The sequence below is a fragment of the Boleophthalmus pectinirostris genome, unplaced genomic scaffold, assembly GCF_026225935.1.
Source record: "Boleophthalmus pectinirostris isolate CB_2022bp ecotype Guang Dong unplaced genomic scaffold, ASM2622593v1 HiC_scaffold_16, whole genome shotgun sequence".
Taxonomy (NCBI): Eukaryota; Metazoa; Chordata; class Actinopteri; order Gobiiformes; family Gobiidae; genus Boleophthalmus; species Boleophthalmus pectinirostris.
The window spans coordinates 7,513,098-7,642,676 of NW_026571095.1; the positions used below are offsets into that span (position 1 = coordinate 7,513,098).

Genomic DNA, 129,579 nt, shown 5'->3' on the forward strand with positions numbered 1-129,579 from the left:
TTGTAAACACTGAAGACTGTTCAGAAATAGTGAATTTGGTTGTTCTGAATGACTGTAATTGTTCTGATTCAACTGTAACTGAATGATTGTTGTTTTGTTTGAGAAAGTATGTACATTGGGTGTTTGTTTTGTTGTTTTTTAAAAGTCAGTGAACACACTCCCATCTCTGTAATTACAATTCTGCACAGTACAATTTTTTACAGTACTGTTAAGAATTGTAACTGCAGAGATGGGAGTGCGTTCAGCGACTCTCCAGGGAACAGTCCCTGCTTCTCCTCTCAAGGTTTAGGTGTTTTATTGTAAGTCATGTTGTTGACTAGTTAAAATCATTTAACTATAATAATACTAAACATGAGGTAAGAAATAATAATTGCATAGAAACTTATTTTGAATGTGCACACGCCTTAACACTGTTTCTGTTTCTGTTCCCATGGTGACTGGTTTGGAGGGGCCATCTGAGCCCCGTGGTCCTGAGATCTGATGAACCTGACGAGAATAAACGTGTCTCCAGAAGATGACGAACAACAGATGGAGCTGATGAGAAGTGATGTAATGAAGTTGTTGAGAAGAACCATGTCTCCAGAAGAAGGACAAGAGCAGATCAGAAATGATTTGATGAAGCTGACCAGAAGAACCTTGTTTTCAGAAGATGAAGAACAGGAGCTGATCAGAAGTGATGTGATGAATTTGACAAAATGAACCAAAAGCAGAACTGAAGTGATTTGATGAAGCTGACCAGAAGAACTGTATCTCCAGAAGACAGGGGCAGATTGGGACCAAAAAACTGCTCTAGAATTTTCCTCCACAAATCAGCTCATGACGGAAATTGAGGACCGGTCCATGAGGGGATGGCCATTTTGGGCTTTTCCAGAACACACAGATTGCCAGTCTGCCCCTGCCAGAAGATGAAGAATATAAGCTGATCAGAAGTGATGTGATGAAGCTGATGAGAAGAACCATGTCTCCAGAAGATGAAGGACAAGAGCTGATCAAAAGTGATGTGATAAAGCTGACGAGAAGGGCAGACCCACGGTGAAAATTGAGGACCGGTCCACGAGCAGACGGCCGTTCTGGGCTTCTCCAGAACGCACAGATTGCCAGTCCGCTGTTGCCAGAAGATAAAGAACGTGAGCTGATCAGAAGTGATGTGATGAAACTGGCGAGAAGAACCATGCCTCCGGAAAATGAAGGGCAAGAGCACATCAGAAGTGACTTGATGAAGCTGACCACAAGAACTGTATCTCCAGAAGACAGGGGCGGAATGGAATGGGAGCCCTGGAATTTTCCCCCACAAATCGATCCACGGTGAAAATTGAGGATACTAATAATACTAAACAAACATGAGGTAAGAAATAATAACTGCATAGAAACTTATTTTGAATGTGCACACGCCTTAACACTGTTTCTGTTTCTGTTCCCATGGTGACTGGTTTGGAGGGGCCAGCTGAGCCCCGTGGTCCTGAGATCTGATGAAGCTGACGAGAATAAATGTGTCTCCAGAAGATGACGAACAACAGATGGAGCTGATGAGAAGTGATGTAATGAAGTTGTTGAGAAGAACCATGTCTCCAGAAGAAGGACAAGAGCAGATCAGAAGTGATTTGATGAAGCTGACCAGAAGAACTGTATCTCCAGAAGACAGGGGCAGATTGGGACCAAAAAAACTGCCCTAGAATTTTCCCCCACAAATCAGATCATGATGGAAATTGAGGACCGGTCCATGAGCAGACGGCCGTTCTGGGCTTCTCCAGAATGCACAGATTGCCAGTCTGCTGTTGCCAGAAGATAAAGAACATGAGCTGATCAGAAGTGATGTGATGAAACTGGTGAGAAGAACCATGCCTCCGGAAAATGAAGGGCAAGAGCACATCAGAAGTGATTTGATGAAGCTGACCACAAGAACTGTATCTCTAGAAGACAGGGGCGGAATGGAATGAGAGCCCTGGAATTTTCCCCCACAAATCGACCCACGGTGAAAATTGAGGACCTGTCCATGAGCAATGAGAAATGATTTGATGAAGCTGACGAGAAGAATCATGTCTCCAGAAGATGACGAACCAGAGATGGAGCTGATCAGAAGACCGCCAATAACCTTAATAAACCTTTTTCATGTCATGTTTATTGAATAAATAATATTTGTAAAAAAATATAAATTAATCGTTTTGATGATTTTTGAAACAGCACAATGGTGAAGTGAAGTGGCTCTCCCATGTCATGTAACTAAGCATTTAGCAGCCTTGTCTTATATGTCTGAAAAGCACCTGGGCAATGCAGATCAGATGTCCTGCCCACTGACACCACAATATTAAGTGGTAAAGTGGGAATAAAACCAGCTATCTTCTGCTTCTTGTGTGTATGCATAGCCACTGCACCACAACCACAAATAAAAGATGTATGTTAAAAAACAGTAAACTTTATTGGCAATCTGATTAATTATTATGTAACGCATTCTTGGTTGGTTAAAGGCTTTGCACCTGATTTTTAAATAGTTATAAATGGATCTACACTCTTAAGAAATGAAACAATGAAGTTGTTCAAACCACACATTTGTTTTGGTTTTATTTAAAAACATTCTTCTTCAAGTTTAAGTATGTTAAATTGTATTTAAGTAATAGATTAACTTTCTAAATGAATGTAACACTATAATGTTTATGTAATTAATAGTATTGTGTTGGTTTCATTCAAAAAGTTGACGCACACGACAATCTTTGCACGTGCGCATTTCCTGTACGTCAACATCACGTTCAGCGACGTCCTTCAACATTCAACAAATCGTAATTAATCCATCAAAATATTGGTAAGTGCACTTTTTAGGATATGTTATTGAATCAAAACTTTTGGACAAGATATCGGCTGCATTTGTAGTGTTTTTGTAAGACAAATGTTTTAAGCTTGTCTGAAAGCGCGTTAGCCAGCATCTCGTTTTGCATGTGTCAAATACTTTAAGTCATTTAACTGTTAAAATTAATCCCTTTTCAAACCACAGTAGTTTTCCGCAGCAATTAAATGACCAAACATAACGTGAACCAATAACTGTTCCGTCATTCACATATTGTTGAACGTAACACAGCTACTAATCTATAGCTGCGCGTGCCTGAAGTACCGCGCGAGCCCGCCTCTGTTCAGGCTTTGTTCGGCTTCGCTCATGTCACGTTGCTCTCAGGCAAGACCTAAGAAACATGTCAAATATGAGCGAATTCAACTTTGGCAATTCGAAAGTCTAACAACATCTCCATTTGAAGAGCGCTAAATAATCCCCCAGAACCAAAGCGGAGACGGGGTTGGCGCGTGCGCAGTGCAGGTATGAGTGTGGGTGCGCGCGCGCTTCCGTCTCCGTACAGTTGACTTGTTTTTTCTCTTTACTCCGGTCCTGCGGTTCAGCTCAGACGAACAGCGTTGGTTCGCGCTTTTTGTCAATACATTTCTTTTTTTATATAATTAAAAAAAAAAAAGGTTTTAAGTGACATTTCAAAACATACAAAAACAATATAAAATCAAAAATAATGTAACAACAGTCTGGAGTTACAGGGTCTTATTTAAACATGCATTTGGTATTGACATTTTTATGTACTATGTTGTTTTACCACTGTCATTCATGAATACATTCCATTTTCCCATTGCTCATCGTATTTGTACCCTTTCAGTTTAAGATTATATGTTATTCTTTCCATCAGTAAAATATTCTCCACAATCCTGATCCAGTCTTTACGGAGCCCGCCCGATGACATCCCGATCACGTATGCGAAAAAAGATATTAAATCGTGGCCTCAAATTACTATTTCGTTCCCACAGTATATAATTCGTTCCCACACTTTAGCTAAATCGTTCGCATGTTTAAGCTATATCGTTCGCACATTTTAGATATATCGTTCGCACGTTTTGATTAAATCATTCCCACATTTTAGCTAAATTGTTCCCACGAATTAAGAAAATGCCGCCAATAAAACAAAACAGGGCGTGGACCTCGGACCTCAGCAGACACAAATAAAGGTAAGATATATCATTATTTATATGTTTTTTCACCCCATTTTTGACAACGTATATTGTTCCCTACTCAAATGTATGCTTATGTAAATGTAGTCTTATATAAAATCCAGGATCGTGTAGTAGCGTGGTATAGAGTGCATGCTATAGCTAAATAAAAAAACAAAACAAAATGCTCTAGCTTAAATACTAGCGAGCTAATGCTGCTTGCTTATAGTGGAAATGTTATGGAGTAAAGTGACAGTAAAATTGGCCCAATTGTTTACTGTGTCTCTCTTACTTTGTCTCCAGTAGATTAGACTACTGTAATGGACTGCTCACTGGTCTCTCCAAACGAGCTGTGAGACAGCTGCAGAACATCCAGAATGCTGCAGCTCGGGTCCTTACTCGAACTAGGAAGTACGAGCACATAAGTCCTGTGCTCAGGTCTCTGCACTGGCTTCCTGTGCCTCAGAGAATAGACTTTAAAGCAGCTCTGCTTGTGTACAAGTCTCTCCATGGCCGAGCACCAAAGTACATCTGTGACATGTTAGTGTCATATGAACCATCTCGCACTCTGAGGACCTCAGAGACTGGCCTCTTGCTGGTGCCCAGAGTCAGAACTAAACAAGGGGAGTCAGCGTTTCAGGTTCATGCAGCTAAAACCTGGAAAAGTCTGAACATGTGAGACAGGCCTCTTCTGTGACGCTGTTTAAATCCAGGCTCAAAACATTTCTGTTTGACTGTGTATATAACTGAAAGGTTTTCATTCCGCACTCTTCTCTCCAATTTATGTCTCTCTTTTTTAATTTTAATTAGTTTTTATTATGATTTTAATGTATTTCTTATTCTGTAAAGCACTTTGAATTACTTTGTGTACGAATTGTGCTATACAAATAAACTTGCCTTGCCTTGCCTTGCCTGTGTGTTCATGTAGCAATGGATGCTCAACTGCTGCTTTTTTAAGGGAGCGTAACACAGAGGAGGGAGTCATCCAGACACTGAAGGATGAAAATGTAAGTTCTCTGTTTTTCCACCTCAGAACATTGATCTCGTAACATCTATAGCCTACAATACAAGTGCCAAACACACATCCATGTAGAATGTAAGATACCGATTTGGATGAAATGCGAATAGACCTGTATAGACCCAGTGTTAGCCCCCGTTTCGTCTTAGCGTTAGCCGTCTATCACCACAAACTATGAAATACCAGGACTGTTTTGAAGACTTACAACCACTCAACTACACGTGAGTAACATCAGAGCCTGATAGAAATCATTGCCACATGTAGAATTGTTTTTGCATTGTTCATTGACGTAACGAATAGCATCGAAATTAAGTTATATGCTAACGACCACATAATAAACATTTCGTAAATCTAACGCTATGCTGGACAATAATACACAAAAAAATAAAGAGGACCACAACAGTTTGACAAGAAACCCCTCGATTTATTTCATCCAGAGCCACATAAATCCTGCATACAGTGAACTTTAAAGAATAGTGCTGATTGACACATATAAGTAGACCGTGTCCTCAGCATCAAGCACCTCACTCCTGGAATAACTCTGGCACTTTGTGTCAGGACCTGATAAAACTTTACATTTATTGTCCTGAGTATATATTTAATGCATACCTTTATACATGGTTATGCTATTACCATGATACAATGTGTAACACATGCGAAATGGAAACATGTGAAATGGAAGCGTCTCTCGCTAACTTAACGTCACTTAGGCTAATGTTTACCTTTATCAAATGCCTCAACAGCTAAGAACTAAACCTTTTCACAAGTTCCTCGCGTGTTTAAAGTGTTTATATAGTGATATCACAATTTTTCAATTTCAACTAAATTTCAATGCTAAAGAATAGACTTGATGCATGATACAGATTCTGTTACTACAATGACTATTAAAAACACTTCTTCAGATGATAGAATGTGATTTTCAACATTAAATAATAGTACTTTTACATTACCATACAGCAGACATGTCACACTCAGGCCAGGGGGCCAAATTTAGGCCCGCAAGTAATATCAGAGCTGGTTCGCCGGCTCAAGACAGGCTATAGAGGCATTGTTTTATTTAAAATGTTATTATTTTATATTATTACTTCAAAGTTTAAGCAAACCTATTATTAAACATCTATTTTAATAAGAAAATGTTTAACTTTACATATCTCGAAAAAAAAAAGCAAACATGCAGATGTTGTCGAAAAATTTCAATAAATATTTAGTTTGGCCCATGGCTTAGTCCCAGTTTTTAATTTTGGCCCTCTGTGAATTTGAGTTTGACACCCCTGCCATACAGTCTTATATCATTGTCCAGGTATGTTTCATAGTGTTCCAATCTTCTATTTTACGCCTTTTCTGATACAGCTCAAGAAAAGTTCATTTCTGTCCTGTGAATGTGACGTTTTTCAACATTACTCAAATGAGCAACAATTACCAAATTAGTAATCAGTACAAATGTTTGTATCGATTAGTACGTGCTTTTAAATACTTTTAATAATCCTAGTCTACATGTTGTCTTTAATTAGGGTGACCATATTTCCGTTTGTGAAAACCCGGACTTTTCAGGGGGGGGGGGGGTTGTGTATGAACGCGTATTGTGTATTACAGGCGGGTAGTAATTACTAATTACACACGGGTGGGTCAGGACTAAACCAGGTCTAAACCAGGACTAATTTTGGACTTAAGAGAGAAAACGCCGAGCAAAGAAAAAGCGCGATCAGGCGATTGCCGCATTTAACTCCGTGAGGTGCGGAGCTGAGCTGGTCCTTTCTCCTGCGTCACCTCCGAGCCCGTCCTGACGGTGAGTCCCGTTTCAGTTCTGCTTTAGTCCTGGTTTAGTCCTGTTTTAGTCCTAGTTCAGTCGTGGATTAGTCCTCCTCTTCAGTCCTGGAATCAGTCCTGGGTTAGTCCTGGTTTAGTCTTGGTTCAGTCCATGGCGTAGGCAGCGCAAAAGTTTGATATAAACTCACTTTAACGGGCAGGTGCGGTCCTGTACTGCGCAGGTGCGGTGTTGTACTGCGCGGGTGCGGTGTTGTACTGGGGGTCTCCAAAAATGGACCCGTGCGGGACTCTGCGCTGTTGGGCTCCATTACAGAATAAATGAATCTTCAGTTTGTTACATAAAGAAGAAGGAAAATAACACAAGGACGACAGCAGCAACAAGTTTTAAGAAGGAAGTAAAAAGGGTTGCACCTGTCCTGTCTGAGAAAAGTGTATAAAGTGTGTGCTGAGGGGTTTTACAGCCTTAACACAGATAGAAAAATTGTAAAATATAAAGTTGACTACTTCGTGGATTTCACCTATCGCGGGTTATTTTTAGAACGTAACCCCGTGATAAACAAGGGAACACTGTACTCTCACCTCCCAACCTGTGCACATGGTCTCCCACTTGTCCCGACCGGGACAGAAAACGGAGAATTTCTTGTACAAGTCATTGTTAAATAAAGGAAAAAACACAATTTTGGGTCTATTTGACCCACTAGGAGAGCGGGAGGGTTAAATAAAGGAAAAAACACAATTTTGGGTCTGTTTGACCCACTAGGAGAGCGGGAGGGTTAAGTAATTATGTTTTCTGCTTGTTTTTGAACATTTTTTAACATTCCAACAAAAATAATTTACTGTTCTTCAGATTTACCTTTTTGTCAATGGCTCATCACTTGTACAACTCTGCCCTCTACAGGCAGCCAATGAAATGCCACCATAAGAATTCACTCAAGAGATTTCTAAGTTGCATTGAAGGCTGGGTCCAGAAAAGTAAAATTTGAATTAAAGCCGCACGCGGCGATGGTGGCCCTCGCCCTCTGAGAAGATTGATAGAGTTCACGTTTATTAAATTTCATATTTCATTACATTCAGGTCTGGATCACGCAACAGCGCCCCCTTGAAAATGTATATTTTAAAATGAATGGGAGTCCGAGAGGCAAATTTTGTTGTACGGTCACGAAAGCCTTCATTTCCTGTTTTTTCGGTGACCTGTCACGGCCACAGGCATTGTCCTAGAGAACAGTCACATTATCTTATTTTAAAGGTATACTATATAATTTTTCTGGTGGACAAGCTGTCGGTCTGGGCAGCTGTCGGGAAGAGAGAGTGGCGTGCCGGGGCGGTCGCGAGTCCCCGAAGCTCGCATGGGAGGGGAGTGCGCGCCGGGGCGAGGGCCACCATCGCCGCGTGCGGTTTTAATTCTTTCTTTGTTGCTCTTGTTTTTCTTTCTGAACTTCTTTGTTCTCTTGTTTCTTTCTGAACTTCTTTGTTCTCTTCATTTGTTTGTTTGTTTATCTTCATTTATTTATCAAGTGCCATTGGAACCAACGCGTTTCGGATAATTTTAGGTCCTTCATCAGGGTCAGGCACTGAAAGCAACAATTGGGAGAGATGTTTCCATTCATAATGTCGCTGCAGAAATGAGAAGTGGATGCTGCGTGTGTGTATATATAGAGACAGGGAGGGGGGATGTTTGTCCCAGCCAATCCCGATCCACTCCATCCCTGCTGTTGTAGTAAGGCTCTGTCGCCATCAAGTTGTCTGGGGCTGTATTGCCACCAAGGTTCAAAAAATTGTGAGCACTGTCACTATAATTATATTAAATATATATATTTTTTTTTATTTATTAGATATCAAAAAAATATTATTTGTGCCTAATTTGTATTTAATAAATTTAATTCCACCCCAGTATCCAATTATTTATTTTTATTTTTTTTATTAAGGCCAAACTAGGGTTGGGGTTAGGGTTAGGGTTAGGGGTTAGGGTTAGGGTTAGTCCGGGCCAGTCCAGTTTCTGGTTGAGTATCAATTTAGGTTCCCACACTCATCTATCAATTTGAGGTTCCCACGCCCATATATCAATTTAGGTTCCCACGCTCATATATCAGTTTGAGGTTCCCACGCCCATCTATCAATTAAGGTTCCCGTGCTTATCTATTAGGGCTCATCTGGGGGGATTTACACAGACGGAGGGCTGAAACCACCACTCCCCACGTAAACGCAGGTAGCGAGCAGTGGCCTGGTTTCCCAGAGGCCATCGTCACGAGGAGGCACAGGCGGGTAAATAGTTTAAAGGCACCATCCCCAGCTGGGAACGGGAAATGCACGGGCCCTCTACTCGGACTCAAGCCCAACGCCCTCCGCCGTTCTCTGTCAGATTTTCTATTGGTTCTTTTACCATTGTCATTTGTTTGTTTCTGGTCTTTTTTAGATTTGTTGTTCTCATTATTTGTGTTTATATTTATTGTTTGTTTCGTCTCATTTCTGCAGTCATAGTTTCATCTCTACATCTTGAATTTGTTTTCATTTACTTCTTTCAAAACTTTTTTGTTCTCCTTTTTTAACACAGATTTTTACTGGGGTAAAGACAAGAAACCAGCGCTGTAGAAAACAAAACAGCAGACAACAACCGTTTAAACAGTACTCTACCTTGTTAATCCAATGTAATTATAACCGTTTTACTCAGTGCATGGACTAAAGCCAAAATACCCCTCCCGCTCTCCTAGTGGGTCAAACAGACCCAAAATTGTGTTTTTTCCTTTATTTAAAGTAGATCATCAATCAATATTTTGGTCTAAAAAGATTTACTGATATTAGCAGTCTCATTTTCTACACAGACATTTTAACAGAGATTAATTCAGAGATGAGGGTTCAACCACAGCATCTTCACCTACAAGACAAACAAGAAGGAAAAAGTGAAAACATGTTATTCTTATTGGGCAATTTTGACAACATGATTCATTTTACTGGTTTCAGGCACAATTTTCAGGCAGTAGAATATCTGACACTTTTTACTTTTTTATGTTGTCATTTTTTCTCATGACAGAATAAAATTCTGTATAGTACTTGTACAGAATTAATTGGTTCCTTCTTTCACACATTAGAAAAAAAGGAAACTGGGGATAAAAATGTTATATTGATATGATATTATTTTTGCGGTGAATATTTTTTACTTAGGCCTACCGTGTTTCTCTGTGGTGTCTGTGCCGAGTCCAAACCGCCTCCTTAAAGAGTCCAAGGTCTCTGTAGGGACCTGGCTCTGGATGGACTCCAGATAGGTTAACACGTAGCGGTCAGCATCGGTCAGCACAAAGCGATGGCCGAACACTGGAAAACAAAAATCAAATATGGTCGATTCTATTTTCTATGCAAAAATCAATAATTTTTCATATAAAATAACAAGGCATTCTGCCACACAACTCTATGGAGTTTTAAGATGTCAGTGCTCAGATGTATAATCCAGTTTACCCTCCACTGTGGCGCCGATAGCGAAGTCTGTCGGGGAGTAGAATTGTGGGCTCTCGGTGGATGAGTCAGGTTTGGGGATGCGCATCTTTTCCAGGAACTTCCCTCCGATGAACCCACTGTTCCGGGAGGACTTTTCATAGATGCTGATCATGTCGTTGGCCAGGTAGTAGGACAGGACAAATGTGCGGTCTTCATCTGCTTCAATCGGGGATTCCTAAATTCATTCAAACAGCATTGTTAAAAACTACCTTATGTTTATTGCTGATTATTATTTGATTATATTAGTTAGTGCAGTAACTTCGTAAAATATGATATACATTTTGAAGTGTAATGTAATGCAATTAATGTAACTGGAGGGACAAAACATTGCACAAAATCTGGTACAAAAAATTGGAAAACATTAAAATCATGTCTGAAGGAGTGGTGCAAGAAACAGAAATGTTCAAATAATTTCGAATTGTCAAGATAAAACTGTTGGGCAAATAACTTGCACACAATAGAAAGAGTGGCTATCATTTTTACTCAAGTTAAAAATACTTCTCCACTGTAAAATATATTTTTGAAGCTGGAGTCTAAATATTATTCAGATAAGTACAATGGCCCAGTCTGTCTCACCAGTTTGGCTCGGTAACGCAGTATTTTGTTGTGATTCTCCAGTTGTTTAATCACGTTCTTTTTGGGAGGCGTTGGGACCAGGCTCAGGCAATTCTGCAAAGAGTCCTCCAGGGTTCCAAAGCCGTTGTATGGTGGCACCTGCAGCTGTAACATGTGCACAATACAGTACAGCACAGTCAGGGAAAACGGCAGTGTTTTAAACTATTAATACTTTTACAGTGAAGATGGTGTGAAAACTCAAAACATGATTAATACGTGTGTGTGATTAAAAACTGCTGGCTAACTGTAGCTTTAATGTTCTTTGATTCGTTTAACAGTGCAAATCAACTCAGCAGCAGTAGCAATAGAAGTAGTTGTTGTTCACTTGTGGAAGAAATAAAAGTCATAAATAATTTTTTTTTCAATGTCTCATCTTATCTAATTATCATAACTGTTTCCTTCCTCATTTGAGTCACAATGCACGCTCAGTCAGTTTGGTCTGAACCTGCCACTGAGGAGCTCCATGGTTTGAGAACCACTCCTCTATCTCTGTCCTCATATTTGAAGTAAACATTTTGGATATCTATTCTATTAATAATAATTGTAATTTTGATGAATCCACAATTACAACATTCATGTAAATTGTTATTTTTGTTTTGTTTGTATTGGTTTTTACTTTTACTCTGATCCACAATTACTATTATAATAACACCTCTAAGAAAAGCCTTAACTTGCAGTGTTGTTGTAGTTGTGTACCTTCTTCTTGTCTGCTGGCTGTGGTTCCTGGCGGGTGGGTTCCACTGGCCTAAGCTCCATGTCAGGATAGTGCCTCTGATAGTACTGTTTTGTGAAGTCATCACAGTCACACAAGAGGAAGTGTCTCCCTAGCATGCTTATCTTCTGACCCAGCTGGAAGTCCTGTGGAGAGTAGTATTCTTCTACCTCATCTTTGGACACCTCCAGGACACAGGTGGGGAAGTTACCTGCACAGAGGACAAAGATATTCATTAGGGCTGCATATTCAATAACTATGTCCAAGATTGCAAAAAGTCTAAACACAGAAAGAACTGATAATATTCACTTTCCTGATATCTGTGCCATTTTAGGACTTTTGACCAATCAAAAGAATATTCTGAATAGCTAATTACACCTAAGAATAATATAACAAGCTTGTGAAGCCATATCCTTCAGAAACAATTCTTAATCATGAGAATGTTCTATCTAGGACGTAAGAGCACATTACTTATGTGTGCTTTGCTCTTCTTGGGCAACCGCTGTCTCCTCATGAGGATGGGAAAAGGGTCTCGTCCGCTGTTGGGCTCATGCACCTCTCTGACCTCCACAGTGTCATCCACCAGGTAGTAGTGAATGGTGACCGGGCGCGTGTCTCCAAACAGAGACTCAGAGTCGTCCCACAGCCCAGAGAAACGCAGCACCTGCCAGGAGAGAGAGGGGAGCTTTTGCTACATGTCGAGTAGGAGACTATGTAGTGGCAGGGTGGGGAAGTGTGTGTTCAAAGTATTCCTGTTGACAATTAATATTTTTTTATTTTATGTACCTGTTCTGCTGTTATTGCATTGTTTGATATATATGATTATTTCATAATGTAGTCACATTGTCATTATATGTTGCAGCTTAAGTAAAAGTTATTCCCCTGGCCTGTGCACCCTTCTCCTGGGCTCCTGGGTGTATCCGTTACCTTGCGGTCCATGGTGAGGAACTGGTTTGACCCGGTCATATTCGGAGGGAGTGGTGAAGCTGGGCACGGGTTTGGTGCGGTCTGTGATATATGGGTCTGAGGGCATGGGCTCCGGCACATTTAGAATGATGCCTTCACTGGCCAGGAACTCCTGTCGAGGAAAATGTCCAGCAATGTCTTCAGGTTAAGTTAATTTGACTGCAGTCTAAAATATAATTTATTTGCAGGGTTTTGCCACAGAAAGCATCAAAATGAGGTAGCTTTAAAAACCTGAATACATTGTAATATGGGACGTATATGCTGTTGCGTCACTCAACCTTATAATGATAAATTATAAATAATTTCTTCTTCTTTCATATGTATACACTGTACCTTAGTAAAAGCGTCACAGTCCACGATGTGGTATTTGAATCCATACACTTCCATGTCCATAGCTACATTCAGATCAGTCCAGGTGTAATACTCTCCAAACTCATTCTTGGGCAGGCGCTGGCGCTTGATGCGTTTACCCTGTGGTATCCCTGAATTCTCCACTGTCGGCTCGATGACGCACATGGTGTCATCCTCCAGGAAGTAGTAAATGACCACAGAGCGAACCCGGTAGTGCTCCTCTGGGGAGTACAAGACGTCCTCCGTGAAGTACGCATAGAAACGCAGCACCTGGAAGAAGAATAAGGAGAGGATTTACAGTGTAGGAAAAACAATTATTAACAATTGACCAGCCCTAGTACTGTAGGTGTCCTGTACCTTCTTGTCCAGTACCACATGGGCAGGGATAAAGTCCTCGCACTGGCTGATGTCATAGGCATCATAGGAGGCCTCATGTTCTTGTAGGGGCAGCTGGTTGAGCTCCTGTAGTCTGAGCTGAGCAGACAGGAGGGGGCTCTGTCCAATGCCTATGGTGGGCCGGCGGGGCAGAGCATAGCCATTCTTATATCCCAGTGTCTGTGGCCGGTGGAAAGCTGTCTTCTGTGTTAAGAGACAAACAATGGATGACAAAGCAGCAAAAATGGTAAATATTCTGGTCACACAATATAATTAAAAAGTTCACCTAAAAGCTTATCTAAACTCCAGCTAACATCAAGGTTAAATAACTAGTGTTAACAAATGCAGATGAAGGAATGCACACAAAAAATACACTTTGCTGAAATTCTCGCTGGTTTCGTATATTAAACGATTTTTAAGCAAATCCACGCCATGCTCTAGAAATTTCTAAATAAATTACTAACGCTAAACTTTTTTCTTCTTATGTAACGTTAGCTAGTTTTAACATGTTTTACCGTTACATCCTGAAAGCTGTATCCAGGCAGAAAAGGCAAACCATGGCTATTCCAGTTCCACGACATTTCTTCTTTTTCATATATGTGTTATATGTATCAGTTGCAGCTGTCAGTAGTGTGTTGTGTTGCGCGTTGTGCCGGTCTTATAGTCTTTTAGTCTTTTAAAGACTCAAAGGCTCAAAGACTCAAAGACTTAGAGTCTTAGAGTCTCATAGTCTCACAGTCTTTTAGACGTTTAGTCTTTGAGTCTTTTAGACTCATAGTCTCATAGTCTTTTAGACTTTTAGTCTTTGAGTCTTTGTTCTAAATTTCGTGACCGTACAACAAAATTTGCCTCTCGGACTCCCATTCATTTTAAAATGTGCATTTTCAAGGGGGCGCTGTTGAGTGGGGGGGCTTTGGGCATAGTCGCGATGCCCATTTTATCAAATTTTTCGCCGGACCGATCGATCTGATACCCAGTTTGGGGACTTTTTGTCGATGTTCAGGGGGTCAAAAATGCGATTCAATGTGGGGAAAAAGAATAAAAATAATAAAAAAAGCCGCAAGCGGCGATGGTGGCCCTCGCCCCGGCGCGCACTCGGGGGGGGGGCTTTGGGCATAGTCGCGATGCCCATTTTATTAAACTGAGCGTCTCTCGTAGAGTCTGTGACTCAGAAGGAGCGAGACACAAACAGTCGGTCAGTCTGCAACATACCGAAGCACAAAAGCACTTAAATAAAGGAAAAAACACAATTTGGGGTCTGTTTGACCCACTAGGAGAGCGGGAGGGTTAAATAAAGGAAAAAACACAATTTTGGGTCTATTTGACCCACTAGGAGAGCGGGAGGGTTAAATAAAGGAAAAAACACAATTTTGGGTCTGTTTGACCCACTAGGAGAGCGTGAGGGATACAGACACATTCACACAGACAGAGGTGGACGAAACAGCCAAAACCAACACTACACTGGGCCAGTAAATAGTCGTAATTCTTAGTTTATTTATATTTTGTTTGAATAGTTAAAGATTCAAAGATTAACCACATCTTCATCCTTGAAAGTGCTTTTGTTGTGGCTATTTTAGTAGATTATATGCAGCAGTTTCACAACTCAATATGAAAATAAGAACCAAAAATGTACAATCTTATTATTTATTCTTAAAAGGAGACATTACTTGGGCCCATTTGGAATTACAAAGCAGCATCCTGTCTTTTCATTTAATCATCTAGACACAAATATGGTTTAAATAGGGCATCATAAATAATAATATTACTGGATTTGTGTGTGTGTATAGGTCAGCCAATTAGTTTTAGTTCATTTGCTTCTTCGGATTGTCAGGCAAATTAACAGGAGAAAAAAATTTACAGTGAAAAATTCCACAGTAAATTTAAATTGCACGTGGCTCTAAAGATTTAAAGAACGGAGCACAGTTACAGACTTCGATTCTTCGTTGTGACATTGCCCTAAAACTCTTCGAGATACTTGTTAGAATACACGTAAGTACAGTAGGTCCTATGTAAAGGGCTGTATTGGGCTGAAGCAGAGTAAACTAGTGCAGAGTAGAATCCACCTCAATCTCTTTCATTCACACAGACAGAGGAGAGGTTTAGGCACTGCTCAGAGCGTCCACACCCGGCAGCACTTTCCCTTCCAACAGCTCCAAACTGGCTCCGCCCCCTGTGCTCACGTGACTCACTTTGTCCTCTGTGTTCCACTTGGCGCAGCATGTGGCAGTGTCACCCCCTCCGATGATGGTGATGCAGCCGGACTTGGTCGCTTCCACCACTTTGTCCATGAGGTTCTTGGTCCCGTTGGCGAAGTTTTCCCACTCGAACACGCCCGCAGGTCCGTTCCACACGATCTGTTTGGCTCTGGCCACAGCCTCAGCGAAGGCTTTGGAGCTCTCAGGTCCACAATCCAGACCCAGCCACCCAGCAGGGATGCCTCCAGCGACTGTGGCTGTTCCAGTGGCTGCTTTCTCGTCAAACTTATCTGCGGTGACGAAGTCCATGGGGAGAGTGATCTTAACGCCGTTCTTCTCCGCTTTGGCCATCAGGTCTTTCACGATGCCAGCGCCCTCCTCGTCATACAAGGAGTTACCAATCTCCATGTTGTTGAGGACTTTGAGGAAGGTGAAGGCCATTCCTCCTCCAATGATCATCTCATCCACCTTGTCCAGCATGTTGTTGATCAGCTGGATCTTATCTTTCACCTTCGCCCCTCCGAGGATGGCCAGGAAGGGCCTCTGTGGTTTCTCCAAAGCCATGGCGAAGTACTCCAGCTCCTTCTTCATGAGGAACCCAGCAGCTTTTTGCGGCAGGTTCACGCCAACCATCGAACTGTGAGCCCTGTGTGCGGTGCCGAAAGCATCATTCACATAAACGTCTCCCAGTTTGGACAGAGAGGCCCTGAACGCATCGATCTGCTCCTGAGATGCTTTGGTCTTGTTACCAGCGGGGTCCTTGCCTTTGCCCTCTTCAGCGACGTGGAAGCGCAGATTCTCCAGTAAAATGACTGAACCTGGGGCAGGACTGGCACAAGCTGCCTCCACCTCAGCGCCCACACAGTCCTTCAGGAACGTCACATTTTTCCCCAGCAGAGTCTTGAGCTCTGCAGCCACAGGCTCCAGGGAGTACTTCTCAGGCATGGGGTTTCCGTCAGGTCGGCCCAGGTGACTCATCAGGACCACAGACTTTGCCCCGTGGTCCAAACAGTGCTGGATACTGGGGACCGCCGCCTTGATCCTCTGGTTGTTTGTGATGTGCTTGTCCTTCATTGGGACATTGAAGTCAACTCTCATAACAGCTCGCTTTCCGTTGACATCCACGTTGTCCAGGGTGAGTTTCGTGGACAGAGACATGTTTGCTGCTCGGTTGTGGTGTCCTGTCCCCGCTCCTCTTTCGGCTGCAGAAGCTCCGGGAGAGAGGGTTAGGGTTCTCTCTCTGGAGAACCCACGGGGTCAAATTTGACCGTTGTTAATTGCTGCTACCCAAAATGAACAAACAAACCAAAAAAAAGTCAAATTTAACCTCAAAAGCTCAGAGTGCTACTTCTGGCCCCTGCATAGAGACACCTAGTGGATAAATATTGAACTGACACGAGCCAGAGTGGGAGTGACAAGATAGCTGACCAAATGGTGTTTTGTTGAGTTGGAAACCTACCCTAACAAAATTCTCTTCTCAGCAAACCAGCGATAGCGATTCTGATTAATTGTTTCAACCAGATGTTGAAAGTGATGATGTGAATCTTCTGCCCAAGACAATGACTCGTCCAATGATGAGGATGTGCCGTTTGCCGAGACTGCTAGCTCACAGATGGAGCCAAATCGTGCCGCAAAAGCTTACAAGTGGCAAAAGAAAGGCTTTGAGTTGCCTGATGTGAGCTTTGAAGGTGAACAGGTTGCCATGACAACCCAGACCAGATCAGTTGAACATCCAGGAGTACAATGATTCCATGGGAGGAGTTGACATGCTGGATGTGCGTCTTGAACACTGTAAATTTCCCATTCGGAGCCGTTGTTAGTATATGATACTTTTCTGGCATTTCTTGTCTATTGCGGTGATCAACATTGACAGTGTTTCCTATTGTTATTCTTTGAAATGATACGCGTAAAACCCAATGGGTCAGATTTGACCCTAATCCTAAATCAGGGAATAAAGGGTTACAATTGAAAAAGTTGATATTTTGGTGTTCAGTGGACTCATAGCAGTAATTTAATGTATAGTTCATAATTTTCCAAAGAAGAAAAGGGGTCTTGGGTTCTCCAGGGTTAAATATCTCTGTTGCTTTTATCTTCATTTCTTTCTTTCTGAACTTTTTTGTTCTCTTATTTCTCTTGCTGAACTTCTTTGTTCTCTTCCTATCTGAACTTTTTTGTGTTCTCTTATTTGGCCCGAGCCAGTAACGTAGTAACTGCGAGGGCTATTGTTCTTCGCCGGTTTATTATTATTATTATTATTATTATTATTATTATTATTATTATTGTTGTTTTTATTCTTTTTCCCCACATTGAATCGCATTTTTGACCCCCTGAACATCGACGAAAAGTCCCCAAACTGGGTATCAGATCGATCGGTCCGGCAAAAAATTTGATAAAATGGGCATCGCGACTATGCCCAAAGCCCCCCCCCCCCCCCCTGAGTGCGCGCCGGGACGAGGGCCACCATCGCCGCTTGCGGCTTTTTTTATTATTTTTATTCTTTTTCCCCACATTGAATCGCATTTTTGACCCCCTGAACATCGACAAAAAGTCCCCAAACTGGGTATCAGATCGATCGGTCCGGCGAAAAATTTGATAAAATGGGCATCGCGACTATGCCCAAAGCCCCCCCACTCAACAGCGCCCCCTTGAAAATGCACATTTTAAAATGAATGGGAGTCCGAGAGGCAAATTTTGTTGTACGGTCACGAAATTTAGAACAAAGACTCAAAGACTAAAAGTCTAAAAGACTATGAGACTATGAGTCTAAAAGACTCAAAGACTAAAAGTCTAAAAGACTGTGAGACTATGAGACTCTAAGACTCTAAGTCTTTGAGTCTTTGAGCCTTTGAGTCTTTAAAAGACTAAAAGACTATAAGACCGGCACAACGCGCAACACAACACACTACTGACAGCTGCAACTGATACATATAACACATATATGAAAAAGAAGAAATGTCGTGGAACTGGAATAGCCATGGTTTGCCTTTTCTGCCTGGATACAGCTTTCAGGATGTAACGGTAAAACATGTTAAAACTAGCTAACGTTACATAAGAAGAAAAAAAGTTTAGCGTTAGTAATTTATTTAGAAATTTCTAGAGCATGGCGTGGATTTGCTTAAAAATCGTTTAATATACGAAACCAGCGAGAATTTCAGCAAAGTGTATTTTGTGTGCATTCCTTCATCTGCATTTGTTAACACTAGTTATTTAACCTTGATGTTAGCTGGAGTTTAGATAAGCTTTTAGGTGAACTTTTTAATTATATTGTGTGACCAGAATATTTACCATTTTTGCTGCTTTGTCATCCATTGTTTGTCTCTTAACACAGAAGACAGCTTTCCACCGGCCACAGACACTGGGATATAAGAATGGCTATGCTCTGCCCCGCCGGCCCACCATAGGCATTGGACAGAGCCCCCTCCTGTCTGCTCAGCTCAGACTACAGGAGCTCAACCAGCTGCCCCTACAAGAACATGAGGCCTCCTATGATGCCTATGACATCAGCCAGTGCGAGGACTTTATCCCTGCCCATGTGGTACTGGACAAGAAGGTACAGGACACCTACAGTACTAGGGCTGGTCAATTGTTAATAATTGTTTTTCCTACACTGTAAATCCTCTCCTTATTCTTCTTCCAGGTGCTGCGTTTCTATGCGTACTTCACGGAGGACGTCTTGTACTCCCCAGAGGAGCACTACCGGGTTCGCTCTGTGGTCATTTACTACTTCCTGGAGGATGACACCATGTGCGTCATCGAGCCGACAGTGGAGAATTCAGGGATACCACAGGGTAAACGCATCAAGCGCCAGCGCCTGCCCAAGAATGAGTTTGGAGAGTATTACACCTGGACTGATCTGAATGTAGCTATGGACATGGAAGTGTATGGATTCAAATACCACATCGTGGACTGTGACGCTTTTACTAAGGTACAGTGTATACATATGAAAGAAGAAATTATTTATAATTTATCATTATAAGGTTGAGTGACGCAACAGCATATACGTCCCATATTACAATGTATTCAGGTTTTTAAAGCTACCTCATTTTGATGCTTTCTGTGGCAAAACCCTGCAAATAAATTATATTTTAGACTGCAGTCAAATTAACTTAACCTGAAGACATTGCTGGACATTTTCCTCGACAGGAGTTCCTGGCCAGTGAAGGCATCATTCTAAATGTGCCGGAGCCCATGCCCTCAGACCCATATATCACAGACCGCACCAAACCCGTGCCCAGCTTCACCACTCCCTCCGAATATGACCGGGTCAAGCAGTTCCTCACCATGGACCGCAAGGTAACGGATACACCCAGGAGCCCAGGAGAAGGGTGCACAGGCCAGGGGAATAACTTTTACTTAAGCTGCAACATATAATGACAATGTGACTACATTATGAAATAATCATATATATCAAACAATGCAATAACAGCAGAACAGGTACATAAAATAAAAAATATGAATTGTCAACAGGAATACTTTGAACACACACTTCCCCACCCTGCCACTACATAGTCTCCTACTCGACATGTAGCAAAAGCTCCCCTCTCTCTCCTGGCAGGTGCTGCGTTTCTCTGGGCTGTGGGACGACTCTGAGTCTCTGTTTGGAGACACGCGCCCGGTCACCATTCACTACTACCTGGTGGATGACACTGTGGAGGTCAGAGAGGTGCATGAGCCCAACAGCGGACGAGACCCTTTTCCCATCCTCATGAGGAGACAGCGGTTGCCCAAGAAGAGCAAAGCACACATAAGTAATGTGCTCTTACGTCCTAGATAGAACATTCTCATGATTAAGAATTGTTTCTGAAGGATATGGCTTCACAAGCTTGTTATATTATTCTTAGGTGTAATTAGCTATTCAGAATATTCTTTTGATTGGTCAAAAGTCCTAAAATGGCACAGATATCAGGAAAGTGAATATTATCAGTTCTTTCTGTGTTTAGACTTTTTGCAATCTTGGACATAGTTATTGAATATGCAGCCCTAATGAATATCTTTGTCCTCTGTGCAGGTAACTTCCCCACCTGTGTCCTGGAGGTGTCCAAAGATGAGGTAGAAGAATACTACTCTCCACAGGACTTCCAGCTGGGTCAGAAGATAAGCATGCTAGGGAGACACTTCCTCTTGTGTGACTGTGATGACTTCACAAAACAGTACTATCAGAGGCACTATCCTGACATGGAGCTTAGGCCAGTGGAACCCACCCGCCAGGAACCACAGCCAGCAGACAAGAAGAAGGTACACAACTACAACAACACTGCAAGTTAAGGCTTTTCTTAGAGGTGTTATTATAATAGTAATTGTGGATCAGAGTAAAAGTAAAAACCAATACAAACAAAACAAAAATAACAATTTACATGAATGTTGTAATTGTGGATTCATCAAAATTACAATTATTATTAATAGAATAGATATCCAAAATGTTTACTTCAAATATGAGGACAGAGATAGAGGAGTGGTTCTCAAACCATGGAGCTCCTCAGTGGCAGGTTCAGACCAAACTGACTGAGCGTGCATTGTGACTCAAATGAGGAAGGAAACAGTTATGATAATTAGATAAGATGAGACATTGAAAAAAATTTATTTTATGACTTTTATTTCTTCCACAAGTGAACAACAACTACTTCTATTGCTACTGCTGCTGAGTTGATTTGCACTGTTAAACGAATCAAAGAACATTAAAGCTACAGTTAGCCAGCAGTTTTTAATCACACACACGTATTAATCATGTTTTGAGTTTTCACACCATCTTCACTGTAAAAGTATTAATAGTTTAAAACACTGCCGTTTTCCCTGACTGTGCTGTACTGTATTGTGCACATGTTACAGCTGCAGGTGCCACCATACAACGGCTTTGGAACCCTGGAGGACTCTTTGCAGAATTGCCTGAGCCTGGTCCCAACGCCTCCCAAAAAGAACGTGATTAAACAACTGGAGAATCACAACAAAATACTGCGTTACCGAGCCAAACTGGTGAGACAGACTGGGCCATTGTACTTATCTGAATAATATTTAGACTCCAGCTTCAAAAATATATTTTACAGTGGAGAAGTATTTTTAACTTGAGTAAAAATGATAGCCACTCTTTCTATTGTGTGCAAGTTATTTGCCCAACAGTTTTATCTTGACAATTCGAAATTATTTGAACATTTCTGTTTCTTGCACCACTCCTTCAGACATGATTTTAATGTTTTCCAATTTTTGTACCAGATTTTGTGCAATGTTTTGTCCCTCCAGTTACATTAATTGCATTACATTACACTTCAAAATGTATATCATATTTTACGAAGTTACTGCACTAACTAATATAATCAAATAATAATCAGCAATAAACATAAGGTAGTTTTTAACAATGCTGTTTGAATGAATTTAGGAATCCCCGATTGAAGCAGATGAAGACCGCACATTTGTCCTGTCCTACTACCTGGCCAACGACATGATCAGCATCTATGAAAAGTCCTCCCGGAACAGTGGGTTCATCGGAGGGAAGTTCCTGGAAAAGATGCGCATCCCCAAACCTGACTCATCCACCGAGAGCCCACAATTCTACTCCCCGACAGACTTCGCTATCGGCGCCACAGTGGAGGGTAAACTGGATTATACATCTGAGCACTGACATCTTAAAACTCCATAGAGTTGTGTGGCAGAATGCCTTGTTATTTTATATGAAAAATTATTGATTTTTGCATAGAAAATAGAATCGACCATATTTGATTTTTGTTTTCCAGTGTTCGGCCATCGCTTTGTGCTGACCGATGCTGACCGCTACGTGTTAACCTATCTGGAGTCCATCCAGAGCCAGGTCCCTACAGAGACCTTGGACTCTTTAAGGAGGCGGTTTGGACTCGGCACAGACACCACAGAGAAACACGGTAGGCCTAAGTAAAAAATATTCACCGCAAAAATAATATCATATCAATATAACATTTTTATCCCCAGTTTCCTTTTTTTCTAATGTGTGAAAGAAGGAACCAATTAATTCTGTACAAGTACTATACAGAATTTTATTCTGTCATGAGAAAAAATGACAACATAAAAAAGTAAAAAGTGTCAGATATTCTACTGCCTGAAAATTGTGCCTGAAACCAGTAAAATGAATCATGTTGTCAAAATTGCCCAATAAGAATAACATGTTTTCACTTTTTCCTTCTTGTTTGTCTTGTAGGTGAAGATGCTGTGGTTGAACCCTCATCTCTGAATTAATCTCTGTTAAAATGTCTGTGTAGAAAATGAGACTGCTAATATCAGTAAATCTTTTTAGACCAAAATATTGATTGATGATCTACTTTAAATAAAGGAAAAAACACAATTTTGGGTCTGTTTGACCCACTAGGAGAGCGGGAGGGTTAAATAAAGGAAAAAACACAATTTGGGGTCTGTTTGACCCACTAGGAGAGCGGGAGGGTTAAATAAAGGAAAAAACACAATTTTGGGTCTGTTTGACCCACTAGGAGAGCGGGAGGGTTAAATAAAGGAAAAAACACAATTTTGGGTCTGTTTGACCCACTAGGAGAGCGTGAGGGTTAAATGTGCTTTTGTGCTTCGGTATGTTGCAGACTGACCGACTGTTTGTGTCTCGCTCCTTCTGAGTCACAGACTCTACGAGAGACGCTCAGTTTAATAAAATGGGCATCGCGACTATGCCCAAAGCCCCCCCCCCCGAGTGCGCGCCGGGGCGAGGGCCACCATCGCCGCTTGCGGCTTTTTTTTTATTATTTTATTCTTTTTCCCCACATTGAATCGCATTTTTTGACCCCCTGAACATCGACAAAAAGTCCCCAAACTGGGTATCAGATCGATCGGTCCGGCGAAAAAATTTGATAAAATGGGCATCGCGACTATGCCCAAAGCCCCCCCACTCAACAGCGCCCCCTTGAAAATGCACATTTTAAAATGAATGGGAGTCCGAGAGGCAAATTTTGTTGTACGGTCACGAAATTTAGAACAAAGACTCAAAGACTAAAAGTCTAAAAGACTATGACTATGAGACTATGAGACTCTAAGACTCTAAGTCTTTGAGTCTTTGAGCCTTTGAGTCTTTAAAAGACTAAAAGACTATAAGACCGGCACAACGCGCAACACAACACACTACTGACAGCTGCAACTGATACATATAACACATATATGAAAAAGAAGAAATGTCGTGGAACTGGAATAGCCATGGTTTGCCTTTTCTGCCTGGATACAGCTTTCAGGATGTAACGGTAAAACATGTTAAAACTAGCTAACGTTACATAAGAAGAAAAAAGTTTAGCGTTAGTAATTTATTTAGAAATTTCTAGAGCATGGCGTGGATTTGCTTAAAAATCGTTTAATATACGAAACCAGCGAGAATTTCAGCAAAGTGTATTTTGTGTGCATTCCTTCATCTGCATTTGTTAACACTAGTTATTTAACCTTGATGTTAGCTGGAGTTTAGATAAGCTTTTAGGTGAACTTTTTTTTAATTATATTGTGTGACCAGAATATTTACCATTTTTGCTGCTTTGTCATCCATTGTTTGTCTCTTAACACAGAAGACAGCTTTCCACCGGCCACAGACACTGGGATATAAGAATGGCTATGCTCTGCCCCGCCGGCCCACCATAGGCATTGGACAGAGCCCCCTCCTGTCTGCTCAGCTCAGACTACAGGAGCTCAACCAGCTGCCCCTACAAGAACATGAGGCCTCCTATGATGCCTATGACATCAGCCAGTGCGAGGACTTTATCCCTGCCCATGTGGTACTGGACAAGAAGGTACAGGACACCTACAGTACTAGGGCTGGTCAATTGTTAATAATTGTTTTTCCTACACTGTAAATCCTCTCCTTATTCTTCTTCCAGGTGCTGCGTTTCTATGCGTACTTCACGGAGGACGTCTTGTACTCCCCAGAGGAGCACTACCGGGTTCGCTCTGTGGTCATTTACTACTTCCTGGAGGATGACACCATGTGCGTCATCGAGCCGACAGTGGAGAATTCAGGGATACCACAGGGTAAACGCATCAAGCGCCAGCGCCTGCCCAAGAATGAGTTTGGAGAGTATTACACCTGGACTGATCTGAATGTAGCTATGGACATGGAAGTGTATGGATTCAAATACCACATCGTGGACTGTGACGCTTTTACTAAGGTACAGTGTATACATATGAAAGAAGAAATTATTTATAATTTATCATTATAAGGTTGAGTGACGCAACAGCATATACGTCCCATATTACAATGTATTCAGGTTTTTAAAGCTACCTCATTTTGATGCTTTCTGTGGCAAAACCCTGCAAATAAATTATATTTTTAGACTGCAGTCAAATTAACTTAACCTGAAGACATTGCTGGACATTTTCCTCGACAGGAGTTCCTGGCCAGTGAAGGCATCATTCTAAATGTGCCGGAGCCCATGCCCTCAGACCCATATATCACAGACCGCACCAAACCCGTGCCCAGCTTCACCACTCCCTCCGAATATGACCGGGTCAAGCCAGTTCCTCACCATGGACCGCAAGGTAACGGATACACCCAGGAGCCCAGGAGAAGGGTGCACAGGCCAGGGGAATAACTTTTACTTAAGCTGCAACATATAATGACAATGTGACTACATTATGAAATAATCATATATATCAAACAATGCAATAACAGCAGAACAGGTACATAAAATAAAAAATATTAATTGTCAACAGGAATACTTTGAACACACACTTCCCCACCCTGCCACTACATAGTCTCCTACTCGACATGTAGCAAAAGCTCCCCTCTCTCTCCTGGCAGGTGCTGCGTTTCTCTGGGCTGTGGGACGACTCTGAGTCTCTGTTTGGAGACACGCGCCCGGTCACCATTCACTACTACCTGGTGGATGACACTGTGGAGGTCAGAGAGGTGCATGAGCCCAACAGCGGACGAGACCCTTTTCCCATCCTCATGAGGAGACAGCGGTTGCCCAAGAAGAGCAAAGCACACATAAGTAATGTGCTCTTACGTCCTAGATAGAACATTCTCATGATTAAGAATTGTTTCTGAAGGATATGGCTTCACAAGCTTGTTATATTATTCTTAGGTGTAATTAGCTATTCAGAATATTCTTTTGATTGGTCAAAAGTCCTAAAATGGCACAGATATCAGGAAAGTGAATATTATCAGTTCTTTCTGTGTTTAGACTTTTTGCAATCTTGGACATAGTTATTGAATATGCAGCCCTAATGAATATCTTTGTCCTCTGTGCAGGTAACTTCCCCACCTGTGTCCTGGAGGTGTCCAAAGATGAGGTAGAAGAATACTACTCTCCACAGGACTTCCAGCTGGGTCAGAAGATAAGCATGCTAGGGAGACACTTCCTCTTGTGTGACTGTGATGACTTCACAAAACAGTACTATCAGAGGCACTATCCTGACATGGAGCTTAGGCCAGTGGAACCCACCCGCCAGGAACCACAGCCAGCAGACAAGAAGAAGGTACACAACTACAACAACACTGCAAGTTAAGGCTTTTCTTAGAGGTGTTATTATAATAGTAATTGTGGATCAGAGTAAAAGTAAAAAACCAATACAAACAAAACAAAAATAACAATTTACATGAATGTTGTAATTGTGGATTCATCAAAATTACAATTATTATTAATAGAATAGATATCCAAAATGTTTACTTCAAATATGAGGACAGAGATAGAGGAGTGGTTCTCAAACCATGGAGCTCCTCAGTGGCAGGTTCAGACCAAACTGACTGAGCGTGCATTGTGACTCAAATGAGGAAGGAAACAGTTATGATAATTAGATAAGATGAGACATTGAAAAAATTTATTTATGACTTTTATTTCTTCCACAAGTGAACAACAACTACTTCTATTGCTACTGCTGCTGAGTTGATTTGCACTGTTAAACGAATCAAAGAACATTAAAGCTACAGTTAGCCAGCAGTTTTTAATCACACACACGTATTAATCATGTTTTGAGTTTTCACACCATCTTCACTGTAAAAGTATTAATAGTTTAAAACACTGCCGTTTTCCCTGACTGTGCTGTACTGTATTGTGCACATGTTACAGCTGCAGGTGCCACCATACAACGGCTTTGGAACCCTGGAGGACTCTTTGCAGAATTGCCTGAGCCTGGTCCCAACGCCTCCCAAAAAGAACGTGATTAAACAACTGGAGAATCACAACAAAATACTGCGTTACCGAGCCAAACTGGTGAGACAGACTGGGCCATTGTACTTATCTGAATAATATTTAGACTCCAGCTTCAAAAAATATATTTTACAGTGGAGAAGTATTTTTAACTTGAGTAAAAATGATAGCCACTCTTTCTATTGTGTGCAAGTTATTTGCCCAACAGTTTTATCTTGACAATTCGAAATTATTTGAACATTTTTTTTCACCACATTGTTTTCCAATTTTTGTACCAGATTTTGTGCAATGTTTTGTCCCTCCAGTTACATTAATTGCATTACATTACACTTCAAAATGTATATCATATTTTACGAAGTTACTGCACTAACTAATATAATCAAATAATAATCAGCAATAAACATAAGGTAGTTTTTAACAATGCTGTTTGAATGAATTTAGGAATCCCCGATTGAAGCAGATGAAGACCGCACATTTGTCCTGTCCTACTACCTGGCCAACGACATGATCAGCATCTATGAAAAGTCCTCCCGGAACAGTGGGTTCATCGGAGGGAAGTTCCTGGAAAAGATGCGCATCCCCAAACCTGACTCATCCACCGAGAGCCCACAATTCTACTCCCCGACAGACTTCGCTATCGGCGCCACAGTGGAGGGTAAACTGGATTATACATCTGAGCACTGACATCTTAAAACTCCATAGAGTTGTGTGGCAGAATGCCTTGTTATTTTATATGAAAAATTATTGATTTTTGCATAGAAAATAGAATCGACCATATTTGATTTTTGTTTTCCAGTGTTCGGCCATCGCTTTGTGCTGACCGATGCTGACCGCTACGTGTTAACCTATCTGGAGTCCATCCAGAGCCAGGTCCCTACAGAGACCTTGGACTCTTTAAGGAGGCGGTTTGGACTCGGCACAGACACCACAGAGAAACACGGTAGGCCTAAGTAAAAAATATTCACCGCAAAAATAATATCATATCAATATAACATTTTTATCCCCAGTTTCCTTTTTTTCTAATGTGTGAAAGAAGGAACCAATTAATTCTGTACAAGTACTATACAGAATTTTATTCTGTCATGAGAAAAAATGACAACATAAAAAAGTAAAAAGTGTCAGATATTCTACTGCCTGAAAATTGTGCCTGAAACCAGTAAAATGAATCATGTTGTCAAAATTGCCCAATAAGAATAACATGTTTTCACTTTTTCCTTCTTGTTTGTCTTGTAGGTGAAGATGCTGTGGTTGAACCCTCATCTCTGAATTAATCTCTGTTAAAATGTCTGTGTAGAAAATGAGACTGCTAATATCAGTAAATCTTTTTAGACCAAAATATTGATTGATGATCTACTTTAAATAAAGGAAAAAACACAATTTTGGGTCTGTTTGACCCACTAGGAGAGCGGGAGGGTTAAATAAAGGAAAAAACACAATTTGGGGTCTGTTTGACCCACTAGGAGAGCGGGAGGGTTAAATAAAGGAAAAAACACAATTTTGGGTCTGTTTGACCCACTAGGAGAGCGTGAGGGTTTTAAATGTGCTTTTGTGCTTCGGTATGTTGCAGACTGACCAACTGTTTGTGTCTCGCTCCTTCTGAGTCACAGACTCTACGAGAGACGCTCAGTTTAATGCCCCCAATGAACGGTACTGAAAATCCGGACATTTGCATCACTTTATAAAAAAAACCCAGACGCCCCAGACAGGACGCAAATACGGACATGTGCGGGGAAAAACGGACGCTTATTCACCCTATCTGTAACTGTATTATCTATCAAGGTTTACCTTTAGCCACTCTGTAAAATTACTTATTAAGGGCTGATGTCATGTGACGTAACACTTTTATTACTCCATCATCATAATTTCCGGTAATGCAGTAGAGCAGTATGTTGTAAAAGCACTCGTGACAGCCATCGCACTGGTATATATAGACTACAGTCACTCTACAGCTTCAGTCCAAGACAACTTCAGCACAAAATGACCATCAAAACTCTCACAGTTGAATATGACCCTTCAAGAGAGACGAGCGGGTTTTCCAGAGGAGAGACTATCACAGGAAGAGTGGTTCTGGAGTTGGACAAAGACACTACAATCAAGTGTTTTTCAGTGACAGCCAAAGGGGAGGCATTTGGGTATTGGATTGAAAGCTCTGTTCTATCCTATTCTTTCAGAACATACACAGCGAAGGAACATCTTTTTTTAACAACCAAAATTCTCTTGGAGCCATCAAGACCTGGTAAACTGCATTGTCCTTTGAATGTATTCTTGTGTAAAATCTTAAGCTGTATATATTTTAAGTGTTGAATTTGGAATATTATGCTTTACCATCTAATCTAATGCAGGGTATAGGAAGTAAAAAGGCACTAACAGCTGATGAGGAGGACTAAAACATATGTTCTACTTCACTGAAAGCTCACAACAATACAGTTCAATATTTTTAACTTTTCTTTCTGTCACACCACAGTACTATATTGTCATTTTCATTCACAGCGTCTTTGTGAGTGAAAAGGCAGATTTAAATCATCCTGTTACAAACTTCAAACAATTTATGCCTTCTCCATTCTGCTGCGGTCAATATAAATCCTTATATTTAAAATAATAACCCTAATGTATTTGTCTGTTCACAGGGTCGAAGGTTCTTTCTGCAGGGAGGCATGTTTTCCCCTTTGCTCTTGAGATCCCTGACATGTACATACTAGTTTATGAATCATAACACCATTGTTTCTGTGCACTGTGTCTGATGGCTGATCATCTTCTGTAGTGACTTGCCTCAACGGTGGGAGGGTTTCCATGGATCCATCGATTATACACTGGAAGCCAGAGTGAGCAGATTTATGAGGCTGGACTGCAAAGAAAGAATATTCTTCACAATAGCATCTAATGACAACTATTCCAACCCTGATATAATGGTAATTTATCACTAATGTCTTTATACTTGAATCTCTTCAAGTATTTTACACTATGAAAGTTGAGAAAGTACACCAAAATGGCTAAATTACTGGATTTTAAGCACTATTGTAGCTACTATAACATATAATGTGTATAACTAATACAAAAGGTCTATATACTTTTAATCACAATCTATGACTTTCTATTTGGTATTGTCTTTTACAGAAACCTCAACAAGTGCAAGGTGAGAGTAAAACAAAATCTTCATCTAGGAAATTTGAATTGGGAGTTACTACTGAAAAGACAGGTTATCTGCCAGGTAAAAAAATGAATCTTCTTTTAATTGTTCAAAAGTTTCAACAAAATAATTTACATTTATTCATTACAACATATGAATGTTTTGCAGGTGAAGACCTAGAAATCACAACTCGAATAACCAACAAGTCAAAAGACACAAAGGTGACTCCCAGATATGTCTTCTACGGGGAGCAGTCTGTCTTTTCCAAAGACAAGAAGAAAATTGTCACTAAAAGCATTGTTGAGGAGAAGGGCAATCCTGTGCAGCCTGGACAACAAGTGACTCAAACTAAAGTACTACAAATACCTGAGGAAGTCAAGTCAACTATCCTCAGCTGCAACATCATCAAGCAAGAGTACAGACTCAAAGTATGTGCTTTATGAATATTTTGACTAGTATGACAACATTATGAAAAAAATGTTGATATCTTTTAATTAGTCAATATAACATGACATTTATTGGACTAAGCTTTGTGTTGTGATGTTTTGTGTCTGCAGGTCTACCTTGACGGGCTGCAGCATTCCCCAGAGGCCAATTTGCCAATCATTGTTTTGTGAGAGTCTGGGAGACAAAGAGAGGGAAACTAAAACGACAAGACTGAGTACAATATGTTTTAATATGTTTGTACTGTTGTGCTGCTCATATATAACTGTAATGTACAAAAATGCATATGACCAATTCATTTGTGTGGCTTTCGCTATGGAGGTGAAAATGTGTATTAGATGACTACTAATTTGATTTAACTAACCAGGATTTCTCTAGAACAGCAGCAAAAAGTGAGTGAGTGAGCTGAAGATTTTATATTTTCTTGTATTTCTCATTAAATGGTCAGATTAAACTCATGATTCCCACGTTGAATCTGCATAAATAGTAGTTTTTGCACAAGCTCCCTCTGCGGGTGTAGTCTTGTGAGTGCAGATATACAGAGATATAGAAGAGTTTGGAGTGTTTGCCATGCTCCTTTTTAGTTGACCAATCAGCAGGACATGTCTTTAGCCCTGGTTTATTAACAATATACAGTATTTAGTACAGGGGTCGCCAACCTTTTTCCTCCAGTGATCTCCTTTACAAAAGTGCCAAAAATAAAAAATAAAAAAATGGACTATTGTAAGAAATAGGGCGAGCCTTTGGGTACAGTTAATCCCTATTCACAAGGGATAAATACAATCTGGGGTCATCTGGTAATTTGCAAATAACCACCACCTATGTGTTACTTTCAGTGCATTCGCATGGGATAGTGAAGTCCATAAATTACTTTATTTTACTGACACTGACACAGAGATTGAAAGAGAAAAGAAATATAGAAAAGGCAACAAACACTGAGATGCAGATTTGCAGCTTCGATAATTCGTATTACCACTGGACATGGGTGCTGGGCAAATATAGTAGTTAATTTGTAGAGGAATTACAGACAAATTAAACAAATTACAGACATGGCGTATTCGCATGAGATTAAGATCTCAGGCATCCTTTGCAATTATTACAAATCACCAAAGGTCCACCGTTAATACTCCCATGTGAATAGGATTTAGATGCCTATAAAACATAAACCAGTGTCCATTTATTAGTGCACAAAGTTGGGCTTCAAAATTATACATTTATAATAGTAATTCGCATGTAATTAACCAAATAAATATAAAATTAAGTATTTCCCTCTTTTTCCTATATTTATTTATTTTATGTACTTATTAATGTATTATTTATTAATGTATTTATTTAGATTATTATCTGTTACATAAGAGTGAGTTGTTGTACAGTTGTAGGGAGTATTATTATTAGTGTAGAGCTGGTCCAGTGTTCTGTGACGGGGAGGAATCCTGCTCACAACACTCACACATGGACTGCTGGCATCATTTGGTGTTAGTAGAATGAACTGAACTAATGTTTTCTTTTTCTAAGTGGAACTAAACACCTAAATGAAAACAAAAAATCCCAAATTTTTTTAATACTCATTACTGTTTATTTTGGTACAAGCATACACGATAAACTTTTGTGCCTTCTTCATTACTATTATTAGTTTGTACGATCAGAAACGAAAACAAGAAAATCCTTAAATTTTTCATTCTCATTACTGTTTATTTTGTACGATCATATGTGATAAACTTTGTGCCTACGAAAACATTATTATTAGTTTGTACGACCATAAATGAAAATTAGTTTCTGCATGTATGTATATGTGTGTTATGCATATGTGCATAAACATTTATATTGAGTATATGTACTGAATATCTATGATGTATGTATGTATGTATGTATGTACATATGTATGTACATGTATATGTATGTATGTGTGGATATGTTTTTGCATATATGTGGGTATATTTTTGCAAATGACAGGTAAGCACTCCAAAGGTGATTTAAAAAAAAAAAAAAAAAAAAGAACCACTTGATTATGTAAAACAATTGGGGTATGACTCCATAAGTTTTTAAAACTTCATCCTACTCCTTTTGAGCACCAGGTCCCAAATATGTTCATGTACATATCACTATTTTGGTTATTGTTTTTGAATTTTGCTGTACCTGACTCAAACAAATAAATTAATGAAATGAATGAATGAATGAATGAATGAATGACACTCAAATAGAGCTGCTAAACTGTTAAACCACTGAAGCAAGGACACATCCATTTTTATACATGTTCAACCACAAAACTGCAAATGTATCTTTCACTTAAATGATCTATAAACAACTAATACAATAGATAATGTTGTTAAAACACTACATACAGTTTAGTAGCAAAAAAAAAGTGGATTTTGTGTTTAGTTCCATGTTACTTGTAGATGTTGATTTATTTGACCGTCTATATTTCATATTTCAGTGCTATAAAAATAAGACAAAGTATGGGCAGAATTTGAATCTAGTCTAACATCAGCCAAGTTTTTATTTTCACCATCAAAGACAGAAGACCACAGATGCCCTGGATGTATTTCATTTATCGGACACACGTACAGCATCAGCGTCATTTCTAAACCTGAAGGACCTGTTCCACCTGGAGTCATGTGGCCCTTGGATCTGTTGTGGTGTGTCAGATGCCGTCCCAGATGTTGTCGTGTGGAGAAATATAGCGGGAGAATAGACCATGTCACTAATAGAAATGAGAGATTAAACTACATTTCTAATTTCAGACAGTTTTTTTTTTCTCAGTATTATTAATGAAATAATTAATCATTTCATTTATATAGCACCTTTCAAGACACCCAAAGTGCTTTATAGCCTCCTGTTTTAATGAACCTTCTGCTATTTTTTATTCATTACTGTTGCAAGATTTCCATATTTCTTGTTTTCTTAGTTTGTATCGTGTTTTAAAATAAATATTTTTTATTATTTTATAGATATTTAGTTTTAATTTAGTATTTTAATTAAATTTATTTCTAATTTCTGTTGATTGTTTTCCCCATTTTATAACTATTTCCTTTTTATCTTTTACATTTTTTGTATATTTCAGCATTTTTTTAATTGTTGTGTCATTTTTAAAGTGTTTATTTTTTATTGACATTTTTACTGATTTAGGTCACATTGATGGAAAGAATCATTCTATCATAAAAGAGTCACATATGTCCACCAGTGGGCACTCTCGCCAGATCCATCACAGATCCACCACAGACACTGTGATAGAAATTTATATTATGGAAAGATTTCGCTCAATCTCTCTTTATGTAAATAAATGTGATTTCTACCTGAGACCAGATCAGTCGTTAACATGTGTAAAGGTTCATCAGACACAACTGTCTCCTTCAGGAAGCCTTTTGTTGTCTTACCTCTCCTCAACTGTATGTTAATTTAGCACAAGCCTCTGAAACAAAAGCCACTCTGCTTTGATATGTATGTACCTTATATTTCTGTATAAATACTCAGATCTTAAATACTCTGGGGCAGAGACTGGGGGAGATACTTGGAAGATAGGGCAAGATGTGGTAGGGACATGCTGCTGGTGGAGAGAGGCTGTTGGGCTCTTGCCAGGGAAGGCCTAGGCCCCGTCCATATCTGCTGTAACAAGAATAAATCTTGGTCTATATTCCAAAAACTCATCGGACTTTGCAAATGGATTAATTATTTCTCTTCTAGACATATGTAATTTTGTCCACAACAGACACAGAGGAATCTGCATACCACAGTCCAAACCCAGGAAACAGAGGCTCAGTGAAGGAGAAGCTGGAGGTGTGGAGGGGGAACAATTCTCCACCAAAGCGGACTTCATAGAAGGACAGAGATCCAGCCTCAGAGTCCAGGAACACAGACACTCGACCTAAGGAACGGATGGAGGAGGATAGCTCTATTTGTCTGTCGTTGTGATTGAAACTGTAATCTTCACCATCAACCCTCAGACTCCAGGACTGATCATTGCGTCCAAACACACACTCCTCTCTTGGTCCTCTCCGTCTGATTCCTCTGTGACTCACTGCTATTTCAATGCCCCACCCCCTCCACTGCATTTCCCAATAACAGCGCCCCCTCAGGCCAGTGCCGCTCAGGACCTGATACCAGCCTGCAAATCTGTCCTCATGATCTGGATACTGCTGCTCCTCTCTCACATGGGTCACAGTCCGTTTGTCCTCAGACAGTTTGAGGTTTCTGTGAGCTGTGTTTGGATCCAGAGAAAACACACAGAAATCTGAGAACACAAACACATGACATCACTTCCTGTTCCTGTGAATATGAAAACTCGTTCTATTTTAAGATGTAATAATCCAATAATCCTGAACAATAACAATCATGTCTCAAGGCTAAGTTTTTTTTTTTTAAATCTCAAATCACACTAATGTTTCTTCTATAACTGAAGATTTAAAGTCTGATAAAGTTACATGTTAATGTTACATGAACTGAATGAAATACAGAGACTCACACTTCTTCAGACCTGGGACCATCCAGCGCTCTCCAGCAGGATCCAACCTGAAACACACAAGTCCAGTTTAGACCAGACCAGAGACCAGGATCTGGACCAACCATGGACCAGAGATCCACTGAACAAGGACCCTCACCTGACAGACAGCAGGGGGTAGTGTGGGTCATCCCGTAGAGCGGTGAGGAGCTCGGCGGAGGGTCCTGGATGGTTGTAGCTCAAGTCTAACTCTCTGAGCTGGGAGGAGGTGGATCTCAGAGCTGAGGCCAGAGCAGCCCCGCCCCTCTCTGTGACCAGACATCCAGACAGGCTGCACACAGACACAGTATTACACTCATGTGGCCACAAGGGGGCAGAGTGCATCATGGGAGCGTCTCACCTGAGCGTCTCCAGTCTGCAGGGGGCGCTCTCCAGTTCAGAACACAGCAGCTCCACTCCTGAGTCCTGGAGGTCGTTGTTACTGAGATCCAGATGTGTGAGACTGGAGGAGCTGAGGACTGAGGCCAGAGGAGCACAGCTGTGAGGGGACAGACCACAGCCACAAAGACTGAGGAGACACAGAAAGTGCTTAACTCCCAGGTGAGTTTTGCTTAACCCACATGCTGAGTCAACAGGTTGGGTCATTTCCATTACTCGCCTCCTCTACAGCTCCAGAGATACAACTGTTAAAAGTTTTTAAAACATGTTTATTGCTCTATCTTTGTGATTTTATCTCAATTATTTTATCACTTTGTGTCAGTTCATGTTAATGTTGCTAATTAAATGTTTGACTTCTGCTGCTAAGCATTAGTAACTTTCTGCTTAAGTAAATGTGCATTGTGTGGATCTGAATGTGTCTTGCATGTATCCACTTTCATTGTTTTTTCTTGGGATTGATTTTATATTTCTCAAGTTCTGTTTGTCACAGAGGAAAACATTAGAGCTCTATATGTGACCTCCCTCTGTTCTTCCCTTTAACACAGTCCTGAGCTCTTGACTCAGACTCAAAAAATAACCCAAAAACATGGGGTAAGTAAAATAATAACCCAAAATACTGGGTTAAAATAACCCAGATTTTTGTTGATCCAATAGCCAGCATGTTGTTTTTTTTTATTTTACACAGGTTTGGTTATTTTTAATCCAGCATTTTTTAGTGTAGTGTACAGAGAGACAGAGGAGCACCTACATCATTGACAGCTAAGGTGAGAAGAATCCTCTCAGAGGAACATACAAAATACATTATGCTTGCATACATCGCTCTGTACCTGTTTGAGTGATAACCTCACCTAAGCGTCTCCAGTCTGCAGGGGGCGCTCTCCAGTCCAGAACAAAACAGCTTCACTCCTGAGTCCTGGAGGTCGTTGTAACTGAGATCCAGGTGTGTGAGACTGGAGGAGCTGAGGACTGAGGCCAGAGGAGCACAGCTGTGAGGGGACAGGCCACAGCCACAAAGACTGAGGAGACACAGAAGGTAGAAGATATTGTAGTCAGTGATTAATGTATTTGTACTTCCTCAGAAGTGCTGGGTTCTGTTTCTATCCAATGTTTGTGTTAGAGCTGTTGGTTCTTTCTTTTTAGTTTCTTTCTTTTTTTTTTTTTCACAGAGTTGGGTCATTTTGCTTAACCCACATGCTGAGTCAACAGGTTGGGTCATTTCCATTACTCGCCTCCTCTACAGCTCCAGAGATACAACTATTAAAATGTATTTAAACATGTTTATTATTACTATACTACTACTGTTTATTAGTATTATTCTTTGTGATTTTATTTAATCATTTTGTGTCACTTAATGTTAATGTTACTAAATAAACATTTAACGTCTCTTAGTCTTTAACTGTTATCCAATGTCAATCCAATTTTATCTGTATAGCACATTTAATAAACAAGACAGTTTCCAAAGTGCTTTGCATTGTAATGTAAAACATTTAACTGGTGCTGGAGCTGGTCCTCAGACTTTAGAGCATGTGTAGGGGTGTAAATCTGTATTGTGGGGCCAGTCCATTCAAAGCTTTAAAAACACACAATAAAATCTTAAAATCAATTCATCCAGTACAGCAACACATGAACTGAGGTAATGTGATTATGCTTTTAGCTCCCCATTAAAAGAGGTGTAGCAGAGTTCTGGACTAACTGCAAGCGATGAAGTGCATTTTGGTTGATTCCAGTGCATAGGGTGACCAGACATCCTGAAAATTTCACGACAGTCCCAAAATCTAAGATGTTGTCCTAAATCTGTCCCTAAATGTTCCGAAAATTACACTCAAACAGAATACTGAGTATTTTTTTTTTTTTCCTGTTAAACATTAAAAACTGTTCGTAGAGAGGTTGAGTCGACTGCATGGAGCCCTAACTGCTGCTGATAGGCTGCAGCCCCACCTACAATCTATCTATTAGATTTATTTTTTGATGTTCTACAATTAAGCGTGAATATGCACTGATGATAAGCTCATTTTCATTCATTCAACATGGCTGGTATAATACTCTTGAGCAGGGCACCCAGACCAGTTCTTGATTTCTTTGAACAGGCAGCCGAGAGTGCAGATGCTGTCATTGACACCTTACTAAACAAATTATAGGAGCACTGACTCAGCATCTTTAATGTCTCGGTCTACTCGGCTGACAGTACAGCAGTGAATTATAACAGTTGCCCCAGGGCAACTGTGGCTACAATAGTACCTTACCAACACCGGGTGTGGAGTGAATGAATAAAGCTCTGTAAAGCGTCTTTGTGACATATGTCTGTGAAAAGCGCTATATAAATAAAGACATACTTACTTTCTGCTTAAATAAATGAGAATTGTGTTTTACTTATGGATCTAAAAGTGTCTGACATGTATCCACTTTCATAATTTTTTCAATAGCAACACAGGTCAAAACTATTGTTATTCAATTCAAATTTTATCACACACAAATACTACACGTTGGTCCACATGGATAGCTTGACCTCCAGTTTTGCGGCATAAACACCAGGTCACATGGTTTTGTGACATAGACGCAAACCCTTAATAACGCCACATGCTGTTTAATTATTTATTTACAATGCTTTTTTTTTGTAATATTTCTTAAATAACACTAACAGAGAGGAACTAGAACCACCACACAAGAGTTTAAATATAGTCTGGACTCACAGGGCTTTGGTGGAGGCTCTGACCACTGGCAGGAGATTCAGGAGAGCCATCTCTGTCGGACAGTATTTCCTCAGGTCAAACTCTTGCAGGTCTGAGTCTGAGGACAATAAAAGGAAGGACAAAGCCGACCACTGAGCAGGAGAACTTAACCTGGAGATCTCATCATCTCTCATGTACCGCTGTATCTCTTGCACCAGACTGTGGTCATTCAGCTCATTTAGACAGTAGAGCAGGTTCAGGCTTCTCTCTGCAGACAGACCCTTTTCATTCAGCTTCTGTTTGATGTACTTTATTGTCTCCTGATTAATCCTTAAGCTACTTTCTGTCTGAGTCAGCAGACCCTGCAACAGACTCTGATTGGTCGGCAGAGACAACCCCAGGAGGAAGCGCAGGAATAGGTCCAGATGTCCGTTTGGACTCTGTAAGGCCTGGTCCACAGCAGAGCAGTAGAAGCCTACCTCAGACTCAAGACTTTCAGAGGCATGTGGTGGATCCAGCAGGTTCTCTCCAGAGCTGAAGAAGGTCTGATGGATGTGAAGAGCAGCCAGAAACTCCTGCACACTCAGATGGATGAAGCAGTAGACCTTGTCCTGGTACAGGCCTGGCTCCTCTTTAAAACCTGTGTGAACATTCCGGAGTACACTGAGGCCGCTACAGCGTCCAGCCCACACTCGCTCAGGTCACTCTCGTAGAAGATCAGATTTCCTTTCTGCAGCTGCTCAAAGGCCAGCTTTCCCAGAGTCCGCACCATCTCCTTCGTTTCTGGAGTCCAGTGAAGGTCCACCCCTGTTCCCTGGTGATACTTGATGTTCTGGACTTTGGCCTGCACCACCAGGTAGTGGATGTACATCTGTGTGAGAGTCCGGGGCAACTCTGGCTCCTCTGTTTGTTCCAGAAGCTTCTGTAGAACTGTGGAGAGGATCCAGCAGAAGATCGGGATGTGGCTCATGATGTGGAGGCTGCGGATGCTCTTTATGTGGGAGATGATGGCTGTGGCCTGGTCTCTGAACCTCTTCCTGAAGTACTGCTCCTTCTGTGGTTCGGTGAACCCTCGCACCTCTGTCACCATGGAGACGCACTCAGCAGGGATCTGATTGGCCGCGGCGGGTCGTGTGGTTACCCAGAGACGAGAGGAGGGAAGCAGGCTCCCCCTGATGAGGTTCACCAGCAGCACGTGCACTGAGGCAGACTCTGTGGGGTCGGTTAGGACCTGAGTTCGACTGAAGTCCAGAGAAAGTCTGCACTCATCCAAACCATCAAAGATGAAGAGCACCTGGAGCTGTTGGAACCTGCAGAGATCTTTGGATGGACTGAAGAAGTGGTGCAGCAGCTCCACCAGGCTGAACTCTTTGTCCCTAAGCACATTGAGCTCTCTGAAAGTGAACGGGAACAGCAGCTGGAGGTCCTGGTGGGCCCGGCCTTCAGCCCAGTCCAGACTGAACTTCTGAGTCAGCACTGTTTTCCCCACGCCGGCCACGCCCTTCGTCAGCACAAATCTGATTGGCTCTGGTGAATGTGGGCGGGCTTTAAAGAGATCTTCACATGTGATGGTGGTCTCTGGAGCGGCCGGTCTCCTGGACGCAGTCTCCATGTGTCTGACCTCATGTTCCTGGTTGACTTCTGATGTCCCGCCCTCTGTGATGTAGAGCTCTGTGTAAATCTGGGTCAGGGGGGCAGAGACTCCGGCTTTAGCCACGCCCTCAAACACACGACCAAACTTCTCCTGCAGATGCCTCTTCAGTTTATCTCCACAAACTCCAACAATGTTTCCTGAATAAAGACACAAACAACAGTCAACTCATCTTCTTCTGAATATCTCATCTTCACTTTATCTTCACTTCTTCTGAACTACAGTTTGATATAGAAAATTAGCTACTTTTAATTGTGAAGTTAAAGATACAAAATGTGACTTTTCTGGTGGAGCGTCTGTACCCTGCGTGTTTCCATGAAGATGTAATTTTACTTGAAATGTTCCACAGTATGTCATTATCTTTCATGGGACATGAGGGTGTCAGTCCCTCCAACAGAAAAGTGACATATACAGTATATTTTATTTCACACATGTGATGTGTGTGCTCTATGTGCACATGCATTAGGATGCTACACCGTGTGTGTTTGCATTTTTTAATATAAAATAGCACCTTCTGTGTTCCTGTGCATGTGCGCTTGAACTGCTTCGAAATGTCAAAACTTTGGAATTAAAAATACCAGTGGCATTAAACATAACATGAACAATGAACATGGTCATGAAAATTCCTGGCAAAGCAACAACATCTCAATGGAGATAAAAGGTGATCATCCCTCCATCGGAAAAGGACCTTTAAAGCAGACCTCTTATGCAAAGTCAAGACCTTTTAGCCATGTTATAGCTGTTCCCTTTCTCATTTACCCTCTGGAAGTTGTATTTGGAGTTATTTGTGCATGTTTGAGTCATCTTTAGTCACTTATTTTCAATACCCCATATTGCCGATTATGTCCTGTGTTTACTGCCACTGCTCTGCACTACTATGTACTGCACTGTACTGCCATGTACTGTACTGTACTGCCCTGTACTGCCCTGTACTACTCTGTACTGTTCTGTACTGTTCTGTACTGCCCTGTACTGCCCTGTACTGCCCTGTACTACTCTGTACTGTTCTCTATTGTCCTGTACTGTCCTGTCCTGTACTGTCCTGTACTGTCCTGTACTGCCCTGTACTGCCCTGTACTGCTCTGTACTGTCCTGTACTGTGTACTGTCCTGTACTGCCCTGTACTGTCCTGTACTGCCCTGTACTGTCCTGTACTGTCCTGTACTGTCCTGTACTGCCCTGTACTGTCCTGTACTGCCCTGTACTGCCCTGTACTGTCCTGTACTGCTCTGTACTGCCCTGTACTGCTCTGTGCTCCTCTGTGCTCCTCTGTATTAACATCGTTCTACAGTTTTATTTGCTCAATCACTGATAGGCACCGCATTCAGCAGCGTAGTGTAGTCATCTTGGTGCAAACAAAAAAAATCTGCTGCTCGGTAACGTGCTGTGCAGATATCCATTGGAGGTGCTGGTGTTAAGGATCTGTTTGTGGTGATATGTCACATGGGACAATGTAGGCGTGGCTTACAAGAACACAGCTTTAATAAACCTAATATTTGGTGTTAAACACTGTATCCATGTTTCTTTTGAGTGAGTATCATTGTATTAAGTCATCCCAGAGGTGTCAATGAGACAAAGACTTTGTGTCGGCTCATATGTATGAATGCAGAGATATCTACTCCAGACTCACACCCATTTGGAGTCAATGCTCATTTGCAATGACTTCAATGGAAATAAAACACTAAATACTCACCGTGGGTCACAAACAGACAAACTTCTCAATGCTTTTTTTAGGATGAGTAAATCCACATCTCCACTTCAGGCAGGGCAGAAAGAAAGCCACACAAGAACGTTTACATTTTATTTAGACAGCGCCCCCCAGAGGCCCTGGGACAGGTGTCTACACAGATGCCTGTGTGTCTGTCTGCAGAGGGAGGCTTTCTGTGGCATGTGCAATACGAGCTATTTACACACAGGCCCCAACAAATCCAACTGTGTCATGATGATGTTTACGGCAGCGTCAGCTCTCACTGGGCACTGCATCTTTCTAAAGCGACAGTCAGCAAACTATTTCTTTAATTAAATCTTTTTAGATGACTATTGTGATTTAAAATGTGTACATTATAACATCCACTAATCCACTAGTTTTGTAGAATATGTGACTTTTAAATTAAACAGATTATCCAGCAGCTGTTCCTCAGATGTACCAGGTCATAGTACATTTTGTGAGCCTCAAATAATTGTAGGCTTTTGTTTCTGTGAAGTCAAGTCTGGTATGGTCTGTTCCTCAGATGGACAGTAACAGAGTTCTTACTGTTTTGCAGGCGCTGGGCCAGCTGCTCCTGGTCCATCTTCCTCAGGAAGTCCAGGGTGATGTTCAGAACCTCTCTGCTGCTCTGCTCCTCCTCTTCCTCACTCTCAGAGCATTCTGGGTAATCTGAGGCCAGGACCCTGTGAAGCCTCTGCAGTTGTGCTTTGACGAAAGTCAGGACATCCTCCTCTAGACGCTGGAACAGAACAATAAGAGAAGAGTTTTAGTCAAAGAAAGTACCTAAGGAGCACCCAGACAACCCCACACATGCTGCACTCGTGGGGTACTCACCCTGAATATGGTGTCCAGCTGCTCCTTTGGGCCTGGCTCGCTGTCAAACAATAAACTCATCATCATTTATTTATAGCAGATTCGTGGTCCATAAAAGAACATAAGGCAGGAGACAAGAGGAAACAGGGTTATAAAAGCAGCTCAGTGTTTCCATAAAGAGCAGTGTTACTGCACAGCACTAAACCTGGGACTCACCAGCATCGCCCCCACAGAGTTTAGAGAGTCATTTAGGCTACAGATGGAGTTACACATCAGTTTTGTCATGAGAGCCTGATAAGTGTTCACATGAGTTTGACAGAACAGGAGACTGGCACTACTGGCTCTGTGCTTTTTCAGCAGCATTCTGAGGGCATCAATAAAAGATACTTTGAGCTTTTGCCGTGTGGCCTTCTAATATTTGTATACAAGAGTATACAAATACAAATTGGCTCTATACAAGAGTGTACAGGAGGTTCTCACACAGAGACAGTGAACAGGAGAGTCCCACAGCTCTGAGCAGACACCTTTGGACGCATTTAGACTCATCAGGTCTGATGGAGAATAACCTTGAACAGCAAAATGGATTCTTGTGATATTTGTGACTTCTCAAATTCACGAGAATCCATCTTGAGGCCAAAACAAACGACAGACATACTTCAGCCTATTTTCTGTAATGCTGTATAGCATTTCATTTTGAATTCATTGAAGCAAATGTAAATGTAAAACTACAGTATGATTTAAAACATTTTATGAGATCTCATTTTATTTAGAAACCACTATTTTCCACTATTTTATTTGACTCATTGTTCTGTACTGTATGTGCACACTGGTTTATAGTGGGACTGGTCTTGGAGTTGCATGCTGAGATTGATGACGAGCCAAAACGACATGTTTTAGAATATAGACATTTAGACATTTGGACAATTTGCAATAAATTGGATCTTGATGTGATGAACTGTCATTTTCATTATCATTCAATGCTAAATGGAAACAACATAAAGACCAAACCAAATCAGTATTAGAAAAACATGAAAACCAGTCAAATGCACTTTAATTCCCAAAAGTCACTGAACTGACTGAGGCTTAAAGGTGCATTATGTAACTTTGGAAGAAGGTCCATCACCTAATTGTTTTCTACCTCACATTCATGCAGTTACCCCTCCTTGAACCGTCACCTTATCGTGGTGGAGGGGTTTGAGTGCCCGAATGATCCCGGGAGCTATGTTGTCAGGGGCTTCATGCCCCTGGGTAGGGTCACCCAAGGCAAACAGGTCCTGGGGGACGGGTCAGACGAAGAACGGTTCAGAACCCCCACATGATGAGTCACATACAGAGGCCAGTTACGTCGCCCAGATTGGCGTCACCGGGGCCTCACCCTGGAGCCAGGCCTGGGGTGGGTGCTCGTCAGTGAGCACCTGATGGTCGGGCCTTCCCCCATTTGGCCTGGCTGGGCTTAGCCCGAAGGAGCGATGTGGGGCCGTCCTCACGTGGGCCCACCACCCACAAGAGGAGCCATATGGGGCCGGTGCAGAGAGATCTGGGTGGCAGTCGACGGCGGGGGCCTCGACGACCGGATCTCCGGACGTGGAGACTAGCTCTGGGGACATGGAATGTCACCTCGCTGGGGGGAAGGAGCCTGAGCTTGTGCGGGAGGTTGAGCGTTACCGACTAGATATAGTCGGCCTCACCTCCACGCACAGTTTGGGCTCTGGAACCCAATTCCTTGAGAGGGGCTGGACTCTCCATTTCTCTGGCGTTGGCCGCGGGGAGCGGCGGCGGGCTGGTGTGGGCCTGCTCATTGCCTCACAGCTCAGCCGCTGTGTATTGGAGTTCACCCCGGTGAACGAGAGGGTCGCGTCCCTGCGCCTTCGGGTCAGGGACAGGTCTCTCACTGTGGTGTCGGCCTACAGGCCGAACAGCAGTGTTGAGTACCCGACCTTCTTGGAGTCCTTGGGAGGGGTACTAGACAGTGCACCAACCGGGGACTCTGTTGTTCTCCTGGGGGACTTCAACGCCCACGTGGGCAACGACAGTGACACTTGGAGAGGGGTGATTGGGAGGAACGGCCTCCCTGATCTGAACCCGAGCGGTGTTGTGTAATTGGACTTCCGTGCTAGTCACGGTTTGTCCATAGCGAACACCATGTTCGAGCACAAGGGTGTCCATAAGTGCACGTGGCACCAGGACACCCTAGACAGGAGGTCGATGATCGACTTTGTAGTCGTGTCATCTGATCTACGGCCGCGTGTCTTGGACACTCGGGTGAAGAGAGGGGCTGAGCTGTCAACTGATACTCAGAGGGACTTTCAACTCGCACCTCCGGGAGGACTTCTCACGGATTCCGGGGGAGGCTGGAGATATGGAGTTCGAGTGGGCTTCATTCTCGGCCTCTATTGTCGATGCGGCTGCTCGGAGCTGTGGGCGTAAGGTCTGTGGTGCCTGTCGCGGCGGCAATCCTCGAACCCGGTGGTGGACACCAGAAGTAAGGGATGCCGTCAAGCTGAAGAAGGAGTCCTGTCGGGCCTTGCTGGCTCGGGGGACTCCTGAAGCAGCTGACGGGTACCGGCGGGCCAAGCGTGCTGCAGCCCGTGCGGTTGCAGAGGCAAAAACTCGGAGCTGGGAGGAGTTCGGGGAGGCCATGGAGGAGGACTATCGGACGACCTCAAAGAGATTCTGGCAAACCGTCCGGCACCTCAGGAGGGGGAAGCAGTTCTTCGCCAGTGCGGGGGGAGAGCTGCTGACCTCGACTGGGGACGTTGTCCGGCGGTGGAAGGAATACTTTGAGGATCTCCTCAATCCCACTGTCACGTCTTCCAAGGAGGAGGCCGAGGCTGGGGACTCGGAGGCGGACTCATCCATCACCCTGGCTGAAGTCACTGAGGTGGTTGGAAAGCTCCTTGGTGGAAAGGCTCCGGGGTTGGATGAAATCCGTCCTGAGTGCCTTATGTCTCTGGATGTTGTGGGGCTGTCTTGGCTGACACGCCTCTTCAACATCGCGTGGCGGTTGGGGACAGTACCTCTGGACTGGCAAACCGGGGTGGTGGTCCCTCTGTATAAGAAGGGGGACCGGAGGGTGTGCTCCAACTATAGGGGGATCACACTCCTCAGCCTTTCCGGTAAGGTCTATGCCAGGGTACTGGAGAGGAGAATCCGGCCGATAGTCGAACCTCAGATCCAGGAAGAGCAGTGTGGTTTTCGTCCTGGCCGTGGAACACTGGACCAGCTCTACACTCTCCATCGGGTGCTCGAGGGTTCATGGGAGTTTGCCCAACCAGTCCACATGTGCTTTGTGGACTTGGAGAAGGCATTCGACCGTGTCCCTCGTGGTGTCCTGTGGGGGGTGCTCTGGGAGTATGGGGTCCGGGGCCCTTTGCTAAGGGCTGTCCGGTCCCTGTATGACCGGAGCAGGAGCTGTGTTCGCATTGCCGGCAGTAAGTCAGACCTGTTTCCGGTGCATGTTGGACTCCGCCAAGGCTGCCCTTTGTCACCGGTTCTGTTCATTGTGTTTATGGACAGAATTTCTAGGCGCAGTCAGGGGCCGGAGGGGGTCCGGTTTGGGGACCACAGGATCTCATCTCTGCTGTTTGCAGATGATGTTGTCCTGTTGGCTTCATCGAACCAGGACCTGCAATGTGCACTGGGGCGGTTTGCAGCCGAGTGTGAAGCGGCTGGGATGAAGATCAGTTCTTCTAAGTCTGAGGCCATGGTTCTCGACCGGAAAAAGGTGGCTTGCCCTCTCCGGGTGGGTGGGGAGTCTTTGCCTCAAGTGGAGGAGTTCAAGTATCTCGGGGTCTTGTTCACGAGTGAGGGAAGGACGGAACGTGAGATTGACAGGCGGATCGGTGCAGCTTCGGCAGTGATGCGGTCGCTGTATCGGACCGTTGTGGTGAAGAGGGAGCTGAGCCGAAAGGCGAAGCTCTCGATTTACCGGTCAGTCTTCGTTAGATAAATGACAGAACATAAACAGATAAATGACAGAACATAAAGAGTGAATAACATGAGGAGGCAGTCAGACAGTAACAGCTCTGCTCAGTTTGGTTTCTGTTTATCAGTGTGAAAAGGGCTGTTCAAATCACCTCTCGTCACCAGGAGGAGCTTCTTTAAATACAGGAGGAAGGTTTCTGGACTCATCACTTTTCAGAGACAGAGAGCTGGGAGCAGGTTCAGGTCTGGGTTTAGACCTGGGGCCAGGTGCAGTTGGGTCCATGTTGTAAGTGCTGAAATCAGAAGAGTCTATTTGAACAGAACATACAGAGATGTCTCCTGTGTAGAAGCTCTGTTCTCCAGATGTGGAGTTTCACAGCTGTAGGTACAAGCTCTGATGGTCAAGGACAATCTAGGACTAAGATATCTCATATGTTCCAGAGCACTAGTAGTAGTACAAGGTTATATTGTTCAAGCAGAGACCTATCGTTACCAACCAAAATTAAGGGGGTCTTATAACATACAGTCCCTGACAAAAGTCTTGTCGCTTATCCATTTTGTAGAAACAAAAGCTTACAACCTGACTTTAAATTAATCGATTGGTTTTAGAAATGTCTCATATGAAAGCTAAAACCCTCCCAAATTATGCTCAATATACTAAAATAAATTTGCTTCACTGAAGAAAGATTGATCATTTAATGAACACAGAAAGGTCAGATTTTGGCAAGACAAAAGTTTTGTCGCCTTGTCATATGATGCACCCAATCCTAGATTACAGCCTCACCTGTGATCAGTTACTGATCAATCAGTTAGTGGGTGTGTATAAAAAGAACCCCAGCACACCAGACCTTCACATCAACTGCAACTTGACCTCTGACAACATGCCTAAGATCCACCCTGAGACCAAAGTGTTAATTATCAAGAGGCTGAAGACCAGATCCACTGCTGAGGTAACCCTAACACCTTCAATGTGTCTCAGCGACAGGTACAAAGAATAAGAAAAAGATCTGAAATGACTGGAGATGTTTTTGACAAGTCCAGGTCCGGCAGACCCCGCAAGACAACTGCTCAGGAGGACGGTTTGTTAATTCAAAAATCCAAGGCCAGTCCCTTTTCCACTGCAGCAGACTCCACCAGGCCTGGTCACCTCAAGTCCCTGTGTCAACCACAACAGTCTGTAGAATTCTGTCTCGAAATGGCCTCCATGGTCGAATCAGTGCACAGAAACCAGCACTAAACAAAAGGCAATTAAAAAACCGTGTGGCATTTGCCAAGGCCCACAGCCTGCTAAAAGGATGGACACTGGAAAAGTGGCAGAAGGTGGATTTCTCAGATGAATCCTCGGTTGAATTACATCACAGCTGCCGCAAATATTGCAGGAGACCTACTGGAGCCGCATGGATCCAAGATTCACCCAGAAAACAGTTAACTTTGGTGGCAGAAAAAAATCATGGTCTGGGGTTACATCCAGTCTGGGGGTGTGCGAGACATTTGCAGGGTGGAAGGCAACATCAGTAACCTAAAATATCAAGAAGTATTAGCTCCTCTTACATTCCCAACCATAAAAGGGGTCAAACTTTGCAGCAGGATGGTGCTCCATCGCATACTTCTATCTCTACATCAAAGTTTCTCAAGGTGAAGAAGATCAAGGTGCTCCAGGACTGGCCAGCCCAGTCACCAGACATGAACATCATCGAGCATGTCTGGGGTAGAATGAAAGAGGAAACATGGAAGGCAAACCCAAAGAATCTTGATGAACTCTGGGAGACATGTAAGACGCTTTCTTTGCTATTCCTGATGACTTCATCAACAAATTGTATGAATCATTGTGGAACCGCATGGATGCGTCCTTCAAGCTCATGGAAGTCATACAAGATATTAAATATGGATCTCACAGCACCACTACTTCATTCAGTGACATTATGAAACATATTTTTGTATTTGTAAAAAAAAAAAAAAAGTAAATTATTCAATTTTCTGTAGGAGACAAAACTTTTGTCTTGCCAAAATCTGACCTTTCTGTGTTCATTAAATGATCAATCTTTCTTCAGTGAAGCAAATTTATTTTAGTATATTGAGCATAATTTGGGAGGGTTTTAGCTTTCATATGAGACATTTCTAAAACCAATCGATTAATTTAAAGTCAGGTTGTAAGCTTTTGTTTCTACAAAACAGATAAGCGACAAGACTTTTGTCAGGGACTGTAATTAAACATACCGATGTTCCACAATATGTCACATTACTCCAGTGCACTTTGACGTTGCAGGTCCAACTCGAGCTGGTTAAAGGGTCCATACTCTGCTGTCTGATCTGTGTTATAATTAGTGCTGTCATGCGATTAAAAAAATTGAGAGATTAATTAATTATGATCTGTAATTAATGAATCTAATTAATCTCATTTTAATCTCACCTAAAAATTGCTGAGAAAAGCCTTCAATTTGAGGTATTTTCATTTAAATTCATTATTACATTATTGTGGCAGATCAAAAGACTGATATAGAACAAAAAAAGTGACTTTATAAAGTCATTTATTGTTTAACAAATCTCTCCAAATTGGCTGTTGAGCCTAAGTCTCCATGAATAAGAAACTGTTTGCTGTAAAGTAGCAAAGACGAGGAAATCTGAACATAATAACTTTTGTCTACTTAAAGACAATAAAAAGGCCAGTCTTTCCTTAACCATATTAAAAATATTATTGATAGAGAAATGCTTTATATATGAGATCACTGGTTTTAGTCCTAGTTTAGTCCTGGAATGGATTAATCCTGGTTTTAGTCCTGGTGTTAGTTCTGGTTTGGTCCTGGTTTAGTCCTGGTTTAGACCTGGTTTTAGTTCTGGTTTTAGTTCTGGTATTAGTTCTGGTTTTAGTTCTGGTTTAGTCCTGGTTTAGACCTGGTTTAGTCCTGGTTTAGTCCTGGACTGGATAAGTCCTGGTTTTAGTCTTGGTGTTAGTTCTGGTTTAGAGACTCACAGGAGGAAGCGCGGTTTACGCAGCGTACGCGAGAAAACACGATCTACACGCGGTGCACGGGAGGACAGCGGTGTCCGCGCAGTAACTACGGAAGGAAACGTGGTCCGCACGTTCTCAGGTCGATGACAATGATGAAGGTGTGTGTTTGTTTGTGTGTGTTTGTGTGTGTGTGTGCGTGTCCCCTCATGTGGCAGGTCACTATAGGACAGTGGTGCAGACATCATGAGCCTATGCAGGCTGTTTACACCAGTGACATTTAAGTTGTAGGCGCTTTTATATGTTATTTTCTTTTATATTTCACGTCGGGAGAATAATTTCCAAGACACGAATGTGTTTTTACCTGTGCACTGCTGACTGTTCTACTGGCTCTACGACCTCGTCCATTGTGCCTGACGCCGCCAACGTGAACATGACGTTTACATCGCTCCTACTGCGCGCGTTTTGTGTGGGTTTCCGGCAATGAGTGGAATTACCGAAATAAAAAAATGTATAAATGTGTTTTTTTGTGTGTGTGTGTTGTTACACATAAAAACCGGTTTTATAATAAAGCAACTCGCATTCAGAAACACTAAAGTTAGAGATTAAAAATGAGATTAACGCGATTAAAAAACATAACGCACTAAATATGACTGTAATTAATTAATCGCAATTTACGCGATAATTTGACACCCATAGTTATAATATGTTATAATGTTTCCTCATCACAGACCTGGAGATGTGTTTTGTTTCATTCACACATGTTTAACACACAAACCTTGTTTGAGAGTTCTTCTCTCAAACAGAAAACACTCTGTTCCACCTTGTGATGTCATGTGGTAATACAGGAAGTGCTCCATTGTGTTTTTAAACTCCAAACACCTCCAATAGAATCATTTGGATGATTTCAGCCCTGGAATTGCTAATCTCTACTGAACTAAATGTAAAAGTTCACTTGAGAACTGACTGCTCCTTCATGCATTATGTCTGTTTAAGGAGGATGTGTTATGTGATGGAATGGTTGTGATTTTTTTTTTTTTTTTTTTTTTTTTTTCGTCCACAGTAATTTCCTGAACAAAAACAAGTCATATAATTAATTTGTAGCAACCAACACAAAAAAATATATTTCTTCTTCCAAAGTCTGAATTCTGCTCCAAACAACATGCTTTGGAATCTAGACATTTGGACAGTTTGCAAAAAATTGAGTCTTGATTTGATAAATTGTAATATTTCATTTTCATTCAATCATCAATTTTCAGAACTTTATATTTGTACAGATAAATGGAAAAAACATCAAGAGTGAATAATATGAGGAGGCAGTCACACAGTAACAGCCCTACTCAGTTTGGTCTCTGTTTATCAGTGTGAAAAGAGCTGTTCAAATGACTCACCTCTGGTCCTCAGGAGGAGCTTCTTTAAATACAGGAGGAAGGTGTCTGGACTCATCACTTTTCAGAGACAGAGAGCTGGGAGCAGGTTCAGGTCTGGGTTTACACCCGGGGCCAGGTCCAGGTGGGTCCATGTTGTAAGTGCTGGAATCAGAAGAAGAGTCTATTTGAACAGAACATACAGAGCTGTCTCCTGCTGCACCCAGAGGTCTGATCAGTCTGTGTCTCCCCCTGCTGGTCACATACTTACATTACACTGAACTGGGTTTTCCGGTTTTATGGTTGAGATCAGCATTAAACCAGGAGTAACACACACACATTACAAACAGAAATAAGCAAAGACTAAACGAATTCTAAGAAAATATTTAAAGGTGCACTATCTAACTTTTCTGGTGATGGAAACTTTGCCTACTTTCCTCGATGGAGTTATTATTGCTTTGTCTGGAATATTCCTCAATATGGCATTAAATGTATTTGTTTTCATGAAGAAAAACAGGTGACATCACCAGGCCGAGTCACAAGTCAGATTTATGGAGAGGTGACCCCGCCCACAGTCCAACAGTACAGCTGCATGTTTTTTCAGCAATAAAAACACCTGTAACTGAACAGATGAATAATATGTATGAGTATAAGTATGTGGCCATATTTTGGAACATTCTAGACAAAACAATATTATCTCTGGGGAGCAGTTTGAGTATCCTCCTCCTAAAAAGTCACATAGGGCATCTTTTTTAAGAATATATATTTTAAAAATGTTAAATGATTGCCAGAAATGTCCATAATTACCAAGAAGTTACTAAACCCAAATTTATGTTTTAATTCTTGTATAATAAAATCAGATACTTACTTTGTCAGCGTCGTATCCAGATATTTTCAGTTCCTGTTCCTGTTCCACCTGTCGGACCTGTTCCACGTGGAGTCATGTGACCACAGATATGTGGGCAGGTCTATAGTGAATCAGCAGAATACACATGCAGCACGCAACATATGCCCATATTTACAATGTGTGGACTATTCTAGCTTTGTCCACTATCAAACTATTGACTAAAAATAATGTATCCATGGCCTGAAGGGCCCTCCAACACAGTGAAAGAATGACCTCTGTAAAAGCTGTTTTAAAAGCTCATGTTTTCCTTTGAACTCAAAAGACCCATTTAGACTCATCAGGTCTGCTGGAGAATGAGTTTAGTCTTAGATCTGCTGAGGTCTAAAGACAATGGGTGCTGCTGGAGAAATATTTCAGAAGGAGTCTTAAAAGTACTTTAAATTGAAATAAATGAAATCCACTATATACTGTATGTACAGCTGTTTCACTCTGATGTTTTCAGGGCAGTACTGTTTCAAAACATCTGATTCTCTGAGACCTTTGTACAATCTGTACAATTTGTAAATCCCCTGTGATCCTGATTCCTGTCCAGGGCTCTGGATTAAGAAAGCCTTCAGGAGGAGCTTCTCTAAAGTCTAGAGGAAACTCTTTGGAGTGGTCACTTTTCAGAGACCAATGGCTGGGAGCAGGTTTAGGTCTGGGCCTGGTCCAGATAGGTCTATTTTGTAGGCCCTGGAATCAGAAGAAGAGTCCATTTGAACAGAAAATACAGAGATGTCTTCTGGGCGGAAGTTCTGTTATCCAGCCATAGGGACAACCTGTGATGGTCAGGGGGATGCCACCAAAACTACTCACCCTCCTTATACTAGTGCTGTGGGATGTGTGAGTAGAACTGAGCTACTACTCAGCACTCAGCATTTATTCATTTATCATATTTGTGGCACTTTGCTTAGTTTATAAAGTTAGTCCCCAATAAGTAGGCGAACATCAGAACCAGAGATAACTGCGCATGGAGCCGTGGAGAGGCCAGACTCTGACAGGTGTGTTGGTTGTGCAGGGCAAATGCAAATCGTGCAGCCCCCCTCCGAATGTGTTACTGGTTTAATCCATGTCTGTGCGCAAAGCGGTAACATCAGAAACATTTATATGACAATAAACGTATTCCATAATCTGTGAGACTTCCACCTCTGTGAGACCAAATGCAGTGGACACCCGTGAGAGGAGAATATGAGCAGTCAGCAGTAGCAGCAGTGGACACTTGAACCTCAGGTGAGAGACGCGGGAGTGGACTGCAGTGACAGGTGGGAGTGGACAGGTTTACATCGGTGCGCGTGCATGAGAGGGGCGCATGTGCACGTGTAGTGTTCAGAACACAAACGCAACCAGTTCTGTCATGGCACATCCAAAATTGTATATTCCTGGTGCCTCTACTGGTGTGTACTTGCATTGTGGGGCCCCAGAGCTGGTTTATTGTACTCTTATATAACTTTTCCCCACTCTCCTTTTTGCTGCCTGTAATGAGGCAAAGATTACAGACTTTACCCACACGGCAGTACTTTTAAATGCTACAGCGGGCACAGATTGGTTCAGATGCTGTCGCCATATATGTACATGTATCGTCCTACTCCAGCCACCAGCAGTGAAGTACAGTCTGTCCTGGACACGTCCCCTCGTTAACAATGCCACTAAGATTGGGGGCAAGGTCGGGCCCTTTGACTTTATTGTTCCCAAGCATCAGTGGTGGAAAGAGAACCGGAAAAAAATCTTTTCGTGTAGAAGTACAGTTGCAAGGTTAAAAATGTACTCAACTGCAAGTAATGCTCCCAAATGTGTAATTAGTAAAAGTACACATTACACATGAAACTTTCTACTCATAGTATAGTTACTTTTTACATGACTGTAGCATTTAGATCAGTTTTATTTATAAAACTTTATTCATTAAACTATTTAAAGATAAATTCAGCTGCTTTAACTGTGTAAGTGTCACCGCACGATCCTGATCAGCACCTACAGTAAACAGGAAATCCAAAACTCTTCTAGATCATTTCAAACAAACACCATGATGACTCGACCTTGGTGAGGTGTTTTTCTTATAATGGATGGAAGTCTGGGGAAAAAATCAAGCAAATAATAATGATCATGTGAGTTTCTGCCTTTTGTCTTTGCACGACTCCTTATTTTTGGCTCATGATACAAAGGCAGAGAACAGGAACTGACAAATAAGGGTCAAAGGGCAAATCTATTATTCTTTTGTCTGGACAAAACCGAAACTTTGAAGTCATTTTTCTCAGTTTCACACTCTGGAGACTCTTTTGCGTTTGTAGGGCAATATGGCTTTATGGCTTTTATCTAACCTCTCAACATTTTAATCTAAATTACTTCCTTTACCTTTAATTATTATATATGCCCATGAGTGATCTAATATTAGATTAGATAATATTATGCAGAGTCTTTGCGGTGGCTGCACCAAAACAGTGGAATGAGCTGCCTCTGTACATTAGACAGGCCTCTTCTGTGTCTGTTTTTAAATCTCTTCTTAAAATGCACTTGTTCACTTTGGCCTTTGACGCAGTTTGAGTTACTGACATTTTATTAGATTGTTTTTATTAGATTCAGTTTTTATTCATATGTTGGTTTATTGTTTTGTTTTTTTTGTTTTTTTAATTATGTTCTGTACCACTTTGGTCAACCTGTGTAGATTTTAAAGTGTGTTATAAATAAAGTTGCAGTTGCAGTATTTTCTAAGTGTTTAGTAGAATGTCGAGCTAATTTACATGGTTTAAACTCATACTTGAATAAACTAAAAACAGGCTATTGTATTTGAGTTTTATTGCAAGCTTAAATTGTGGTTGATTTTCTGTTTGTTTGTGTTTTAAAGGAGTTCTTTTGGAGCAGGGTGGACAGAGGTCTCACTTTCAGTTCCATCTCAAACAGGTTCATGATCAAATCTTTTTTGTAATCCTATTCAGGGCTGGACAGGCATAAAAATCTGTCAACATTTTGAAGCTAAAACATCAAATTAACATGAATCGTGTAGATTAAATGAATAAAGTTTGGGGGGGGGGGATCTTAACTTCACTGATCAATTTGGATGGTACTTGTCATGGCGGACGATGACGCATGTCTCATTCAAGGATAAGGAAAGGAACACATTTAACTTTTTCAGATGCACTGTCTATCTGTCTATAATCTTTCCTACTAGACCTGTGTTTATGTATGAAAACACCATAGAGATGCATGTTCCAGGTGGTCTGTAGTCTCGTTTTATTCCCAGTTTAGACAAATGAAGGATTTAGACAGGAAACAGCTTTGAGAATATGCACACAACCACTGGAGTCTGGAGTCTTTGCTCATTCAGTTGGTGGAGTGAAAAATGACATTGATAACACAACCTGTTAGGCAACAGCTCAGTATTCAAGAATTCCTACAGATTGATTCAAGTTCACATGAATCACAGGTCAGAATTCTGTGGTGAAATCTGCAGTTTAACTCTCAGATTGTAAATTTATTGATCTGGTTTATTGTCATTATCTCAAATTACTGCACATATTCACAAAAAACAAAAAAACAAAGCATATTAACTCTTTTCTGACAGTGGTGCCAATCAAGCATAATTGTTAATAGTTGAAATAAGTCTTTAACATGGAGGTGGAGGACAGGGCAGATATCAATGGTACAATTTGCCAGTCAAAATCTCTCTAATTCCTGGTGTTTTAACAGGTTTTAGAAATAGTTAGGGTCTTGCCGTAAACTGCATCGCGTTCACTTAACTATAAACCTTCCAAGCTTGTCCAACAGGAGTCCAACCTCTCAACCTCAAATAATTAAGGTCTGTGTTGTTGCAGATGCATTTCCATCTGAGAAAGAGCCCTGGCGTCCAATCTTACAACCCCATGGTGCCTAAATCTCACTCAGGCAAAGCATGTCGATGGCAGTCTCATGTTTTTGATGAGGTAACAACATTCTAATGTGGCTTAAAGCTCACAAAGCTCAATTTTGCATAATAAAAAACCTGTTACAGCCACAGGCCTTGAGCTCCTCCATTACACACTGCACCTTTCATTTGTTTACTTTGCATATGAAAATTTTTCTCTATTTAGGCAGTGACAAAAAAAAGGACACAGGGCAAACTGCAGACACTAGGTTATCAGTTGTATTGGTGAGTTACAAAATTTCATCTGTTCATTAGTCATAGTAAGTTCTTTTCTATACTATTACACACATGCTGTTAATTGTGAGTAATACTGAAATGGTAAATGGAACTACAATACTAGTTTTAATTAAATTTAGTATCTGGGTAATGTCTTGCCCAAGGCACCAAAACAGTAATCATCTGTGGGAGCTGGTATCGCACCGCCAACCTGTGGGTCAGTGGATCTGATCACTCTACCAGTGATGTTTTAAAAACCTTCAGATCTGAGGATGAGCTCTCTATTTGAGCTACTTACAAAAAGAAAATGTCAGTCAGAAATGTGCTAAAACATATCTGTAAATACGTTTGGTTTACTTTCAACATGATTTCAAAAGTTACACTGCGGCTTTATTTTATTACAAAACAGTAATATCTTGTCTCCATGGAGAAAAGGTGGCAGACTCTCCACCAAACTAGTTACACAGTGCACCTTTATATGTACCAAAGTTTAAATAACATGTATGAGTGACATGATTTCTGTGATGTTGCAGGTCTGAAAATGGGTTGTGTTTTCCTGCTGCTACTTCTTTTTGGTAAGATCCTTGTCCTTTGTTATAAAATGTCTGATGTTTTGGCAAATTCTAGAATGTTGTAGATTTCGTTTCCGTCAGTCCCCAAAGCAGCTGTGTTCGTAATAGATTGCTGTCAATGCAGTGAGTGACCAAATGTTCCCATTAACCTTGGATAGTCCCAGTTTTGAGCCGTGTCCCAGCAGATTTATACAAAACCATTGACTTTTCCAGGTTTTATACAAGAAATTTCCCATTTGACCAATACCCACCATCAGTAAAGACAGGAATATATTACAAAAATAAATATAGAAAACTGTGCTTGACAGTGACCATAGGGCAAAATAAATCCACAGACAGAAGTCACTTTAGAAGATTATAAATTAACCCACAAGAGAGTTGAGAATGGACAATGTTGTGTACTCTTTTCAGTTTTATTTACACCAACCACCCCAACCCAGGTGTGTTCCAGTTTTGAATTTTTGAAAATCTATGCATCATAAATGAAAACGTATGTTTACATGTTCAGGCTCTGGTCAGCTGTATCCCATGAGGAAGTACTACTACATCGACATTCCGAAAACATGGCACGACGCTCAAACGTACTGCAGAGAAAACTATGAAGAACTCGCCATTTTCGACAGCATGGAGGACATCCAGCTGTTGTCCAAACCCCAGCCCTTCAGCAGTGCCTACTCTTGGATCGGCCTGTCAGATGATACGAGCAACTGGAAAACACAGATGGGGAACGCCAGTAACTCATGGATCTGGACAGCGACAGGAAAACCGAGCAGAACAGGCTACCAGATATTTCAGACTAGTGAACCCAATAACTATAATGCAGTTGAACTTTGTGTTGTGTTGCATACATTTGGTGGATGGCGCGATGTCAGATGTTCTGACCGACAGGCCTGTGTCTGTATGAACAGTGAGTAAACCTTTCATTTTGAGCTACTTTATGAAGTTACTCTGTCTGCACTGTTTATTTGTTTCAGACACTGAATCAGGAGTCACCTACATATACGATGCCACCCTTCGGATATGGTCTGCTGCTTTAGCGTACTGTCGTCAGTATTACACAGACCTGGCGATGATTGAGGACTCTGCAACATATGATAAAGTCGTGCAGTCCAGACCTTCTGTTAATACCTGGATTGGACTCAGCCGACAGGCCTGGGTGTGGGCAAATGGGTCCTTACTCACAGTCAACAACTGGCAGGGAGGAAAACCTACTGGAAACGGCACTCAATTCTGTGTGACGGAGGAGGAAACAACTCATCAGTGGAAAACGGACGTATGTGAAAATCTCAACCCCTTCATCTGCCACAAAGGTAACTTCCAATACAACATTTCTCCTGTTTGAGGTTAAACAAAATATTATGCTGTTGTCATATATTTAAAACCAGTAGTCTACACTCTGCATGTACTAACAGATAAACCTTAAGAATATTGCTTTGGAAGCCTTGGTCTTGCAGGTCTTCCACATTAGAGAGTTGATTTCAGTTATCTCAGCAACAATTAAAAACATGGGCCTTATTCATTAATGTTTTAAAGAAGCAAGAAAGACATATTATGCAAAGTAGGGATGTCCCAATCACATTTTTTTGCCCCAGAGTCCGAGTTCGACTCCTTTGATTTTGAGTATCTGCCAATACCGAGTCCTGATCCAATACTTCTGTAAAACATTATGAAATGAATTAAGAGCAAAGAATAAGATCCAGGATGTTTGGAGGGATCAGATTGTGTTGATTTCATGTGTAGTATTTGGGCTGAACTTGTGAAAAATCAAATGTCCAAAACTTTAATTGTTTAATTAACTTTTCTAACCGTTCAGCATCATTGTTGAAAATCTTGACTTTTCACAGTCTGGTCTTGGAATGTGGAACTTAGTATATTTAATGAACTGGACAAAACAGGAACCAGACGAGAATCAGATCAGACCTGAGACTAGACTCTGCACAATCTACAGTTAGTATATTTGATATTATATGGAAGCCTGTGCTTTACATTTAAAACATTTAGGCTCGTCTATGATCTCCAAATAATACAAAATCTTTCCAAATAAAAATGAGATGACAGACGCCCCACAGCCTCTCTCCCCCTGCTGCCCCCACTCGTGTAATTCTTTATGATTTCCTCATCAGATAAATGCAGCATTTTGCTATATTCCGCTAGCCTGATCAGCCGGTTTCACTGGCTGAACAGACTAGCGGGGCCAGTGGAAACCGTCTGGCCTCGCAACATTAACATTTGTTCACTTGACGGTAGGCGCTGTTTTTTTTGTTTTGTTTTTTATTTGATCAATCGCTGCTATTTGGTTGTGACATATGTAATGCGCCACTAATGGGACTAACTGGTATATTAAGCTTTTCCCAAATCCTGTAGGAAGAAGGGCAATAACGTCTTTCCCCTTGATAAAATTCACCAAACATTCTCTTTCTTCTGGTTTTAAATCCTTGATTTCGGGAATCGTTGCCAACACAGAATGTATGGCTTTGTCTACATCCATCTCGACCACTTTGTTTACTGTTGTGCTGAACCACAAAAGGGACCCAGACAGGCGCTTGAGTTTGATGTCATGGCTTCACAGCTCTTTGCTGATTGGACGGTGTGCTGTCTACAAATTCCAGGGTTCTTGTAAACCGTCTAGTGTATTCTGATTCCTGACCTAGTTGCTGAAGAGAAATGAAATTGAGCGGAGGCACTAGGTGGCCCCAGCCTGGCTAGTGTTCCACACCATTATACAGTAAATTCTGGGGTGAGGCCACTTGAAACATTCATATTTGGGGCATTTTGTTCAAATGACGCTGGTTGTCTCCACCACATTTACCCCTCATGCGTACGGCAGAATCGGAGCTCTGTGCACATGTTGATAAATACTATGCACCCTATGCCATAAGGCAAGGCAAGTTTATTTGTATATCACAATTCGTACACAAAGTAATCCAAACTACACACAAAGTAATTCAAAGTGCAATGCAAAAATATACACACATGTATTCACCCTTTTCACTGCAATGTTAGTAAATGATGACCAATGTCATCTTTAATGCACAAAATGTACTATTTTACTATAACACAACATCATTTTAATAAGCAAATGCTTTCTCTTCAAAATGCTGTAATTGATACTTTGCAGTGACATCACATTTGGGGTGTTCTACATATATCTCTATGGTGTGTTTAGGTGTTTGATTTCCAACAAAAAAGGTGAGCATGACTAACTGAAAAACTGCTGACTGGTTTTATGTGTGAAAGACTTGTTTAACGGCACAGATCAGCTCACTTCAAACAAATGTTCAGATTTAAGTCTAACCTACCTAGACAGAGCAGTGCTTAGAGTTAGCACTCTGCCAGGCAACGTTGATGACATCAGCTGCAAAGTATCAATATGTCTCTTTATATGCCATTAACATTATTATTATTATTTCAGCATATAAAGAACTGATGAACAAAGTCAAAGTGACTCTTCAGAGCAGTCCAAACCTGGAAAATCCAACTCTCCACATCCAGATCCTGCAGAAGGTAAAATGAATCTGCCCTTCAAAATAAAAGTATTTTTCTCTTATAGTTTTTAATCTTGGTTTTATTTTGTAGCTAGTGGAGGCGCTCAGAGCTTCAGGTTACCACATCTATAAAGTGGAATGGAGCATCAACCCCTGGATACAGAGATAAAGAGATAAAGATACTCATAAAATGTTCTCATTGGAAGTATCACTTTTATTCCTCTTAACTGATTAAACAGACAATGATTTGAGGTGTGAGTAGTCTATTGTTTAGCTGTTTGGTGCTTTGGTCCATAGGGGATGCAGGAGGCAGATGTTGGGTTGTAGGGCTGGATGATTAGTTGACACAAATCCAATCATAGAGAGACAGACATTTAGATAGATGTGTTCTTCATCTCCAAGGTGGAAACTACATTGTCATAGACTCACATACAGACTCATCAATCAGTCAGTCAAGCTTCATTTCAGGGTCCATAGAACAGGATAAACACACTGTAATAATAATCTACAGTCCATAAAAGTAGTTCCTCCAGCGCCCCCAGAATTCTGAGTTGTACTGCTGCGGCATTATTAACCATTTAATTATGTAATTTCGAGTCCTCGAGGAGAGTCCTAAACACATTATATGCAACCTGCAACTTCTTTGATTTACTGTAACTATAACTGAGAGGTATTTTCACATTGCTTGTACACATCGTGCCACACAGTTGATGTACTGTGTTTTTGTACACAGCACATGAACATAGACAGAAACAGACACTAGACACAACAAAATGGACTCTGTTATAAACGTCACCCAGAGCATTTGGCAAGAGTCAAATGAAGCTCACAAGCAGTTATAGGGTTGAATTTGGAACAGAGTTCCATATTTGGGGTAGGAATTTATTTAAAGACAAAATAGCCAAATAAAAACACCAAGATGATGTAGAGCAGATTAGTATGAACATTTAAGATCAAAATGACGAGGCTCACAGCAGCAGCTACAGAGAGAGAGACAATATTTCAGTGTAAGGTCATTTGGAAACAGTCGATGAAGCCAAAGCACTAAAAGTATATTTTTGATTTGATTTTGATTCTCTGTTTGTTTGTTTTTGTTTTCACAGAGAAGGGCACATGGTGAGGAGCGTAATGTTCTGACCACATAAAAATATTTAAATAGGAAACTCACGTCATAGACAAATGAAGAGATTTAGACAGGAAACATAGGCTATAGTCACACACCCGCTGCTATCACACATTCAAATGATGGTGTGACAACAGATATTGGTGAATAATCACTGTAGTTACCTGGTCCCCGAAGGGTTGACCAGGTTTTGTATTCACCCTGTGTGTGTGTGTCTGTGTGTCTGTCCACCTGTGATAATTTCACCATTTATGGACTGATTGTCACCAAATTTGATACGTGGGTCAAGTCCCCATGCCCGATGCCGCAAAAAAAGTTTGGTGACAATCTGAGGTCATTTGAGGTCACATGGGTCAATTGAAAGGTCATGCCATTATAAAGGATAAGAGCAACGGGAGTGGTCTCAAAATCTCAGACATGCTAGTAAACACAGACATTCTCATGTGTGACTAATATCACACAAATATTCATGGGCCTGTACAGATACACACATTGCATTGTGGATATAACGATCACGAAATATGGGCTGGGCTCCTCATAAGATGCTTCTGCGGTGATGAACTGACCCCACCGATGTCTCATGGGGGACCAGGTTGCTCTCTCTGATTGCACTTGTTTTAACCTGAGCTGGAGGACAGGACAGAATTGTATGTATGGTAGAATCTGAATTTGCTGATTAACTGTCAGACTGCAAATGTGTTGACCTGGTTTATAGTTTAGTTTAAGCAATGCAATCTATCAACAAACAGTTATAATAAGTGCAATGACATTACATATCTCTATCCCATTCCCACTCTGCTCCTGTGTGCCCTCTGCTCCCTCAGTGCCTTAATCAGGTTTAATTTAGTTGTTAGTTATAAATTGTTTTTCCTACATTAGTTGCTGTTTCATGTTGGCACTTGTGCATTGTTAAAAAATATGTTCTTAAAACAGAACAAAACTTTTTGAAGTCTGTAATTTGTTTTGAAGGAGAATGCTGATTGACTGCGAGCTGTTTTTCTTTGAGGTGTGCTACACTGGCCACTGCATGTGGACCTTGTCCATATTTTTGTAATTGCTGGGCCTATTCACATTCAACAAAAACTGACACAAAGTGCAACATACTCTCTGCTCAAACTGAGCAGCTTCATAAAACACTTTAAAACTGATAACAATGTGTCACCTACTTTGTTTCTCAAATGTACTGTTATCATCACGACTGTTCTTGAGCACATTTCTCACTGTTACTTTGCATAGTGAGTAAAGTTTGAGAAAGCTACCTTACACTTTCAACTTGTGTGTTATTCATTATAGTTCTTCATTTCTATACTTATTCACACAAACACTGACATGAGTTTAGTGATCTTAACAAGAGACAGTTGATCAGATAAGACCAACATCAATATGAATACAATAACTGTTCATTCACATGAAGAGAGCAGAGCAAAGAGCATGAATGTGAATGTGAAATATTAATAAAGTTGTAGAGATCGTACCTCTTACAGTGCACCAAACTGCTCTTTTCTTCTTGGTGGGTCAAAATGACCACATGCTACTGGAGAGAATTTGGGCAACAACTGCACTGCAATTTGATTGAGTGTTGAGTTTAACAAAAAATGTGTAGCACTGGAAGTGTAACGTGATTGGACAATAGGTCAGCACAAGAATATGTAGCTCTTGTGTAAACTGAAAAATCTTTTACAGATGTTTTCAATATTTTTTTTTTAATTTTTGAAAATTTAACACATCAATTTTAAGAGTGTACTGTACGCAGTCACCTCTCCACAGATCTGACCTATTACTTGACTTGGTGGCATCACAGTCTGCTTTTCTCCATGATAAGTTTAATGCCATACCATGTAACATCTCTAGAGATTTTTCACCAGGAAGGTTAGTGCACCTGATTTAATAATGCCACTGATTAGCTGAAGCAGAAAAAAATAGTTTTTGGTTCACGTGTAGGCATTAAAGGTCCTATATTACCCAACATTGAAAAAACATAACATTGATCAGAAGAATCAGATGTTTAAGTCTATAAGTCGTGCTTTTTTCATGATTGGGTGTTTCCTGCAACTTATACTCAGGTTTGATTTGAATATTAAAATGTTCACACTGAAGCTGTGAGAGGTTCTAGTCTTGTGTGTGAGTATCTGCTGCTCCTGTTTCTCCTGTACCACTGTCACTTCACTCTACTGCACATGTCTCCTGCAGAAAGAGCCTCTGTCCTGTCTGTATCATGTCAGTCGATCACACCGTTACTTCTGTACCACAGAAAATGTAACATTTAAACTAATTTATAAAGATAACTGAGAAGACCGAATACAAATGCCCCCAAAAAGATTATCATATTTTGCAGATTACAAACTGCAAGTAGCAAAATATGACAACCGGGAGAGTGCACCATGCAACTTTCCTGAAGTCACTGGATGGATGGACAAAGTCTGGACTTCAGTGACAACGAAACCATCCTATTGGGATTCAGAATGACCACAATAATTGTAACTGGAACTGATTCTGAGTCTGACGACAGCTACACAGAAGAGGAAGAGGCGCTCTGTTTACCTCCAGAGGTCACGGAGTTGTTCAGAAATGACACCAAGGATGAAGAATTGAATGGATTTAGTGATTTGGAGTGAGATGGAGAGTTTGTTAAACTTGTTCTGTTCTGTTGTTTATGTTATAGTTTATCTGAAGAACTGTTCATATGTCACGTTACCAGTCTGTTGTTCTCTCTTCTATTGTTATTACTAGAACTTGACTTTCAACATGAAATGCCGGTTCCTGGTCTCTGATTTTATAAAATAAATTTCCCCCAAAAAGTGCAACTTATAGTCCAGTGCGACTTGTATGTATTTTTCATTCTTCATTATGCATTTTTTGGTTAGTGCGACTTAGGCCCCATCCACACTAGTACCTCTTCGAGTCATTTTGGTTGCGGATGCAGTGTTTGTGACGTTGCAATGCCAGTCTAGTCATGTGACTTCCGTTTCGGGCGGTTTTGCGTTGCTGTGTGGATAGGGAAGTCTTTGATGACGGCGGACACAGAAATGATGTGTCTGGACACAAATCGTTTCCAATACAGTGATACGGTGACACGGTGATACAAGAAAATACGAAATACAAAAAAAATATTGAACGAATTTTTGTACTACTATTATATTTTTTCAACTATTTTTATTTAGTGAGTAATAAATACAACACTAGTAATAATTTCTAGATCACTGTTAAAAACTTGAACTAATATTTCTTGGGAAACAAAGGGTTAATATAATGGAATGGAAATGGACCAATCACAATTTTTCTTCCAGTGGTATCTGGGTAAATCAGTGACTCCCCCTGCAGGCACTGAACTAAAGAAACATCTGCAGGGCCTTCGCCTTTCTGTAGGGAAGGCCCGTGCATTTCAAGTCAGTGTGGGGATGAGTTTGATATTTACAGTTGTCTTAGCCAATCATATTTCATCGAGTTATGGGATCATATCATGACATCTTCCGGGCCTTCACGAATACCCTGTGATAGCAAATATAAGCAAGTGATAAATGCTCGCTCTGTCCCGCCCTAACTCTCCAGTGGCGGCGTGTTACTGCTACAGGCTAATGTGTGGATAACACAGCTGTGTGCTCTAGGACTTATGGCGAGTTCAACTTCAAGCCAAAGTGCCTTCGAGGAACAGTTTTTAAGGAGTAATATGTCTTCTCTTCAGCAGCACCCTTTTGCAAAGCAAGAAAAGAAGCATTAAGCTGAAATGAGTGCAATTGGCTGCGGTGGAATCCTGCAGCTCTTATTTTGATTCACACACTGGCTAATGGCGGCTAGCAACTTTAGCCTGTACCTCCACAGAGGAGAGCGCGCCGGGACTGGGGCATTCGCTGCCAGAGCCGGGGCTGTAGCCGCTGGGACCCGGGGCAGTCGCTGCCGGGGTTGGGACAGTCACTCGCTGCTCTATCTGCCTCTGCCAGCTCGTTTCTGGGCCTAAAGGTAGAGTGGGCGTAGCGCGCAGAGGGCTTAAGTCTAAGTGTAAGTGCTAACATGGACCGGCCCTAACTTTCAGATTGAAGTGGGAAGTGAGATTAAGACGTTTTACAACCAGCTCGTGCATTCGGCTCTCGGACCTGGTGTCACGGACCTGACTGGACTTGGACCAGGTTGATCTTTTCCTATTGGAGACACCAACAGGACAGCAGATAGAGGTTATGCCCTGCATCAATCCTCTGGAGAAGGTAAGAGGCTTGTTTTCGTTAGTTTTGGGCAAATCTGAGGACAGAGCCTCACAGGTAAATAGTATTATAGTGTTAATAATTAAATAGTGTGTAAATGAGCTCGTGGGTGCGATGGAGCTGCTCCGGTTGTTCCGTTGTGCGCTGTAGGAGCGGCGCAGATGCTGTGTGTTTATATTGTGATCGTAACCTCTTATTGTAGTTTTGTTGACGTGTGTTGTGTTGTTGGGGCTGTGTGTGAGCGGTGTGTTGTGTTGTGTTGTGTTGTGTTGTGTGTGTTGTTGGGGCCGTTTGCGAGCGGTGGATCAGGTTGCGTAATCTTTGCGCTTGGCTGTGCGTTGTGATCAATATAGTTCAATACCAATACTGACCAACATGACCGTTTCTGGCATTCGTTATATAGCCTTTATATAATACATATATTTATAATATATATTTATATAATTTTGGCCTATGTGCACCCCCCAAAAATGTCATGATAACCGACAATTGGTCCTAGTAAAGGCCCGGGGTCAGCTCTCCTGTTGTAGTTCCAGCTAAGTCAGTTCTTTCTGATCAGAATGTGTTAAAATGTGTTAAAATAAAGACCAGATTAAAGTCTTAATAAGTCACAGATGCTGCGTTTACATTGGGTCAAAACCCCCTAATGTACACAGAAATTAATATCTGACAAATAAAAATATAAGAAAACGCCTGTATTTTGTTGAAATAGTGTTTAAAATATTGGGGAAAATGCGTTTATTGTATAAATTATGACTAACCAAGTGTGACTTCATCAGTATGATTTCTCTAAAATAGAACTCTCCACGTCCTGTAATTTTCAATGTATTTTTCAACTTTTCTTCTCAAACTGCTTCTTTATTTGTGTAAAACTATAATTTATATTTATACTTGTTGTTATCCCACCAAGTAAAAATGAGAGAATCATCAGAACCTATGATACACACTTCAAAATACATTTTAGGAGACCATTGTTTGCACGAATGTGTTAATGTTGAATGATTAACAAGGAAATATAAACAATTATTTATTCTGGTTAAAAAAAAATTAAACATTCTCATTGGTACAAAATCTTGCTACAAATCAGTGTAAACATTTTCTGTTTCTTTTTTTACTAAGAGTGCAGTAAACATGTAAACAAGGCACACTTTTCTCTCATTCAAAATAACATTGAAAACTTTTAAAGGTAATATTATATTATTATTCACCGAAGATGCAAAATAGAGAGTGCATAGTAAAGTGTATTATAAGATCAACTGCATAGGCTAGAAAAAAATTGAAAAAATTAAAGTATGAGATAGTATAAAATAAAATATTGCAGCAACAGAAAATACAGCTCCAAACACCTAGTTGCAAATAAAAAATAAAAATGCAATAGTAAAAATATTTAGCTTGTCTTTTTGGTCCATTTGATTTCTTTCTTTTTTTTAATTTTTTTTTATTATTATTATTATTTAATCCAACAGACAGTTGGGGGCAGCACTGAACTAAATACTGGTATGTTTTTGAGGCACGTTCACCATTACCCAATACAACATAAAATGTATTGATTTTTGCGAGTTGTTTATGTTGTTTAGTGGCCCTGCTGCTGCTAAATTGCTTAATTTAAAATATCTTTCTGAATTTTTTGTTAAACCATCAAGATATTGAAGCATTTTGACAAATCTTGTGTTTTAAATGTGCTTTTTGGAAATTTACTTCTGGTCACCAAATATCGGATATCAGTAATGGCTCAAAGCTAAAAGCTCGATATGAGCAGAAGTACAGTCTTATGTTTCTTGTGTTCTTGTGTGGTGGTATGGATCATGAGTCCAGATGGACTGAGTAGGTTCTTCTGTGGTGGTATGGATCATGAGTCCAGATGGACTGAGTAGGTTCTTCTGTGGTGGTATGGATCATGAGTCCAGATGGACTGAGTAGGTTCTTCTGTGGTGGTATGGATCATGAGTCCAGATGGACTGAGTAGGTTCTTCTGTGGTGGTATGGATCATGAGTCCAGATGGACTGAGTAGGTGTTTCTGTGGTGGTATGGATCATGAGTCCAGATAGACAGAGTACAGATGACTGAGGCAGCGGTCCAGTCCTCCGCTCTGAAACAAGAAGTGCTCATCAGGACTGAACCCTCCTCCTGCTTGGCCCTGCAGGTCCTGGAGCAGGTCAAAACCTAAAACACAATAGCGCAGGAAAGACGTTTTACATCAAATGTGACAGAAAACCTCCTGGTGGAAATACTTTGAGTGAATGGCTCGTGTCATCACTGACCAAAAGGGCTAATAATGCGCCACAGCTTCCTGACAACATCAGTTAGGCTGTTAAATCAGACACTCTGAACTCTGTTACTTTTACCAAATCTACTGTTGCACAGAATGGTGGTGGCATTTTTATGTAATAAACAACTAAACTAATCTAATCTAAGGTTTTGGAGTTTCTTTAAGGCTTTGTTTTTATTTAGGGAAATAAGTCATGACAAATAATATAATAATGATCTGGTTTTGTCTGGGAGACCACTGGGAAAACCAGGTGCCACACTTCAACCACTCTGCTTCTTATGAAGGTGAGTGTCTGGAAAAGCACTGTGTAAGACTCATGTATTATTAATATTACTGTAACTTAACACTAGAGGGCAGTCATGACACACAATAAAATCAAATGCAGTCGCCTCATCTCAAAACACGTGTAATATTGCTAAATGTATAAACTGATCTCATGTCGTACCAGTGGAGTGAGGAGCAGAGGGTTTTGTAAAGAAACAGTTTGGTTCAAATCTTCCTTCTTCTGCAGATGCTACCATCTTCCCCTCTGCATAAATACAATCTGAAAAAAGAAACACATATTTAATTTAATTTAGGAGGAGTTTAATGAGGAGTTTGATTTTAATAATGATTTTAATCTGATTATTATCAGATTTCTGGACCTTTAATATGATTTAAATGACCTGCACACCACAAAGTCTGATGTGAGCATTCAGAGGGCTCATGATCTGAAACAAATCTGATGATTTTGTTGTTTACTTTTCATTGTAATAGTCTCCAAAAATCTGTGAATAATCAGATTGAGAGTGAGCATGTTACCACAGCCAGTGTGAGGAGCTGTCACTGAGATGGGAAATCTAAGATAACCTAAGGCAGCTCTATTAATACAAAGACACTGGAGGCAAAGGTTGAGTTCATCTGATATCTCAGATGGTGCAGTCTCTTTTTACTTTAAACTGGGCTGGAGGACACGTCAGAATTCTGTGGAATTTGCTGTGTAACTGTCCGATTGCAGATTTGTTGACCTGGTTTATGGTTCATATCTCTGTAATTACCGGGCCTGTCCACATGAAACAAACTTCAACGTCCTGTTTGTCAGACATAAACAAAAACGAAATAATTTTTTTCCTAACAGCTCCAGAAAGTGGTGCCATTATTTAACACCAAAGACATGATTGTTTCCAGTGAAGAACTTAAAGCCACAAGATTAATATGATCATTTGGATATTTCTTACAAAAACAGAAAATGTGTGCCTTTATTTATATTTATTTATTTAATAATTGATTATGCATGGGATAGAGAGAAATGTATTTGTATGTTAAGTACATGTGAAGAAATTGACAGTAAGGCTAACTTTGAACGTTTGAACTTTGAAATCTCTCAAAAATAATAATAATGGCCCCTGCCCACTGAGATCGTGGCGTTGTCAAATTTTAAAACATGTCGCAACATCTTGTCTCGCCCGAGCATATAATACACTTGAAGGAGTTGAAGGATTGAACCACCAACCTTTGAGTTAGTGGGCAATCGCTCAACCAACTGTGCCACAGTAAAGATCCAGTTACATAACAGTGGTGTGGAGGATACGTACTTGGCTGCGGTGAGAAGACTTGATGGTTGTATGTTTTTGGGAAAGTCTGTAGCCTTAAATCTGTAGTTTCTGAATTCACTTGATTCACTTCAGATATGAAGAGTGGGCCACCTCTGCTCCTGTACAAAACAAAACAGAAACATTAAAGAGGGGGTATTTTACTTCTATGAGGTTTTAACAGCTAACACATAACAAGTATTAAACTGTTTCATTAGTTTCACTTTTGATGCTCTGAGTCCCAACTTCCTTTGCTCTCCACTCAAAGTCACAACCCCTTCGGAGCACTATCACAACACAAGCAGCACTCATCCAGCAAATAAAACTACTGCACATCACATCAGGTTTGTCACGTTGTTGTGTGGGTGGCTGACGGAGCCTTGGACAGAATAGGACCCAGTATATGTCTGGATGTTATTTAAAACCACTTCAGGCATGTTTTTGCATGTAAAGATAAAAGAGGATGGCACTCTGATTTGCAGTGTGTTTATTCATGGTCACACCAACGTGTTTCGACGACTTCTGAGTCTTCATCAAAGCTGATAGAGTGAGCAGCAGGTGTGACTCTATTTAAAGGAGTCATTTGACTGATTATCAAACACGTGATTATTAAAAACAAAATATCCATATACATTATACATCCAAGTATATTGACAACATACTGCTCTAACACAACAGATAAGAACCACTGGTCTTTAAAGGTTGGAGTAGAGGAGAGAGTATACATATTAACTTACACAGCACACTTCATCAAAAACTGTTTTAAGTTAATAGTATAACAAATAGAAAGCACCAGAAATTTTGTAAGAAGTGTTTTATCAAAAATACCCAGGTATTTGGTGGCCGGTTGTTAAGAGGGGGCTTCTTGTCTTAACAGATGGCAACAATGTGATATAGAGACATGATATATCAAGACAGTGTAAATAACAAGGAGACAAAGACATGTAGAGGCTTTATAGATCAAATAGTTTATAGGAGCGGAGGGGGAGCTACTGGAAGGGTGAAAAATCAACCGCTTCATCCAGGGCCTGTTTACACAAGAACACTTGCGGGTAAAAACAACAAAATATTTTATCAGAAATGCCTTTCATTTAGACGGTGACAGCGTTTTTGGGGCTTAAAAACTCAAAAATCTGAAACCACCTTCTAGAGTGGAAAAGTTGTAGCGTTTCCGTGTACACTGCCCGAGACACATAACTCTGGTCAGATCTGCTCACGTCGCATACGCGTTTACATCACATACATCACCACCAAGCATCACCACTAGCGTTGGGTATCATTAAGAAGTTGCCGATACGATACATACCTCGATACATTGGTCACGGTATGATACATATCTCGATACAGTGAGCTTTTGATTCGATACGATATATTTCAAATCGATTCGATATAGTTCAATAAAAAATAAAGGCTAAATCATGACTGTGACACTAAAAGTCTTTGTTAAACCACTTCTTGTGCAAAGTTCATATGAAACACAAACATTTTAATCATCAAAACAGTGAAAATGTCAAATGTGTTGCATATACGAGTTTCCTTTCTCTACAAGCAACAAAACCATACCGCCATGGCCATACCAGCTTGTCAAAGCCTGATCTCGTCAGATCTCAGAAGCTCAGCAGGGCCGGGCCTGGTTAGTAACTGGATGGAAGACTGCTGGGAAAATCAGGAGCCATGGGGAGCGCCAGTCGTAAAAACTGTTGTTGTGTCCTTAGGCAAGGCACTTCACCCAGATTGCCTAGTATAAAAGTGGTGTGTGTGTGAGTGATGGTGGTGGTCGGGGGGGCCGATGGCACAGATTGGCAGAATCGCTTCCATCAGTGTGCCCCAGGGCAGCTGTGGCTACAGTAGTAGCTTACCACCACCGAGTCTGGAGTGAATGAATAATGCTCTGTAAAGCGTCTTTGAGTGTCCAAAAAAACGCTATATAAAACTAATGCGTTATTATTATTATTAAAACTGTGGCACTGTAACAAAATTATTTAGTTGCATATACCAAAAAAATACTCTTGGTAATAGATCGATACAGCAGCCCACGATTTTGATACTGTATCATCATATTAAACGATATATTTTTTCACATCCCTAATCACCACGTAGCTGCCTGGCATGAATACCCAATTGAATTGGGAATAAAAAGTGAAGACGCGACGCCACTTTTGCGTCTTTTCTTCAGACGGTCAACATATAAATATAGCCTCAGACCAGGGTGGACCGTGGTCCTCAAAGTGTGAATCCAAAACGTCTCTCTTTGGACGTTCTTGGGGGATGACTTCTATCACCATGGCGCTGAGAGCTGTTTTTTGCACACTCATGGCGAGAGAACAACATTATAACATGGTAGAAAGCTCCAAAAGTTTGATTTTGCCTTATCCCTTCTTTTTAAAATCTGTCTTCTCTAAATGCACTTCTGTGGAGTTGTACGGTGCAGCAGCTGTGTTTTCAGAATCAACAAAGACAAACTAAAGCAGTTTATGGAGCGCACTGTTTTCTGGAATTAGACCATGGGGGGCAGTGTCCGGGAACAGCACTGCACTAACTCTCTATCTCTCACCTCCCCCTTCTTTCCATTCTCTCCCCTGTTTTTTTTTTTTTTGTACTCTTTCTGTCCATCTCTTCCATCTTTCTCTATCATCAACTCTCTCCCTGCCATCTCTTACTTCTTCTCCTCTGAGTAAGTCCACAAGTGAAAAAAGCTTTATGTGACAGTATGAAATGATCTGAACATTTGTGTTTCTCACAGCGCTCTTTCAGATATGATTTAGTTTCTTTAATTTTTGTGTCTATCCTTTGAAAATTCCCCGATTCTGTGCATTATTTCATGTTTCGTCCTTCCAATTACATTCACTTCAAATTGTAAATCAAATGTTACATCCCGAGAGTTATTTTTTCTTACGCAATATTACGCAAAATCAACTCTTGTGAGCTTTAAATCGTGTTATAAAGTTTGTGTTTTGTTTCATTCACATGCGTTTGAGTAACTCGTGATTATTAGTCCACCTTGTGTTTTTAAGTTTCTTTGACTTTAGTGCTTTTTTCTGGGACCACTACTTTGTACTTCTACTTGAGTAATGTTATTCTCAAGTAACGTTACTGCAGCTTGAGTACAGTTTTTGGCTCCTCTGCTGATGTAAATGTTGAACTTGATTCTAGCGTCGTTTTTCCAGTGTCCTTTAAGAGGGGGAGTGGGGCGAGCGATGGGGGGCAGGCTCCATCTCCTCCGCTCAGGAATGTGCCGAGTGTGCACAAAACTCTGACTGCACACCAAAACACACACGAGAGAGAGAGAGATGGAGAGAGACGGAGAGAAGAGAGAGAAATGAGAGAGAGTGTGCACAAAACTCTGACTCCACATCCAAAACACACGAGAGAGAGAGAGAGAGACAGAAGAGAGAGAGGAGAGAAAGAGAGTGTGCACAAAACTCTGACTGCACACCAAAACACACGAGAGAGAGAGAGATGGAGAGAGACAGAAGAGAGAGAGGAGAGAGTGCACAAAACTCTGACTGCACACCAAAACACACGAGAGAGAGAGAGAGCGAGAAGAGAGAGACGGAGAGAAAGAAGAGTGTGCACAAAACTCTGACTCCACATCAAAAGACACGAGAGAGAGAGAGACAGAGAGAGAAGAGAAAGAGAGTGCACAAAACTCTAACTGCACACCACAATACACACGTGAGAGAGAGACGGAGGGAAGAGAGAGAGGGAGAGTGCGCACAAAACTCTGACTCTACACCAAAACACACACGAGAGAGAGAGACAGAGAGAGAGAAGAGGGAGAGAGAGTGTGCATAAAACTCTGACTGCACAGAGAGACGGGGAGAGAGAAGAGAGAGAAAAAGAGAGAGTGCACAGACTCCACACCAAAACATACACGAGAGAGAGAGAGACGGAGAGAGAGAGTGTGCACAAAACTCTGACTCACCACCAAAACATACACGAGAGAAAGAGAGGGAGAGAGAGACAGAAGAGGGAGAGAGAAGACAGGGAGGAGAGAGTGCACAAAACTCTGACTGCACACCAAAATACACATGTGAGAGAGAGACGGAGAGAAGAGAGAGAAGAGAAAGAGGGAGAGTGTGCACAAAACTCTGACTCTACACCAAAACACACAAGAGAGAGAGAGAGAGAGAGAGACGGAGAGAGAGAGAAGAGAGGGAGAGAAAGTGTGCACAAAACTCTGACTCACCACCAAAACTCGAGAGAGAGAGAGAGAGAGAGAGAGAGAGAGAGAGAGAGAGAGAGATGGAGAGAGAAGAGAGGGAGAGAGTGCACAAAACTCTGACTCACCACCAAAACTCGAGAGAGAGAGAGAGAGAGAGAGAGAGAGAGAGAGAGGAGAGAGAGAGAGAGAGGGAGAGAAAGTGTGCACAAAACTCTGACTCACCACCAAAACTCGAGAGAGAGAGAGAGAGAGATGGAGAGAGAAGAGAGGGAGAGAGTGCACAAAACTCTGACTCACCACCAAAACACACACGAGAGAGGAGAGAAGAGGAGGGGGTGAGAAAGTATATGGACAGAGAGAGAGGGAGAGAGAGAGTGAGAGAGAGAAGGAGAGAGACAGAGAGAGAGAGAGAGAGGGAGGGAGAGAGAGAGAGAGACAGAGTGACAGAGAGAGAGGGGAGGGGAGAAAGAAGGGGAGTGAAAGAGAACAGGGACAGAGCGAGAGAAAGGAAGGGAGAGGAAAGAGAAAGTGACAGAAAGATTGGAGTGACAGAGGATGGGGGAAGAGAGGAAGATAGAGTGGGAGAAGAGAAGGGGGTGAGAGAAAGAAAGAGGGAGAGGAGGAATGAGTGGGAGAGAGAAGGCAGAAAGAGTGAGAGAAAGATCTGAGGATGGGGAAGAGAGGGAGAGAGAGTGGGAGAAGGGAGAGAGAGGTGAGAAAGTGAAAGAAAGCAAGAAAGAAAGAGAAGAGGGGAAAGAAAGAAGAGAGGAGAGACAGTGTGATAGAGAGAGGGGAAGAGAAAGAGAAGAGGGAGAGTGATAGAAGATAAGGAGACAGAAAGAAAGGGGGAGTGAAAGAAGATAGGGAGATGAGGGATAGAGAAGGAGTAGGAGAGAAAGAAGAGGGGTACAGTAAGAGAAGGAGAGCAAAAGAAGAGAGAGATGGGGGCATGAAAGAAGACAGCGGGAAGTAAAAGAGAGGGAGATGAAGAAAGACAGTTCAGGATAGAGAGAGGAGAGAGAGAAAACAGGGAGAGAGGGGGAACAGGGAGAGAGAGAGAGAGAGAATGGGGAGAGAGAGAACAGGAGGGAGAGAAAGAGAGAGAACAGGGAGAGAGAGAGAACAGGAAGAAAGACCGAAAGAAGAGGGGCAAAAGAGAGAGAATGGGGAGAGAGAGAGAGCAGAGAACAGGGAGAGAGAGTGAAAACGGGGAAGGAGAGACAGAAAGAGAGAGAGAACAGGGAGAGAGGGAGAAAGAGAGAGAGAACAGGGCGAGAGAGAGAGAAAGAAGCGGGGAGAGAGTTAAAACAGGGAGAGAGAGAGGAGGGAGAGAACAGAGAGAGAGAGAGAGAACAGGGAGAGAGTGAGAGAGAGAGAACAGGGAGAAGAGAGAGAGTAAAACAGGGAGAGAGAGAGAGAGGGAGAGAACATAGAGAGAGAGAGAAGAGAGTTAAAACAGGGAGAGAGAGAGGAGGGAGAGAACATAGAGAGAGAGAGAACAGGGAGAGAGAGAGAGAGAGAGCAGAGAACAGGGAGAGAACGAAAGGAGAGAGAGAACGAGGACAGAGAGAAAGAACAAAGAGAGAGAACACTGAGAGAGCAAGTGAGAACAGGAGAGAGAGAAAGTAGAAAAATAGAGAAGGAAAAAACATTTTAAAAAAAGGAGAGAGGGAGAGATGGGGCTGAAGGGGACACAGACAAAAAGAGAGACCAGGGAGAGAGAGAGGAGAGAGGGATGAGAGAGGGATGAGCGGGTGGAAGGAGAGAGGTTTGAATGTTCCTCTGAGGCGAGTGAGAAGGAGAACATGCAGATTGAGTTACATGTCCGTTTATCTTTGGGGGGTTTTTATGGCACTAAAATCTGATCCCCCCCAAAAATCCTTCAAATTTCTTCTTCCTCTGGACACTTGGGATTGCAAAGTCCCCTCTTCCTTGCTCTCTGCACTAAGTCACTCTCCCTTCAGAGCGCACAGTCACTCCATTCCAATAATGAAACTACTGCACATGAGTACTTGTGTTCTTGTGTACTTTTGTCTCATGTTTTTGTATATTTATGAATTATCATGTGGGAGAATGGGTGATGTAGATTGTGGGCGGAGCCTTGGACAGGATTGTACAGCTGACCATAAGAAGGGTTTGAATACAACTTGGGAGAGATCACAAAATTACTCAAACATGCGTGGATGACATCTAAAACCTCTTCAGGCATGTTTTCGATGAGGGAACAATGCTACAACATGGTAGAAAGACCAAAAATACGATTTTGCACAATACCCTCTCTTTAAATCATTTGAAGGAGATGTAAAGTCCATTAACTCTTCCAGACCAATGGTACCTGGAAATATGTATTATATAACCGTGCATAACTTTCCAACCATAAAAGACAGAACCTTACTTTTTTTTTCTTGAAAAGCTGACAGTTGCGGCTTTCCGAGCATATTTCCAGCATTATCCTACGTCACACACACGCTGACCTTGATGACCACTGTTGGGCAAGTTACTTTAAAACTGTAATGCGTTATTTTTTGACTTGTTACTGTCATTTCAAAGTAATTTGTTACATTACAACATTACTGCATTTAAAATGTAAGGCATTACATTACTATTGCATTACTTTTAAGTTACTCTCACTAAAATAACTGCGAAGATGCTAGGACCGCCCCTGAGAGAACCCCCGAGAGAGATCGGTCGTCAGCTGCTTATAGCTACGTGGAGTGCGGAGATCCGCGCTGGTCCTTTTGCTCGCAGTCACCCAGCGGTCTACGTGGGCGCACCTCCGGCGTTTCACCACTGCTGATATCGCGGTGATTTTAGCAAATTTGTATGAAGAAAAGCCCACCACTTCAATCCAGGTTAAAAAAGCATTATAACGCACGTTACTAACATTTGTACCGAATAAAATATTTAAAAAAAAATTCCGTGTAATGCCATAACATTACTGCATTACAGCAAAAAGCAATGCATTACAGTAGTACAGTAGTACTCCCAACACTGATGAGGATGTAAGGAAAACGAGTGTCCAGTATAGAACTATATTCAAATCTGAAGGATAAGTTCAAGATGGCACTGTATTGTTTTCAATGGCTTGTGCTCAATGGCGTATGGGCCCAAAAAAATGTTCAAGTCCACATTTACTTCCTCAGTAGGGGCTAGCACCTCCCACCCATGTGACATCTGTAATGTGCACGGAGCGTTTGGACCAATCAGAACGAGTGTGGGCTCAGAGCGAGGCTTGGTTAACTCTTACAAAGCTCAATTTTAGGTGCTTTGAGGATTTAAACATTTTAAAAAGTTGTGACAATAGAAAAGAATCCATACGAAATCCGACCTTTGTGATATTTGGCGATGCCCTGCCAGCCAAATACGGGCAATTTGAATTCCTAAAAAATGCATTGTGCTTCTATGGGAGAATTCTTTTTGGGCCGAAGCTACCGGGAGCAGCAGTACAAATGAAGCAGCTACTAGTGTGTCTGGAGCCTGGAAAGAGGAGAGATGCCTTATCCAGTTATTATTATAGATCCATGGTGTCCAGTAGGAACTTTGTTTTACACTAAACTCATGCGCTCCATCCATTTTGATTGGCCCAAACTTTGCCAAAAAGTGTAGTGAGTCAAGATGGTCCATGCTCTGCGCGTCTGTGTTCGTAACAATAGAAAAAGCCGCTCTAAGTGCAGTTATCTCTCAATTAAATGACAAATTACACATCTTGGTCTGTGTAATTCCACATTCCTTGCTGCTTTTTTTATTCTCAGGTTTATTTCAGTCCAAATGTACAAATCCAAATGTAATAAACACCATGGAAATGCAGGAAGTGATGTGGCTTTGTGCCCTGGACTTGACATGAGCTTTTTCCATGACTGACACCAAGAAAGTCATGAGGCCATTACACTTTTATTTTTTATTTTTTATTTTTTTTGAGGCAACAAGAATATTTTTAGTTTACTTACAGACTTGATATTTTGCACTTTTGTAGCTAAGACCCTAAATTAAGCTTTTTTTTACTGTCCAAAAAGTTGTTTATATGTTATGTTTGCTGTGTGTTTTGTATGAAAGAGTGTGAATTTTATTTTCCGTTTATTCATTTATATATTTCTTTCCATTTGTATTTCTGGTCCTGTAGCTTTTATTACATCCATGTGACACAACTACAGCAGCAGATTGTGAAATAACAGGTTGTACTGAAAAAAAAGATGCACTTGGGGGTAAAAGGGGGAGTTTTAATAGCAAAATTAAGAAAAAAATCCAGGCGAGGACAAATGTACTAAAATTACCTTAGGTCTTGGAGGGTTATAATAGTCCAAAAAATCCATTACTTTTGTCTATTATTATCTTGTTGTAGCAACCACTTGAACGCACAAGGCCAAAAAGTGTAAGTACCGCTATTTCCTGCCCCCTAGGGACCAGAGTGACCTGCGCTTGTACAGATGTGTTTAGGGGGACTCGTAAATCCTAAACTTTGTCACAGATGGAGACACGAGCTGGCCCAGTCCCCCGAACGCTGCTCCAGAATGGCTTTAAAAAGTGAAACATGCAGAGATTTCTTTACAAATCCGTCACTTTATCAGCTTCAGTCCAGCTATAGTCGCTTTAATACGACTTTCCCATGTCACATCACATTAGGTTTGAATGAACGCGCTCGCCTTTTCACTACAGGGACAAAATATGAGCCAAATCTAACTGGAGAGAGGGAAAGACGGTGAGAGAGAGAGAGAGGAAGAGAAGTGGAAAGCGTTGACTGTATAACAAAGTGGACTAAGGCTGCATTGAGACGTTTTTTGAAATCCAATTTTTTTGCTTGGTCATTCACATTTCCAATTAAATGCGACTTGTGTGTGATCTCCAGTGTAAACTTTAAACGCCCCAAAAGTGTCCCGCATGCTCAATGGAGGACTAAACGCTGGGCTTGTCTCCCAAAATACGGTCCAGTTCTTTGTAAAATGGACAGGTTACATGTCCACGCTTCATTTGTTTGAGTCCTTAGCCTCCTTGTATTTGGCTTGCAGGCTCTTTATTTTTCATTGACATTGGAGCCGGATCATTTCTTTGGCAATCATTTCAAAAAACGCTCCGATAATGTTCCGATAAGACCCCTCCAATATGGCCTGAATACAGCAATCACCCCAAATATTAATTACCTTGCTAACCTCGCTTTCCCTCCATTGACTAGACTCCAAGCCTAACGTGTAGGTGCATCCCACCTACCTGGCTGTTCAGACTGAAGTCGCATGTCAAAAGATCGGATATGTATGGGTTTTAGGAGCACATATCCAAGTGGCCTGGGTCAGATTTGAAAGAATCAGATCTGTGTCATTTAGACTGTCATTAAAAGATCAGATACAGGTCACATGGGGTGAAAATATCAGGTTCGGATCAATTCAGGCTGCAGTCTGAACGTAGCCTAAGTGAGTGTGATGTCGCCCATAGCGTTCAGCTCCAGTCAGTGAAGCTCAACGAGGCCAGCAGGTATAGAGGCAAATTTGCAGAAAAGTTCAGAGTTCCAAGTCTGACAGTGAGTATCATAAAATCTAGTGCTTATTTGAACAAGTTCAAATGCTGGATCAGGAAGGACAGTGAAATCAGGGAATGAGGCGTAGACACCATTAACCATGATGATGTAGCGTTCCTCCTTTCACACACCTGTGACACCCTTCTCCAGAGAACACCGGGCGACAGGGGGTGTGGTCAGTCTGATGGACCTGGCAGGTTGCTTGGACTGACCACACCTCCCATCACCCAGCTACAGGAAGAAACAGCAGCTAATATACAACACATCACCACCAACACAAGGACAGTTCTGAAGATGCAGCAGAAACATGTCAACAAGGTACTGTATTTTTCAGACTATAAGGTACCGGATTATAAGGAGCATTAAGCGAAACAATGGACGACACTTGAGACTGATCCTTAGTCCAGGCGTCCATGATCCATTGGCAGATTGTGGTGTAATTATTGTTGCTTTTTAATGTGTTGCGGCATTTGCATTTGTGTTGTGGCGTTTGTATTTGTTGCGGCGTTTGCATTAAAATAGAGTCCTGCGGTCATTTCCGTTGTGGCTTTTTTTGGTTTGTTGTGGCTTTTTGTTGTGTTGTCGCATTTGTATTTGTTGCGGCGTTTGCGTTTGTTGTGACCCCTCTCGGCTTCCGTAAGAAACCGTTTTCAACAGAAAGTGAATTGGAACCAGAGTTGATGGAGCGGAAAGCGCGCATGTGAACACTTGGAGGCGAGCGAGTTAGCTATGTCCATTTACACAGTCTATGGGTGAAGGAAAGAGAAACAGATGGAGATAGAGAGGGAGAGGGAAAGAGAGAGGGATGGAGAGAGAATGCTTTAGTCTAAATTAAGCCATATACAAACAGATGGACTTATATAACACAAGAGAAAAAGGGGAAGAGAAAGAGAGAGTGAGGGGAAAAGGAGAGAGAGAGAGACTGAAAACAGAGGGATGAGAAAGAACGGACAGAAGAGAGAAACAAGGGAGAGTGGAGAAGAGGGAACAAAGAAATGGGAGAAAAGGAGATAGAGAGAAAGAGGAAGAGGAGAGGTGGATGCCTTGAGAAGAGAAGGTTGAGTGAAGGAGTAAACAGAGGGGGCAAAGAGAAAGGATAGTGTAGAGAGAGGGGGATGCTATAGAGTAAAAGAGTAGTGAAGGAGAGGGAGATGGTGGGTGAAAGGAAAAAAGAAAAGAGACGAATCATATTATCGTAATTACAACCAACAGTGAGGGATGGAGGGATGATGAGAAAGAGATAGATGTGGGAGAAGAGACAAAGAGAGAGGGAGAAATCATATTACATTTGAATGAACCACAGTATAGATACAAAACACAGTGGATTTCACCAAATGGACTTGTAAAACCCGACTGATATGAGATCCAGATGTTCAGTCCCACCATTGGAACACAGAGCAGATTTGTGTAGCACTATGTCAACAAAACCACCCTTACTTCTCTATTGCATTTACTTGTGTAACTTGTAAATACAGTTGTACATATTGAAGTAGTTTTCAGGTAACATGTTTTTATTTGAATAAGACATTGTACCATGTAACTGTACTCCTACTTGAATAAAAGTTGTGCTTCTAAGTCTTAAGTGGCAAAATGATCTGAACATGTGTGTTTTTATTTAGTTTGTCTAATTTTTTTTTGTCTGTTCTTTGAATTAATGTGTGTATTATTTCATGTTTTGTACTTCCAGTTAACTCCAAATGCGAAAGTGGGTAGTACTCCATTACATTCACTTGAGTAACTTCTTAAGGAAATAGTACTTTTCAGGGTACTATTTAGTACAAAGCCTGATGCCGTCAGATGTCAGAAGCTCAGCAGGACCGGGCCTGGTCAGTACTTGGATGGGAGACTGCTGGGAACACCAGGTGCCACAGGGGGGCGCCAGTCGCAAAAACTGTCAGTGTCCTTAGGCAAAACACTTCACCTACATTGCCTAGTAAGAAAGTGGTGTGTGCATGAGTGATGGTGGTGGTCAGTGGGGCCGATGGCACAGATTGGCAGCCTCGCTTCCATCAGTCTGCCCCATGGCAGCTGTGGTAGTACCACCACTGAGTGTGGAGTGAATGAATAATGAAATGTAAAGCGCTTTGGGTGTCTTGAAAGACACTATATAAATACTATGATTAATTAATTAATTAATTAATTAAAGTATTTTTCTAGCAGTGTACTTTTTTTTCTACTTGAGTAACATTTTGATTGAAGTAACAGTACTATTAACTGTTGAACATTTGTGTTTCTTGCAGTGATCCTTTAGTTTGTCAAATTTTTTTGTCTATTCTTTGAAAATGTGTGCATTATTTTATGTACTTATGTACGTATGTACTTCCAGTTAACTCCAAATCCAAAGGTGGGCAGTACTCTGTTACATTTACTTGAGTAACTTCTTAAAGAAATAGTACTTTTTCTTGTTGCGCTCCTTCAAATATGACTCAGTTTGTGTCATTTTCGTCCTTACTAGTATCCTTTGAAAATACCAGATTGATTATTGGTAGATTATGTAACTTTCTAGAGGTCTTCCACGGATTCCACAGAAATAGACAGTTAAAATTGTTTTTTGGAACATTCACCATGGCGATAGATTTTTAGATTTTAAACCAGATGTGGGGTTTTGCAAGCCATGACTTGGACTCGAGTCACACTTGAGTCTTGATCTTTAGGACTTGAGACTTGACTTGATAAAACAGACTAAGACTTGAGGTCAAAGACTCGAGACTTACTTGAGACTTTCACAACAATGACTTGGTCCCATCTCTGTTTTATACCATAGTGTGGAATATTATAGAAGGAACAACATTTCCATGGAAATAAGCAGGAGGTCAGATTTGTGGTGAGGCAAGCCCACTCCCAGTAAGGACGAATGTGCAATAAAACAACCAAATAAATTAAAAAAAATCTATATGTCTATATTAAGTCTATGTTTGGGCTAAAAAGTTACATATTGTGGCTTTAATATTTTGCACTTTTTACAATTAGCTTCAAGTCAGGTGTCAGGTTTATTGTGTAGTAGCTTCAGCAAATACTTTTTTACTCTTACTTCATTCATTCCTTGAACCACTACTTTGTACTTCTACTTAAGTAATAATATTCTAAAGTAACGTTACTCTTAGTCGAGTAGAGTTCTTGTCTACTCTACCCGCCTCTGCTTATCCAATGCTGTTGGCTTTGCTACCATGACAACAAACCACAAAAATCCTACACTTTTTTTTTTCTCAAACCCCTCAAATAATTTACAGCTCCTCTGGTTCGGAATTTTATTTTTGTATCACTGAGAAAACAAAGCTGTCAAGTCTGTCGCAACCAAGTAGAAAAAAAACACACTGTAAATATTTTTTGGAGAGCGAATAAGGAGATGTCAGTACAAGTTTTCAATTGTTTTTGCTAATTGGAATGTAAGGAATCTATGTGTTTTGCCAAATGTTCTTTTAACGGTTGTGAAATGCCCTAAAAATAGCTGGTTACATAACTCACGCACTAACTGCCAAATCCTACACACATTATTCATAAGTGGAGTCTAACCTTGTGGTGAAAGTGAAAATTCCTTCATGGATCGACCTGTGCTGTGTCACCAGTGAGACGGAGAGGTCTGTTTTTATTATTGCTGTGTGGATTTTACATGTTTTTATTTGATGTCTTTTATTTTTGTATTCGCTGTGGGGTTTTATTGCGTGTTTTTAAAGTGCCTATATTGCGCAAAATTGACTCTCGTGGGCTTCAAGTCGTGTTATAATGTTATCGCCTCCTTAACAACAAACCCGGCGTTGTGTTTTTATTAACTCTTTACTATTAGTATGTCTGCGTCTCCAAAGCTCAAAATGCTCTGTTCCTGCTTGTGATGTCATGAAGTGGTAGTTTTCGAGTGAACAGCTTCTTTTTACTTTGGTTCAGTAGAGACTGGGAATTCCAGGGCTGAAATATCTGTGTATCATTTGTTCATGCTTTTACAATACAAAACAAAAATAAGAAAACGAAAAAACAACTGTCTTTTTTTCATTATTTGTCTCCAAAAACAAAATGAAAAAACAGATTCTTTTTTTTTTTTTTTTTTTTTTCAGTTTTCGATTTTGTGTTTAAATGAATAATGGAAAAAAACATATAACGGCCATTTCCCATTTCCGTGACTTAAACTGTGATGCCGGACTGAACCAGGACTGGAACTAGGACTAAAACAGGACGTTTTCAGTCCTGGTCTGGTCCTGGTCCTGGTCTCAGTCTTGGTCTCAATCACGATCTGGTCCTGGTCTGATCCCGGTCTCAGTCCTGGTCTCAGTCCTGGTCCTGGTCCTGGTCCCAGACTCAGACAACAAAGAATCAAAAACTTTCATTTTGATTTTAGAGACAAATAATGAAGAAAACAGTTGTTTTTTCGTTTCCTTATTTTAGGTTTCATATTGAAAAACAGATGAAGGAATGATACACGGATTGTGAAATTATCCAAATGATTCTAGTGAAAGTGTATGGTGTTTAAAAACTCAGTAGAGAACTTCCTGTATTACCACATGACATCACAAGATGGAACAGGGTATTTTCATTTGAGAGAACAGCATGTGCAGGGTTTGTGGGTTAGACATGTCTGAATGAAACAAAACACAACTGCAGGTCTGTTTTTGATGAGGAACATTATAAAGTAGATGAAAAAGTCCTAATAATATCTCTCTGTATATTTTATACAGATTGATATCAATCTGGTCCTCAGTCCCTCCGTTGCATCATTCAATCAGATTTGTCTTTTTGTCTTTTTTCAGTGACGCATTTGTAAAACAAAAGAGCTCATTGTCATCACCATTTACAAATAAAATTGAATTAATCTCAACTCAGATGAACAGAGTTTACTGTTTCGCTCATTGATTCTGTCCATGTTTTTCAGTCCTCTGTGATATTTTTTCCTGATACAGATGGACAGATGGACAATGCATGTCCTGACTGGACATGACCTGTCAATCAAGCTCATCTGGACTCAGAGAAATTCACCAGTGACCAGATTTATATCTTGGTAAATATTGGAGAAGTGTGTATTCTGGATCCCAGGCAAACTTACGTCAGCTGTGACTTAAAACCTCAAAGCCTGTGACACTTTTTGGCCAGTGAAGCGTCCTTAGTGATCAGTACACCTGGAGCGAGACAGCAAAGATGGAAACAATAGAGGAAAGAGGACAGACTGAGAGAAGACTGGAACTGATACAGAGAGCTGTTTATATTGAACTCGTTCTGTTTTTGACATTTTTAAGACTGTATAAATCAGGTACAGGTCTTACATGTCTGTGGTCATTTAGGACAGAAAATTGTTATTATACGGTTAGACATGTGTTATACACATCTGTTATTGAAAATGTATTAAATAAAGTTGTGCAGCTGTGGAATAATAACCATACAATGTACCCGATTTTACAAAAGCACAATAAAATGCATTAAAGGTCCTAAATTATGCAGAAAATTGAGCTTTAAGCCATTCTCCTCAAAAACAGACCTGGAGTTGTGTTTTGTTTGATTCACACATTTGAGTAACTCTTTATTATTAGTCTGTCTACATCTCCAAAGCTCAAACTGCTCTGTTCCAACTTGTGATGTCATGTAGTTGTAGTTTTCATGTTCACAGGTTCCTTTTACCTTTAGTTTAGTAGAGATTGGCAATGCCAGGGCTGAAATGATCCAAATGACTCTAGTGAAGGTGTATGGAGTAGGGATGTCAGAATAACCAAAATATCGTGATATCGTAATGTCAAAAGTCTCACAATAATACCGTGGGTTGTCACAAGAAACAAAAATTTTGAAAATCCTTTGCATAAATGCATGGTTTTATAGTAGCAATAGCTAATAAACATCGGGAACTACATATCCCATGATTCATTTCAGCACAGACATGAAGAAATATGTATTTAACTTAAATTCTTGCATATCGTGATAATATTGTACATAGAGATTTGGATATCGTTGCATCCCTATCCCTAGTATGGAGTTTAAAAACACAGTAGAGCATTTCCTGTATTACCACATGACATCATAAGGTGGAACAGAGTGTTTTCAGTCTCAGAGAACTTGGCCTAAATCTGCAGGGTTTGTGTGTTAAACATGTGTGAATAAAACAAAACACAACTCCAGGTGTTTGTGATGAAACAACATTACAACATAGATCAGAAAACAGTGTATTAGGGGCCCTGTAATTATTAACCCTTACATTTTGCCAAATCCAAAATAATATCTCTCTCTATGACGAGTTCAATCTGCCTTTTTAACATAGAAATACCAAAAAATATCACTTACATTACCAGACTAATTATAAAGTGATCCTTTAAAATTAGTCCAGCTTTTTTTGAGTCAGATAAGTTTGTTTGCAGAATGAATGCAGAGGCCAGTTCACAGTTAACTTAAAGACAAAACAAAACAGTAACAAAATTGACATACATGTAAATTGTGTGTGTAAATTGTGTAAATGTGTAAACTGAGGCAGATAATTATACATACGAGGAAACCCATACAAGAAACTGAGGAAGTGGTAAAAATAAAATCCTAATTCTACTGTAATATTGAGTGTTTTGATAGATTTATTGTTAGAAATACTGTTTAGTGTTTGAAGATACAGTATTTTTCAGATTATAAGTGGCACTTTTTTCATGGTTTGGGTGTGTCCTGCAATTTACTCTGGTGTGAAAATGTTCACACTGAAGCTGTGAGAGGTTCTAGTCTTGTGTGTCAGTATCTGCTGCTCCTATTACTCCTGTACCACTGTCACTTCACTCTACTGCCCATGTCTCCTGTAGAAAGAGACGCTGTCCTGCTGCAAGTAGTGAAATACTTAGATGAAAACGGTAATCGAGCAGCAGAAAGAAAGTTTGGAGGGAGCGAGAAACTTGTGAGGGACTGGAGGAAAGTGCGGATGGAGAACACAGCTTCATGGTAACTGGGAGGATGCACCATGAAACTTTCCTCAGAGAAAAGAAGTCACTGGATGAATGGACAAAGCCTGGACTTCAGTGACACCGAAACCATCTTGTCAGGATTCAGAAAGGCCAGAAGAATTCTAACTGGAATTGATGCTGAGTCTGACGACAGCTACTCAGATGAGGAAGCGGTGCTCAGTTTACCTCCGGAGGTCACGGAGTTGCTCAGACGTGACACCGAGAATGAAAAATTGAATGGATTTAGAGATTTGGAGTGAGATGGAGAGTTTGTTAAACTTGTTCTGTTCTGTTGTTTATGTTATAATTATCTGAAGAACTGTTCATATGTGACGTTAACAGTCTGTTGTTCTCTCTTCTATTGTTATTACTAGAACTTGACTTTCAACAGGAAATGTCGGTTCCTTGTCTTTGATTTGATAAAATAAATTTCTCCCAAAAAGTGCGACTTATATATGTTTTTTTCTTCTTCATTATGCATTTTTTGGCTGGTGCAACTTATACTCAGGAGCAACTTATAGTCTGAAAAATACGGTAATTCTGAGGATATTCGTTTTGAAATAGGGGTCTGGAATTTGATAATTTGGATTTGATATGGATATGAAATTTTCCCAGTAGAATGCACAGGCTACTTACTCCAAAGCTCAGAATGCTTTGTTCCAACTTCTGATGTCATGAAGTGGTAGTTTTCAAGTTAACAGCTACTTTTAATTCTTGTTCAGTTTAAAAACACAGTACTCCTTTTATTACCACATGACATCACAAGGTGGAACAGCCTAAATGTGCAGGGTTTGTGAGTTAAACATGTGTGAATGAAACAAAACACAACTCCAGGTCTGTTTGTGATGAGGAAACAGCATTAGAACAGATCAGAAAATGGCAGAATATTGGCTCTAAAACACATTCATTCATGTGTTGGTGTTAACAGCATAAGCCAGTGCATGTTATTGTGAGTATTTAAATGGTTTTAAATGCTCCGCTCACTTAAATACATCTCTCCATTGGACGAGTGTTGACACGATGACTAAATCCCCACAGAATTAAATGATTAAAATAAGTGGAAATGTCTGGTCATGTCCAAAGCAAACACACAGGATGAGGTCACAATAGCTTAGTTTGAAACGGTTTAAAGAGAGAAGAAAACAACAGTATGTGTGTGAGAGGGTATTTAGCACACGGTGAGGACTCAAATCTGTACACACACTCAGATCGTGGGGACTTTTTGTTTAATGGGGACCAAAATCCGGTATTCATGAAAGAGCCGTATTCAACTTGACTTCTTGTTGCTGCCGATCAGTTAGTCGACTAAAAAGAGGGCATGACAAAAGCTCTCTTATCTGACCCAAACTGAGCTCACAAGACTCACAAGGCGGGGGAGAGCATGCAAAACTACTATTTGCGCACAAAAAAGTACAAGGAAACAATGGGCCTCATTCATGAATCTTTTCTTAAAAATGTTTGTAACTTCCACTTGAAGAAGATGCGCCAGATTCACAAAGCTTGCAAATTCACCTAATTCACCAACTCAACTACAACTACTAACACCTCCACGCTCATTTACATTTCATTTAAATAGAAAATTATTATGTATTTGTTTAGAAACGGCCTCTGAAAAATCCAAATATGGCCAGTATGGGTTTGGTGTTATGACATGTGAAAGTGCAAAGGAGAGAGTGACCAATGAAGTCATGTGGAGCGTCCACAGACTACGTTTTACACCTTCAGCTGCGATTTCAAATGTCCAAACTCACATAAAAACGCTCAGGGAGGGAAGATTTAAGTCATAAATGTATTGAAATAAGTGGCTGCTTTTATTGTATTTATCGAGCTTCCTGCAGGTCAGCGATCGCAAGGAAAGGGGGCTGGGGTGGGGGTACTTAAGGGTCATGAGGGGTCAGGGGGGTGATGGGGATGTTGAGTCCAGTGTGGTGAGCAGGCGCAGGGCTGTGACAGACTGAGGCTCACTGCAACCTGGACAAATTCTGTTAGACCCAATAGAGGCGCTATAAAACGCCTCATAAATGTTATTGGATCACTGAGGCATATGTTTATAGGAAATAATTTAAGGAAATATATAACTTACAATCACAGAGAAATTTGAATTTTTTGTTACATTATCAGAGTAATAATATTCAAAAACTGTAGAATATTTGTTTTTACGAGTACTCCTGACTGTTTGTAGGATTTGTTCTTCCAGAAGAACATTTTCTGTTAAGAAAAAGGTTTGTGAATACCAAAAATGTTTGTAAGAAGGACTGAAGTACAGATTTGTTTGTAAGAACGTTTTATGATTCAGGCCCATTGTATTTATATAAAAACAGATTTAATTTGTGAATCATGAGTTTGATTTGCCTTTTTACATTTAAATACCAAAAAATGCCAAATCATCTCACCCGCTCACTTCTGCTTTTTGCTGTTGTTCCATAGAAATTCTTATAATTCAACTAATACAAAGTTTGGTCGACTAAGATTCCATCGAGCAACTAACTGTGTAAACTCCAACAGCCCTGCTCCGTGAAGTAAAAAAAATCTGGAAACCCAACACGTGTGTCACACTGTGAGGACTTATGTGTATTACACACTTACATCATGAGGAACTGACTCTCAAACAAAAATCAAATCTGCATGACACAAACTTTTTAATATTAGATCTACAAAATCATTTAAAGTTGCTCCTGTTAAAGGGTCTACCATCTGCTTGTCTCCATGGAGATGTTATTGCTTTGCCTGGAATGTTCCATTGTATGGCATTAAACCTCATGAGGATAAGCGGGGGATTTCACCAGTCCTATAGTTACAGGTCAGATCTGTGGAGATACAACCCCCCTCACAGTGAGAATGGATCTTTTCAATAAAAAAAAAAACATTTCAGGCAAAGCAATGATCTCTCCCTGGAGACAAGCGGGTGCCAGACCCTCCACCAGAAAACGTACACAGAAATCATAAAAGTTAAGATTTGTGCTAAAATACTTTGAGTGAATGTGCATTTGTGTATGTGCGTATGTGTGTGTCTGTGTGTGTCTGTGTGTGTCTGTGTGTGTGTGTCTGTGTGTGCGCGCCGCGTGTGTGTGTTTTGACTCTGGTCTGTGGCACATAATGGGCAAAGGGAAGATTCTTTTAGAGAAACGTCAAACTTTGGCTTCAGGGAAAGACATGGGACATTTACACTGGCAACTCCTGATCCACTAAACCTAAAATAGCATGTGGAGAAAACATTTAAACCTGCTGCCAAAGGTAAACAGAAACCTGAGAAGTGAAATTATTACAAGTGAACATGTGTATGGACTTAAAAACAGTGAGCTTCATGGATCAGTGAGGTGGTGTATATAGCTGTGATGAGTGAGACAAACTAAATGAAGGAATTAATGAAAAGGGAATTACTGACACAAATGCAACAAAGCACAACCTGAGGCATGGTTTATAGCTAAAGGTGCACTGTGTAGCTTTTAGGTGAGGGGTCCATCACCTGGTTGTTTCTATGGAAATGTCATTGCTCTGCATTAGAATGTTCCACAGTATGACGTTAAACAGCTCTACTTTACATTTATTCCATTACAAGTGGTTTTATAGCTCAAAAATACCTACAAAAACTGATTCTAAAGGTGCATTGTGTAACCTTTTGTTAAGGGGTCTGTCGTCTGCTTGTTTCTATGGATATGTCATTGCTCTGCCTGGAATGTTCCGCAGTATGACATTACACTTTACTTTACTTTAATTTACTTTACAATTATTCAATTACAGGTGGTTTTATAGCTCAAAAATACTTAGAAAAACAGGCGTTCTGACTGTGAGCGTGATCGTCTCTCCACAGATCTGACCTGTAACTTGGTCTGGTTTGGTCTCCATGAACATAGAAAGGTTTAATGCCATACTGTGAAACATTCCAGACAAAGCAAAAACAGATGGAGAAAAGCATCTGATGGACCCTCCACCAGAAAAGTAAGACAATGCACTGTTTTTTAAAACCCAGAACCTCCACAACAGTTTAAATCCTCCAGCCAAATTAGTCCTGACCAAGACCAGCTCAATATCTGGGGATGGTCCACTGCTCCTGACAGGTTTAACTCACAGTCACTGAAGAATGGAGGAGGACAAATTTCCTCACGGGGACAATCATTCCTACCTTAAGTCTGAGACATACTGCAGGATTTTTTGGTCTTCAACTAGTTTTAAACGTGACAAAAAGCGCACACCACAGACATGAGGAGAATCTTATGGGACTTAAAATCTCTGATTTTAGCTAGCACAGGATATAGAGTTGTGAGCGCAATCGCATCAGCTGTGTCACGTCTACAGTAAAACCACTCACTCTGAGACTCTTAAGTGTTCAAAATATCAGAGGAGTGCACTTCTAGTTTAGATACGAGTCAAAATTGTGTTATTTGTGAAATGTGGCTCAATACTTCAGCTAGATGATTTTTTAAAGCATAAAAGTTTGGCGATAAATCCACAGGAAGTAGAACTACTCTTGCCTTTTTACTTTTAAAGAATGCTTCAAACTGGATTAATAGCACAGTTTTGTGGACTGGATGTCATTATTTGCAGAGGACAATTTCTTTATCTTCTTCTTTATCACTTTATGAAAGGAATAACGTTTTCTCATTATTTTCGCCATATTGTAAGTTTGTGTCTTCTCTGTGTGTCCATCTGTCCATCTAGTGTTGCTGATGTTTAGTGGTTATGATCTGAACCCAGACTTGGGGAAAATCACAGCAAATATCGGGCAAATTATCCTGTAGTATGTGGCGGCTTTTAAAGGTTGTATGGAGGATTTTTTTTTTGTTTCAAGTTGTCAATGATAGCATTATAGAGGTGCAGTAGCCTTGTAATTATGATGACCAAAAAAAAGAGAATAAAAATTCATCAACTCTGGACGTGGTGGGGCTAAACATTTGCCAATAGATAACGACACTGCCTCATTATCTGTTAGCTGACAGGCTGTCAATCAATCTCCCTACGTTTCTAGTGTAACTGACTTGACTGCGCGCCGCCGGTACGTGGTTTACGTACGCCTGTCACGCAGTCCACAGACGCAAGCCGCACAGACGCTGTTTACTCCACCAACGCAACAGTTCTTAGCGGCTTTTTTTGACCTATATCTTCCTCGCAGTTAGCACAAAGTTTGTTGCAATGGCAGACAAGAATCCAGGAGCAGTTAGCCACAAAAGAAAGTCCGTTTTTGAGATTGCTGAAAGAAAAAGACAAGGGGAAAAGCAGCGAAGCCAAACTAAGGTGATTCTTGAAGATTCATTCCAGCGATGGCGCGACTGAAGCAGACGCAGGGTCTAAAGACTGACGCACTGGTCCACAAATTACTCCTGGACAGGTCACTTCTGCTTATTATGAAAACGTACTTTATTTCCAAGAGCTAGTCAAACGTTTTTCAGGACACGAAAGCGATATCCTATGTCTGAAAACGTAATTTTCAATGCAAAGAAAGAGTCCGCTTGCTGCTGCGTGTTGTAGCTAGTTCATTCGCACTGAATCTCCGTGCACTCTTCTCTGCACCCCTTTCCTGCTCCTGTCCCCGCTGCCCGATCCGCTCTTCCCCCTGCTCCTCACTTCTCGTCTGCGCACGAAATGTCCGCGCACCCCCTGCCCCCGCTCCTCACTTCTCCGTCTTGCCTAACCAACACTGTAGTTAGTCGTTTACAAGTCATGTGCAGCGCACCGGCTGTAAACAAACCTGTTTCTGGCGTAAAGAGGAGGAGGGAGGAGGCGTTTCTACATAGGGAGCTGTAGGGGAGGGGGGGGTGGTTTCACACATGCGCAACATTTGAAAAAGGACAAACAGTCGCCGGATTTCTCGTTCCTTGGAAAATCCTCTATACAACCTTTAAAAAAGCACTATGTAACCTACTTACTTTTCATTCTGATGTTTTAATCCAGTACAGTTTAAATGTGCATTGTGCAACTTTTCCGGTGGAGGATCCATCAAATGCCTTTCTCCATGGAGATGTTACTGCTTTATCTAAAATGTTTCACAGTATGGTATTAAACCTTTCTATCTTCATGGAAACCAAACTAGACCAAGTTACAGGTCAGATCTGTGGAGATGCGACCCCGCTCACAGTCAGAATGCCTGTTTTTCTAGGTATTTTTGAGCTATAAAACCACCTGTAATTGAAAAAATGTAAAGTAAAGTTGAATGTCATACTGCAGAACATTCCAGGCAGAGCAATGACATCTCCATAGAAACAAGTAGGTGATGGAAAAGTTACACAATGCACCTTTAGAAATCTCAAAAAAAAATCTCAAAAAACTTACCTTATGCATTCAGAGCATCCTAATTACTCACCACGATGAGTTTATAAGAGCTTTTTACAACTTCCAGAAACCACAGCGAGTTTTACATCACCGCAATGCCAACTAACTAGCATGCAAACACCAACCTCCTGACTCTCAGACAAGAATACAATTTAGATGTAGACAGTTCACAGCAGTCTTATTTTGACCTCAAGAGCGGCTTATACAATATATCTGTACTGAGTTCAGATACTTTGCTCAAATACATGTAAAAAAAAACTTTGGTGCAGGCCTTTTCAAAATGGGATCTACATCAGTCATGAAACACATAAATAGCTGTAGTAGTAGTAATAGTTTGACCACACTCCTGATAAAAACAACATTAATATTTGTTATTTAATCCCCAAACTCATTTCCGTCTCTCCGCTCTTCACTTATTCTGTCAGTTCTGTTTGAGATTTTCCTGGTTTTGTTCATAAAACTTTACAATGGTTCACACACAGATCCTCAGACCTCAGTGTTCCTGTCCAAACCTCGTCCTCAGTCTGAGCTTGTATCATTTTCATCTGACTGATTCTTTCTGAACCGCGATATTCACAATTTAAAGGTCCAGCGAAGATTTGAGTCTGTTTCTTTAAAATCTGTTTAACCACAAAACCCAAACTAAAGCTGTGGTGATAATGGGTCTGGTCTGCTCAAGTCTGCTTACTTTTACAACACTGGATACATGTGGGATTCATGGGGGAATAAGACGAAATAACTGGTGCATTGTGTAACTTTTATAGTGGAGGTTTTGCCGCTTACCTGTCTCCATGGAGATGTGATTGCTTTGCCTTGAATGATCCATAGTATGACATTAAACTGAAATCTTACATTTAACACAATTACAGGTGTTTTTATTGCTTGTAAAACATGCATTCATACTGTAAGCAAAGTAATGTCTCCACAGATCTGACCTGTAACTTGGCCTGGTGGTTACTTGCCTGTTACCATGGAAATAGATATGCTTAATGTCATACTGGCCACGTTTACATGATGTTTTTTTAATTCCGAAGTAAATGTTCTGAATTAAATAGTTTGGAATTTAAATATTCTCCTTCGAGTTTACACGGAAATAATAATTCAGAATTGAGATTTACATGGAAAACACATTAAATCGCTCTTATTTAATTCCGCTCAACATCTGGGGGGACAAAGGGGACGCACAAACATATTGACATCGACTGGAAGAAAACACACCCTTCAGCTGCTACTGACTTTTCTGTCATCTCGGTTTGTCATTAAGCCGCGGACACAAACATGATCCAAACTTTTTTCACAGTTGTTATGATGATAATTGCGCAGCAGCTGGAGAATTATCTCATCACGTCTTACATCTGTCGGCTGAAGAGGAGAAGGGAAGAGTGTCGGAGAACGGAGGAAGAAGACAAACTGAGTCAACGGCTGCTCTACCTCAGCCCACTCCCACATCCCGCTCACAAATCCGAAGAGAGGTGGATGAAAGTCCGAAGACACGACGGGTGGAGCTGGATAATTCGGACCGTGTCAGAAGGGTGCCCCAACAAGCATGTGCTGAACGACCCAAATTATTTTTAAGAAGAATAAACGTTTACATGATCGAGGAATAAATTGATTCGGCTTTAAAATCGGAATAAACCACCCACTTACTTTGGAATTAATTTATTCCGAATAATTATTTTCATTAGGAATTAAGTGTTTACATGGACTTTTTAAAGCAGAATAATTTTTATTCAGAAGTAATAAAATTTTTTTACTTCTGAATAAAAATTATTTCGGAATTAAAGCTCTCATGTAAACGTGATGACTGTGGAACATACCAGGCAAAGCAATAAGATCTTCATGGAGATCTCCAGATGGCGGACCCTCCACCACAAGTTATACAGTGTACCTCTAAATGTGCTTTATTATTATTTTTATTGTATTTATTATTTTAATTTTAAAACATGGTATTTTATAATTCAGTTGGTCTGTAATCATTTAAATTAAAGGTTTAAATAATTTGGTAAATTATGACAGGGAATGATTTTAATTGCGAGGAATAAACTTGATGCTCAGTACTGATTCTGATACCACAATGATCATAAAAAAAACACCTTTTCTTTAGACAACATAATATGATTTTTCACATTAAATGGTAGTATTTTTTTTCTATTCCCATGTGTCCTTATAAGTGTGTAATGTGTGTTTTTTAGTATCTATACCTGCGAAAAATGAGTATCAAGATTCAATACCAGTCTAAATATCATTTAGTATCTGATTTTCGATAATTTTGACAAATATAATCAACACATACATCGAACACAAGCTGACCATCAAGTGTCTAGGAACTTCCCAACGAAAACTGTGTCGAATAGATTGTGTAGGAAGTGATAGTATAAGAATAAATACATAAACAGAGGAAATTAAGTAGATTAAAGCTAATATTTGACATTACTCACTGATCTGTGCCGTTGTCCGGGCTGGTTATAGAAGGTCTCTGCTCATACTCCTCCTCCAGACCTTCAAAACTGGATCCACTGTTTCCTGTCGCCACAAATGAACCTGCTCCAGTCTGGACTCCACCACCACCACTGCTGTAAACTCCTGAAAACACAACAGGATCTAAAAATCTATAATCAACTATAGCAAATTCAGAAAAAAACAGAATCAACATTATATTTCTGAAGGAGAACAGTTTAAACATTCTCTGCTAGTGTTGTCATGTAAAATTTCAACTTCCATTTCGATACTAAAGAATAGGCTCAATACTCAGTACCAATACACCCTACTCACGCTCACCGTTTTTTTTTTTTTTTTTTATTAAGTTAGAAAAATTATAATACACAAATGAATAGGCAATTTATAAAAGGAAAAAAAGAAAGAATACAATAACATCTTTCTAACATTTTCTCAGTTTTCCTAGATTTTGTCAGAGTTACAATCTGTGTAATCCCTCAGTATTTTGCCCTCCACAGCTGCTCATACAATTTGTCTGTACATGTAACTTTTATCATGGAGGGTCCACAACCCACTGGTCTCCATGGAGATGTTTTTGTTTTTGCAGAAATATTCCAAAGTATGGCATTAGTATGAGAAGTGCACTAAATGTTAATGCAGCAAAACTTGAATTTCGATCTCTCTCATCAAACCATTCTACCACCTGGTCAGATCTGTGGAGAGGCGTCCGCTCACAGTAACCCCAGGGTGTACACTGACTGCAGGTGTGGTGTGGTTCGGGTTCGGTGCGGTTTTACTGCAACTTGCATGCCCCACTGACTGCGCTCTTTGTTGCTGTGTGGTTGCGGCAGGCTGCGGGCAGAGTGTGGAAACTGTGCTCCCGAGACGTGTTCACGGGGATTCACGCTCTGGTCGAGGTTTCAAGTGGTAGATTATCATGTACAAGAAGCCTTGTTAGTAAATATGTAGATGCAAATGTGTTGTGTTTGACTTCTGATGTTTATCTTGATGGTAATGTTGTTGATGAATTGTTTTTAGAGGATAATTATACTGATGAATTTGGTAAATGTACATTTCAAAGGATATTGATGACAATGAATTTGAGCATTTTTAATGTGTAAGTAGTTTTCTTAATGTATTTTGGACTGCACATGGAAAATAGCTTGTAGCTAAATCTGGCACAGAGCATCTTTTCTCTTTGAGTCTAATGTTTTCTATGCACTGTCCTAGTTTTAAATAAATTAAAAAAAAAAACTGCGGCATTTCACACTACAACCACTTTCTTTTGCTTTTGGATACCGTGGCTATCTACAATGGATAAGTACATGTGCGAAGTACCAGAAGCGTGCAGGGATATTTTATTCTGAACATACACTGGATCTGTCTTTTCTGCGCATCTGATTTCCTGTTTTGCTCATCTGATTTTGTCCTCTGCAAGTGTTCGGCAAAAATAGACTTCTTGTGGGTCCTTTCTGATGACTTGTGAAGAGTCTTGCGAAGACTTTCTAAGTCTTGCGGGATTTGTGTATGTCCCAAACTGCACCGCACCTGCAGTAAGTGTACACCGCGTGAGAATACATGTTTTTCCAGTTATTTTTGAGCAACAAAAACACCTGCAACTGAATAGAGACAGATCAGTTTACTGCCACTTCTATCTGTAAAACACATAATTTGATTATTTTTGAAAACTACACTGCCCTCCAAAGACATGTTACAAACTCTGATATGCTTATTTTCCCTGAACGCACCACACACCTCAAAGCATTCTGGGAGCTGTCTGCAGTAATGTTCCTGGACAGTAAAACTCTATCTGCAGCCAAAGTAAGGCCTTCTCCCACCTGACAACATGACAACTTCTTGGTTCATTTTCAGCCATTGAATGACAGAGAATGAGAAAACGTATTAGCTTATATGAGAAATTGACTGACAGGAACGACACAGCCAACTCAGATCCAAATTCTCCACCGTAATCGGACAAAATAAACAACATCTGATGGACTTTTGGAGCAGACGCCAATATAGGCTAAACCAGGCCACAAAATGTCAATCTCTCCTCCTTTCTGTTCAAAAGCAGCAGAGTCTGGAACCAGAACAGAGCCCAGTCAGAAAGCAGTGGACTGAGGGAGTGTGGCGTCACCCGTAGCGTTAAATTAAGTCAATTGAGACTAGCAGTTATAGCGGCTAATCTGCAACCAGGGACCATATTGGGAAATCACAGCAAACAAAGAGCCAATCAAGAGTGAGGGTGTTGAAGGTAACGCCACTTCCTGCCCGCACCGATGGTTTGGCAGGACTCTTACCATGACTGTCAATCATACATGTGGTTAACGCTAGCGGGAGAACCTCGGGGAAGAACGGCATGATTTGTCTGTTATTAATCTTCATATCTTGATTTACAGGCAAAATAGAAAAATAAACCCTACACGTAGAGGGAGATAAAATGAACATTTTATGGCCAGACAGCAGAAACCAGGATACTCATATCTCTGTGTACATGATCAAATGTAGTATCCTGGTTTCTTGGCATAATCTTACAAATGCACAAGTGTAAAAATTTTATATTTAAGAAAACAAAACAAAAAAAATACACATAACCATGAGCTCCTTTAGCATAGGAAGCTCAGGAGGTTCCTAACCAGCGGTAAGGAGCTATGAGGTATCCCACAATCCACTGCGCAGATCAAACTGAACATTTCTAAACACTATTGTACAAGGTATAGACTACAGCAGATTATTCATTAAAATCTTCTGCATAAATTACTACATAAAAACACTCAACTTTACAACATTTTAAGCATAACTACTATAGAGACGTTTTACAGAAACAAAACTTAAAACCACATGGCTCATTTGCATAAACTTTAAGTGCTGAAAAAAACAGCTTGCTCCTTATGCTACTGATATGGTCAGTTTCTGTCGGACTAAAGGACACGACTCAGTGGAATATATGTGTTCTTTCTGTGACAGAGGGATGTGCTGCTGATGGTGAGTCTGTTCTGTGCAGATATCGCTCTGGAGATGGTTCATGCTTAACTTTTCAGAGATCATACGAGTGCAGATTGTACGTGTGCAGATTTAGCGCAGCTCTTTATTTAACAATCATTTCACTCACTTTATTTATGTTGGCTACTGTTGTGATGAAAAGACTGAAAAGTGTTTGTCTTTTGGACGCATGCGCACTCAATTTTATGTTGCAGTATTTAGGATATTGCGCATATATGCTACAGTATCCCGGTCGGAATATCCCAGCTACAGTATCTTGGTTTCTCATAACTGGGATACTGGCTTATTTGGGATACTGAAACTGGGATATACATGCACCATGACGAAATGAGGATACTCAAAAAACCTGATCATAATATACCTTAATAAACATCCTTAATAAATGAACAAATAAATAAATGAATAAATACTCAAAACATGACAAAGGCAATTGGAGTGGATTTTATTAAAGAGGCAGTATTATGCAAAACTGACTTTTTGGAGCTTTCTACTATAACATTCCCTCATTAAAACTGTATGTCTGAGTAATCTAGTGATCTCTCCTGGGCCTTATTTGAATTTTCCATAGAGTTAGCAGTACACTTCTGTCCAAGGCTCCACCCACAAGTCTACATCACCCATGCTCCCAATTCTCCATAACCAGGATACTGACGTGCATGTATACACACTCAGTCAAAACAAAATAGCTTTTAGAAAAAAAGTGTTTTAAAAATGTTGAAATCTGGACATTTTCTCTCTCTCTGTTCTCTGTTTTGTCTCTTTTCTTTCAGCCATGTTTGTTTTGACACAAACGGACCATGTCTTTCTCTGATTGGTTAATCCCCTGTCAATCACAGCCACTGGAGATCAGAAAAACAGGATATGGTTCCAGACCACAACATTTTTATATTGTCAAAGCGTTTGGTTTTGGCTGCAGGCAATGACATAATTTTATCCACACAAGTGTTAAAGGTCTGAGCCAGAATCTTGTACCTGTCACTCTACTTCTTGTCTGGGTTCACGTTTCGCTGTGATTGGTTAAACCCACCTGCCACTCATATATGCACTGTCCTTATGATGAATAAATACTCAAAACATCACAAAGGCAATTGGAGTGGGTTTTATTAAACAGGGAGTATTATGTAAAATCGACTTTCTGGAGCTTTCTGCTATAACGTTCCCTCATCAAAACTGTGTGTCTGAGTAATCTAGTGATCTTTCCCGGGCCCTATTCGAATCTTCCTTACAGTTAGCAGTACACCTATGCTCCCACATGACAATTCTCCATAAATATTGAAAAGCATGATGCAAAACTGCTACAACTTCACAATCCTGATACGATGTGCAGTAGTTTCATTAGCTGCATGCCGTATCGTAATGTGATTGTGCTCTGAAGGGGAAGTGACTTAAATTTACAGAATTTTTTAAAACATGTGGCAACTATAGCATTTTTAAAACAATAAAAGGTAACATGGAGATCTAAATATGCGATGCGTTTGCAGTTTATAGAAGAAGTGTAAGAGGTTGCAAGAGGTTTTGGATCTAGCACACATTCTCAAGAAAAACACTGACACTATGGAAATTATGTTTTGGTAAATATTTTTTCTACTTTGCTTAACTTTTTGAGATATATATTATTGATTGTGCGTGTAATCCCTGTTATCATGAGCAGAGGTGAGCGTTACCTGTGAAGTGGTCCAGTCCGGGCAGAGGAGGGCTGTGGTTTGGATGTGAGATGTTCAGGTGCTGTCGGGACAAACAGTCGCTCAACAAGTCTGACTCCAGCACAGAGGGCCCCTGTGGAGATACAAACAAATGTCTATTTACTGCAAAAATTATATTAAAGGCCTGATTTTTCACAACTTTCAGAGCCCATAGTGGAGTGTTTCTGTACTGGGGCAAGACAAGTTTTACTTTATTACATGAAAAAATGGGTTCAGCCCTTTTAACAGCATAAACTTGTGCCCAACTATGACATCGACACAAAAGATATTCACAAGGTTGGACCACCATAACAACAAAGGGTAGATTTAACATATTTATTAGATGATATTTGAGAATGGGATGAAGAGGCAGGAGTAATGCAGTGGATCCATCTTGGCAAGTGCAAATATAAAGACATGAAGCTATAATGAGCTAAAAGACAACCAGTTGAAAGTGGTTAAATAAGATTAGTCTCTATAGATCAGGGTCTCCAACCTGTAGCTCGCCAAGGGATTTCTGAATTCTGCGTATTGTGCTGAATGACTAAAATCTGGAGAATTGCAACTGTAAATCTGTCATTTTAATGTCTGATTTAGGCCACTGATAAATGGACAATGGTTTATGTTTTACCGGCAGTTAAAGCATTCAAGGCTTACAGTGGGTTTTATATACATTTAAATTCTTCTGACCACTAAAATGAGTAGCTCTCTGGAATTTTCGTTTTGTAAAGGAGCTCTGGTCAAACACTTTTCTCCATAAAAATGTTATTTCTTTGCCTGGAATGTTTCACAGTATGGCATGAGACCTTTCTGTCTTCATAGAGATCAAACCAGACTATATTAGGGGCAGATCTATGAAAAGCCAACCCCGCTCAGAGTCAGAATGTTTGTTTTTCTTGGTATTTTTTGAGCAGTAAAACCACCTGTACTTTAATAAATGTGAGATGGAATTGTATAATTTTACTCTGGAACATTCCAGGCACAGCAATGACAAATCCATTGAAAGAAACAGGTGACGGACCCCTAACCAAAAAGTTACAAGGTGCACCTGTAATGTGCTTTAAAGTGTTGTGGAAGCCTCTCAAAGCGCTCTTTTGTAGTCATTATTTCACTCCACACTGGACAACAGTAAGTAGCCACAGCTGCCCTGAGACAGACTGACGAAAGACAGACTGTCAAACTCTGGCCCCTCCAAACACCATCAGTCATACTCACACCACATTCATACTATAGACAATGTAGATGAAGTGTCTTCAGGTTGGTGGATGAGTGCTCTAACCACTGAACCGCCGTCAACACAAACCCCACAATGACATTTACATTTTTAATTGCAGATTCTGAATTAAATAATTCTGAATTTAAATATTCTCCTTCGAGTTTACATGGAAATAATTCCGATTTGAGGTTTACATGGAAAACATGTTAAATAGCCTTTATTTAATTCCACTCAACGTCTGGTGATGGGGAAGGTTCTGATTGGACAGAGACACCAACGTATTTACGTCAACCGAAAGAAAACGCACACTTCAGCTGGTACCGTCTTTTTTTGTCATCTTAGTTTGTTGTTACGCCACGGACACAAACATGATCCAAACGTTTTCTGCAGTCATTCCAATGATAATTGCGCAGCAGCTGGAGAATTCTCTCATCACGCTTTACGTCTGAAGAGTGTCGGAGAAGGGAGGAAGAAGACAAACTGAGTCAACGGCTTCTCTACCTCAGCCCACTCCCACATCCCGCTCACAAATCCAAAGAGACGTGGATGAAAGTCCGAAGACAGGACTGGTGGAGCCGGATCATGTCATAAGGGCGACCCAACGAGCATGCGCTGAACGAAGAATAATCGTTTACATGATCGAAGAATACATGAATTTGGCTTTTACATGGGAATAAACCACCCACTTACTTCGGAATTCAGTTTAATTCCGAATAATCATTTTCATAAGGAATTAAGTTTTTACATGGTCTTTTTAAAGCGGAATTCATTTTTATTCAGAATTAAATCATTTTTGGGAATTAAAGCTCTCATGTAAACGTGGCAGTTGATTTTCGGAATAGTATGTGCTACTCTGAATCAGCATTTTTGTGTATTCCATGATTTCTCAACACTATTGTAGGTCAACTGCAAAAATCCAACCAGCACCTTGAACCAATCAGCGTGAAACATGACCAAAGTGATATGCAAACATTAGCAGCGTAAGATATGTTGACTTAGGACATTGTTTGACAGAAGAAACTTTACTTAACCCACATCTTTAGAGTATATTTTTGCTGCTGTGTGTTTTTGCATAACCATGGCCTCGGTTACCCCAGGACTCCCTCTTGACGCAGCTCTGGTTCGATTGGAAACATATCTCTCATTGGGGATTTTCTGCCACTTCATTTTTCATTAGGTCCATTTCTGTCCAAGCACAACTGGTTTTAGTTCACTCTCGCAATCCTCGCCTTGAGCCTCAAATTCTCTGATCTGATTTATCCAACATTGTTTCACCAAAATCGGACATGACAATATGACTCATTGTCCAACCTAAACACAGCACAAAGCCAATTATTTATTCAAAGCAAATTTTATTAAAAAATCCTACCATGTTATAGCATTGTTCTCTCATCAAAAACACGCCTGAAGAGGTTTAAAAGGTCAGCCCTGCATGTTTCAGTAATGTAGTGATCTCTCCTGAGACCCTATTTAAACCCTTCTTACGGTTAGCTGTAAGATTCTGTGCAAAGCTCCGCCCACAAGCCTAGGTCACCCACGCTCCCACACAACGATTTTCCGTAAATATACTAAAACATGATACAAAACTGTACATTACAACTTCACAAACCTGATGCGATGTGCAGTAGTTTCATTAGCGGGACGTACGCTGATTGTGTTGTGATAGTGCTCTGAAGGGGGAGTGACTTAGAGAGCAAACAGAGGGCGGACTCAGAACATCAACTCAGAACATGAAACTTATAAAACATGTTAGTGTCTTGTTTATTGCGAATAGAACATTTTCAAAACAATAAAAGGTAACATGGTGATCAAAATCTGTTATGTGTTACAGTTAATACCACATAGAAGTAAAATACCCCCACCTTTACATTTAAATTGTTGTATTTACATCTGTATTGGACCCAAAGAAAATGGTCGCGTTTACATCATGTTTTTTAATTCTGAATTAATTGTTCTGAATTAAATAGTTCTGAATTAAAATATTCTCCTTCGAGTTTACATGGAAATAATAATCCAAATTGAGGTTTACATGGAAAACACATTATTTAAAACACTTTATTTAATTCCGCTCAACGTCTGGAGGTGGGGAAGGGTTCTGATTGGACACGGACACCAACGTATTTACATCGACCAGAAGAAAACACACGCTTCAGCTACTACCGGCTTTTCTGTCATCTCGGTTTGTCGTTACGCCACGGACACAAACATGATCCAAACTTTTTTCACAGTCGTTCTGATGATAATTGTGCAGCAGCTGGAGAATTCTCTCATCACGCTTTACGTCTGTCAATTGAGGAGGAGAAGGGAAGAGTGTCGGAGAAGGGAGGAAGAAGACAAACTGAGTCTGAGGCTGCTCTACCTCAGCCCACTCCCACATCCCGCTCACAAATCCAAAGAGACGTGGATGAAAGTTCAAAGAGAGGACTGGTGGAGCCAAGTCATCCGAATCGTGTCAGAAGGGCGACCCAGGGAGCATGCGCTGAATGACCGGAATTATTTTTATTTTTTTTAATAATTTTTATTTTTTTAATTTTTCAATTATACAGAACAAAATTAAACAAAACTGAAAAAAAACACACAGGAGGAGAGTGCCGTTACAGTCGTTCAATGAAATATCAATCAAGATGTATACCGGAATTATTTTTAAGAAGAATAAACATTTACATGATCAAGGAACAAATTCATTCAGCTTTAAAACCACCCACTTACTTTGGAATTTAACTTAATCCAGAAGTAAGTGGGTCATAATCATTTTCATTAGGAATTAAGTACTTGCATGTTTAAAACTGATATTCATTTTTATTCCGAATTAAATTATTTTTATTCGGAATTACAGCTCTCATGTAAATGTGGCCAATAGTGTTCATACTCACGACTTAGGCTACAATATTTAAGCAGCACAGTTATAAAACTTTTCACTCCACCTCATTCAGTTGTTGAAACTATTTTAGCATTTTAAGATGTTTTATTTGGCCTTGGATTCCTTCAGTTATAAAGTAGTAGCCCAATGAAAATAAACACTCATTCAAAAGCCTAAGTCATTATTTATTCACTTCATTTAGTTTACGGTAAGTTACTGCTGTAGCCACAGTTGCCCTGGGGCAGACTGACGAAGGCGAGGCTCACTTGCACATTAGACACACTCCAAAGAGGTTCATTTGGTCTTCCAGAATAAATCACATTCATACGTTTAAGTTCGGGTGAATGAAGTGTCTTGCCCAAGGACACAGGGCAGTATCCAGTGATTAGAGCTGAGATTAGATCTTTGGGTGAGTCAGCGGCACCCCTCTCCAAAAGAGCGATGACTAATCTGTGAAAGCCTTTATTTACTGACGCACTTTCAAAACAATAGTGGCTTTATAATGGCTTGTTTAACATTTCAGAAGAGACGTGTTTAGCCTCTCGGGGTTAGCGCTTAGCTGAGGGCGTGTTAGCGTGTTAGCACAACATACGAGCACATGTGTTCCTGCTTACAGAGACAGTGTCACTTATGGACCATAGAAAACAAATCGGCTCCAGATACAAAGAACAATGGACTTTCTATTCTCCGTCCAGGCCAGGAGAAATGTTTTGTTTAGTGCGTTATCCATCTGAATTATAAACATGTTTGCTAATGCTAAACAAGGACACAGACTGGTGCTGATGCTACTGAGAGACGCTAAATGATCTTCACTGATGCAAACGTAAGGTGACCAGACGTCCCTATTCACTCCCAGTTTTGAGCCCTGTGTCCCCTGTCCCAGCAGATTTATCCAAAAAGACTTATTTGTGCCAGTTTTATACAAGAAATGTCCCAGGTGTCCCTATTTTTGACCAATCTGATCTAAACCAGGACTAAACTAAGATTAAACCAGGACCACATCAGGGCTAAATCAGGACTAAAACTTGAACTATCACTATTTTTGACTAATCTGATCCCCACCAACAGTAAAGAGGAGCAGAAATTGTCATTTGTTTTGCCAAAATACAGAAATCCATGTTTGCAAATGAGCAGAGCAAAAAAAGTGCAGCAACAGAAGTTCCTCAAATTATGACTGACACGAGAATGCACAATGTTACAAGCTCTTTTCACAGTTTAATTTATACCAAACATCCCAATCTGGGTGTGTCACAGTTTCGAATTTTGAAAATCTGGTCACCCTATGCAGAGTTCTCTAATACACAGCTTTCAGTTTAAAGATGTTTAGTCTAATGAACTGACAAAAGTCTTCTTTTATATACAGAGGAAGTGAGTAATTGATGAGAATGAATATTAGCATGAGAATGAATACTGGGCTAGTAATTTCCTATAGGCTCTCCAGTTCGAGTTAACATTTCTTGTCCATTGCCTGGTATCCAGGTGATGTGACATAGTTTTTTATTTGTTTTTTTTATTTGTTTATTTTATTTGTCTCCATGGAGATGTTATTGCTATCATTCATTATGATATTGGTTTTCAGAGTCTTGATTGTGATGATGTCATACTCACAGATGGGGGCAAGGGCCAGTTTTCCCTGATGATTTCATCAGTGGTGTAGTGGAGATCTTTTAAGTGGGGGTACGTGATTCGTGACATCACTGATGTGATGAATTCCGCCCCCCATAATAATCACCTACAGAACATAAATCATAGGATACAACCAGAACTGAACTAGGACTAAAACAGGACTGAACCAGGACTAAACTAGGAACTGTTTCATTCCTGGTTCAGTCCTGGTCCCTCATGTCTCAGGTCACTTTTAGGACAGTAGTGCAGATATCATGAGCCTGTGCAGTTTGATTTTAACATTACCAATAGCTCTGGTTTGACATTTAAGTTGTGGCTATTTTATATTTGTTACTTTTTAAAATCTCACGTCAGGAGAAGTAGGTGGACGGCGTACCCCCGTGTACCACGCCTGCTACACCCCTGGATTACATTTGTATTTTACCATGAAATATCCAAATAGTAAATTCACAAATGTTGAACCTGGTATTTTCAATTATTAACTAATCTCAAGAAGTCACTGTATTATAAAATCATTTTGCATTTTAACAATATTCATTTTAGCTGTCCCCCATCTGTGTTAATTATTACTGGCCTGTAGAACGTCATCTGAAACCCAGCAGTTGGTGTATTCATTTGTGATTCGTACAGTATTTTCAAATGGACATATTTCCCTACAGGCACAAAAAAGTGTTAAGCTTAAACTTATTTTAACATATTGACAAAAAATAAAAATAAAATATGTAACATAATCTTTTGGCATGTTCTTCCTGTGTCTGGGCTCTCTGGTTTCCCTCATTAATCCTTTTAAACCTGCACAGTATAAAATTTTCCAACTAGTCCTGACTAAGACTAACTGTTGGGTTTAAACCAGCAGCTATGAAGGATGGGTCAAATGCAGAGGACAAATTACCCTCTGGGGTCAATAAAGTGTACTTTACCCATAATGAATAGCCATAATAATCCATTTGGTAATAATGTGTGTTGACTTTATAGTGTCCCACAGGTGCAGGCGTCGGGCTGGTTGGATCTGCCTTCGTCTGGGCTTATGACTGTCTTTGTTTATTTAGTTTTGAATTATTTATTTAAGTTTTTTGTATTAATTTGTATCATTTTCTACTTTAATCCAATAATAATAAGCTAATAATAATTCATAATCAATAGCTAATAATCGGTTTAATCTGAGTGTGTGTTTACCTTCCTGTCCCATGGGTGCAGTCCTCAGGCAGTTTGGATCTGCTTTTCTTCTGGTTTATAACTGTTCTTGTTTTATTCAGTATATTGATTTTTACTTGAAGTCATTAACAATAATAATAATAATTCATAACCAATAACTAATACTGTATTTTTTGGACTATAAGTCTCGCTTTTGTTCATGATTTGGGTGTTTCCTGCAATTTATACTTCGCTGCGACTGATAGACTGATAGCCGTGAGAGGGCGCATTAAGCTTGTGTGTCAGTATCTAGTACAAGTACTCCTCTACCACTGTTACTTCACTCTACTGCGCATGTCTCCTGTAGAAAAAAGCCACTGTCTAGCCGCAAATAGTGAAATATTTAGGAGAAATCGGTAATCAAGCAGCAGAAAGAAAGTTTGGAGTGAGCTAGAAACTTGTGAGGGACTGGCGGAAAGCGGGGATGGAGAACACAGCTTCATGGCAACCAGGAGGGTGTGCCATGCAAGTTTCCTGGAAGTCACTGGATCGATCAACAAAGCCCGAACGTCAGTGACACCGAAACTATTCTAACTGGAATTGATGCTGAGTCTGACGACAGCTACACAGAAGAGGAAGCGGCGCTCTGTTTACCTCATGGATCTATGGTCTATCTCCGGAGGTCAATGAATTCAGTGGATTTAGTGTTTTGGAGTGAGATTGTGAGTTTGGTAAACTTATGTTCTGTTGTTTATGCTATAGTTATCTGAATAATTGTTAATATGTTACATTAACATATTAACGCCTATTCAGCCTGTTGTTCTCTATTGTGTTGTTATTATTAGAACTTGCCTTTCAAGATGAAGTGTCAGTTCCTGGTCTCTAAAAATAAAAATACATTTCCCCAAAAAGTGCAACTTATAGTCTGACTTATATATGTTTTTTTCTTCTTCATTGCGCATTTTTTGGCTGGTGCGATTTATACTCTGGAGCGAATTACAGTCTGAAAAATACAGTAATAATAATGAGTTTAATCTGAGTGTGTGTTTACCTTCCTGTCCCGTGGGTGCAGTCCTCGTGCAGAGTGGGCCTTCACATGTTTCCTCAGAGAACTCGGGTCGGTGTAACGTTTAGAGCAGCCGGGGCTCTGACATGCGTACGGCTTCTGGACAAAAATAAAAACAGAAAATAAAGAATAAAACTCAGGTGGGAAACACATTACAGCTGGAGTTTAAACGTGTAGTGTTTAGAGTGGGCGTAGTGGTCGGGCTGTTGATACTTTGCAGTGACATTACGCCGGAGTGCACGTCTATGGCGCAATGTACAGCCGTTTCCATGGTGACACAATGAACACACTAGCAAGCACAGCCGAAAAAGATGTAAGAAAAAATACAAACTTGATTTGAACAACACATGTTCAGGAGCCTGTGATCAATCAGAGTGTTCATGGGCCTGTTGAGGTAAGAGTGACTAACTGAAAAACTGTTGCCTAATACTAGCTAGTTTGTGACTAATGTTATTTAAGAGTAGGGTGACCACATGTCCTTATTTACCCGGGACAGTCCCAGTGTCCCCTGTGTCCCCTGTTCGAGCAGATTTATCCAAAACCAGTGATTAAATTTCCTAGTTTTATACAAGGAATATCCCAGGTGTCCCTATTTTTGACCAGTGTGATCTCTGCCAACAGTAAAAAGAGGCATAGATTGATATTTATTTAGGTAAAATAAAGAAAAGCTGATGAAAAACGACCAAACCAGAAAGAAAATATGAAAGAAATACTGACTCATGTTAGTCTGGAATAAGTCATGAATGGGCAGAGTGTGTTACTATTTTCCTTAATTATGCACTTGTTTCACAATTTTATTATTACCAACCACCACAAACCGGGGATGTCCCAGTTTTTGATTTTTAAAATGTGGTCACCCTAGCGGAGAGGAACTTGGTTAACCGCACAAATGAGTTCACCTGTTGTAGACCCAGATAAATCATTTCTTTATGGTCAGATTGTGTTGAAATAAAGCTAAGATTAAAGTCTAACCCAGAGTCAGACAGACAGTGCCCTCAGTTAGCATCACACCCCCAAGGAAAGTTATGGGGGGGGGAGTCATCTGCAAAGTATCAATAACCAAAAGAACATTTACATGGAAACAAGCAGGCCAAATAAGAGATTTGTGGAGATGCAAGACCACACACAGAAAGGACACATCTTTTTTCTGTTTTCTGTGCAATAAAAACATCCATTATGAAAAAACATGCTTTTATTTTTGTCTTTTTTTAAATTAAGAAAGCTTAAATCAACCGTTTTAACAGGACAGTGCCACACAAATGAAATGCTTACCTCACATCCGCCGCTATGGGGGAAAAGACAGAACTAGTTTAAGTTTCTGCAACATGCTGTAGGTCACAAATACATAATGAGCAATAGACACAACGAAATCCAGACACTCCAAAAACATAAAAGAAGAAAAGCGTAGTTAAAAGGCCAAAACCAACATGTTTCGGATGACCATATCGTAACGAACATTATACATTTTAATCGGACATGTGCTTTCACTTCATCTACACCCCAATCAGGTCGAGTGGGGTCACCATAACATCTGAGTGCAGAGATTTCAAATGGACGCCTCCGGAAAACTGCGTCTTTATCCCAAAACTGTCACTTCATTCATAACATCTTACGCCATCTCTGCTAATGACCTCTCTCCACAACAGTCGGATCTGATTTAGCCCGGGTCCTGTAGTGATTATTTCAGATGAAGTCATGTTTTTTTACTTTTATGACGCTCTTTCAATTATGTCGTTTGAGCCAAATAACCGATAATTACTGAACCTTGGCCTTTTTAACAAACTCCATTCGTTTGAACCAGAGGAGGTACGTCAACATTTAGTATCAACAAGGAAAAGTACTGTTGCTTCACTATGTGGGTTGGGTATGTTCAAGTTTATAGCGTCATAAAATTAACAAAAACATGTGGAATTTCTAAATACACTTGTAATTAAGGATGGTATCGGATATCGGCGTCCATATAGTTTATTTTACCATAGTAACGTAGATACACTAGATTAAGTAAACATTAATAAGACATGAGGCTCGCTTAATTTTTGTTAACTTAAACCCCTATTCGCACGGAATAAGAGCAACCTGGGGATGTGTGGTAATTTGCAAATTGCCGCTCCACCTCTGTGTTACTTGCAGCGCATTTGCACGGGATAAGCGAAGTCCGTTAATGACTCTATTTTACTGACATTGGCTGAGACTGAAAGAGAAAAGAATGCGGAAAGAAAAGAAAGAGATAGAAAAGGCGCACAGTTACAACAACAAACAATGAGATGCAGATTCGCACGGGACTAGTTTTATCACCGGACGTGTGTGCTTGGCAAAATATAGTAGGTCATTTGAGGCCGAATTTTTACTTTACAAATTACAGACATGGTGCAATCGCATGAGATTAAGATCTCAGGCGTCCTCAGCAATTATTACAAATCACCAATGGTCCACAGGTAATACTGATCTCGTGCGAATAAGGCTTTAGTAATGATTACTCTTAAAAGGACAGTCAGGTATTTTGGACATAGGATCTCATTTTCTAGTGAGCCAGAGTGTTGGAGACGTGTGGAGACACTTTTTAAAATATTCCATCCAGTCCTTGTATTTGCAGAGGTCGCTGGTGCTAGGCTAGTGCATGTCAATGGCCATAGTTAGCCTGCCACTAAAAACAGTGTTACCTACTCCACAAACCACCTGAAGCAAATCGATTATTACGCCAGACTGTGTGACTACTGTGTTGATAGAATAATGTTTGAAATAAAACTAAATTTGCATTGCATGAATCGTCACATGTTGAGGGACTATATTCTCATACATCAGTCCGCCGCTGCTAAGCTTTCTACAACTCGCTGCTGCTGCTCAGACATAAATCCTTCAAATGCAAGGTTGGTTTTACTTCTAAAATGATTATATTGACACAGACATTCACATCGCAGTCTGGTGTAATAAAAGATTTGCTTTGGGCGTTTTGTGGAGTGGGTCTGTTTTTAGTGGCAGGCCAACTATGGCCATTGACATGCACTAGTCTAGCACCAGCGACCTCTGCAAATACAAGGACTGGATGGAATATTTTAAAAAGTGTCTCCACACGTCTCCAACACTTTGGATATCTAAGAAATTAGGTCCTATGTCCAAATTTCCAGAATGTCCCTTTAAAACATGAGTAATGTTACATCAAATATTTCAGTAAGTAACACTGTTTTGTTTTGTTTTTTTGGATTTAGGTTACACTGTCAATTTTAGAGCTGGAATCTTATGATATATTACTAATTGTAACTTAAAACTATTTAATAATGACTACTAAGTTTTTTTTCTAGTAATGTTACTGCAAATCCTAACCCTAGGCTAAAAGGGAGACATACAATTCCTTCCTTTATTTCTTTATTTTAGCAAGTTTAAGCACTGAAAATGCAGTCTGTGAGAAATGAAACGCAATCTTTAACAGTGAAGTCAACAATAAGTGAATCAAAACACAATTACATTTGTGCAGTCTGCAGCATAAAAGTCTATATATTTTTATGAATTATAATAAATGATAAATATACATTACTTGTTTACTACGTTCTATATTGTGCATACATATGGAAGAAAACTAAGTTCTACTAACTCTACTAAATATTTTTTGACAAAGAAAAGGGTGGCTACTTTAAGGATTTGAAAATGTGATTTACATTTTTTTTTCTTTATTACATAATTCCACATATCTGGCTTCATTGTATATAAAATGTAGAAAGTAGTAGACATAAAGAAAAACAAAACACTGACTGTTAGGGTGTGTCCAAACTTTTGATTGGTGTAATTTAATGTCTTTTAATGACTATTTACTGGTTGTGGTCTCATAATGTTGGAAAATGAAAATGAACTTTTAGTTACACAAAGTTCTGCTGTAGTTACTTCGGAGGTAAATAACAGCTATATAACACATTTGGATCCATTTTGTCTTATTTTATTTTTGTTTAAAGGAAATAAATGCTGCTTTTGACGCTTTATTATTGATTAATATTATTTCATTCACAGCATATTTTTGTTTAGATTTTATCATGTTTACAATTAGCATTTAGCATTAATTGTACAGTATCCTCATTTAATTCATTCATGTCATTAATTAATTTGTTAGTTTTTGTTATTTATTTTATGTTGCTTATCCAAGTATATATTAGTCATAAAAGGCCTGAATCCAAACTGATCTCTCTCTGTATTTTGTAATCAGATTCATATCAGTTTGGTCCCCACGCCTTCTGTCACAAGCACAGCCAAACGAGACCGTCCAATCAGATTAGAACTCTCGGTGACGCATGTATAACGAGCTCATTGGTCTTCTATCATTCTGAATCCAACCAAATTCATCTCACCTCAGACGTACAGTTTAGTGCAAGCTGAGGTCAAAATAAGTCCGCCTTGTGCCGTCCGCATCGAAGCATAAACCGTTTTACTTTCCGATAATCAGGAAGTGCACTGTTAGCATGCCAGTGGTTGTTGTTAGCTTTGTCGTGGTGGCAAAACTCATCTCTGGTCTTTGAGAGTTGTGAAAAGTGTTTATAAACTCATCATAATGAATAATTAGGATGTTCTGAATGCATGAAATTAATTTAATTTAATTAATTTAAAAATCACTGCTACTACTACTCTTAATCCTACTTCTACTACTATAACTACTGTAAGAACTACTACAACAACTACAACTACTACCAGGCCCGTCAACTAAATCTGGAGGCTCAGGGCAAGAAGACTCACATCTGATATTAATTATTAACTATTCTGGGCCCCTTAGACCCTGGGTCCCGGGACAACGGGCATCACTGTCCCCCCTTGCAACTACTCTGACTACTACTACTAGAACTACTACCAAGCTCTTCAACAGAAATGTGGGGACCCAGGGCAAGATGACTCACATGGGCCGCCCTCTAATATTAATCAGAAACTATTCTGACCCCCTTAGACCCTGGAGCTCGGGACAACAGCCCTCTTTGTCCTCCCTTGTAAACTACTCTCATTACCACCACTACTACTACTACTACTATTACTACTACTACCACGCCCGTCAACAGAAATTTGGGGGCCCAGGGCAAGAAGACTCACATCTGATATAAATTAACTATTCTGGGCCCCTTAGACCATGGGTCCCTGGACAACAGCCCTCTTTGTCTCTTTGTCAACTTCTCTGACTACTACTACTACTACTACTACTACTACTACTACTACTACTACTACTACAATTAATAACAAGCCCATCAACTAGAATTTAAGGGCCCAGGGCAAGAAGACTCACATCTGATATTAATTATTAACTATTCTGGGCCCCATAGACTCTGGGTCCCAGGACAACAGCCCTCTTTGTCCTCCCTTGTAAACTACTCTGATTACTACTACTACACCTACTACTAGGCTCATCCACCCCCTTCTAATATTAATTATTAACTATTTTGAGCCCCTTAGACTCTGGAGCCAGAACAACAGGCCTCTTTGTACCCCCTTGTCAACTACTACTAGTACAACTACTACTACAACTACTACCAGGCCCATCGACTGAAATTTGGGGGCCCAGGGCAAGAAGACTCACATGGGCCCCTTCTAATATTAATTATTAACTATTTGGGGCCCATAGACCCTGGGATAGTAGTAGGGGTAGTGGACCCCTACTACTACTATTACTACTTTGACTACTATTAGTACTCTGACTCCTACTACTACTCTGACTCCTAGTACTACTCTGACTTCTACTAGAATTCTGACTACTACTACTGCTCTGATTACTACTAATACCACTACTCTGAGTACTATTACTACTCTGACTACTACTACTCTGACTCCTACTACTACTCTTACTTCTACTAGTATTCTGACTACTACTACCACTACTTTGAGTATTATTACTACTCTGACTACTACTACTCTGACTTCTACTAGTACTCTGACTACTACTACTATTATTATTACTACTACCACTACTACCACTACGACTACTACCACTATGACTACTATTACCTCTACTACTACTACCTCAACTATTACTACCTCAACTACTAAATCTACTACTACTATTACCTCTTAATTATTACGACCACTACTACTACTACTGCTACTACTACTACTGCTACTACTACTACTACTACTACTCTGACTACTACTATTACTACTCTGACTACTACTACTATTACTACTCTGACTACTACTGCTACGCCTACAACTACTACTACGCCTACTACTACTACAACAACTACTACTACTACTACTACTTTTCTTGCTACTGCTGTCCAGCTTCTAACTTATTATTCACTTAACTTTCCCCAAGGTTTTGAACAATGCATTTTAATACACTCTGGATACCATCATTTAGTGGAACCAAGCTGCCAAGAACAACTATTTCTTATGAAACGATTTGCAAATGTATTCCCTGTTGAAACGATGACCTGATTAAAAAACATGAAATTTAAATGAAGACAGATTGTGTGGTGTCAGTTACACGTCTGAGCCGCCAGAGTCTAAAAATACTACAGTGAAGCTAAATGCACAAGCGTTCATGTGAAATTATCATAAATATTTTGGCTCAAACTGAGGCAGGATTTGTCATTTGAGATGTGATCTGTTTAGCCAGGCTCTGGATACATTATACAGTGTGGGTAGTTGTTTGTTGTCTCATATAACATTGGTGTAAAAGGCATTCAAAACCCCCATTAGAATGAGTGCTGTCTATTCTTGCAGACAGGATAAGTCAGGTTCCATTTGTGACCAATTCAAACCGCAAAGTTTCCGACAACATACAAAAAATATAAAAATATGGTAAATGGTCGCATACAGCGCTTTTCCACTCGAAGTTCTTTAGATCAGACCACTCACCCTTTCACACACACATTCATACACCAATGTACGCAGACACTGTGTGATTTTCTCTCTGATTGGTTAATCCACCTGTCAATCATGCCCTGTGGAACGAGGAGACAGGATACGGCTCCAGATTCACTCATCTTTGTAAAGTTTTGTAAAGCTTGTGGTTCTGGTTGGACAGGTAAAATGAACTATTTTTCCTTTAGACTCTCTACAACATTGAGCAATATTGTTTTGCCGCCACAAACCACAAAATGGAGGAGCTCAGTGCTCTGGCTGCATGTGCAGTGTCCTCTGTGCAGTTTATGAAGCATGTAATCAGAGCCATCATTTGGTGAATTAAACTCATTTTGCTCCAGTCGTCAGCAGAAGCTAAAATAACTGTGGTCACTGATTTAGACTCTAAAGAACTGGGATTTCACAGTCTTGGTGCATCAAGTATATAAATACAAGTATATATTTACAAAAGAAGCAATATCCCGTACAGGGCTCAAGAATAAATTAAGATACATGAGATAATTAGGATGCTCATTAGTCTCCTTGATGAGTTCTGGCATTACTCACAACGGGTGTGTCCTCTGGTGCTTACCTCTGTAGTGTATATTACATTTATAGTGTTGTACTCACAGTATCTGGATGAGTCCTCAGGTGCATGGCTCTGTAATGTATTGTATATCTATAGTGTTACTCACAGTATTCAGGTGAGTCCTCTGGTGCTTTACTCCCTAGTGTATAGTATATGTGTAATAGTGTTACTCAGATTATCCAGGTGAGTCCTCTGGTGCTTGGTCCTGTAGTGTATAGTATATGTATAATAGTGTTGCTCACAGTGTCCAGGTGAGTACTCTGGTACTTGGTTCTGTAGTATATTGTATACTAGTATAATAGTGTTACTCACAGTGTCCAGGTGAGTTCTCTGGTACTTGTCTCTGTAGTATATTGTATACTAGTATACAGTAATAGTGTTACTCACAGTGTCCAGGTGAGTCCTCTGGTGCTTGGCTCTGTCACTGGAGTTGCTGAAGGCTTTGACACAGCCTCTGTGCTGACAGACGTAGGGCTTTTCTCCGGTATGGCTGCGCAGGTGGATCTTTAGGTTCTCCAGACGAGAGAAGGCTTTGGAGCAGCCCTCAAACTGAAAACACACAAACAATCAGACATCACAGGAGTACAGGGTTAGAGGCTTCAGAAAATTATAGAGCAATATATATTTCTTTATTTAATAGTCTGAAGATTTTAAAATCTATAGCAAGCCCACAAATGTCATGTTCACATTAACTTCTCACTTTTGTAAAAATACTAACATAAATATATATTTAGCTGTTACCTAAAATTTATTGTTATATGATTATGTCATATTTTTAGCCTAATTGCTCTTTTGTTTTCATTTTCACACAATCAAATGTAAGCTAAATTTTGAATGTAGGACCAATACGGATACTGGAAATGATATATTTTACTCATCCCTAAATAATGACAAGTAAGTAACCAAATGAATGTCCTATTGAATGAAAAAAAAAAAAAGTTAAAATGTTTAAAGTTTAGTGGTTTTCAATAGGTGAGGCCTGCCTCCTCTGGGGGGTCAAAGACCCACTGGGGAGGTGCGACACATGCGGACTAAACCAAGACTGATCCCCAGACTGAACCAGGAGGACTAAACAAGCCCTGAACTAGGACTAAACCAGAACTAAACAAGGACTAAACCAGGACTGAGTGTCAGGATGGTCCCGGAGGTACACCCGCGTAGACTGTCGGGTGACCGCGAGCGAAAGAACCGGCACAGAGCTCCAAGCCCCACAGAGTTAAGCGCAGCCATCGCCCAATAAAGCGAGGGTTCTCCCTCTCTCTCGTTCAAGTCCAAGATTAGTCCTGATTTAGTCTTGGTTTAGTCCTGGTTTATTTCTGGTAACGTACAGATTTTCAGTGATGCTAAAAGTAGCCTCAATTCGGTCTACATGGAGTTGGAAATTATTTGCTGTTGCAGAAATCGTTTAAGAATGCACTTTAAAATAAAATATGAAAATAACACATTTAACAAATGTATTATTAGTTGTTATTGAAACTCATCATTGCCAGGAACACAAAAGATGTTTACTTCAAAAGGTCGGTGTGTGTATGGGAAGGGGGGCTCGACTGTCTTTACCTACTCTAAGGGGAGGCTCACATTCACCCAATTTGAAAATCTCTGCTATATCCCATTTTACCAACCGCGTTTTCATTTTGAGGTCCTGTATTACACAAAATGTACTTTTGTGAGCTTCAAGCCATATTATAATGCTGTTAGTTTGCGATGTAATGTGAGTATAGCTAGTTTTCATGTTCTAGTGAGGGTGTGTGGAGTTTAAAACACAGTGCAGCACTTACTGTATTACCACATAACATCACAAGGTAGAACAGTTTTCTATTTAAGAACTCGGTCTAAATATACAGGGTTTATTTGTGTGTTTGTGAATGAAACAAAACACAACTCCAGGTATGTTTGTGATGAGGAAACAACTTTATGACGTAGATCAGAAAATAGCGTAATATGGGCCCTTTAAATGTTTGTCAGAAATCAGCTCCACTCATTTGGCCATTGCACAATATTTATAAAGCTTTGAATGCGCATCATCTATTCACTGCGCTGTTTCTTCCTGTAGTTAATTTTGTTGACAGTGAAATAAATGATCCAGTAAAAACATATTTAAATGATCTGTTTGTGATGTTTACAGTCTGATCTCCACCTGCTGCTACAGAGCCGTCCATTCAAAACACTGCTCTATTCATGCTCTGTATTTAGTTTAGGTTTCCACGGTGAGGTCATAGTCTGTCATAATGTAACTCAGGTTTGACTAATGATCTTACAATGTTTTAGTTTGTCTTATTAATTTGAATTAGCAGCACCGTCCCATAAGGAATCTATTAAGAAAGCCCCAGACACAGCCAAGTGAATAGGCTAATGATGTTAAGAAATGTAATGTAAGAAATGTGTTATGCAAAACTTCACTTTTTGGAGCTTTCTATCATGTTATGATGTTGTTCACTCATCAAAAACATGACTGAAGAGGTTTTAGATGTCATCCGTGCATGTTTGAGTAATCTTGTGATCTCTCCTGGGCCCAATTTGAAACTTTCTTACGGTTAGCGGTAAGATTCTGTCCAATGCTCCACCCGGAAGTTTACATCACCCATGCTCCCACACGGCAATTCTCCATAAATATACAAAAACAGGATTCAAAACAATACACTACAGCTTTACAAACCTGATGCGATGTGTCGTAGTTTCATTGTGATAGCGCTATGAAAGGGGAGTGATTTAGCGTACAGAGCAAACATTTGAATATGTTGTTTTCAGTGAATATAGTATTTCAAAACCATGAAAGGTAACATGGTGATCTAAATTTGTTATGTGTTCACAGGTAATACTCCATAGAAGTGAAATAGCTCTGATTTGTACTGTTATAGAAGTCTCTCTCAAGTAACATTACAGTCCCAAGATAGACAACATTTTTCTGTTTAATAATAATATTAATAATGCATCAGCTTTATATAGTGCTAGGAAACCTAAAGATGCTTTACAGATCATTATTCATTCACTCCATACCTGGTGCTGGTAAGTTACTATTGTAGCTACAGCTGCCCTGGGGCAAGCTGACAGTAGCAAGGCTGACACTGTGCGCCATCGGCCCCTGCGACCACCACCATCACTCACACACACTCCACTTTCATACTAGGCAATGTGGGTGATGTGCCTTGCCTAATGACACAACAACAGTTTTTGCCACTGGCGCCCTCCTGTGGCACCTGATTTTCCCAGGGGTCTTCCATCCAAATACTAACCAGGCCCAACCTTGCTGAGCTTCTGAGATCTGACGGGATTAGGCTTTCACAAGCCGGTATGGTTACAGTTTGCCACTTTCACCTTTTTTGTTGAAAATCAAACTCTTAAATTGGGGTGTGCAAAAATATCAAAATCTTGATATATCGGATCGTTTAATGTAATGATACAGTATCAATATCGTGGCTGTATTAGTATATTGGCAAGAGTATTTTTTGGTATATTTTACAAAATTATTTTGTTAAAGCACTACAGTTTTGTTGTTTGTTTAGAGGAAGAAACTTCACTTCACTGTTTTGATGATTAAAATGGGTGTGTTTCTTTGCACAAGAAGTGGTTTAACAAAAACTTTTAGTATCGCAGTCATGATTTAGCCATTATTTTTTATTGAGCCATATTGAACAGATTTAAAATATATTGTATCGAACCAAAAGTGCACTATATGGAGGTATGTATCGTATTGTGGCTTATGTATCGAGGTATGTATCGTATCTGCAACTTTTTAATGATACCCAGACTTACTCTTTCACAGGACCATGAACGCTCGGACTGACCACATGCTCCTGAAAATGTGCAGTTTAAATACATTTTGTGTTTTTTCTTAAGTTTTCAGATGATTTTAAACTTTTTTGTCAGTGTTTGCTAATGTGCATCACTGTGTCACCATTGTAACTGCTGAACATTTCGCCATAGACATACACGTAGAACCCTACACCCCCCTCCCCCTTCCAGCTTTATATTAGCTTTGCAATGGATCATTATTTACTTAACCCCAAAACAACTGGGATAAGCTCCAGCTATAACCTTTTCCAAACAACTTAAGATAAGCCCTGAAAACTTAAATAAATAACATGAGCGATAATAAAACAAATATGTTTAAACAGTCTCCAGAACCATTTAAGTACATTTGAACAGTACATTGATAATGGGGGTCTTTGTCTTAAAATGGAGTCCTTTTGTGTTCATTCATGTTTCTTTTAAAAGCTCCATATTTTCTGAATTATTAATGTGTATCTCTAATGGCTCCATCTGTTTTTAATGCAGATATGACAAAGAATACTGTAGACTGTAACTACATAAAATGATGGCTGAGACTAACAAAAATATTCACTTTCTATTCACTTTTTTACCCAAAGCTGTGGTGGTAGAGTGGACAAAAATTTTACGCAAGTAAAAGTAACATTTCTTCAACACCATATTGCTAGAGTAGAAATAATGGTCCAGGAAAATAACTCTTTAGTAAAAAGGTTTTAGCAAATGAGTTAATCTAAATCATATCTGAAGAAAGTGTGCAAGAAATACAAATGTTCAAATCATTTCATATTGTCAACATAAAGCTTTTGTTACTTTAGACTTATTCACAGTGGGTAGAGTTCTGTTACTTCAATAAATAACATTACTCAAGTATAGTAACTCAAGTACAATTACTTTAAAAAGTTAAGTAAATGTAAATCAACTAAATGTAATTTAGAAACCTCTGCTTAAGAGCTGGTAATTTTCTTAATTTACTAGATTTACATTTCCAACTGTTATGTCAGGTTATTTTAGGTTACCTGGATCCGCAATATTCATCTACAACAACTTAATAAAAGAAACAAAACTGTGGTGCCCAATGGGAGCTGACGTTATCGTAAACGTCATCACGACAAAGAGCGATGCAGCTCTTGGCTCCTCTGATGGAGAGCTGCACATCACGCTAGATTTTTTTCATTTGAGCCAAAATTACTACGCAACACTGTCAAATCCTACGTGTATCACGGATTAAGAAAATACAATTAGAGAATGAAGTAAGTGCAGAGCAGTGGGTGTGTACCGGGTGTGTGAGTGGTGAAAATAGGGGTGGATCGGAGCAATGACGTCTTAAATGCAGGAGAATAAAGGTCACTCAAACATGCATGAATCACCCAAATACAACTCCTAGAGAGTAAATGAGAAGAGAAACCTATAACATGGTTAAAAGCTCTAAAAATAGGTCTGCTTTAATGCCATACTGCGGAACATTCCAGGCTGCATCTCAATTCTCTTTCCTTGCTTCCTTCTCCTTGATTCTTCTCCTCGACCCTCCATTTTTCAGCTGTCAAGTGAAATGTGTCATATGAATGGTGTCCCCGAAGAAAACCGCAGAAAAAAGGAGTAAACCTGAGGGAGGCATCAGAAGGCAGACACCAGATAAAAGAATCAAATTATTGGTCTCAGTGGCCACATTTACATGATGTTTTTAAATTCCTAATTAACTGTTCTGAATTAAATAGTTCAGAATTAAAATATTCTCGTTTGAGTTTACAGGGAAATAATAATTCAGAATTGAGAGTTACATGGAAAACACGTTAAATCGCCTTTATTTAATTCCACTCAGTGTCTGGGGATGGGGAAGAGTCCTGATTGGACAGAGACACCAACGTATTGACGATGACCAGAAGAAAACACACACCGGCTTTTTTGTCATCTTGGTTTGTCGTTACACCACAGACACAAACATGATCCAAACTTTTTTTCACAGTTGTTTCAATGATAATGAAGCAGCAGCTGGAGAATTCTCTCATCAGGATTTACGTCTGTCAACAGAGGAAGAAGACAAACTGAGTCAACGGCTGCTCTACCTCAGCCCACTCCCGCATCCCGCTCACAAATCCAAAGAGACGTGGACAAAAGTTCCAAGCCAGGACTGGTGGAGCCGGATCATCTGAATCACGTCAGAAGGGCGACCCAACGAGCATGCACTGAACGACCACAATTATTTTTAAGTAGAATAAACGTTTACATGATTGTGGAATAAATTTAATTTAGCTTTAAAATCTGAATAAACCACCAACTTACTTCGAAATTAAGTTTAATTCCGAATAATCAGTGTAAATAAGTGTTTACATGGTCTTTTAAAGTGGAATTCCTTTTTTTTTTTTTCAGAATTAAATAAATTTTATCCAGAATTAATTATTACTCTCATATAAATGTGGCAATTGAGAAGTTTAGATCCTCTCTCCTACTTGTGTCTCCTCTGTAGGTGGGACTTCCTCACTCATTTCCAGTAGAATCGAGGAGAGGAATCAAGGAAAAGCAAGTGAGGGAAGAGAAATGAGATGCGCCCCAGCAACGATAACAAGGAGTGAAAAGAAAACACAGCGCACCTTCAAGAACATAAAATCAGCGTAACTCACCATGCATTTGTTGGGCTTCTCTCCGGAGTGCACCCTCATGTGGATCAGGAGTTTGTAGCGCGTTGAACGGTTTGTGTCGCCGAACGCAGCCCGCCCAAAAACACGTGAACTCCTCCCCCTTCCTCTGGTCTATGTGCATCTTCTCAATGTGCCTCACCAGCTCCTCCTGGCTGCTGTAGGCGGTGCTGCAATCCATCCAATGACACTGGTACTCCAACGCGCTGTCCAGACTTTGAGAAACAGGTGAGTGTATTGAGTTTGGACTACTTGTATTACCACAGTGGGTGTAAGGATTCACTTGAAATGGCTCTGCTTTACACTGAAATGTATCATCAGTTGGCTCTTGCTTTATTGTGAATTGGTGCAAAGGTTTATCACTTGAAACCGGTAAATTAAAAGTCGACATTGGCGTATTAACATTTTGAACTGCGCAGTCCAAACTAGGAGTACCATTAACTGGAATAGCGAAGTCCGTTTTGGTCTTTTCTGAGTAACCTGTTTTGAAACTTAGCAAAGAGTTCAATTCACGCTCCAATGACAATGAAGCTTTTGGAAATCGGCACATGTCCAGAGCTCCAGATGGTTGGTAGAAGTCTCCAGAAGAGAGCGGGGAATCCTCGAAAACTGTCCCGAATGCAGGCAGGGTCAGCTGGGCATCGGGTGGGCAAAGGTCTGGGGGCCACATGGTTCTTGGAAGGATTTAAGAGACCAGTGGATGAAAAGATGTCCAAAGAGTTACGACATTTTCCGTTGAAATAGTCATTGAGTAGAAGTTGGCGTTGTGAGTATGTCCATTGCTCAATAGAAACTGCTACTGCTCAGTCCCTCCAGCTCTGTGGACAGAAGAAAACAGATATTTGATTAGAAACATGAGGAAAAGTTTGGATTGCTTTGAAACTTTTGGGAATCTTCATTGTAATCTAGGAAATTTCCCTCTGGAGATTTTAAAATAGAATTGTTATTGGTTAATCTGCCGGGGTATGTAAAAATTATATTCAAGTAAGAGTAAAGTTACTTCAAAATAATATTCTTGAAAAACAAAAAAGAAAAACATTGCTCTGACACTTTTTGCACTGGCCAAGCTACTGTTTAAATGAAATTCCGCTGTTACTTGTTGTGACCATGACAATAAATTCATGAATTCTGAATCTTGAAAGTAGAAGTACAAAGTACTAGTGGAAGAAATTTGTAAAGAAGAAAAAAAAAATGGACAAGTACTTCTCAAGTAAGAGTAACTTTTTAAAGAGAGCAAAATTGTAAAAAAAATTTAAATAAAAAAGTAAATAAAAAAAAAACATTCAGTGTTCAAGCATAGTTAATTCTACCAATACAATTTACAATATTTCCTCAGTAGTAGTATTCAGTAGTTAAAGTTAAGTACATTATAGTGTATCTTTTTTATTTGATTTGATCTATTTTATTTCATTTGATATTAGATAAATTAGACGGAAAAAACAAACAAACAAACAAAAAAAAAACATACACATTACAAATTGGTTTATAATATATTATCAACTTAAAGAGTAACTGTAGAAACAAAACATCTGATTTATAATTTGAAGTTAATGTAATTGGAAAGACAAAACAGTGAATAATGAACAAATTCCAGTATTTTCAAAGCGTAGACATAAAAAGGAGACAAAGTCAATCATATCTGAAGGAGCTGTAAGAAACACAAATGTTCAAATCGTTTCATATTGCCACATAAAGCTTTCACTTTGGAATTACTCACGATGGGAAGAGGAACCAAAGCTTTGACTCAAGTAAGAGTACTGTTACTTCAATAATAATAATTTAAAAAAAATACTAGGAAAATATTACTAGGAGTAAAAGTATACTGCTAGAAAAGTACTTTGAAAAATACATTGTCTTTAAACAGTTACTTAAGTAAATGTAACTGAGTACCACATGTGTTAATCTTGTCTGTTATTGACCAATCACTCTTTCACTACTTTTTAAAGTTTGTGTTGGTTAAATCAATATTTTAGTGAAGCTTTGTGGGGCACTGCTGTTCTGATTTTGGACTCTACAAATCTGAATTGAATTGTAACTTTTTATTTGTTCTCCCTTCCAAGTCCAGGCCTCACCCCACTTCATCTCAATGCAGTATGGTCATATAAAGTCTAGTAGTATTATATATTTTAAAGAGGGAGTATTATATATAACACATAACACTTTAAACTCACAGTGTTATTAACTTTTATTGTTTTGAAAATGCTATACTCGCCAAAAAAGAGGTTCGAATAGTGCCCGAGAGAGATCGCTAGAGTACGAGTCTTGCGAATTTAATGCAACACTGCTTGTTATTTCCAGAGAGACCCTTTTTTTTTGTTTCAAATTGACAACAGAAACTACAATGATATGGATTATAGAGGTAGACAGTAGCCTTGTAATTATGATGACCAAAAAAAAGAGAATAAAAATTCATCAACTCTGGACGTGGTGGGGCAACATATTGCTAAACATTTGCCAATAGATAACGACACTGCCTCGTTATCTGTTAGCTGACAGGCTGTCAATCAATCTCCCTACGTTTCTAGCGTAACTGACTTGCCTGCGCACTGCCGGTACGTGGTTTACGTACGCCTGTCACGCAGTCCACAGACGCAAGCCGCACAGACGCTGTTTACTCCACCAACGCAACAGTTCTTAGCGGCTTTTTTTTACCTATATCTTCCTCGCAGTTAGCACAAAGTTTGTTGCAATGGCAGACAAGAATCCAGGAGCAATTAGCCGCAAAAGAAAGTCCGTTTTTGAGGTCGCTGAAAGAAGAAGACAAGGGGAAAAGCAGCGAAGCCAAACTAAGGTGATTCTTGAAGATTCATTCCAGCGATGGCGCAACTGAAGCAGACGCAGGGTCTAAAGACTGACGCATTGGTCGCCAAATTACTCCTGGACAGGTCACTTCTGCTTATTATGAAAACTTACTTTATTTCCAAGAGCTAGTCAAACGTTTTTCAGGACACGAAAGCGATATCCTATGTCTGAAAACGTAATTTTCCAGGCAAAGAAAGAGTCCGCTTGCTGCTGCGTGTTGTAGCTGGTTCATTCGCACTGAATCTCCGCGCAACCTTCTCTGCACCCCTTTCCTGCTCCTGTCCCCGCTGCCCGATCCGCTCTTCCCCCTGCTCCTCACTTCTCCGGGCACGGAATCTCTTCTCGTCCGCGCACGAAATGTCCGCGCACCCGCTCCCCCCGCTCCTCACTTCTCCGTCTTGCCTAACCAACACTGTAGTTAGTTGTTTACAAGTCATGTGCAAAAACTACAGTTAAAAAATTTATATACAAAGAGCTGTATCTGGAGTTAAAATAAGTTAAAAGATAAAATCTGTTCTGGATGCCTCCTGGGCGCCTCCCTCGTTAGGTGTTTCAGGCATTTTCCAGCAGGAGGAGACCCCGCGGAAGACCCAGGACACATTGGAGGGACTATGTCTCTCGGCTGGCCTGAGGAGCTGGAGGACGTGTCTGGGGTGAAGGAAGTCTGGGAGTCCCTGCTTTGACTGCTGTCCCCGCAACCCGGCCCCGGATAAGCAGAAGACAGTGGATGGATGGATGGATAAAATACATAGTGCACCTTGATCCAGTTTTCAGTGGCAAGAGTTTGGGCAATAAAAGTACAATTACAAAAACTGTATACTTAAAGTTCTTAAACGAGGCAGCCACTGTGTCTAAAATAATGTCAAACTGGACTAATTCTTCTGTCATTTCCTTCATTTGCAACAGAAACTACAGTTAAAAAATCTATATACAAAGACATGTATATATGGAGTCAAAATAAGACTATTCTTAATGGCATATTGTGGAACTTTCCAGGCAAAGTAATAACATCTTCATGGAAACAGCAAACAGGTAGAGGACCAGCTACCAAAAAGTTCCATAGTGCCTTAACCAGTTTCCAGTGGCATAAAAACTTAAAAACACAAAATATTCAACAACAAAAACTACAAACTACTGTCTGGAGTTAAAATTTAATAAAGGATAAAATACATAGTGCACCTTTAGCCAGTTTTCAGTGGCAAAAGTTTAAGCAATAAAAGTACAATTACAAAAACTGTATACTTAAAGTTCTTAAACGAGGCAGCCACTGTGTCTAAAATAATGTCAAACTGGACTAATTCTTCTGTCATTTCCTTCATTGGCAACTCAACACTCGCTCATTAAAGGAACCAAACGGAGCCTGAGTCTGAGGAGAGTCTTGGCTGAAGTGAAACCACATAAACAGTCCGTCAGCGCCGGGATGTGAGGTTAAATGAATGTTTGCTGTTTGTTAAATCTGGTGACAGTGCTAACGCTAAAGCTAAGTGTAGCTTTAGCCCTGAGCCCACCCAGTAGCAGCTGACGCGAGCTTTAAAGTGCAAACGGCAGGTTAACATGATTTTCTAATTATTGCGTAGTTTGGGTGGGTAGGGATGGTTACCTACCTCCGTGAAGTTGGACCCGCATCAAACGCAAACCTACACAAAAACTATGTCTATTGTTTGTGCTTCATTTGTGTTGCAAAAAGTTTTATTTGTGTTGTTTTAGTGGTGGAGATATTAACGATTCTTTTATAGGTTAAATTGGGGTCAGCCAGCCTCCAGGAAGCTTCAAAATGCTCTAAAATGCCACAAAATGGGGTCAGTCGTTTATGCTTCTTTTGTGCTGTTTTGTGCTGCAAAAAGTTTGTTTGTGAGATTATGGTTCTTAAGATATTAGCAGTTTTATTTTGGTCGATGACGTCATCCAGCCTCTCAAAATGTTAAATAGCCTCAAAACAGAAAGAAAATTATACGAAACACTGGTATTTCATTTGTGTGTGTGACTATGTTGTGCTAGTATATTTCTAAAATTATGAATCATTATTTTGCTGCAATTATATGACGTCATTTCTGCTCAGCTGACGGTAGTGGCTTTAGCAAAACTCCACAAAACTAGTGAAGAGAAACGATCTCATGTGGAAAAGTTTCTATCAGTCTTTAGTAACTTGCTTGTGATTCATATTTTATATAATGATACAGACTTTTCTTTTCACTAGTTTTGTGGAGTTTTGTTAAAGCCGCTGCTGTCAGCTGAGCGGAAATGATATCATATAATTGCAGCAAAAATAATGATTCATAATTTTAGAAATATACTCGCACAAATAAAAACTCTCACAGCACAAAACAGCATAAATGAAATACCAGTGTTTTGTATAATTTTCTGCCTGTTTTGAGGCTATGGAACATTTTAAGGGGCTGGATGACGTCAACGGCCAAAAATAAAACTGATAATATCTTAAGAACCATAATCGCACAAATGAAACTTTTTGCAGCACTAAAACGGCACAAACGAAGCACAAACGAGTGACCCAATTTTGGGCATTTTAGAGCATTCTGAAGATTCCTGAGGGGCTGACTGACCCCAATTTGACCTATAAAAGAATCATTATTATCTCCAAAACTAAAGCAGCACAAACAAAACTTTTAGCAGCACAAAACAGCACTAACGATTGACATAGTTTTTAGTAGATTTGCGTTTGATGAGGGACCAACTTCACGCAGGGATAGTGCCTGTTGTAAATATTTATCGTAGTTTTACACACTATATTCTCTGATCTTTGTTTTAATGCTGTTTCCTCATCAAGCTGGAGTTGTATTTTGTTTCATTCATACATCAAATAGAAAACACTTTGTACCACCTTCTGATGTCATGTGGTAATACAGGAAGTGCTCCACTGTGTTTTTAAACTCCATACATCTTCACTAGAATCATTTGGATGATTTCAGCCCAGGCATTACCAATCTCTGTTAAACAAAGTCAAAAGTAGCAGTTAACTTGAAAACTAGCACTTCATGACATCACAAGGTGGATCAGAGCATTTTGAGCTATGGAGATGCATTTATTTTCATTAAACACAAATAAAACAAAACAAAAGTGCTCCAAATGTGTTATGTAACTGTTATTTATATCGTTCAGGTAATTACAGAATAGCTTTGTATAGATAAAAGTTTAAACATTATGAGACTTTCTGGACCAACTAGTAGTTTGCAGTAAATCGTCTTACTACATCAAATTATAAGTCAAAACTGAATATCGTATGAACTGATATTTGGAAGACATTTATAAATGATTGGATTGGTGCGTCCCAGCGTCATCAACCGATGAATCGACTAAATGACCAAAGGACTACAGCCCTAATTCCCGTACTGTGGAACGTTCTTGGAAAAAAGTAATTACAGGTCAGTGGATTATAGCAGAAGACTGACCCTGAGCTTTCATCTGAAATGTCAAACCTGCTGATTCATGACATCTGGAGTTTCAGTGAATGTGCATTTCTCTACAGCTGATGCAATTCTGTAACTCAATCCAAAACCACACACTTAATCACCGGAAGCGCGCGATACCTCCCTTTATGAGACGACGGGCGGTAACGTGAGAAACATGACTCCATCGTGACATGATTTCAGCACGTGTAGATTAGAGCGGTAATGAAAGGGTTAAGTGTAGGTTCGGTCTCACTGTTTCCTGGTATAGTCTGGTTTATAGTTTTATGATACTTCCAGTAAATCTCTGAGATTTTTCCCCCAAAGGCTCCTGGGAAATGTGGTTCTGACTAATTAAAGACTGCTCAGTGTGGATACAATGGCATGGATTAGTAATCTAGGTAGACTAGGTACAATGAACTTAATATTAGTGATCATGTGGGAATCATTAGACAATTAAACAAACAGCCTGATGAATAGTAAAGTCAAGTAAAACCTGGCAACGTGACAATAACATAGTTTTTGCACTATGTCACTTTTCTGGTGGAGGGTCTGCTTGTGTCCATGGAGATATTGCTTTGTCTGGAATGTTGCATAGTATGGCATTACACTCTCTAAGGAGACAAGAAGGGGGCGAAACCAGGCCAAGTTACAGTCAGAGTAGAGGCGATTCAGTTCACCCTAAGAATGCATTCTTTACATGTATATGCATACTTTTAGATATATTTTTAGTGATAAAAATACCTGTAACTCAATAAATGTAAGAGGTCCTTCCAGCAAGACTCTTCCTCAAAAAAGGGAACTTCTCCATATTGCTTTAAATGTCAAATAAATCAACTATGAGGGGTATATATGACAAAAAAGAATCTGAATGCTTTTATTTTAACTACTGAAATGTGAGGGTGTTTTTGGGGTCGTCCCCTAGGAACAAAACGGATGTGATTTCTTGTAATCTGTGATACTTTTGTGAACAAATTGTTAACAGTCTGATATAGATTAATTGTGACATTATCCCACTTTTGTCTAAAATTCTAAATAGTATTGTTTATGTGAAACTATGATCATTTTTATAAGAGCTTAAAACAAGTACAGATGCAGTCTCACACTGTTCTATGGACAGAGACACAGACCTTTTGTTAGAAATCCTCCACACAGTTAAATGCTTTGTTTTGTATGTTCATTATTACTAAGTTAAATGTTTTCTCTGGCTTTACAAGTACTTACACACTCTTGAAATCAAATATTTGCAAGTTGTACTAGTATTTTCCCATAAAGCTTTAAACTGGGACCTGCAGAAGTTCTCACAGAGCATTGCATCTTTGTTTATTTTCAGACCTAAATGTCCTGAATGAGCTCGGTGGCACGATCCGACTGAACATCTTCATTTCAGAGCGTCCACTACACACTTAAGAAGGATTATTATAGCCTCTGGTCCGTGTCCAGGGAGAAGATTTGTGCAGAGAAATTCACAAAAGTGCCCATGAATCCCGAGGTGAACCAGGGACGCATCGTAAAATAGGCTCTCGTCTCATGTTGTGGGTGTCTGGGGTTAGCTAAACACAGCTGTGCGCCTTCAGTACTGAGCTCCAGGCGAATGCAAAGAGGACATTTTAAACTTTGTGGTTTTTCTGCCAGGGTTCATTATCACAACACATTTTAATCTGGATGTTTGTATTGTCACGATACTAAAATGTCAAACTTGATTTCATTACTAAGGAATAGACTCAGTGGAAATACTCAACACAGATTCTGACACCATGATGCTGATCTGTTGGACAATTTAATGTCATTTTCAACTTCATTTCTGTACATTTTCTGCCACAGTTCATTATCACAACACATTTAATTGTGTTAATTGTGTTATCACAATACTAAAATATGAAATAAGTCGATCCTTTCTAGTTTCAATACTAGTTTCAGCATCGATTAGGATCCGATTTTCGATACCTTTGACCTTATCTAGATGTAGTTTATTTTATTGAATGAAATGTGATTTGGTTTAGTGAATATGAGATTGGTGAAGATTTTAGTTTTTCGTTTTAGGCCCAACAAAATGTCATGAGAATTTGGTTATGAAATGAGAAGATCTATTTTCAGGCAGTGGAATTTACTTTAAAAACAATAAGTCCTTCCTTTTTAAATGTAGGCTTATGTTTGGGGGAAAATGTGATCTGGTTTAGCAAGATTTAAAGTGGTTACGATTTAATAAAATAATAATTTGTATTTTTTGTCATTTGCCAACAAACTGTCAGGCAAATTTAGTTATAAGCCTAAACTAGAAGATTTGACTTTTGGTTCGTGGAATTTACTTAAAAACAATAATTTATTCCTTCAAGGTCTGATTTCTGCTCCAAACCAAATACTTTAAGAGTACTGGCTGTTGACCAAGATTACTAAACCTTGGTCTGAAAAATAAGTTGGAATAAATCATTGGAAGACAGAATTAACCTTATTGGACTAGTAAGGAATAGACTTGATGCTCAATACTGATTGCGATACCACAATGATAATAAAAAACAAAACAAACTTGAGACAACAGAATGTGATTTTCAACATTAAATGGTAGTTCCTTCTGTTCTATTCCCATATGTCCTTATATCTGTGTAGTCCCTCAGTGTTTTATGTCAGTTTCATAGCAGAGGTGGGACCAAGTCGTTCTTTTGCAAGTTTCAAGTCTTTGACCTCAAGTCCGAGTCAAAGACAGGAAAGTCCAAGTCAAGTCTAAGTGGTCTGCCTTGAGCTTCAAGTCATTTTAAGTCTTTAAACCAAAGTACCAAATATAGCTTAGATTTTACTCAAAAATTATAATTATACTTAAAATACTGAATATTTATAGAGTATATAAGAGTTGTAGAAATTTTATTTTTTTCTTGTGTGAATCATTACGGTCAGAATAGAAAGAATTCAGATTTAAAAGTGCTTAATAAGTTATTTTGTCATGAAGTCTGCACTGAAATGGAAGGATCATGTTCTTTGTAGTTCCCTCTGTTTTACTCTGTTGTACTTTATATTACTGTATTGTACTGTATATTACCTTATTATACTGTATATACTGTATTACTGTAGTACATTTGAGGATACCATCTCACAGTACTTCAGTTACATCCAAAGTAAGAAACAGAGAAATGGGAGGGACATGTTCCAGTTTGTTGCTATAAAATTAAGCACTACATGTATCAACTGTAAAGAGAAAAGTATTTTCTAAAAACATATATTTTTTAGGAGAAGCATCAGATCTTCTGAAGTGACAGGTCTCAAGTCTAAGTCAAATCCCAAGTCTTAGTCCATTTTACCAAGTCAAGTCTCAAGTCCTAAAAATAGTGGTTCAAGTCTGACTTGAGTCCAAGTCACGACTCGCAAGTCCCCACCTCTGTTCCATAGTGGTCCATGTGTATACTAGTCTATGTGCTCTTATACTTGTTCTGATACAGCTCAACA

General features: G+C 40.2%; 6 protein-coding genes and 3 pseudogenes across 6 annotated transcripts; 4 read left to right on the top strand and 5 right to left on the bottom strand.

Annotated features, from left to right (window-relative positions):
- Nucleotides 1-9,591: 9,591 nt before the first annotated feature.
- On the bottom strand, nucleotides 9,592-13,878 carry LOC129408371 (EF-hand domain-containing protein 1-like; annotated as a pseudogene).
- An 826-nt stretch (nucleotides 13,879-14,704) lies between these two features.
- LOC129408407 (phosphoglycerate kinase 1-like) lies at nucleotides 14,705-16,634 on the bottom strand. Its single transcript, XM_055152048.1, has one exon. The coding sequence runs from the start codon at nucleotides 16,616-16,618 to the stop codon at nucleotides 15,365-15,367; it is 1,254 nt and encodes a 417-aa protein (XP_055008023.1). The 5' UTR covers nucleotides 16,619-16,634; the 3' UTR covers nucleotides 14,705-15,364.
- A 1,746-nt stretch (nucleotides 16,635-18,380) lies between these two features.
- Nucleotides 18,381-22,660, top strand: LOC129408372 (EF-hand domain-containing protein 1-like). The gene is made up of 10 exons (XM_055151895.1): nucleotides 18,381-18,478; nucleotides 18,789-19,010; nucleotides 19,098-19,385; nucleotides 19,604-19,753; nucleotides 20,016-20,208; nucleotides 20,469-20,695; nucleotides 21,287-21,430; nucleotides 21,831-22,044; nucleotides 22,186-22,329; nucleotides 22,623-22,660. The coding sequence occupies exons 1-10, from the start codon at nucleotides 18,413-18,415 to the stop codon at nucleotides 22,658-22,660; spliced, it is 1,686 nt and encodes a 561-aa protein (XP_055007870.1). The 5' UTR covers nucleotides 18,381-18,412.
- Nucleotides 22,661-23,563: 903 nt separating this feature from the next.
- On the top strand, nucleotides 23,564-27,824 carry LOC129408373 (EF-hand domain-containing protein 1-like; annotated as a pseudogene).
- Nucleotides 27,825-28,530: 706 nt separating this feature from the next.
- Nucleotides 28,531-30,665, top strand: LOC129408408 (arrestin domain-containing protein 3-like). The gene is made up of 6 exons (XM_055152049.1): nucleotides 28,531-28,789; nucleotides 29,181-29,241; nucleotides 29,315-29,462; nucleotides 29,668-29,761; nucleotides 29,849-30,108; nucleotides 30,238-30,665. Exons 1-6 carry the CDS (start codon nucleotides 28,531-28,533, stop codon nucleotides 30,295-30,297), a joined length of 882 nt encoding a protein of 293 aa, XP_055008024.1. The 3' UTR covers nucleotides 30,298-30,665.
- Nucleotides 30,666-31,694: 1,029 nt separating this feature from the next.
- Nucleotides 31,695-38,236, bottom strand: LOC129408406 (E3 ubiquitin-protein ligase Midline-1-like). Its single transcript, XM_055152047.1, has 6 exons — nucleotides 37,688-38,236; nucleotides 35,846-36,013; nucleotides 34,960-35,127; nucleotides 34,720-34,890; nucleotides 34,584-34,630; nucleotides 31,695-34,352 (listed from the first exon to the last, which is right to left on the bottom strand). The coding sequence occupies exons 1-6, from the start codon at nucleotides 37,858-37,860 to the stop codon at nucleotides 33,802-33,804; spliced, it is 1,278 nt and encodes a 425-aa protein (XP_055008022.1). The 5' UTR covers nucleotides 37,861-38,236; the 3' UTR covers nucleotides 31,695-33,801.
- LOC110157837 (NLR family CARD domain-containing protein 3-like) lies at nucleotides 38,236-51,009 on the bottom strand. Its single transcript, XM_020922229.2, has 6 exons — nucleotides 50,945-51,009; nucleotides 50,101-50,241; nucleotides 45,915-46,055; nucleotides 41,860-41,899; nucleotides 41,572-41,764; nucleotides 38,236-39,457 (listed from the first exon to the last, which is right to left on the bottom strand). The coding sequence occupies exons 2-6, from the start codon at nucleotides 50,229-50,231 to the stop codon at nucleotides 38,250-38,252; spliced, it is 1,713 nt and encodes a 570-aa protein (XP_020777888.2). The 5' UTR covers nucleotides 50,232-50,241; nucleotides 50,945-51,009; the 3' UTR covers nucleotides 38,236-38,249.
- Nucleotides 51,010-56,502: 5,493 nt separating this feature from the next.
- On the top strand, nucleotides 56,503-59,299 carry LOC110157817 (L-selectin-like). The gene is made up of 4 exons (XM_020922209.2): nucleotides 56,503-56,512; nucleotides 56,620-56,955; nucleotides 59,058-59,149; nucleotides 59,222-59,299. The coding sequence occupies exons 1-4, from the start codon at nucleotides 56,503-56,505 to the stop codon at nucleotides 59,297-59,299; spliced, it is 516 nt and encodes a 171-aa protein (XP_020777868.1).
- A 6,188-nt stretch (nucleotides 59,300-65,487) lies between these two features.
- On the bottom strand, nucleotides 65,488-120,358 carry LOC110157818 (zinc finger protein GLIS3-like; annotated as a pseudogene).
- Between the last annotated feature and the right edge of the window lie 9,221 nt (nucleotides 120,359-129,579).

Excerpts from the sequence above, each read along its gene's own strand:
- LOC129408407 (XM_055152048.1), bottom strand. The coding sequence starts at position 16,618 with ATGTCTCTGTCCACGAAACTCACCCTGGACAACGTGGATGTCAACGGA.
- LOC129408406 (XM_055152047.1), bottom strand. The coding sequence starts at position 37,860 with ATGAGAGATGATGAGATCTCCAGGTTAAGTTCTCCTGCTCAGTGGTCG. Across the intron at positions 35,128-35,845 it reads TGCAGACTGGAGACGCTTAG|TCTTTGTGGCTGTGGTCTGT; the intron begins GTGAGGTTATCA and ends GTGTCTCCTCAG. Across the intron at positions 34,631-34,719 it reads TACCCCCTGCTGTCTGTCAG|GTTGGATCCTGCTGGAGAGC; the intron begins GTGAGGGTCCTT and ends TGTGTGTTTCAG.
- LOC110157817 (XM_020922209.2), top strand. Across the intron at positions 56,956-59,057 it reads CCCCTTCATCTGCCACAAAG|CATATAAAGAACTGATGAAC; the intron begins GTAACTTCCAAT and ends TTATTATTTCAG. Across the intron at positions 59,150-59,221 it reads ACATCCAGATCCTGCAGAAG|CTAGTGGAGGCGCTCAGAGC; the intron begins GTAAAATGAATC and ends TTTATTTTGTAG.
- LOC110157837 (XM_020922229.2), bottom strand. The coding sequence starts at position 50,231 with ATGGACCCACCTGGACCTGGCCCCGGGTGTAAACCCAGACCTGAACCT. Across the intron at positions 46,056-50,100 it reads GCTCCTCCTGAGGACCAGAG|CACTTACAACATGGACCCAA; the intron begins GTGAGTCATTTG and ends TTCTGATTTCAG. Across the intron at positions 41,900-45,914 it reads GCTCCTCCTGGTGACGAGAG|CGAGCCAGGCCCAAAGGAGC; the intron begins GTGATTTGAACA and ends ATTGTTTGACAG.
- LOC129408408 (XM_055152049.1), top strand. The coding sequence starts at position 28,531 with ATGACCATCAAAACTCTCACAGTTGAATATGACCCTTCAAGAGAGACG. Across the intron at positions 28,790-29,180 it reads CTTGGAGCCATCAAGACCTG|GGTCGAAGGTTCTTTCTGCA; the intron begins GTAAACTGCATT and ends GTCTGTTCACAG. Across the intron at positions 29,463-29,667 it reads ATTCCAACCCTGATATAATG|AAACCTCAACAAGTGCAAGG; the intron begins GTAATTTATCAC and ends TGTCTTTTACAG.
- LOC129408372 (XM_055151895.1), top strand. The coding sequence starts at position 18,413 with ATGTCGTGGAACTGGAATAGCCATGGTTTGCCTTTTCTGCCTGGATAC. Across the intron at positions 20,209-20,468 it reads GAAGAGCAAAGCACACATAA|GTAACTTCCCCACCTGTGTC; the intron begins GTAATGTGCTCT and ends TCCTCTGTGCAG. Across the intron at positions 21,431-21,830 it reads TGCGTTACCGAGCCAAACTG|GAATCCCCGATTGAAGCAGA; the intron begins GTGAGACAGACT and ends GAATGAATTTAG.